We start from the raw sequence: 144,179 nt of genomic DNA, 5'->3' as shown, positions 1-144,179 counted from the left end.
TATGACACATCCCAACCAAGATTCAGTTAAAATATATATTCATGTCTAAATTTATTAAATTCTAATGGGAAAGGGACATGCTTTTTCCGTGGCTGAAATACTTAGATCCACCAAGTAGAATGTCTTTTTGCAGTTATCACCCTATTCTGATTCTTTTTTTAACATATCTTACAATTTTATTTCTCAATTACACATCAATAAAGCTGCAAAAAAATACAATATTCTAAGAAACATTTTGTATATCTACATAGACCGAGCTAGCTCATTTCTTTTAACTGCTTTATAGTTTTCTGTAGTATGGCTACAGCATATTTTATGCATTCCCTTCCTGTACATATGCACAAGAGAGTCTCTAAAGTATACATCTTGAGGTAGAATTTCTAGTTTGTAGGGTGTGGGACTTCTGATATGACTGTACCAGTCCACACTCCACCAGCAACACTTATGTTTGCTTCCCCACATTTTCGCCCACGTATTTCTGAACAACAAATGTATTAGACTTTTTAATTTTTCCAAACTCATGAAAGTGAAACTAAATCTCATTAATATTTTATTCTGAGTTTTCCTGATTACGAGTGAATGTGAGCATCATCTCATATATTTATTAATCATTGGATTCCCTGTGGCTCACTGGGAATTTCTTGTTCATTTTTTTGCCCACTTTCCTACTGGGTGTTTTGGTTTTGTTTTTATTATTAATTTGATAACATTTCTTAAATATATTTTTACATATTTTGCATATTTACATATTTTAGATAGTTTAGGTAATAATCCTTTTCCTATTGTCTGTGTTACAAATAAACTGTTCTAGTCTGCTATTTGTCTTTCAACATTATCTCATTTATCATTCAGAAAACTAAATTTTAACATAATCAAAGTCATCAATCTTTTCCCATGTAATTTATGCTTTTTATATGTTGCTTAAGTTTTTCCCTACCCTAAAATCTTAAAAATATTCCTTATATTTTCTTCTAGTTGTTCTAATTCTTTTTTTTTTTAAGATTTTATTTTTTTATTTGTGAGAGAGACAGTAAGAGAGAGCATGAGAAGGGAGAAGGTCAGAGGGAGAAGCAGACTCCCAGTGGAGCTGGGAGCCCGATGCAGGGTTCAATCCCCGGACTCCAGGATCAAGACCTGAGCCGAAGACAGTTGCTTAAGCAACTGAGCCACCCAGGTGCCCTAGTTCTAATTCTTAAAAGTTAAATTATTTATCAGAAATCTTACTGATAGACAAAGAATCAGCACAGGGAAAAGAATGATCATAGGAGATAGTTTACAGACACTATGGTAGAACTACTGAGTAAACTTTCCCACACAGTGGACGACACTTCTCAAGGTACCAAAATTTGTGGGTTTTGTCCAGGCAGCTAAAGACATCCAAATTTTTACTCTTTAGATTCTATTTCATCTAGATGTTATGCTGACCTTCAGTTAAACCTCTTTTCTTCAGACTCATTAGACCTCAGGTTTCATAGTTGATTCTAATCATTTATGCAACTTGTTGGCTTTCCCAAAGTGGCATCATTGCTCTATTGTCCTAGGAGGGCCTCCCTGAGATTCATAGCCTGCTCAGCATTGACTAGATGTGACTCCTATTCTCTCCAGCAAAATGTGTATAAATAATCTCTTGAGGTATTTCTCTAGATAGCTAATCTCACGCAATATGTGTGGTCCTTCCTAGTTTCACTCACTTTCATGTCTACTTACACCTTAAAATTCCAGTGATGCCTTACCACACTCTATGTGCTGAGAATTAAAAGAATTTTATAGTAAAAAGGGGAGTTTGGAAAGAACAGTGATCAAGTGGTCACTCTGGCACCGATAAAGGGACGCAATTGAGTTAAGAGAAATGCTTGGTTAACTTGTCAATATATTCCATATTGGGCATTTTTCGTTCTCAGATTCTATTTGTCCACTGAGCAGTCTTTGCTTGAGTCAGAACTGTAAGCTTGCCTCTAGGTGTTCCAGAATCCTAGTTGTAGATCCTGATTTCCACTTTCTTGAGCACCATGTTTGCTTCTGGATTTTTCCAAACCAGGGCTTCTGCCTACTATAAATGTTTCTCATAAAATAATCTGAATGCAGAATATCAAGATGCTATCAGTGGATTAATTTTATACCTCTCTCTGAACGGGGTCCCTGCTGCTTCATCAGCCTCAGAGGACACTCCTGTCCACCAGCACGACTTACACATATGCACTGCCCCAGTTCTGATAGGGATTTGGCTTTCTAAAGATTTCTGAGAACTAAGAATACTGGCAGTGTCACAACGGCCATCTTCGGTCCATATGTGAGGAAAGGGTTCAGCTGCATGGAGGCTTTCTCTAATGCCAGCTGTTCTCTTCAGGTTTGTCATGACATGAATTCCACAAGATGGTTCTTATGATCTTGTACACCCTTTCCTGGCTCTTGAGTCTCTGTGTCTTGGGCAAGTCATTTCATCTCCCTTAGCCTGAATGTCTATATTCTCTAGATGAAATTGGATGGATTAGATGGTTTTCATGGGCCCTCCCACTTGTCACTTCCTATGATTCCATGAACCTTATGAGTTTACTTCAGGTTTCATTATAAGCATTCAAGGTTTGGCAAGAATCAAGCACATTTCTGCATGTGGCTTGTGAAATCTTTCCCATTATTTTGTCGTCACACTTTGTGTACCAACTACTAGATAAACTAGTCAAGGACTATTTTTATTGAGATACAGTTGACATATAACATTACATTAGTTTCAGGTGTACCACATAATGATTTGATATATGTATACATTGCAAAATGATCACCACAGTAAGTCTCGTTAACATTCATAAACACACACAGCTACACATTTTTTCTTGCGATGAGAACTTTTAGGATGTATTTTTTTAGCAACTTTCAAATACACTATACGGTATTATTAATCACAGTCACCATGCTGTACATTATAACCCCAGGATTTATTTATTTTGTAACTAGAAATTTGTAACTTTTGACTACCTTTACCCAATCCACCCACCCTCCACCCCCTGCCTCTGGCAACCACCAATCTGTTCTCTTTATCTATGAGTTTAGGGTTTTTGTTTTGTTTTGTTTTGAGTTTTGTTTTGTTTAGTTTCCACATATAAGTGAGATCAAACAGTACATTTCTTTCTCTGTCTGACATGTTTGACTCAGCATAATACCCTCAAGGTTCATCCATGTTGTCACAAATGGCAAGATTTCCTTCTTTTTTTATGGCAGAATAACATTCCAGCATATGCATATGTATACCACATCTTCTTTACCCATTCATCCATTGCGAGACCCTTGGGTAAAGATTTTTGAAAATGTTGGTAACTTGATGCATCTAAAGAAAACTGAAAACTTTCTGGCTCTAGCTGCCTGGGCTCTTTCAATTTTAGAAGCATAGCTACATCAAGGGGAATCACTACCATTATGATTCAGTTGTATAAGACGGGGTCTAACAGAGAACCACCAATGGTGATCAGAGAATAACAGATCATGGCCCAGACCCAAACCTCAGTGAACCTCTGCAGCATTTAAGCATCATCAGTGACTGTAAGAGTCCCTTCCCAAAGAGTTTTGTAAAGCCAAGTTATCCCATTTGCTGTTTACCAAATTAGTGTATACCTGAACATAGTTTCTGCCTGTCATTGAATTATAGGTCTATATGTAAACAAATAAGACCTTTGCTGATCTTTTGGTGAAACCACTTTTACTTCCTGAGAATAGTTTTACTTATCAAAATCACTCCTCCCCTGGATTAATGTCCCTCTCTCAGCCAAGTACAGTAAAAAGGGGATAGGTTTGGGTGTCATACAAAGCTTGTTTGGAAATCACACTGTGCCAGGATTTAGGACACAAAGGAAAATAAGTTCTGGTCCCCAGGCTGGAGGAGAGTGTGGTGCAGCAGTGTTAGTGAAGGGATGACACGCAGGAAAACTGCTCTCTGTCAGAACTGGCTGAATGAGTTTCGTTTTGTGGGTTCCAATCTTGCGGCTTGTATCTGATCGCCTTAGATCTCAGAGAGCAGAGCTCATCCAGCCTCATGAGCTCTGGACTTCTTTTCCTTATGTCCGCACTTTTTTTTGTCTCTCTTCTTTTCAAGGAAGCTCCCTGCTAAGCTTGAAAGTCCATGGAAAGCACAACTTTTTGGTGTTATGATGCTCTGGAAATTATGCCTCAATTCCTACTTCATAGAGAGCATCACGGTGCCCCACTGCTGCACCAGATAGCAGGGGCGTACCCCAGCGTACTGCTCACAGGTTCTTCTGTGGGACCCACTTTTATAATAGCCTCTTAAAGGTAGAAAGAAACAGTGTTGAGGAGCCCCTCCCTCCAGGCAGAGAACTGATTTTTGCTCAGAATTCTCTTCCTCCTGATGATACTGCGAGACACTCACAAAGCCAATAAAAAAAAAACATAGGAACAGAGGCCTAAAGAGGAGAGTTTAAATTCTGGGGGTAGAAGGAGGGGGCATTTGGAATCTTGAAAAGGGGGTGAACACCAGAAGGACTGAAAACATTGTGACAACATAAATAATAATTTTTTATCAGATCCTTCTAAATTATTAAGCATAGATTAGCAATTATATAGAGAACATTTTTAGAGGGTCCAGAGAGTAGCCAATTAGAAAACTGATAAACATTTTCAATTTTTTTTAAAGGAAGTTTTAAATTAAATCTCAATTGCTTAGCTGTAATGGTGAAAAGAATTAAAATGTTTAGGTTTGTGATCACCCCCTCTGCATCCGGTAGTGTTTTTGCGCTGGTGATACAGTGTTGTGACACTGGGATGAGATAGAAGTATGGTCCCTCCCCTCGTGAGGATAGTAATCAAAGAGTGCACAAAATAAATGTGTAACTCCATTTTGTCAGAAGGGCCACAAAGGAAAATCACAAGGCATTACACGTAATAGGAGCAATAATGGGAGGCCTCTGCTGTCTAGGACAAAATCACCATAAAGCCTTATAGAATGGCAAGGCATTGTAAGAGGTCATTAAGTAGGATCCTGATGGTTCAGAACATCAGCTCATTTCAACAGACCCATTATAGTTATAGTTCAGAGATAACAGGAAGGGAGAAAGACCAAGTGGTCTTTCTCAGCACCTGTATCTTTCCTTTGGTCATGACACCAGAAAGTCTTCAGCTCAGCTGGTCTATCCATCTAGAGCTGTACTGGCTCCCATATAGACCAGAAAAGACTGATGAAGTGCAATTTATTAATTTACAACAAGGATATGCCCTCCCAGTGCCTGGAATTCTTACAACTACTAATTCTCAAAGGACCCTTTGAAGCCTCTGAAGACCTCCAAAGTGGGGACTTTCCTGTTGAAGATGCTGATCTTCTCTTGCACATGTTCATGCTCCTTTATTGCACTTCCGGAAGATAATCTTCTCTCCAAGTTCTGAGGGTGCTTCTCTGGTGTCCCCGCATAATGATTCCACAGTCTAGGCTGCATATCTAACAAGCTTAGAAGTCCTTGCTCCTTACAAATTAATGGTGTAAACAAGATTATTTAAAATACTTAAAGAACTAAAGTACCTACAAGCATTCCAAAAATACCACTTGAAACACAAATAGTTGACACACTAACATAAATCATTCTTATCTAGTTATTACACAGACATTTGAATGAATGGAAGAAGGAATAAATAAATCAACAAGCAAAAGAAGACTGAACTCCCAGACAACTTTGGGGTCATGTATTTATTTGATATAGGAAAAAAATCCGTTTTTTTGTTTGTTTGTTTGTTTAAATTCCAGTGTAGTTAACACACAATGTTATATTAGTTGCAAGGGTACAATATAGTGATTCAACAATTCTATACATTACTCAGTATTCATTGTGATAAGTGTACTCTTAAGGTCCTTCACCTGTTTTACCCATTCCCCCACCCACCTCCTGTCTCATAACCATCTATTTATTTTCTATAGTTTTCTGTAGTTAAGAGTCTGTTTTGGGGTTTGTCTCTCTCTTTTTTTCCTTTGTTCATTTGTTTTGTTTCCTAAATCCCACATATGAGTGAAATCATATGGTATTTGTCTTTCTCTGACTGGCTTTTTTTTTTTTTTTTTTTTTTTTAGGATTTTATTAATTCACTTGACAGAGAGAGAGCAAAAGCAGGCGGAGTGACAGGCAGAAGGAGAGGCAGAAGGAGGCTTCCCACTGAGCAAAGAGCCTGACATGAGGCTTGATCCCGGGACCCTGGAATCATGACCTGAGCCAAAGGCAGCCGCTTAACTGACTGAGTCACCTGGATGCCCCTGACTGGATTATTTTCCTTAACATTCTACTCTCTAGATCCAGACATGTTGTTGCAAAAGGTGAGATATTTTTCTTTTTCATGGCTGAATAATATATACACACACACACACACACACACACACACACACATCTACATTATCCATTCACCTACCAATGGACAGTTGGGCTGCTTCCATAATTTGGCTATTGTAAATAATGCCACAATAAACATAATTTCTTCAAATTAGTGTTTTTGTATTCTCTGGGTAAATACCCAGTAGTGCAGTTACTGCATTATAGGGTAGTTCTACTTTTAATTTTTAAGGAACTTCCATACCGTCTCCCAGAGTGGCCACACCAGTTCCCATTTCCACTAACAGTGCACAAGAGTCATTTTCTCTCCACATCCTCACTAACATTTGTTGTTTCTTGAAGATCCATATTTTTAAAAGAAAATGGCTGACTTTCCCACTTCCCAGTAGTTTAAACTCTCCACTCCCTCTCCTGCCTCAGCCACGGATCCAAATTATTTACTACAATCAATCATTATGTGATCCAAAGTACTTTTGATATTAAAGCTGGATACCACCAAAACTAGTTTGTTTGTTTGTTTGTTTGTTTGTTTCAGCTGGAGTTCAGGAAAGCCTCATACTATTTAAAGTATTGGGGTGGGGGCGGGAATTCTCTTTTCCTCTTCAAGAACTCTTTATATTTTCATTTTGTCAGTACTTTTTAACAAATTATTGCAAGCATATTGTGTATAATCCAAATGATCATCTTTTAAATTTGGATTTGTGATTACAACTGTGGTGGTGTCAAGCCTTATTATTTTAAACATTAAACACTAGAAAGAAAAGAATAGAGGTGGTTTTAAAATGTGATACGTTCACACCATGTGGAAACCAAGTGAAATCATGGTGCCTTTACACACGTTTTTGCAGCGGTTCAAAAAGAGAATCTCATTGCACAGCATGCTACAGCATCAGAAGGCCAAACTTGGTAGAAAAAAAAAAAGTATTCTTGTTGCTAGATTTGCAAGCAATGATTTGATTTTGACAAAAATCCGCCATTAAATGCTGTTAATTTTAATTTTTATGGGCTCTCCAGTTTTATTTTTTGTTTAGCATGTAAATAAGTTATAGTATTACACTTGTACAGGAGCTATAAACACAAGGATGTCACATATTGTTCTCTATTTTTACATACTTAAGAAATAAAATAAAAATAATTTAAGTATGCACTTAAAGCCTTAGAAATGTTTTTCTCTTGAAAGGGGTCTATATATTACTTTTGAGAAACAGTATTTTAAACGAGCAATTTTCAATATTTCTGTCCTATGAGTCCTCTTCCCTATTATTTCATGAGCCACTTAGGCATCTTTTAGTCATTTAAAAACATTTTCATACACTACATAAAAAGAAGAGAGTTCACAGAAACTATTATGTGTTAAATAAGTATATTATTGAAATATATTTTGTGGAATTTATTTTAAGCCGATCTTTAATAATATTTGCTACATAAAAATATACAAACAAAATATTTTTGTTTTATGTCATGGACTTCTATTGCATGAGTTCTTTAGAATCCATTATTAAGGAGGGGCTCCTGGGTGGTGCAGTTGGATAAGCTTTCCACTCTTGGTTTCCCCTCAAGTTGTGATTTTGTGGGTCATGGGATCAAGCACCACATTAGGCTCTCTGCTGAACATGGAACCTGCTTGAGATTCTCTCTCCCGCTCCCTCTCCCTCTGTCCCTCCCACTCATGTTCATGCTCTCTCCTGGAAAGAAAGAAATCTTTTTTTTTTTTTTTCAAAGAATCAATTATTAAGGGAAAACATCATTTGTTGACAAACTGAAAATTGACAATATCTCTCTCTGGATTTTGTACTAAGTGCATACTTAAGCATAGATTGAAATATAACTACCTATAGGGACATCAGAAATTGACACAAAACACTTTCATTTCTTGATGCTTTTAGTTCTTGCAGTTTATACTTAAAAGCCAGCTGGGGTTTTTAAAAAGAATCTGTTTATTTTGTTTGTAACTAATGTAACTAATGAGATAAGAGGAAAAGAGTTTGGGGTTCTTATTTGTAAACACACCTCTACTATTGTTATATGCAGCAGTTGAATCTTTATGTCTAATAAATTGAAGGCCAATTGTTTTCTTTCACCCCTGAGTTTTGAGTTCTAGGGTTATATATTGATGCTATATAAAAATTTTCATTATAGGAATGTAACCGCCACATGGGGTGAGCGTCTTCCTAAGTCATAGACAGAAAAATTATCACAATTATATTTCTCATTGATTTGTTTTATTCAGGGCCATTTCTCTTCTTTCTTAAAAAAAAAAAAAAATCCCTAAAAGAAAAATAAGATAAAAAACAGAGAGAGAGGTAAACCATAAGAGATTCTTAACTGTGGGGAGCAAACGGAGCATTGCTGGAGGGGAGGTGGGGAGGGGATGAGGTAACTGGGTGATGGGCATGAAGGAAGGCACTTGTAATGAGCACTGGGTGTTATATGCAACTGATGAATCACAAAATTCTGCCACCGAAACTAATAATACACTACATGTTAACTAACTTGAATTTAATTTTTTTAAAAAGATAAAAGAAGATAAAGGAAAAAAAAATCACTGTGTGAATGAGAATTGAAGCGACTCAAAGTTGTACCACAGTAAACGTCACTCTCTGATGAGTAACGAGTTAAAGGCCTGCTTGTCAGATGTGGGATGTCTATGACCAGCTCCATAGACTCACTCAGCATACACTCGGGGATTTTTAAACTTCCATTGCAAACTGAAAAGATACTTTTAAATGATTTTATTTCCCACTTTTTTAAAAGTAGAAATTGATACTGTCTTTTGCAACGCACCCACCTATAATACCTAGCTCCGGTTGGGAAACGCTGACTTAAGTCGTTCAACACATCTCTTATCCTATTTCACTCAAGTCTTGGTAAAGACTTAGTTCCCTCCAACAATGTGCTCTGGTGTTTTAAAATCCTGATGTTAAGGAAGTCCTTTACGGGCAAGTCACTTAACCTCTCAGGACCTCAGATTTCTCATTTAGAAAATGAAGGGGTGTGGATAAGAGTCTTTTTTAAAGTCCCAACTAGAATTAGAATGTTAGGATTTTTGTGTTATCTAAAGCTTTAGTTTCATAACTGTTTAGTATCAGGACAATGTTTTAAAACAAATTCAAACGAGAAATCCTTAATATATAAAGCACGTAAAAGTGAAGCTGAGAACACTCAAGGTCTACAGAACACAATTTGAAAACCACTGATCTCAAGCTCTCTTTTAAAAATGCTTTCCTTTCTTCTTTGTCTCAGTGGAAAAGGAAAACATCTGGAAAGGATCCACCATATTAGTTTCCCTATGTGTACACCAGAACATATGTATTAAGTCACCTGTCAGCTTTTCTTCCCCAGATTAAATAGCCATTATAAGTCCCATTTCCTATCCCTTTTTAAATATATTCCTCCTTTTTTTAAATGAACCTTCTTCAGACTCTGTAATACTTCATTAAAATGTAAAGTTACAAACCAACCACAATCTTTGAGAAGAGGCAAGTGTAGCAAAAGGATTACTTCCAGCTTTATCATGTGCTATTCTCATTCCCAACACACTCTAAGTTGTTTCCTTTTTAATAACCACATTCCACTGCTGCCTCCCACTTAATCAACAGTTGGATTGGACCCACCTTGTTTGTTTCTTTATTTCTTTTCTTTCTTTCTTTCCTTCCTTCCTTCCTTCCCTCCTTCTATCTCTCTTTTCTTCTTCTCCTTCTCCTTCTTCTGGCTAAACTTGTTATATCTAGTCAAGTAATTTCCCACCTAATACCCATGTACTTTATTATTGTCCTCATGGGCCCTTTGAAGTGTTTCCTATTGAATATAATTCTGTTTTTAATGGAGCATTTCTCTAATTAGTTAAGGTCACTGAAGTTTTCTCCTGCCTTCCAGGATATCTCATCCAACTTCATAACCAATGTGAATGTTCTCTAGTTTCCTGTTAAGCCTGTAGACTAATAAAATGTCAATTCCTTAAAATGAATCTACACAGGACGTGTGTTATGGGATGAATTGCATCCCATGAAATTCATATGTTGAAGCCCTATCCCCCAGTATCTTAGAATGTAACTATATTTGAATATACAGTCTTCAAAGTCCTCAATGAATTAAAATGAGTCCATTTTGGTAGGTCCTAATGAAATCTGAAGCAAAGAGAGAGCTGGGGCTTCGACTCAGAGATAAACAGAGAAAAGACCATATGAAGACACAGCAAGAAGTTGACCATCTGCAAGCCAAGGAGAGAGGCCTCAGAAGAAACCAAATCAGCTGACTCCTTTATCTTGGACCTCTAGTCTCCAGAACTGTGAGAAAAATGTCTGTTGTTGAAACACCCAGTCTGTGGTATTTTGTTATAGCAGCCTGAGCAGACTAATACAAGCTACTGTACTCATGAAATTGTGCAGCCCCTTGGGGCTCACCAAGGAGTCTCTGCCATTACATAGAAGGTACAAATACTCATAACACAAGCCAGAATGAATTATAAAGGAAGATCCGAGCAAAGTACCTTGGGACCAACAAGGGAGCCAAATTCTTTCCACTGGGGCTTGAGGCTTGAAACAAGAGGTGTCACCTGAGCCGAACCTTCAAAGATGGGCAAAATTCCAATCATGGGAGACAAGGGGAGATGGTGGTACTTGGTGGGGGAGGAAGGGAGGGACAGAGCCTTATGAGTGTAAACTACATTCATGCTATACCTGGAACAAGGTCGGTGGTTTGCCAACCAATCTAAATGTCAGAACTAACTGGAAGCTTTTTAAAAAGTACATAGATCTGCAGGCCCTACTCCTGCTAAGTCAGGAGTTCCAGAGAAAATGTACTGGAATCTTTATTTTAACCAATTCCTCAGATGAGTTGTATCAACTTCATCAAGCTTAAAGACTCCTTTTGAATAAAAACATCTGCTCCCTCTCCCCTATAGGGATGTCTGCTCCCTCTGCCCTGTAATTGCTATATTTCTACTGAATAAGAAAATACATCAAGACAGAAAAAGGGAGTCACTCATGCTCAGGTAGATGGTGAAATAAGGGGAAAGTAGCATTTTTCTCACCAGCTAAGACCTAGAGCCAAGGTCTTAGGAGGAAGGGAAAGGGATAAAAGGCCCAACTGGTGTCTGTCTCTTTCTTTTCCCTTTTCCCTAATTGCTCTGAGAAGGGGGTCATCTTGTGTAAGTTGTTTGTTTTGTTTTGTTTTTTTAACTGAAACTCAAAATCCTCCCTTCTGAAGTGATGAAAGGAATCCCTACTTGTTAGAGTACGGATTAGGTGAGATCATTTATGTAAAGTAGAAAGCCTAGTATTGGACTTCACTGTATCCGCCAGCCCCACTCACACCCTACCAACACATGTATGAACTCTTCAACATACATTTTGAAGCTGGGTCCTTTAGGCAGTCTTTCCTCAACTTAGGGTTTCTTGAAGCCCAAAGCTTACCTCAGAAAAGCTCTGTTTCAATAACAAATTCACACCAATAAGGGCCTACTTCCATAACTCAACAGTCAGTGATCCCCCCCCCCCAATGAGCTATCCTCCCAAAGGGATCACAGGTTTGCTCAAGTAGATGAAAAGCTACATGCAGACAGTGATACCCTGCTGTTCTTTCCAGATTCTTCTCCCTCCTGCCTTGAAAGTCACCTTCTCCAGAAAAGGTGACTCTGATACCCCACCCCCCAATATCCCTCTCATAAATCCTTCATTTAGTTTCCCTCGATATCTCTTCTTGCTTTCATTCATTCATTCATTCATCTAATCAGGAAAAGACTAATCATGCCAGGACTTATTTTGGACACTGAATGAACAAACGGGCAAGGTCTCCACTCTCCTCAGGCTGCCATTCTAGGAGGGAAAAGATAGTAAAAATTCAATATGCAGCATATCGGTATAAATGCTAAGAGGAAAACCAAAACAGGGTAAGAAAGCAAACAGAGATCTTGCTATTTTGGTAGGACAGTCAGGAAGACCTCACTGAGGTAGGGTCTGAGCAGAAACATGAAGAAATGAATGTGTAGGCCAGCCGGATATCTGGGAAGAGAGTTCCAGGCAGCATCTTTTTTCCCCATAGTGGCAGGGGTCTTGTGATTTTCAGTTTCTCCATCACTATTACAGGCCAATTTGTGTCACTCCAGAAAAGATATGCTGGGATCCTAACTAACCCCCAGTACTTCAGCATGTGACCTTATTTGAAGATAGGGTCTCAGCAGAGGGGATTGAATTAAAGTAAGGTCATCAGGATAGGCCCTAATCCAATATGACCGCTGTCTTAGAAAAAGGGGAAATTTTAGACAGGGTCACACAGGGAAACACCACGAGATAAAGGCAGAGATCAGGCGATGTTGGCCGACAAATGACCCAACTGTAGGAGAGAGACCTGGAATAGATTCTCCCTCACAACCCTCAGAACCAGCCCTGGTCACACTTGAAAATGGCACTTCTAGCCTCCAGAACTGGGACAATAAATTCCTGCTCTTCAAGCCTGAGTGACATAAACAAACTCTGTAGTACTTTGTCATGGCAGCCCTAGGAAACTAATATAGCCATCTATCGCTGTGAAGGTCACACACAGACCACTGCAGAGGATAAAGCCTGGGTTACAAGGGGCTCTGCGTACCCTAGGTGACTATAACTGCCCCTAACTGGACTCCCTGTTTCCAGGCTTATTTTCTCCATCCATTCTCCACAGTCCTATCCTGATCTCTCTAAAATGAAAATGGGATCATCTCACTGGTTCACAAGCCTTCACCTGCTTCTCGTTGTCTTCAGGATACAACCTGAATTCCTCAGCTTGGGAACCAAAGACCACAGGATCCAGCCCCGATTTACCTCTCCAACCTTGCTTCTCTCATCTCTGCCCCCTCCTCTGGTGGCCTGACTTCCACTCATCCTCTGGCCTCAATTTAGATACCACCTACACTGGGAAGCCTTCTGAAGACCGCTAAGGCGAGGTTCGGTGTCCCTCCCGTGTAATTCCAGAAGTCCTTGCATTGAATGCTGTTGTTGCACGTATTACAGTGTGCCCGAGGCCTGTTAGGCCTGTTTGCCTATCTCCACTTTTCGAGTATGAGTTCCTATATTGGTTGTTTCTCTAGGCACTAGGAACGTGTCTGGCTCTTGGGGAACATTCACTGGACAGATGAGTAAATGCACAAAGCATGCCGTGTTTTAACCAGCTGGTCCCAGAACTAATTTTTTTTTTCCCCTTTAAGGGGTGGGGGGCGGGGAGGTGACCTTTGAAGAGATTTCCCAATAGCCTGTGAAACCACTGGGCCTGGATGATGCTGCACCTTTCCTTAATGGTTCCAAGAGGAATTTAGATTAGACATTCAAGAGTCGGTCCTCGTGTTGCAAGACGCTGCAGCGTAAGGAAGGGAGGTAAACAATCTATGGCAGAATTTTTGAGTCTGGGGTTGACCAGCAGGATCCTATTTTTTGATACAAAGTGTCACTTGCAGGTTTCTTCCCAGCCTCTGATTCTGCAACTGCAAGTCCATGACCTACAAGTAAAAGTGGTGGGTGGACAGGAGAGCAGGGGATTACTGCAACCAACAATGCAATGTACTTGTGCACAAGGCTCCAAAAAAGTAAATATTTTTGAGGTTTAAAAATTATTGCACGGACACGAGAGAAATTATTGCGCACAGTTATAAATGCTGAAGAGACTGAAAGAGAGAGGAAGACAGTCACAATGTTTAAATATATATATATAATATTATATTTGTACACTAAGTATATAATATATCTAGATACCTAACTAGAGGAAGACAGAGAGGTAAGAGATTAACGAAACCAGGATTTGCTTCCTTTTACAAATTCCTGAAAGGGGAAATGTATGTATCAGAATTTCCAGTCCTCAAAAAATACGGCCTAAAAAAGTCCTGTGAGCAAGAAGGGAGAAAAGGAGGCGTGGAGGGCGGGGGACTAGCTCTTCGTAGCAGGAAGTCTTCAATGGCAATCGAGTCATGAAGAAACAACTCAGAACAGAAGTCCTTATTCGGAGCGCTAAACTCGCTTCTAGCACATAAAGAGCAATATAAAACCTCGGAGCAGTCTCATCATGGTGTTGGGGAAACAACTCGGCTTCCCCATGTGAGAAAGCAAAGAGAGCTCCGACCGGGTAGTAGCCCAGACCGGTGTAAGCGTTTTTTATTTGCAAGTCAATGAGCCAAATGGACGACCCGGCTACTCGTGCCGCGTCCTGAGAAGCAAGGTTATTATTATCGCCTATTGCCCCACTGAACAATTTCACTGAAAAGGAAGAGTCCCGGCAGCGTGTGTGCGCACGGTGCCATACGGGACGTGCAGCTACGTGCCCACCTCCAGAACGACTTTATTTACAAAGCGATTACCATGTTATCTATTTGTTTTCCCTTTCCAGCAACAGCAGCTTCACTCAGCCCTCGAATTTCTTAATTACAAACCCGTTCGCTTCTAAATCAACCCCAAATCGTCAGGCAGAGCCCGGAGGGAGGCTGTGCAAGTTTGCACACACCCCCACCTCCCGGATCAAGGGCAACAGCAGAAGCAAGAAACTGTGTATGTGCAAAAAGGTGGATCTGGGGACGAGGATCGCTGAGTTTGTTTACAGAGCAGAGACGCCTCAGCTCGGATGCCAAAGCTACCAAGAGCTGCAAACGCAAACTTAGCAGAAGCACACGTACCCCGGGAGCGGCGAGCGGGCCCGAAAGCGCGGACCGGAGTCCCAAGAGCGGGAGCGGAGGCAGCGGGCCCGCGAGCGCGCTCGGTCCACCTGCAGCCGCTGCCGCTCCCCGCCCCCAGCTTCTGTCCTTGAAAGGAGTAGGGGGAAACAAATGCGTCCGCACGCCGAGTATCTAGATCAGGATTACCCAGCGCCCCTGTAAAAACACAAAGGCACAGCCCAGGAAAGTATGCTCGGGGAAGGGGGCATTTTCTGTCCGGGGATTTAAAAACCCACTCGGAGAAACAGCCATTCTTCGCGGCCCAGGAGTGGGGGGAAATGCGGGATGTTGCAAAGCCGGGGAGGCATAAGGGCACCACGGAGGAAGGGGGCGGTGAGAGAACCCCCTTTTCCCGTAGAAGGCACCTCAGATCGCTAGGTGAGCCAAGCGGGAGAGCTGGGAATGGGGGATCCGACCAGAGGGGAGCGGTGCGTTTTCCTCGCTCCTTTCAGGGCTGGCGCTACTTTGGGGCTAGCGCTCCAGAGGTCGTTTTCTCCCCGCTCCGGGGGCAGCCGGGCTGATCCGCGTTTATGGGGCGGGAGGAAACCAGAGTCGGCCGCAGCGAGGCGGCGCCTGGGCCCGCAGCCTCTGCGCACGTGCCTCCCGCCGCGGGGACGCGGCTCGCCTACCCGGTCCGGCGTGCCCGGGGCTCCGGAGTCCGCGTTTTGCCACCGCCCGCCCGGGAGGCTCGCTCCGCCCTTCCTGAAATCCCTTATATTAACTGTGGCCAGAGCCCTAAGAAACACAGCTCATTGTTGGCAGCTGCCGGGCGGTCTTACCGAGCTGTGAGGGCAGCAGAGGGGAAATAAAAGGGAACGGCTCCGATTCTGCCCCAGCGGCCACTGCAAGACTTTGGTGCCGACATCGCGACAGCGAGCGCCCTGCACACCAGAAAGGTCCCCTCTATGTGCTGCTGAGCCGGTCCTGGACCCGACGATCCCGCCCTCGGTCTTCGGAGCAGAAATCGCAGAGACGGAAGGTAAGCGCGGCGGGCGAAGCTGGCTGGGGCGCCTGCCAGCCCAGTCCTCTGAGGGCTGGGTTTGCCCGGAGGAAGAGCGTGAGGCGGAGCTGGGGAATAACAACAGGATGTGCAACAACAGGATGAGGAGGGCTGATTTAATGCCTGAAGTTCGCGGCAGGGCTACGGGGCACTTCCTTTATTAGGCGACTTCGGGGAGCAGAGGGGGGTGTGGGCTCGGGTCCGCCTGCCGGATCACGGGAGAAGGGACTGTTTGTTGAGCGCCCATCTCTGTTGTGGGTGGCAGGTCCGCTGTGGTGGCGAGCCCGGCTGCACAGGCTGCTAGTAGGATCGCAGGGAGGGCGAGCGATTTCGCAGTCGACGTGCGTCCGGGGAGCCTAGGGGCCAGAGGCGAGAAAAAGTGGGGTGCGCCGCGGTGGGCTGCACGTGTGGCACGGGTCCTAATCGTCTGCTCTCTTCACTTTCAGGACTGGAAATGGCAGACCATATGATGGCCATGAACCACGGGCGCTTCCCCGACGGCACCAATGGGCTGCACCACCACCCTGCCCATCGCATGGGCATGGGGCAGTTCCCGAGCCCCCATCACCACCAGCAGCAGCAGCCCCAGCACGCCTTCAACGCCCTAATGGGCGAGCACATACACTACGGCGCGGGCAACATGAATGCCACGAGCGGCATCAGGCATGCGATGGGGCCGGGGACTGTGAACGGCGGGCACCCCCCGAGCGCGCTGGCCCCCGCGGCCAGGTTTAACAACTCCCAGTTCATGGGCCCCCCGGTGGCCAGCCAGGGAGGCTCCCTGCCGGCCAGCATGCAGCTGCAGAAGCTCAACAACCAGTATTTCAACCATCACCCCTACCCCCACAACCACTACATGCCGGATTTGCACCCTGCTGCAGGCCACCAGATGAACGGGACAAACCAGCACTTCCGAGATTGCAACCCCAAGCACAGCGGCGGCAGCAGCACCCCCGGCGGCTCGGGCGGCAGCAGCACCCCCGGCGGCTCGGGCGGCACCTCGGGTGGCGGCGCGGGCAGTGGCAACAGCGGCGGCGGCAGCGGCGGCGGCAGCGGCAGCAACATGCCCGCCTCTGTGGCCCACGTCCCTGCTGCAATGCTGCCGCCCAATGTCATAGACACTGATTTCATCGACGAGGAAGTGCTTATGTCCTTAGTGATAGAAATGGGTTTGGACCGCATCAAGGAGCTGCCCGAACTCTGGCTGGGGCAAAACGAGTTTGATTTTATGACGGACTTCGTGTGCAAACAGCAGCCCAGCAGAGTAAGCTGTTGACTTGATCGAAACCCCGGCAAAAAAGAAATCAAACCCTCCCCACCCCGCCCCCCCCAACTTCGGTGTGAATTAAAAAACATTCCCTTAGACACAGTATCTCACTTTTCAGATCTTGAAAGGTTTGAGAACTTGGAAACAAAGTAAACTATAAACTTGTACAAAATTGGTTTAAAAGAATTGCTGCCACTTCTTTTTTTTCTGTTTTTGTTTCGTTTTTGTAGCCTTGACATTCACCTCCCTTATGTAGTTGAAATATCTAGCTAACTTGGTCTTTTTGTTGTTTGTTTTTACTCCTTAGTTCCTCACTTTCTCCAGCGCTCAACTGTTAGATATTAATCTTGGCAAACTGCTTAATCTTGTGGATTTTGTAGATGGTTTCAAATGACTGAACTGAATTCAGATTTACGAGTGAAAGGAAAAATTGCATTAGTTGGTTGCATGAACTTTGAAGGGCAGATAATACTGCACAAACTCTGCCATCTCGCTTCATTTTTTAACTATGCATTTGAGTACAGCCTAATTTTTTTAATATGCTAAACTGGAAGATTAAACAGATGTGGGCCAAACCGTTCTGGATCAGGAAAAGTCATACTGTTCACTTTCAAGTTGGCTGTCCCCCTCCCCCATATGTACAGACAATAATAGGGTGTGGAATGTCGTCAGTGGCAAACATTTCACAGATTTTTATTTTGTTTCTGTCTTCAACATTTTTGACACTGTGCTAATAGTTATATTCAGTACATGAAAAGATACTACTGTGTTGAAAGCTTTTTAGGAAATTTTGACAGTATTTTTGTACAAAACATTTTTTTGAAAAAATACTTGTTAATTTATTCTATTTTAATTTGCCAATGTCAATAAAAAGTTAAGAAATACTTGTTTTCTAGAAGTCATTGTTGGGGCAGGGGGGTCCTTTCCGTGGCTTTTTTCCTCTACTTGAACACTATTGATGAGAGTAAGCATTCCAAAGGATAAATTACAGGACACTAAAACAGGTCATGATGAGCTTAAGTGGAGAGCAGGATTTAACATAATTGGCATAATGCTTCATTGTTACCATTGTAACATGCCTCTTGGTGTGGTTTAATCAGAAGCTGCAAAGTTGTCAAAGAGCATTTTTTTTCCTTAATTGCCATCATTCTCAAGTGTACTCCAGAGTTAGGTTTGTAACACTAAATATCATAAATATTTTCTTCACAGTGTGTGTGTGGGGGGGGGGGGGAACCAAGTGTTTCTGGTGACAACTGATTCAACTACGTCAATGAAAGTAGATCGGGATAATATACTGGGAGATGGATGAGGATGGCATTAAACATAAATCTGCCTTTATCTCTAGTGACGAATTTTATTTCTCAGCAAAAGTCCTAAGGAGAGGCACACATTTTCCAGCTTAATCTCTGAAATAGCTTCTGACTGGTTTATAGTCCTAAGAGGGAGAGGGGGCAGAATTCCACCTTGAGGCATTCTATTTTGTTCTACAATACTTAAAATTTACACAGGGAGGTTGATTCAAAGGTCAAATTACAGTCTTCACAAGATGTTCCCTCTCAAGTGTGCCCTGTTTTCCAAAATTCTGAGCTTTTTCTGTTAGAGGAAAGGGGTGCAAAGGACATAAGGGTAAGATTGTTTTAATTTTACCTAAATGTATTGTCAAAAAGACATAATTATGGTTAAGTAGGTGTCGAGTTTTGCCTTACATGATAAAGTAAAAGTCATATTGTTGAATTCTCAAGTTATCCCAGTTTGAAGATGGAATTTTGTTTTCCCTTTCATGTTTTCCCAGCTTATCTTATAAAAGTAATACATCCACATTCAAGAATACAGTCTTTTATTATATTTGACCCACTGGAGATGTAAAGAAATAGAGGTGGAGGAAAATCTCACAAATAATACTTTAAAAGAGCATTTCATTTAGACTCTCAGATTCTAATCTTAAATCCCATATTTCATAATAAAAAAATCAGAGAAGGAAACAGAAGTGTTAAATTACAGTGAGTCTGGCGGAAAGGCTGGTTTCAGAATAATTCAGATCACCTACATTCTATAATTCTATTTCCAAGGCAAGCCATTAAAATTAAGATGCACACTCCACTGGGCTCTTTATACCTCTATAATTGACACTTCCTTATTGAAAATTACGTTCTAAATAAATAATTCCTCTGAAAATACAAAATCATTTAAAACTCTTCACCCCATTTTTAAAAACATCCAGATTTCTCACATTAATAGTTTGAGCTGAAGTTTTCTTCAGCTAAAATATGTCAATACCAAATCTGCAATCAGCAGTAAATCTTCCTGGCTAAGCATTTTTGCAGTAAGTTTTTCGTTTTTTTTCCTAGAGGCTCAAGTTAAAAAATATGTTTGCATACATATTAATACGGCAATTCTTGTTGTTTTTCACTTGTGCCAGGAAAAAAGGAAAGCTATTGGAGGCTTTTTTTTTTTTTTTTGCATAAAGAAAGACGCAAAAGAATAGTCTTGCCACCACCCTTCGCAATCTATTCTGCCAGAAAATAAGCCACAACACCTGCTCTGTCCCTAAATTCCTCCTGCTGCTCTAACACCGGAACACGTATGTGGAGATGCAGAGCCCAAGGAACTATTATTAGATCCTGAGCCCATCTCTGCCAGAAGAGAGGACTCGAACAGAGGAGCTGGTTTTTCAAAGCCCAATTTCTCCTCAGTGCAAATACAAACCTCCCCCCCACCCCCGTTCATTTGAATGATCTCTATTCCATGCAAACTCTTTCTTGATCAACAATTGAGCAGATTCTATGTGATACTGGCAGGTCTCTTAAGCAGAGGAAAAATAATTCCTTGTTTGAACAACCTGATTAATGAAACCTGTACAGTGACCTAGATCACTGGGCTACTGGCGGACATTTGCAAAACCTTTTGTGGTCTTGCTTCCTACCAAGTTGCTTATAGCATATGGGGAAATTTGACCTCTGTACCTTGGCTGTTTTTCAAAAAGTTCTAATGTGGTACAAGAGAGCTTCTGTTCTATAAGCTTTGCCCACAAATAGACACTCCATGCTTGATTTTCAAGATGAGATCAATGATACGCAAGAACATCACAGAAACACACCAGAAAAATGACACATTGATAAAAACTTGTCCGTCTGCCTTGTGGCTGCTAAAATCCTGGTGGCAGTATTTTCACCAGGGCTGATAAAGCCGTTACAACTATGGATGGGTCTTTGAAGGACAGTTACCTAATCACCACTGTTTATGGGGTGCTAGGCTAGAACACTAGTACCAGAAGGCTGACATCTATTGTGAAGTTTATGGTCTCCGTGACTTTTACTACTGTAAACGCCTGGGATAGCTATAAATTGATGTCAACATTAAAGGCCAGATCCTTTAGAGCAAAATATTAATCCACTAATCTATTATGGGTGGCCGACTTTGAAATATAAACTTTGCAGTCCCAGACCATTAGGTGTTTTCGCCCCCTTGTGGAATTTGTTTAGAAGGTCAAAGGAAAGCCATTTGCCCAAGAGGGATTTTTTGTTGTTGTTTTACTGTTTGTTCGTTTACCATTTCTGAATGCTTCATTTTCTTTCTTCAAGGAAAGAGCACATATTTGAGCAACAAAATTTTTAGCAAAGAAGATTCCAAAGTAAACTCCCTTTATGCAAATAAGAGTGTTTTACTTACCAAAAAGACCTTAACTTAGGATGAAATGTGCACAATTGAGATTTGCCTCACATTTCAAGAATGGCATCGGCTAAGGAATTTTCTTTTATAAAAGTAAAATGTGCAATGTTTTAGCCTGTCTGTTAAAGCTGATATTCTGTACCCTCAGAACAGAACTGTTGATTTGGGACCAGTGCAAATAATACGTCTGACGGGAAGGGTTTGCAAAGGTGGAGGGAACTATCTAGGAATGCAGAATGCAGTTATCTGTGTTGGAATGTGACCAAGCCACAGACTCTAATCTTGTGAAAGGGCCACAGGATGTTTAATGAGAATGAGTGTTGCTGTCTAATTGATTGAGTAAAATTTACTTTAAAATAAGCTTGGCAGATAACATTGTCTCCAAAAAATAAATACATTTAGAATTCAAGAAATTTAGGACCCAAGTGATTGGCACTTTTCTCCTCTCCAACCATACTGGTTCTGCTAGCAGAAAAGAGGTGTTACACAGCTTCAGAGATGGTATTTATCATTTTGGTCCTGGACCACTATCATCAGAATCAGAGTTCCCAGGCAGGTTGAAGCAAGGACAAGAGGTAGCACGTAAGTGACTTAGCCAGTGAGCCCCTATTATCATGTGTTCTGTTTGCCTTTTCCCCCCAGAATAGAAAAAACAATGGCAATGTCAGAATTTTAATTGCCATGGACTGGCTTAAATTACTTGACCTATTTTTACCCAGAGAGGAGAGAAATGGTTGTTTTTCCTGGTGGCAATACTTCTCATTTAAATTGCAAAAAGAAATATAAGGATGTTTCTCTATCAACTACAGTACTGCTCATAAATAGTGTAGTTTGCTTTATGGTAAATAAGACTCACATACACTTTTGAAAAATTTTAAGATACCCGAAATAAAGATCTTTTCCCCCTTGTTGGAGAACTTAACTTCATAAGGAATGCTAAATACTGAACTGAAAAGACTCTAAGAGCTGTCAGTGTGAATTCCCACAGTATTTTGCTACTTAGGAACATAATAAAAGAAAGGCTAAGAGCAATTGGGGTCTACTGTGTTGAGAATCTGAATCCATGTTGGTCCTTGGGAAAAAATATCAGCCAACACCTTTCATTCCATCTTGTAACAAATAATGGCTCTTTAGTGCCTGGATCCTTATCAGCTGCTTCTTTGCCCAAGATGAGCGTTAGTTAAAGTTGTCAGAGCCGGCCCCAAGAGCCAGCTGGGGGTACTTTTTGAGGAATCTGCTTGACTATACCAAGACATGCAGAGTGAACTAAAGCAGACACAAGGCAAACGATGAGTGTGCCTTTATGTTGTTGGTTTTCATGAGGCTGAACTAATCTGAAAGATTAGTGAGGCAGGGAACAACATGGGTGAGGACAGTGCTTCCCAGGATTCTTGGAATTTTCCTGTGGTATCACCAATGTGCTCCACCCTGGAATCCTTCCCCTTCTTCCCTCTACAGTGGAGCGGTTCCTTGATCCCATTTGGGTTGCTGAACAAAGCAGACAAGGGATTCTGGCTCCAAAGAGGCTTGTGGCCAGGCAAGGTTAGTGTGGTCTGCCTTGCAGGAGATATGCAAATAGGCAAGTGGCTTTTGAAAAGTTAATGGTGCTAAAGAGTCCTGTGGGTCTATTCTTGACAGCTGGGTGGGGAGCTAGATTTAGGCTTGAGTAAAAGTCAAACTGGCAGGAACCCAGAAAAAAGTCATCAGAGGACAGCCAGCTCCAGGGTGTGATATTATTTTATGAACACTTGTAGGGGACAGGATGCTAGCGTGGAGGAAATGTGATCAGGGCTATTGAAGCCTTTTCTCTTTGTGTCTCCCTAGGGACTGATAGAAAAGTTGGCCTTGTGGTTTCTTTAACTAGCTTGAGCACAGGGCTTTTTTAATTTCTGGAAACCCACCTTTGTTTTGTTCTTTTTTGTTTTCTTCCCCCTTTGCTTCATGACAATCTCCCCTTGCTGCCAAACACACAGGATTTAACTTGTGCATAAAAATCCTTAGGTCAGGGGTGTCTGGGTGGCTCAGTGGGTTAAGCCTCTGCCTTTGGCTCAGGTCATGATCTCAGGGTCCTGGGATCGAGCCCTGCATTGGGCTATGTGCTCAGCGGGGAGCCTGCGTCTCTGCCTACTTGTGATCTCTGTCAAATAAAGAAATAAAATCTTAAAAAAAAAAAATTCTTAGGTCACCTTGGAAATATTGCCCCATTATATTTGTTTTGAATAACTCTTTGAAGGAAGATCCTAGATGCCATATAATGCCTAGTTCCATATTTCTTCTCTTGATCTTACGTGTTTAGCAAATATACGGACAATGGAGCCAGTAGGTGAAAGGTGATTGAACTGCTATGCTCCTAACATGAACCTAAAATAAATATCTATATGTTTCTTAGATCCCTGTCTGCCACCATGCTTCAGGACAAAGGTTCTCAGCTGAGTGGGGCCACCCCTCTAGGAGGCAGATCAGAATGCGGAGAAGGTATCCAGCAGTAACCTGAAAAAACATAAAAACCTACTATTATGTCTTTGGAAAAAGGTTTAAATACATATTATTTCAGTAGCACTTTTAAAAAATCTTCTTGACCAATGGGGCATGGACTTTAAACTGGTAAGAAACACTGTTTAGGCTACATGTTTTTTTACCAAACCAGAGATATTCACCCTTTCGCCAGCATTACCTAACAAATCATTTTGTTAAGCTTGCCAAGACTGAGCTGACTTTGCTGAGCACCTACTATGCAACAGGCATGGTGATGGGTTCTTTATGTACGGAATCTTCTTTGATCCTCACACTATTCCTGCAACGTTCCTGTCCTTATTCCAATAGCAGATAAGGAAACTGTTATTTGGAGAGGAAGTAAATTGTTCAAGGGCAATACAGCTGGGAGGAGGCTGAGTGGTTTCCCAGACCTCACTTCTAATAGTAACACTACCGTTCCACACCAAGCTACTCTTATCCTTGGATGTCATGATTATAAGCTCATCAGTCAATTTAGTAATGTGCTTCAGGGCGGAAAAAAAAAAAAGGCACTACATTATATATACACAAATGATGAAGTATACTAACAAAACTATGACACGGAGCTTTCTGCACAGTGACCTACCATTTCTTTTTAGGATTCACATTTGGGTCTACACTTCTCACATCCAGTCTAAAGATTCTCCTAAATTTAAGTTCCACCCCAACAGTGCAAGAGTAGTGTAGGTGGTGAGTCTGCCTCCTCCTTCCTTAACAGCTTCACCTCGTTCACACTTCAAGTCAAATGAAGTAGTACAAGTGATTTAAGTTTTGATTTTGCTTTTTATTTCTTAACTGAACTACATATTGCTGGATAGTAAAGTTTCTTTTGCAGATTAAGGGAACACCTTAGCTTTGTCAAGTTCATAACCTATTAAATCAGAATGTCAATGGCTAGATTGTTCCAGGTAAACAGACTAGCTCACAACTTGACACACCTGGAAGCAACTATGATTTAACATAGTGAGAGTCAGGCTGATATCAGAATAATAGCATGTAAAAAATAGATACATCTCAAAATAAGGAAAATACAGTATTTAGTTACTTTACACTTAAATAAGCTTCCTCAATCTATCTAAACTTTCTTGATAGACATATAAACCCACTTCCTCTTGCTTTGGTCTTCTATGGAAACAGAAAACTTTTCCGCTAATAATTGTAGTAAAAAGAATAGTACAGGAGGAGTAAAGACCATGGGTTGCCATCTTAGCTCTGCAACCAAATAGCTGCGTAACTTAATCACTGTTGGCTCAAGTTTCTCCATCAGTAAAATGAAGATATATGTTTAATTAATATATCATGTATTCAAATTCTCAAGAGTGAAACATAAACCCATTCCTATCATTTTCTTCCTCTGGAAAAGTGCAGTAGAATATCATAAAACCTCTTCAAAATCTTTACTTGGTTCTTGCCATTGTTTTTCCAAGATAAATGTGATTCTGGGAATGTGTTGCCATTCAGGTCAACTCTTCAATGATTGGAATCATCTCCCTGAATGCCCCCCTGCATTGCTATAATAAATGCTCGAGTTGGCAACTGGGATTTCTCAATCTTTAAGCAAATGCAAAAAAAAAAAAAAAAAATTGCCGCTTGCAAAGATACAAGTGACTATGTAACATTCTTGGCTGGTACAGTGGTTGAAGTATTTATATTATGCTTTGAAAATAATTTGATCAATTCCTCCTTCAGGTTCTGCTCTATTTTCTTACAGGTTAATTTCATTTTTTGAACCCCATAAATACCAGATGCAGAATAAATATTTGGGCTCTCTTTCCTTCAAACAACTCTTCCTGGGCCATCATCATCACTGTTACTGTTGTTTATTTTCTGGAAAAGACAATCCTATATATAAAGCTAAAATAGAGGAACCTAGTAGGTGCTGTGAGTTTTCAAGCAAGTAAGAGGTACACATCTATCCCCTTTTATATCCTTTTCCCCAGCTTCCCAACACACACACAGTCTCTTTTTTATACCATCATAGTCCTCCAGTTTGGGGAATTGATTATCTAGCTAGATGATAAATAAAGTCTTTGAAAAATAGTTATACAGAGGAAACTGTACACTATAATGCATAACTACCCAAGAAATAATTATTTACTGACACGTAAAGGAGAAGAAGGTCCACTGAAGAACCATGATCAACTATTAAAATAAAATATCTGTGCCTTTCACTACTTGGCCACTAGGTGTAGCTGAAGGTACATAAGTTCATACTTCAGTCACTTACTAGACTAGATTGTCATAGACTTGAAGAACTTGCCTCCTACCCTTGCTCTTTATTTATTAAAATGTAAAATATTCCATGTGATCCATTATAACTCAAAATTCAAGATAAGCCTCAACGCCTCAACACACTCTGCCAAGACACCATGGCTCACTACAGTCTGATAGATATTGGAAATGGATAATATGTATCTTTGAACAGCTCCCAACTTTCTCACCCCTCAATCCCCTTCCCTTTCCAAAGTGCCCTCACCCTGCCTGTCCTTCACTCAAGTACCAGTGGCTCAATTTTCTGCCTTACTGGTAACATTTCTATCTTAGGAGAGAAACTCTGGAGAGCATACAACATTTAAACTGAAGGAGTAACTTTTGAATGGTACGTTCTTGTACACCAGTCTGAAAGAAATTTGAAGGTTGCTACGTCTTTATCTGCCTTTCGCCGACCTTAAATCATTCCCCTCTCCTGTTTCTCCTCTTATGTCTCAAGCCAGTCCAGTTCGATGTCTTATATTAAGCCCTTTGCTCTTCCCTTCAATATTGATGTTCACCAGACTTCTCACCTCACCCTACTTGCCAATTCCATAAATTCCTAAAGGTTCAATACCATCAGAAAGAGTTCTAATACTGAGGATTCCAATACTTGCATCTTCAACCCCACCTTCCTTTCCACATTCTGCCTGCTACTGAATGAACACACACATACACACACACACACACACACACACACACACACACATCGACTTATGATAAGCATTTAAGCACATCATGTCCAAGGCTCATTCAGTTCTCTCTCCTTTGCCCCCTGTGTTACATTCCTGGTAATGAAACAACCATTTTTTTTAGATTCACGAGCCAGAAGTCTAGAAATCCTAGATTTCTTCCTTTTTATCCACCTCAGCTCCCTTCAATCTAATGGGTCAATGCACTCAAGTAAGTTCTTTGCTCTTGCTGTCCCTCTGCCTGAAATGTGCTCTCCTTCCTAAACAGCCCTTTGCTTCTTCAATGACCACATTAATTAAAATGGATAGCTACCTCCTATTTCCCCCCACTGGCATTCCCTATCCTTTGATCCTGCCCAGTTTTTCTCCAGAGCCCTCATGGTTGTTTTCAACTCAATCTGTAAAGTCCCAGACACTCATCTCATCAAAAGGTGGATTCCCTGAATCTACTACACAGCTTCAGAGGCTGAGACAGAAAACACCATAGAGTTTCCTTGTAGTTCTCTTGGGATACTTGCCCTTGGAGCCCTGAGCTGCAATATAAGAAGCCCAACTCTTCTGAGGCTGTCATACCGTGAGGAAATCAGGCTACTTAGAAAAGCCATGTATAGGTGCATCTGCCAACACACGCCCTTCTGATTGCCAGTAACAACCACCAGTGTGGTGGCACGTGAAGATGCCTCCACGTGCTTCCATTCTCCAGCACTGAGTTGTCCTTAGCTGTTAAGTCTTTCTGGCAGAAGCCCCAGACATCAGATGCTATAGAACAGAGATAAACCATGCTCCTGGTACCCTTTCTGAATTCCTGCCCACAGAATCCTTAAGGATAATAAAAATGGAGAGTTTGGGGGTGATTTGACAAATAACTATCATAACTGAATAGCACTTACCACTATCTCACATAATACATAATTTACCTTCTCAAGTTATTTCCTGATTCTGTCCGTACTTTAAATTATGAGCCCTATGAGGATAGGAATTTTTGTCTATGTTGTTCATCATACCCAGAAGAATAAATATTTGTGGAATAAATGAATGAGTCAATGAGTGAATGAATTCATCTCACCTTTATTGTATCATTCTCCTCTCCATCCCCCTCCTATTGTCTTAGGTCAGACACTATTTCTTACTTTGACCACAATAACTTCCTATCTGGTCTCACTTCCTCTGATTTTACCCCCTACCATCCAAGCTTCTTGCTTCAGGAAGAGTTATTCTAAGATATAGATTTGATCCTATTACTCAAGCCAACTGAAATGGTTCATCTAAGTAGTCATGTTCATATCATAATGACCCCATCTCCCAATGACACGAATGATTGGACCATAGGCAAGTAGCTATCCAAAGGCTAGTACATTGGCTGGTCAGGAAAATCCCAGCCAAGAGACAGGGAAACTATAGTCAGATCACCGTAGTGTTTAAACTGAAATCATCTTGAGGTGAGTCCAGGATGTCCTTTTGGGGTCATATACTCATATTAAAGACCAGAGAAACTAGCCTGCAGAAGTCCACTGGAAAGGAACACTCAGTCAGAACAAAGTAATACTAAGAGGTCATATGACCCAAAATAGAAGGAGAGATGATACATCTGTCCCCAACAGATTTCTAATTCCCCAATTCAGTGTCCGTGACATCCGTCTGTGCATTGTTCCTATGAGTTATCCCCAGACTTTTCTTTATTTGCTCTCACTTGAGTGATTCAAACAGGAACACCTATTTTATGACTCTATGATCTTGCATATGTTGCTCCGTCTGCCTGGAAAGCTCTCCTCGTCTTCATCCCCTTGTTGAGGTGTCCTTCAAAATCCATTTCAAGTGTCTTCTTCTCCAAAAGACCTTTTCATATGAGTCTCTACTTTTTGACACGCCTATGCATTGTAGATACCTCTATTTATTTGTATTTATCACACAATACTATAATTATTTCATAATAAGCTCCTCTTTCATACTTTGCAATTGGAGTAGTCTCCCTTTATTTGTATTGTGGCTTCACTATCCATGGTTTCAGTTACCTAGTGTCAACATGGTCCAGAAGTAGATGATTATATGTCAAAATGTCAACAGGAGCCTAACTCTAAGTTATGATGTCTACGTCATTCACTTCACTACATCTCATCACATAGGCATTTTATCATTTCTCATCATCAAGAGAGGAAGAAGGGTGGGTATGGTACAATAAGATATTTTGAGACAGAGACTACACTCACATAACCTTTGTTACAGTATATTGTTATAATTGTTCTATCTTATTAGCAGTTATTATTGTTATTCTCCTACTGTGTCTAATTTGTAAATTGAACCTAGGAAAAAACATAGTATACATAGAGGTCCAGTACTATTCGTGGCTACAGGCATCCCCTGGGGGTCTTGGAACTTAGCCCCCATAGACTGGGAGGGACTAATATATATTCATTAAGAAATATGCAGCTACAAGTAACAGAAACCCTGATTTTGGCTTACAGCATAAGGAGATGTATCAGCCATCCTAAGTCAATGGAAGGAAAGACTCGGAGGTTGGTTAATTCACTGATTCAACAATGTCAACAGGGACTTGGGTTCTTATCTCTCTATTGGGCTATCCTCAGTGTTGGCCTCACATGGACTGGTGACGGGTAACACTGGCAGAGCATACGTGACATATAGACCCAACAGTATCCAAAAGAAAAGCTCTCCACCTTCTGTGGAAGAGAAAACTTTTCACAGAAACATTCATTCCACTGTGTATCATATCACACAGCCCTTTCTGAACCAACCACTGAGATTGGTTTTACCGTGGGATGGAAGTAACACAGTTGGCTTAAACTGATCACCTGGGGGTGGAGTAGACAGATATTGGACCAGCAATTCTAACACTAGAAGAGTTAAAGGCTAAGCTGATCCTTTCTGAAATTGAAGGCAGAGATTTTTTTCTTTTTTTTCAGGAACTGAACAGGACTATTTTTAAAATTGTTATATTTTCAAATAGGTCTGCTTCATATGATAAAGATGTATAGCCAACAAAATTATATTGTGAATCACTCAGAGTAGGTTTATTTGATAAAGGTGGAAATGCCTTCTATAAAGTGATATTTGTTAATATAAATAAATATCCTCTTAAAAAGAAGTATATCATCATTATGTCTTCATTTCTAGCTCTTAAAAAAATCCCCTTGTTAATATGATTAATAAACAATTTCTCTGAACCAAGAAAATCATGTACATGTTGGCAGGTGATTAATCTCAGTGCAAAATGAACAGAACCTAATATTTATGAACAATTTACTGATAGTTAGCTATGTGGTCTATTTCCATGATTAGATGCACTGACCGTATGCCGAAGCCAAAAAGAAAATAACATTAGTCTGGTAAGATTGAAACAAGGGGATAAGAGAAATCTAATACACTACATGTTCTATCCACTCATTGCTTGCCCTACCCTTCCTTAAAATGTTCCCTTCTGCATTCCAGTCATGTACATAAACTCAAGAACTCCCATGATCTTACTTGGCCACAAGGACTAGTTAGGGCTATCCAGATAGACTGCATTGAACCAATCATCATACCTTATCTTCCTGGTTGTAGCTAATTTGTCCACAGATAACACTTGACCCAGTAAAAACCTTTCCCAGGAAGTTTTTAACTTCACAATAGAGAGATCAAGTTTTAATCCCTCTCCAGTGATGAAATTGAGCCTGGAAACTGCTGTGAGCCATATTTCCAGCTGTATGGAAGAAGCAAATGGGACAATGAAGACAATATGAAGAGATGCAGAGACAAAAAAGTGATCTGTTACCATCTAAGTCCCTGAGGTCTACTTGCAATTTTGCCTTTCCTGGAGTTTGGTTACATGAGACTATACAATTTCCTGTTTCTGAACTAATTTTAGTTGGGTTCAATTACGTGAAACCAAATCACCGTGACTAATACATACTAACACAAGTTTCATCTCCATTTGGGTTTTTTTTAAATGTGTCATTGAAATGTACGTTTAAAGGGAACTTCTATTTTAGACCTATACTGGTGAGTGACTTAAAAATTGTTCTTTTTGATGAACAACATGAGGTATATAAAGTGCCAGCAGTAAAATTCACTTTTTTTTCTCTCAGATGAAGCTTCTAGCATCCTCTTCCACTAATACTACAATTAGCAATGGGTGCAGCCCAGATTTCCCTTCAGGACAGAAGAACCTATTCCCTCAGTTGCTGGGAATGCTGTCAGCGGACAGCCCACAGCAGACAACTGTCTTTCAGAATGGTCTCATTACTTTGCCCAAGGTCATATCCCTTTCCCATGGCAGCCTGCCTCCAACGACGGGTTAATGTTTGGTACAAAGGCCTGGCTCCCTTGCCCCAACCCAGGACAACTCTGAAAGGCCATCCTAGCATCAGAGCTTGCCATGGAGTGGGCTGAGGATTTCACTGAGGCTGCATCAAAGGCCATCTTCTCCTCATCCCCTTGGTTCCCTTCCTTTCCCTTCCCTTCCACAGGCATTGCTTCCAACAGCACTTCCCACTCAAATCCCAGCCTGCTAATCTCCATCTCAGAGGCCACTCCCTGAGAAACTCAACCTGCCACACAGTGCTTTTTAAAAATCATCAACCATAAAGATAATATATGGCCCTTTAAGAAAAACTCAATAACTGTTTAATGGCTCCTTAAGTTTTCCCACCACTATCCTAAGCATTACAGAGGACAGAATAAAACTATAAGGCATATTTCTTGCCCTTAAAGAATTCAGTCTCATTGGACACATGCAACTTAAGCAATAATTTTCATAAATTCATCAGTGTGCTCATAGGAGGAAAACTAAAAAGAAGCCCAAATTGGCATATGGTAGATGATTCATAAATATTCATTGGATGGATGGAAGGATGGATGGAAGGATGGATGGGAAGATATCTCTGAGCTGGGATAGATAAGAAAATGTATGTGAAGCCTATCTACATTTGCCATAGCAACCTTTCTTCTATTTGTTAAGCCCCTTTATCATCTCCTACTTTTCACATCAAAAAACAGAATAATCAACCCAAGTGAACGTACAAAATCCTACTAGGAACTCGGGTTTGGTTTAGGGGTACGCCAAAGTCTAATCTCTAACGTACTCCTTGGATGGTCAAAGTGAACTGACCACACTCCAGCCTCACAAACAAGCTGTGGAGAAAGAGAACTAATCTATAGCCAGTAATGATCATATGAACATTGATAATAATATCTTATATCAACGGTAGTGTTTTAGGGACATGACTCTTACCTTATTTGATCCTCACATAATCCTGGGAGGTAGAAAGGGTAAATATCATTGTACCCCCCTTTCGTAGATGGAGAAGCTGAGATCTAGAGGTCCTACATATTAGAGTAGAAATGAAAATGTAGTCCTACTTCCACTGCAGTCTTATAAACTATTAGAATTTACATAGACTGTTGATGGGATTCTGTCTCTGAAGGCTACCAAATTGAGAATTATTTAGTAATAAGATAAGCGATATTTTTAGTTCCAGTAGCACAATTAGTTTTGGACTCAGTAAAGGTCATCAATCTTAACCAAGCAGAATTTGTATTATTGCATGTATTATTCAGAAATGATGTATTTGAACTTAAACCTTAAATTAGAAAAACAGAAAGAAGTTTGTCCAATTAATCATATCCATATTTGGACAGATAAATATGTATAACTTTCCAGGTAATAAATATCCTTATCTTCTATCTAGGATTTTATTTACAATTTTACAATTTCCTAGGAGATAAAAGCTAGATTCTATCAGAAACCTATTTCCTTTTCTACTCAGTTGTATGGCACAACATTGTATTCGTAACTGAGATACACTTATTTTGGATGTCTACTTTGGCAGGTCCCTTGTGGGGTACAGGTAGGGGTGGGGGTAAAAATTGATGGGAAATGAAATTAGGCTGCCAGCTCCTGCCATGCGCTTTCAACTCAAATCAGCTTGCTATTTATTCCACACGTCTTCAGCCAGCATATGGCAAAAACATCAGTTCATTTTTTCTTCCCTTCATGAGTGAATTGAGGTCATCTCTTGTGCAGTCATTATTCAGTAAGGATTATTCTGTAGGATGATTTGATTTCCTATTGTCTTGTCTACTCTTGTTTCCACCTATATTTACATCTCATTGACTCTCAAGAATAATGTCTTACTCAGCTCTATTCCATCTGTTCCTGGGTATAATGAAGATTCAGTTTCTAAAGTGCTCTATTCCTGAATCTGAATCTCATCCCAGCAGTCTCACTTATGGACTATCTGACCTTGGCCAAGACAATTACCCTCATTGGCTTCAGCTTCTTCTTCTAGACAAAGGGGATAATTATAACTGTTCCTTTTATTAATGTGCTTTGAAAAATCATGGGGGATCATTGGAATGTACAAATTTAATTGTCATGGCTATGCATCCGCACGTAATCTCTGACATATTCAGTAGATTGTCATTTTGAATTAGTGGATATTCAAGGATGATACCTGAGATAGTCACTCAGCATGTTATGAGCACCTGGACTGTCCAATAACTAATTTGTTCAAGCTTTGTAGTTCCCTTCTCATCAGCAAAAATTAACATTGAGCCATAGAAACTTCGTTTCTTTGTTAAACATGGACACCTTGGGCCAAAGCAAGCCATATGCAAGTGCTGTTGGAAAAATTGAAGACAACGTTAAGAGAACTAAGAAAGTAATAATTATTAGTCAGAAAAATAAAGTTTTAAATATATTAAAGAGTGGAATCTTGAATTTGGCCATGTGACTCTTGATTTGATCATTAGTGACTCTATTATGTGAAAGACTCTGCCATATTTATTGGATATGAAAGAAGAAAAAGTGATTGAAGAAACTATTTCAGCTAGAATGTTAGCCAGTGCAAATATGGAAATTTGTGGGGGAAAAACTATATGTTAAAGTACTTTTGTAACTTGAAAAATTCCAGATGGGTTCAGCTGTCTCTCTCTTGAATGTTAAGAACCTGCTATACAAGGCAGTGTGGAAATTCTGGGCATGTTATTATGGTCCCACCCAATGAGATAATGCTGATCGTATAGAAACTACTTTTAAAAGATTTTTTTTTCTAACTGCTACATAAAAAGACTAAGTATTTAAAACTCCCTAGAGCTCATATTCCATATTCCTGACTGAGAAAATAGTAAGCTGTTTAAATTACTCCTAAGCATTTGTTTAAAACTAATGACTAATTTAAAAGTGACTATGATTTTGTATAAATGCTCATGTCTTTCAATTTATCTGCTTTTCTTATATGAATCTATCCTAAGAAAGTAGTCCAACATATAGAGAAATGTTTATTGATTACAGTATTTATTTTTATGTAGTAAAAATATCCACTATTAAGAGGATGATTCTGTAAATTATGGTTTAAACATGAAAGAAAAGTGCTGTCATTAAAAATGACCCTTTAGCAGACTTGAATGAAAAATAGAAATTCTGTGACAAAAAATTTTGAAGTTCAGAATAAAAATTCATTTACTGTTTGATTTCAACCACGTACAGATGTGTATCGATAGGGGTGCCTGGGTGGCTCAGTGGATTAAGCCTCTGCCTTCAGCTTAGGTCAGAATCTCAGGGTCCTGGGATAGAGCCCCGCATCAGGCTCTCTGCTCAGCGGGGAGTCTTCTTCCTCCTCTCTCTCTGCCTGCCTCTCTGACTACTTGTGATCTCTGTCTGTCAAATAAATAAATAAAATCTTTAAAAAAAAAGTGTATTGATAAAAGTCTGAATGCAAACCTGTAAAAATGCAATAGTTTTCGAACACTGAAACGAAGAGTTCTTTATATTTGATGAACTTTCCAGGTGCTCTATGATGTATACATGTCACCTTTACAGTCAGGAAAAAAGTTGAAGGGAAATTTTAAATACTCAGTCTTTCTTAAACATAACAATATTACCTGGAGGAATGATGAGCAAATGAAACACTACCCCATGTCAGGAAGTAGAAGAGTGGTTGACAATCCACAGTACCTGTGCCCTACAGGCATGTAAATATCTCCCAGCTCCCCGTCTGCCACTTATGAAATGTTTGTTTATGAGGCTAGAATGTTTCCAAAGCTAGTAAAACAGAAATCACTGACAGTATCAAGAAGGAAATTTGAAGATGCTTCTGTTACTATCCAAAGCAGTTATTTATTTACAAATATTGGACTAACTAGATACTGGGTACTGTGTGCATAGGGCATGGGGAAATTACACAGCGTGAGTACTGCAGAGTTTACAGCCTCATGGTAGAGCTACATGGGAAGCAAATCATCATTTAACCCAAAGCTAGAAAGGTTAGGGTTAGCAAAGATGAGGGTTAGCAAAGCCAAACCGAGGGCTAAGTCAGGCATGGGGCAGTTTATACACCAGCTCTTGGGTGCAAGAAGGTGAGTACCTAGCATTCTCCAACATCCAAACCTCCTTTTCTTGCCTATTCACAGAGGATTCTACTGCTCGGTTCCTTTGTAACTGGGTGGAGCGATGTGATTAATTCTGTCCAGTAAAATGTGAGCAGAAGTGACATCATATCTTCCAGGCTAGTGCAGTCTCTGTCATCCTCTGACCTTTAACTGAAGAGGTCCCGGGCATGCCTTGGGTGGCTCACTTGGTTAAGTGTCTGAATCTTGATTTGGGCTCAGGTCATGATCTCAGGATCCTGAGATCGTGTCCCAAGATCATGTCTCTATGCTTGTCGGGGAGTCTGCTTGAGAGTCTCTCTCCTTTTCTCTCTCTCCTTCCGCCCCTCCCCTACCACTCATGCATGCTCTCTGTTTCCCTCTCTCTCAAATAATAAATAAATCTTTAAAAGATCCTGAGTTCCAGGTTACAGGATCATGCTTCAGTCACTAAAAAACCACATGGATGGCAGTTGTCCTGGGGAGTCACATGGACCCACAGCTGACTGTGCATTGATCAGAAATAATTATTGTGCTCAGCTGCAGAGAATGGGGAGTTTTTTATTTCTAGTGTAACTCAACCTATCCTGTCTTAAACAGGGATTATATTTATTTATCCATCTATTTATTTATTTACTTATTTATTTGAGAGGAGCATAGGGAGAGAGAATCTCACAACCCTGACACCATGACCTGAGCCAAAATCAAGAGTTGGATGCTTAACCAACAGAGCTACCCAGGTGCCCCTTAAACAGGGATTTTAAAGATCAAAATAGTATGATTGAATCAAGTAGAAGGGATGTATATTTGGAAATAAGAGTGTTAATTTCCTCAGCTATGGCTGACATTGTTATTACGTGGTTCCCAGAGGGATGCATTCCCCAGCGTTAGCAGTTGGTACCGACTCCTTTTCCATTTTCCCCATGACATGTTTCTGGAACACATGTTTTCCCAGCCCCATTTGTTTAATTTCTGCTCAGACCTCCCCTGTTGCAGTTATATTTATAGTATGCTTCTCAATAAACTACCACCAATCCCTAACAACTCTTTCTTTGAAGACTTGTCTAATAAGTGTAAAACTCAAATTTTAATGCCCAGTATGAGGTTTCTTTGCTTCACTTTTCTAGAACACTGTCATCACATGTATTGGCCGTGTACAAGGTAAACAATGTAAAGAGAAGGCACAGGAAAGACTGCAATGTTGCAACATAGTCAACTCAACTCAGAGTACTGGTGCAGTGGAGGGGTGCCTGGCTGGCTCAGTCAGTAGGGCATCCAACTCTTGACCTCAGGGTTGTAAATTCAAGCCCAACATTGGGTGCAGAGATTACTTAAAAAAATAAAATAAAATCTTAAAAAAAAAAAAAAAAGAATAGTACAATGGAGAACATTTGGGGCATGCTACAGAAATGTACATTGCCATGGGTGCAGATTACAGTCTGCTGAATTACTTTTCTTTGTTTAAATATATAATAATAGTTGACATTACACAGGGCTTACCATGTGTTAGTAGATTAGAACAGAAGAACATTTTGGCACTTGCATCAATTCTTACTTCAAGAAATTAATCAAAGACTGTTCCCACTTACAATATCCTAAAACCAATGAACAATAAAAACTGTATAGTCATTTCCTCTAATGAGATGTCATTTCTGAATTGAAATGTTCACTATTGTTTCTATAGTTTGTTCATTTATATTATAAATGGTTTCTTTATTTAAAGAGGAGATTTCTACAGTGTGGAGGACTTAGCCAGATTCAGCTCTGACCTTCCTGCTACACACCAGGACTGCTGAGCCAGACAACTTCTGTTTGGCTCAATAATAACTTAAAAATGTAAATTAAATTAAATTAAAATAATTTTAAAATTATTTTAAAGAGTTGATTAGAAATTGCAGAAGAAAAACTTAGTGTGTTTGAAAACATAGCAATAGAAACTATCCAAAATTATCATTCCTCAGGGCCTTGCTTGTCTCTTATGTTTGAGGTTCTTGGCTCTGCTGGAAAGATGAATCATATGTTGGATCTAAAATATTATTTCATTGCATATTCCAAAAATAAAAAAAAACTATTTTTCTTGAGAAAATAATATTTTATTCATTCATGTCTTGAACTTTCTGATCAGATCTGTGCTACAAAAAATTCTTGGTGATATTGTGTTCTCTTACAAATCTTTATCTTGTCATATCTTCTCATACACATCATTTGATGATTACAGGAAAAGCAATATAGAATGATTAACAGATAGAATGATAAACAGATAGAATCCAATAAGTCTAAGCCCGTGACAAAAATTGGCACCATGGTCTTCTGCTTAGGACCAAGATAGAGTAACAGATACCAGATTTACTCTCTTGCCTAACCCTGGGCATCAGGAAAAGAAACATCAATGACTGAGAAATGAGGAAGAAATCAGGTAAATCTTATGATTGCCTTAGAGTGGAAATTAAGGAATTTCCAGGCCACGGCACAGAAAAAGAACCCAGGAACTCAAAGCAGACCTCTTGCGTCGAGGAGATGGAGTTTAGAGTCTCAGGAAAACAAGGTAGCTAGAGTTGACAGGGCAAAGTACTAGAGACTGCGGCTGGGAAAGAACCACCCAGAAGGATTAGAACTCACCATGCTTAGTGTTCACCCAGGACTGGGAAGAGTGCCTGTTCCCACTAACTAGAATGAAATACTTCATAATTCACAAACTATTTGGTAAAGCATCTTGCTTCAGTAATGTGGGATGATTAACCTAGACAAAACCTTACACTAGGACTGCTGACCACATCTTAAAAGCAATTCATGAAAGAATCAAATATTTTCAAGTAACCTAACTGCATCCCAGAACAATGTTCGAAAATATTTTCACTAATATAAGAATATCCATCACAGAACGAGAAAATAAATCTACAATGTCCAGCATCCCATAAAAGATGATGAGGCATGCAAAGAAGCAACATCCAACCCTTAATGAGGAGGAAAGTCAATCAACAGAAAACAACCAAGATATTAAAATTAACAGAGAAGGACATTAAAAAAGTTGTTTCCATATGATCAAAATATAAGACACGTATGATATAGAAAAGACCTAAATCAAATTTCTGGTGATAAAAATTTTAGTACTGAGATGAAAAACAAATCAAATGGAATTAAAAGTAGATTAGAAAAATAGATAAGATGCTTCACAACAATGTGAATATTCTTAACACTATAGAACTATGTACTTAAAAATAGTTAAGATGGTAAATTTTATGTGATGTGTTTTTTACCACAATAAAAAATTGTTTTAAAGAGCTGCAGAAATTGCAGAAGAAGAACTCAGTGGTTTGAAGACATAGCAATGGAAACTATCCAAAATAAAGCAGAGAAAGAGAAAAAATAATAAGTGTCAGTGAGCTGTGGACAACTTGAAGATACAATATCTATGTATGTAGTAAAAGTCTCTGTAAGAATGGGTGACAGAAAGAAATTGGAAGAAACAATGACCAATAATTTTCCAAATTAGGTGAAAACTATATATCTGCATATCCAAGCTCAACGAATCCAAGAAATAAGATTTAGGAAAAGAGAATACACCAAAGCATATCATAATTGAATTTACTAAACCAGTGATAGAAAGAAAATTGTAAAAGCAAGAAAAAAGCAAAAAAAACAAACAAACAAAAAAAAACAAAAAGACCTGTTAAGTACAGAGAAATAAAGATAGAGAGATGATAGCAGATTTCTTGTAGGAAACACTGCACATGAGAAGACAGTGAAGCAACACCTTTAATGTATTGACAGAAAAAACAAAACAGAAAACCTGTCCACCTAGAATTCGATACTAAGCAAAATATTTTTAAGAAATAAGGTGAAATAAAGACTTCCAGATGTACAAAAGATGAAAAAAATTCATCATCCACAGACCTGGTACATAAGAAATGTTAAAAGAAAAATTTCAGGCAAAGATAAGAAGACAAAAAGGAAAACAGAAGAATTAAAACAAATAGAAAACAAATGGCAAAAGGATAGGCTTCAGCTTAACTAAATCAATAATCACAGTAACTGTTAATTGTCAAAACATCCCAGTTAAAAGGTAGAGACTGGGGTGCCTGGGTGGCTCAGAGGGTTAAAGCCTCTGCCTTCCGCTCAAGTCATGATTCCCCGGTCCTGGGATTGAGCCCCGCATCGGGCTCTCTCCTTGGTGGGGAGCCTGCTTCCTCCTCTCTCTTTCTCTGCCTGCCTCTCTGCCTACTTGTGATCTCCCTCTGTCGAATAAATAAATAAAATCTTTAAAAAAAAAAAAGGTAGAGACTGTCAAATCAAAAAATTTTTTAAATGTAAGACCCACCTATATGCTGCATATAAGCACTGCGTAGAAAATGATAGAAAAAGATGTACCCTGCTACCCCGAAGTAAGGGAAAGCTGGAGTGGCTGTATGAGTATCAGGCACAAATAGATGTCAAAGCAGAGTATTATGGGCTTTTTCAAAGGTTATTTCATAAAGATAAAGGAGTTAATACCTCAAGAAGGTATTAAAATATAAATATTTATGTAATTGATAACAAAATACATGAAGCAGAAACTGAGAGAACTACAAAAGTGAACTAACCCACAATAGTTGGAGATTTCAATATTCTTCTCTCAATAGCTGACAGAAAAATAGACAGAAAATCTGCAAAGTCAAAGAAGAGTCCACAACATAATCCATCAATTCTATTTAACTGATATTTTAGAACACTCCAATGTACAAAAGCAGAGTATATCTTTTTTTTAAGTGCTCATGAAACACTGACCAGGATAGACCATATTCTGTGCTATAAAAAAGTGTCTCAATAAATTTAGAAGATTCAAGTTATACAAAGGATGATCTCTGACCATAGTATAGTTATTAGAAATCAATGACTAGAAGATCTTTAGAAAATTTCAAATATTTAAAAACTAAATAACACAATTCTAAATAACTCATGAAACAAATAATAAGTCAACAAGGGAATTAGAAAGTATTTTAAACTAAGTAAAAATAAAAATAAACTACTTCCAAATTTGTGAGATGTGTTTTAAAAAGTACTTGGGGGAAATTTATAGTATTAGAAAGTGAACCTCAAGTAATAGAGGGAGAAACAATGAATCAGATCAGAAAGCAATGAAATAGAAACACAAACCCAGCAGAGAAAATAAATGAAACAAAAAGCTTTGTTTGAGAAAATCAATAAAATTAGAAAATCTCTAGCCAGCCTAATCATGAAAATAAAGAAAGGAGTCACAAATCACCAATATCCACAAATAGATGTAATAACAGTCTAGATTCTACCAATATTAAAAGAACAATAAAGTAATATTATGAAAAACTTTATGCCAATACATTTGACAGCTTAGAAGAAATAGAAAAATTCCTTGAAATACACAAACTTCAGAAAAAACGGGTAACCTGAACAGACCTATGTCTTTCAAATAAATTGAATTTGGAGCTAAAAACTTTCCCACAGAGAAACTTCAGGCCCAGATATTTTTACGGGTAAAATTTACCAGACATCTAAGAAAGAAACAATACCAATCACAAAATATTGCAGAAGGTCAATGAAGAAGGAATACTTCCCAACTCAGACAAAGAAGCAAGCATTACCTTATACTAACACAAGACGAAGACTACAAGAAAAGAACACTACAGAGTAATACCTCTCATGACATGCATGTAAAATTACTCAACAGGGATTTTAGCAAATTGAATTCAAAAATATGTTAATAGGCTACAAGGACCAAGGGGGAGGACGTTATCCCACAAATCCAACAACGGTTTATCATTTAAAAATCAATTAATATAATTCACTATATCAACAAAATAAAAAGAAAAAAAAACACATGATAATCTAAATAAATGCAGAAAAAGCATTTAATAAAATCTGATCCCCATTCCTGGTAAAAATTCACAGCAAGGGAACTTTTTCAACCTAATAAGGGGGAAAAGGACATCTATGAAAAACCTACAGCTAACTTCATTCTTAATAATGAAAAACAAATGTCTTTCTCCTACGATCAAAAATGAGACAAAAATGTCCACCCTCCCCAATTTTAGCCATCATTTTACTAGAGGTTCTTGCCAGTGCAGAAGGTAAAAAGAAAAAATAAATAAATGAAAGACACCCAAATTGAAGAGGCAGAAGTAAAAACTATTCGCAGATGACATGATTATCTGTAGAAAATCCTATGGAATTGATAAAAAGCTACTAGAACTAGCAAGTAGAATCAGCATGCAAGATCAATATACAAAAATCAGTTGAAGTTCTTTATACTAGTAATAAACAATCAGAAATCTTAAAAAGCAGTACCACTAATGATAGCATCAAAATGTGAAATAGGGATAAGTCTAACAAAAGATGTGAGAAACTTATACAGTGAAAACTATAAAACATTGCTGGGGCATGTAGTAGAACTCTTACGTATATGAAGTGATAAGACCATGTTTCTGGGTTGGAAAACTCAGTATTGCTAAGATGCCAATTCCCCTCAAATTGATCTATAGATTCAATGCAATCCCTATCAAAACCCCAGCAGACCTTCTTGTGGAAATTGTCAAGTTTATTTCAATACCAAATTTAAAGGAAATACATAGAAACTGGAATAGCCAAAACAAATTTGAAAAAAAAAAAAAAAAAGCACAAAGTTGGAGAACTCTCACAACCATATTTCAAGACCTAGTACAAATCTACGGTAATTAAATGGTATGTGTTTAACATAAAGACAGACAAATTCATTACTGGAACAGAATAGAGTCCAGAAATGGACCAAAAGATATATGGAAAACTAATTTTCAACACAGGTGCAAAGGAGAAAGATAATCTTTTCAACAAATATGCTGAAATAATTGAATATCAGTATGCAAAAATATGGACTTTAATCCATACATCTCACTATAAATACTAATTAACTCAAATGAGATCACAGATCTAAAAGCAAATCTTACAACTATGTGACCTCCAGAAGAAAACAGAGCAATATCTTTGTAATCTTAAGTTTAACAAGATTTCTTAGATAGAAGCCCAAAAGTAAATTTTTTTAAATAGCTCAGAAATTATGCTCTTTGAAAGACACAAAAGAATAAGAAGCCACAGACCAAGAGAAAATATTTACAAATCATATATATGAAAAAACACATGTGTTTAGATTACATAAAGAACTTCCAAACAACCCAATTAAAAAATGGGGAAAGACTTGATTGAAAAAGTTCTTCACCAAAGAAAATACACAGATGGTGAATTTAATAGCCAAAAGATGTTCAATATCATTAGTCATTAGGGAAATACAAATTAAAGCCACAATGAGACCCTCCCACATACTTAATAAAATGGCTAAAATTTAAAACAGTGACCATATGTGTGTTGGTGAGGTTATGGAGGAATTAGAACTCCCAAACATTGCTGATGAAAACGTGAAATGATGTAAAATGGTACAACCATTCTGAAAAATAGCTTGGCCATTTCTTAAAAACTAACTATATCCCTACCATACAATGCAGTTTTTCTACACCTAAATATTTACTCAAAGGCAAACAAAGCATATATGCACACGAAGTCTTGCATATGAATGTGCATAGCAGTTTGTCATAGCAAAAACCTGGAAAACACACCTGTGTCCATGGGCAGGTGAAATGGGTAAATAATTTGCGGTATACCCATATAATGGGACATGCATCAAACATAAAAACAAATGAACTATTGAGAGACACAATAACATGGGTGGATCTCAAAACAATTATGTTCCATGAAAAAAGGCAGAGAGGAAAGAATACATACTGTGCTCCATTTATGTAAATGTTTAGAAAACAGTGAATAATCTATAATAGTCTATATAATTTATAATAGTCTAATTATTACCAAGAGGCATGGAGAATCTTCTGGAAAAAAAAATGGGTATTTTCATTACCTTGACTGTGGATTAGCTCACCAATTTATATATATGTCAATACTTACAAATTTTATACTTTAATTATGTGCATTTTATTTTATGTCAATTATACCTCAATAAAGCTGTTAATAAAAATCTTGCAAGCTAATGTTCCCCAATTGCATAAAATTTACTTTAAGTCACCATGCCAAAACTTTACAAGGTTTATTTTTCCTCTTTTCTGCTTTTACAACCCTGGGAGTTAATCTGGGAGACAAATGTCCACAAATTCTATCTGCCAAAGACCACAAATTATCAAATCTGTTGTCAAAGATGGACAACCACTGGCTTGGGGCTTGATATATGAGCTATGGAATCAACACATTAAACTGACCATGATAATTTTCCAGAAATACCCCCAGTTCAAGTTAGCACATCTGCCAAGCTACTACTGCTTCTTATATGCAGTATCACTGTTACTCAAATTCTTGCACACATCCCACAAAATGGCACTATTTTGTCATCGATCATTTAGAATCACAGTGATCGCTTTGGGTGAACTCTAGCTATTTCCCAAAATTGCCCATCTTAGAATCATCTGAAAGCAAATGGGCAGTCAAATCCCTAATGTTAAATGTTTTTTTTTTAATTGCTATAGAGAAGCTTCTAAACAAAATTCTGATCCTATAATAATTTTAATTACAAAGGAAGCTCCAAAAGCCCATAGCTTCACAGAGACTATCTTTTGATCCAGTAGCAAAGACCTACCTTGCCTCAAGGTTATAGCAGCCACTGCCAAATTTATGGTGGCTTCTGCTGGCACAGTTTCAAGGTCTTCCTTAGAACTGGTGTTATACAATTTGGCACTTAACTGAAAATAAACATTTCCAGCAAACTGGCTTATATCCTACAAGATAGTCTTGCTCACTCCTTGTTGCTTTGAAACCCTCTCTGGAGTTTCGTGGGTGAAATCTGAAACCCAACTCTGTACTCAGAGAGCACAGAGAGACTGAACAAAGACGTGACCACTCCAGGTTGGTAAGAAGAAGCAGATTTAAAAAGCAAAGGGAACTTACATACAAGGCTTGTCTTGGGCAGCAAGATGAGCGGATCCCCACATCTGTTAGCCAAACTTAAAACTTTATAAAGAACACCTAACTAGGTTCAGTCATGTAAGCCTTGCAGATGTTCTCAACACATCACTGTCCCAAGGTTGTGTCCTTGGAACAGCCTCTGGGATCGAGAAAAGAAAGTGGAACCCACATTCCAGGAAGAGTGGGGGACCTGATTGCCCAGGTCCCACTCAGGGGTCAACTGGTGGTCACGTCTTCTCAATGACCTCTCCCAATAACCTCTCCCAACACTCCTTTATAAATTAGTAGCCACTGTTTTAACACTTTCTACCTTGCTGCTTCCCTTCTCAGGATAAGGAGAAATGCATATAATAGGGGTAACATCATCTATGACACCTCCTTAAAATTAGATATCCCTTGGGCAAGATTGATATTTAGGGGAAGAAGCCTAAGTTGAATCAATTAATCCTGAAATAATATATTTTTTTAATCCTTATTTGATTAGGTTTATTCTGAATTGGCCAAATTAAATTTTTCACTAGCTGGTGGAAATTAACATTTATGACAGAAATTAATTTTGATAATAAAAAATTCTTAAAGTTGTATTTCATGCACAATTAGGGTCCAGACTGATACATTTGCATCCATTAAAACAGCTTCCTTCCCTGCTAGGAGGAACCAGATTCCTGGATGGTTTCATTCGGACAGGAATGGAGTGAATTCTACAAGTCCCTAGATAAGGGTCTCAGGCTAGAATTTAAAATAATTCCACTGCAAGGATAAAGGAGGTTATGGAACAAGCTGATTGAAGGCTCTGGAACAGAAATGGGAACCTAACCCAGATTTACATCCAAGTTTATTTGAATCCAAACCCACGTTCACTCTCTTTCTAAAGAGGTAGCCCAGGGTTTGAAGTCCAGTTCGGCAGTCTGGAGTCTGGGCAATATGGCCTCTTACATAAAACGAAGATTACAGTGATCTTCAAATATGAGAGAGCATCTGTGAACACCTGCCCTTAGCAAGTGTTTAACACCTTTTATTTAAAATAATAAGCATCTAGTAGAATGTCAGGTGATGTGTACCCTCCAAAAAAGGAGGCTTTCATACCTAATGATCAGTTTTCCAGTCAAGGAGAAGTGTAGTCAAATTGGCAGGAAAGAGGCAGCAGGAGTTCTGAATGGGCTGCACATGATTAGGTGGCAGTCAGAGGGAGTCAGGAGAATATTTATACTTGCTTTTTCAGCCTCTGTCTACAGTATTACTCACTGCATAAATCTTGCAGGGGCTTTGTTCAGACGAGTTCTAAGTGCCTGCAGAGCTAATGGCCCCGCCTTTTGGACATTATTATTTCACCTACCTCTGTTGGGAGACAACTAATAGAACTTCCCATTAAAGGTATTTCTGGATCCGAAATTTACTCATTTGCTGCTGTCGTCTGATCTGATCTCCTTACGTATTCGCCAGTGTTCAATGATTTCAGTTTCATTTGTTCTTGTGTTTTACCTTGACTCATGTTTTCAGGCTACTCCATTCACCATCCAGCTTCCCCTGACCCGCCTCAAGAACAAAAAAACAACCGTCCAAAAAACCTTTCTGTATGTTTCTAAGTACCAGCCTTACCCGTATGTTATAGCCTCTAAGATTATAAAATCAATACAAATATTTTTCTTTTGAGACAGATTTCATCATCGCAGCCATGAAAGAAACATAAGATGATTTTTAGTGTTGATTTTTGAAGATGAGGACGCCTAGGGAATGGTCTGTTTGTTGGAAGATGAGTCACATTTGGCAAAGGTTTAAATGAAACTGCGAATTTGATAAATCTGTCCAAGGTTTAAGAATATTCAGACATCTTTCTTCTCAAGAAAATCCCCATGGATCTCTTCAAGAACAAAAGCTTCTCTACAATGGCTTCAAATGATTCAGACATAACTTCCTGCATATACACCACCAAAGGGATTTCTTTACTTTTAGTAAGACCATTAGCTAGCTTGCCAAATTCTTCAGCATAACAAAATTATAGGCCGTTTCTCTCTTGGGCATGTTGAAATGGTGAAAATTGCCCGGAGAAAATTGAAACCCTGATAATTGATTTTCTTGCTGTTTTCAAAAGACCCAAACCTTTCTACGATTAAATTGAAACTTTTCAGGAAGAACACAATCAAGACCATAGGGAATACCGCTAGATTCTTAGAACAGTTTCACAGCTAAAACCTATACATGACATTTCTTGAGACACAGATTTAGAATTAAATTATTTTTCTAAAATAGAACTCTTCTCTTTGGGCTTATGCAGAATCAGCTAATTTAGTTATGTTGTTCACTTCATCCCTAGAATCTGGAAGCCAAGAATTAAAAATAGAAAAACAAAAACAAAAACAGGTAACTATTGGCTGTGAAAAGAAATTCTTCATATTATAAACTTGACATTGAAAAATAAATCTATCTCCCCATTAGTGAATTTCAGATAGGGACTTTGTTGACCAAATGACTGAAATGTGAGACCTTTAGTTTCCCCAAAAAATACACTTCTAAATGATTACACCATGTTGTCAATGTGATTGTGGGGTGTATATATTTCCAAATCAAGATACTTTATGGTTGTCCCAAGACACAGACTGGGTCACACAATAACATTGTTAGTTTATACATGAAAAACCTGTTCAACAGTTGAAGGAAACTTTATACATATATGGAAGTCCTTACCATATAAACACTTGGTTACCTTTTCTAGGATAACTGTGTTCCACAAGAATATCTGGACTATTAAAAAAATTTCTTTGAATCATTATTTCTTGAACATGATACACCAATATTTAAAATCTCAACTGATATGAATGTCCTTTATTTCTGAAGACCTAGATCAGAGGAAGGGGTTCATGAAAAGGCCTATAAGGTCATTGCCTTCAAATACTGGCTGGCCTTGCGCTTGGAACATCCACATTCCATCTTAGAGTGAATATTTGTTCCTTTTGCCCAGAGCATCCCATCTCCCTTATGGTGGTAGGTAAGAGTACTCCAATTTTCCTTTGAGGGAACAAACTCATCCCTACGGCATGTGTTTGGGAATAGTCACTCTATTTCAGATGTGGGGACTCAGCCAAGTTGCTCATTTTGCCATGTACTCCCCGTACTCCTCGCCCAAACTTAGTGATTGGTTGAAGCATGGGACAGGCCCAGTAACCCTAAGTGAGACCCAGAAAGAGTGTCTGTGCATCTCCAGAAGTATGAGGAAACTACAGGAAGTGATTCTCTCTCTGCAGAACTTAAGAGTAGAATAATATGGATCTTAGTCCATAGAGGGCCACAGAGTAGATGCTAGAAAGGGACCCTACTGGTACTGTTTGAGCACAGAATTAAGCAATACCTAAAATTAGCTCCATTTCATCAAAAGAAACATTAAATGTTAAGTCAGTTCAACCTTCAAATATTTGCAATGAAAAAAAAAAAAAATCCTAATTGACATTTGAACTTCTCCACTGCTCAACAAAAAACATACACATTTTATATCTTGATAAGATTATTGTTGTAAACAAGTTTTAGAAGGGAACTTTCATTAACCTGAGAGAAAACAAACACAAGCATAAATAGCTATGTGTGTAGTTTATAAGTTGTGTATACAACTATCAGTTTTATAGCAAAGTTGCAATGTATTAAATTCAAATACTTTTTTTAAAAAGAACTATAATGAAGGATCTTGAATAGAGCCAATAGGATCAATAATAAGGGTAGATTAGGAACATAGTTTCCATGTTATGGCTTTCACAAGAGCATCATAAAAACACAAATTCCACTTTTGACCAACGATCTTACTGTTATTTTACACAGCTTTACAGGTCATAATCATCTCTCCTCATTCTATAATTCCAAGACATTTTTCCCATTTAATAGTTTATTTGAACAAACATTTAGAGCTGGATGATGATAGTTACTCAGTCACCTCAAGAGGAATGGAGACTCAAAGACACCCTTCTGCTTACAGAATCCTTTGGAAACTGTCTTGAGAGTAGGGTGTCTGGGTGGCACAGTCAATTAAGTGTCTGACTCTTTTTTTTTTTTAAGATTTTATTTATTTATTTGACAGCAAGGGGGAAACACAAGTGGGGAGAGTGGGGGAGGGAGAAGAAGGCTTCCAGCAGAGCAGGGAGCCCAACATGGGTCTCAACACCAGAGTCGATCCCAAGACCCTGGGATCATGACCTGAGCCAAAGGCAGACCCTTAATGACTGAGCCACCCAGGTGTCCGTAAGCATCTGACTCTTGGTTTCAGCCCAGATCCTGATCTCAGGGTTGTGAGATCAAGCCCTACATTGGTTTCCACGTTCAGTGCGGAGTCTGCTTGAGATTCTCTCTTGCTCTCCATCTGCCCCTCCCACTCATGCTTGTTCTTGCTCTCTCTTTAAAATCAATCAATCAATCCATCCTTAAAAAAGAAAAAAAAAAAAAAAAGAAACTGTCTTGAGTGACAGGTCTCAGTCCTGGCCAATTCTTTACTCTCATTAATACCTCAAGTATAGTTTCCTCAGAATGGACTTTATGAAATCAATCTTATATACAAAAGATAATTCTGCTGTCACTCCAAGTTACAAATTCTTTAGAGCATTTTATTCTTTTGAAAGTTTAGGACAGATTTCAGATGGCCAGGTCTGGGTTTCTCACTCTGTTGTAAGGGGAAAAAAAGAAGACCATCTGACCACAAAATACTACTTTGTTTTTCCTTCATTCTCATGAAGTATTCAAAATAAAGTCAGAATCATACTGGTATTTGTTAATCACTTTAAATGGTGTTCTTCCCACTTGTATGATCTTGGTATCAAAGAAACCAGCCTTTAAATTCTTAACATGCTGGCAGAATGAGAAGAGATAAGAGTAATATTCTGAAAGATAGAGTTTTAATTTTAATGTTTTCAAAATTTAGTACATTTTAACCCTTTCAGTTTTTGTGTATGTATGTATGCAGGTGTGTGTGTAAAGGATATTGTTTAGATCTTAGTTAAATAGTGTCTATCCAGCCTTCTGAATAGGAAGATGGCCACATGGACAATAGGAAGAAAAATCTGCATATCAAGTCAGTTGATCCTGCAGATAATGGTATGTTTGGCAAATCATTCTTAAAATGTAATTCTAACCAAAATCAGATTTAGAATAATGCCCTACTGAACCCAGAAATTCAGGGTAGAAACTTGAGTAGGAGACATAGAAAAGAACAATTATTTTCTGTTCATTTTAGGGTTCATTATCATAAGTAATATTTGAAAAAGTATATATTGATTTCTACTTAATCTCTTTTCTTAATAAACTTTGCTTTTCTCTCAGATTAGTTCATGTCTTAGAAAGCAACATCCACATAGTATCTTAACTCCTCCCTGAAAAGTCTTTGCAAAAGTTTAACACTATCCTTTTCAGTATCTGTCAATGGCCAATATATAAAAATGGTCTGATTCATAGAACTTTTTGTGTCTTATATAAAATAATATTTAAAGGTAATGTCCACTGTGTTATCATTGCTCCTCTGTATGGATCCATGTCAGGAATTCCCCCTGGAACATAATTTCTGCCTGCTTTACAATGTCAAGAATACTGTTTGCGTGTTTGTTTTCTTACAGTATATAGATATTTCTTCCATAATATCTAAAGACACTTCTAGAATCCACTAGACTTCCTTTTGGTCTTATCTACTAGGAAACTAAAAGTACATATTGCCAAATTTAGGTTAAATTATATTTACATACTATATTGCATTAATGATACAATGTTATATTTCTGTGGCAGTAAATTTATTTCTATTAAAATTCTGATCATTCTTTCATTCTTCATATTAATTGCTTTGTCTAATATCTGGGAAATATCCAAATAGTATAAAATTTCCAAGTTTTATTTGGAAGTAAGGGTAAAATAACATATTTTAAATATATGTTACCTTCTTAATTTACATACAGTTAAAGGTGAAAAAAAATAATGTATACGGACTTTCTGATACTAAAGCCAAAAGCATTGTGAAACTGGAGAGTAGTATGGAGGTTTATAAACCATAAAGAAAAGGCTGAAGCTTTTCCCTAAAAACAGATAAGGAAACACATCTAAGTGGTGATTAATAGTAAATGAAGTAACCTGAAATGAAATGTCCCATGTCTTCTGATATTGCTACTCTAAATTTTGCCTTTATTCATTGCTTGATTTATATTGTATATATACTGTCATCAGAAAGAAAAAAAAACATGGTTTCCCTCTCTCCAAGGGAAGTTCAACCCTTCTAACATACATGCAACTCTGAGGGAGGAAGGGGAGACTCTATTCACCCAGTAGTGTGTTCATTCTTTCAACAAATATTTATTAAGTACTCGCTATGTATTAGGCATTGCATTTGCAACCTTATTCTTATGGAACTTCCTACCAAATGGAGATAGATATTAAACACACAGAACAAAAATGTCAGATAAATGTATAAACAAATATTCAGGTCAGATAAATATCTATATATATAAACATAAATATGTCAAAATGAGAAGTGCTATGCAGAATTCAAAAACAAGATGTGAAGAGGAAGAACACAGGGAAGGCAATATATATCAGGGGATCAGGCAAAACAGCTCAGAGAAAATGACATTTATGCTGGGCTCTGGAAGAGCTGTATGAGTTAGCAAAGTCAAGGAGGAGAAGAGGGAGAATATTCCTACAGAAGAAAAAGCTGGCAGAAGGGCCAGAGGCAAGAAAGATCCTGACACATTTGAGGAACTGAAAGACCAGTAAGGCTCAGCGTAAAGAGTGAGGGAGGAGTGCAGAAACATGGTACAGAAATGAACACCTGTTTAAACCACCAGATCAGTCAAATAAAGCCAACAATAAGGCAGAGAGCACCAGATATGACGGACTGATTGCTCTTAGTCTCTCATTGTTACTTGACTGAAATAGAAATTTATGTATGTGCTTTTGGTCATAATTTTCAGTAAAGTGAGTTTTTCAAAAAAGAGATAAGTCCATGGCTGCTTGGTGCTATCAGAGGCTGAGTTGCTCTCCCATTAGTCAACAAATACTTATTGTACTAGGGCTGGGTATACAAAAGTGAATAGAGTAAACACCTCTCCTGCCCTCATGCAGCGTGCGGCCTAGGGAAGATAAAGCCAAGCAGGCAGACAAGCACGGGGACTTTCTCATAGATGAGCAGTGGTAAAGGTGGCCATTCCATGGAGGAGGGAGGGAGAAAGCAGTGTGGTTGAAGCAGGTGTGAAGGTTAGACAGGAACCCAAGGCTCTGGTGGGAGAAGGAAATATTCCCCACCTGACAGACTTGGACTGAGAAGTATGGGAGGGGGGGTGTTCTGATGCCACCACATCGGTCTTGCCTGGAGTAAATCTCTCCTAGTTCTTGATTATCCTAAGAACATTTCACTTTCTTTTCCTCATAAATAGGAGGTACTACCAACTTGGGGAATGATTTAGCTTAGATCAAGGATTTTTAAATAAACAATCGTTTTACTGCAATGTAAAATATTTGACAATTAAATGTCAGATTATTTGACTCTGTGTGTTTGCATTTGAAGGAAATGGTGGTTATAAGTGGGCATAAAAATTAACACCCCTTGAAGAATGAGGAAGTGACTCTTGCAGTTAGTAAATTGTTTCGGTCTCTGACCACAGAAGCAGAGGCTAGCATCAAATTTGATTTACAAAGTAAATATAATTTCTACAGTTGGGTTCAGCCTTTTGTTTCTTTAAAGGATATATATTTTAGTTTGCACTGTGAAAAACACAGATTAACATTTTTCAGAACATTAGGGATCAAACATAGTATCATAAAAGGAACTCATTTTATCTTCTAGTCACAGATGATGATCCCAAGCAAAACAACATGTGACTAATTCGTGGGGCTCTGCTCTTACCCACATATTATTCCGTATCTGTTTCTTTATGGCAGAAGAAGACAACACTCCAGGACTGGTTCATCTGTGAGATAAGAATATGAATATACCAGAATTTTCTCTATGCTACCTGATTGAGAACAACAGTCTAATATTCTTGACTCTGGGAAGTATTGACACCTTTGAATTCAACTCAGGATTTTTTTTTTTTTTTTTCAAAATAAGCCTTAGTCATTAAAAAATCATTCTATATTCAAATTAAAACAATTTAATAGAACTTTCTTTCCAGAAACAATAACATACGGAGCAAGGCATTTCATAAACTGTGGTCCTAAACTAGTCACAGTACAAAAATAAATACACACTAAGTACACCAGTCAAACAGAGACAAAAATAAATATATATTAAGTACACTAGTCAAACAAAGACTCTCTGTCCCTTGAGCTTGAGAGGAAGTTGGACAAACTTTGGCCTGGGGTTTCCCAAACCAAATTTAAACTCAGGCTGCATGTTTAACATTTGGTGCTAGGATATGGTGAACAAAGATAGAAATTATAAATAAATGTCCATGTCCCAGAGTGCTTTTCTTTGTTTTTGTTTTCCAAAGGTTTTATTTATTTGACAGAGAGAGAGAGAGTGATCACAGAGGGAGAAGCAGACACCCCGCTGAGCAAGGAGCCCAATGCAGGACTCAATCCCAAGACCCAAGCCAAAGGCAGACAATTAACCAGCTGAGCTACCCAGGTGCTCCCAGAGTGCTTTTTTAAAGTAAAAAGTAGAGTTGTGAGAGTTAAGTACACAATGACCTGAACAGAACCCATCTGTATGGAGATGACAATAAACAGGATGGGGTGGCGGGGGTGGGGGACTCCTATTCACCTTCTCTGCTCAAAGCTCCTGAGGATATATTTTGGTGTATAACCCTGCAGGCACCAGACTGGACATGGGATGGGCCCTGACAAAGGCAATTCATGGAGTATCCCCTGCTGGAAACTAGACTGGACCAATTTTGAAAAATAGAGGCTGAATCAGTCAGAAGTGAAGGATGGGAGCAGATGTGAAAGGAAGTTCCATAGTAGACTATAGAGCCTTTGCAAACTGAAGAGGAAACAGAAATTATGAGTAAGCAACGGAAGTTAGTAAGTAAGCCTAGAGAGGAAAGTGGAGCAGATGTGCAGAGGGAAGACAATGAGACACAAACTATGTGCCTCATCTCATGATTCTTGGTGACTTTCCCATTCATCCCCAACTCAAGTCCACGTATGTCCCCATTGTTATATAAGTAATTTTAACAGTAAACAAATGTTTTTTCTTGGGTCACTATAATCAATCTTTAGAAGTTCCTTGCAAAAAAAGAGGTCCTAACCATACACTAATCAATCCAAGTCTCTACTTCATCTTGTGCTGACCCAAATATCAACACTGAGAAAATTACTTCCTATGTCTTTAAGTGAAGAAAAAACATAGTCACTTACCCAAAATGAAGCTTCTTACTGAAAAGACAACTGACATTACTCCTGATCCCTCACAGAAATCCTGGCTTAATACTTGAAAATGAGGAAAGGTCCAGAGGGCATAAAGGGATTTAGGGAAATGGACATCCAAAAAGTGATTACCCCAAGATTCTCTGTCCTGGGACACTCGCTGTTCGGTGAGCGGATGTTTATGCAGGATTCAGCATGGGGAAAAAACTAACAAAAATTCCTGCTCCATGCAACACGCAGATTAGAAGAGAAGATAAAGAACAAGCAAAGTAAGTAAGTACAATATACAGTGTGTTAGATGAATTCTAAAGAGTAAAGCAAAATGAATAATGAAGATACAAACCTGGGGGTGGGGAATATTGATATTTTAAAGAGGTGACAAGGAAGCATTTGCTAGTAAGGTAACTTTCGCATGAAGAAATGGAGAAAGGGAAGGATCTCTCCTTATAGACATCTGTGAAAACAGGTTTTAAGACAGAGTAAACAGCAAATGCAGAAGCTCAATGCAGGGTGTTGGAGTGTTGGTAGAAAAACAAGGTAGGGAGCATGGCTGCAGTGGAATAAATGAGAGAGAGGTAAGTGAGGTCAGGAGGTCACAGGGGACCAGGATTTACAGAGTTTATGGCCTTTGACTTTTACTTTGAGGGGATGGAAAACCACTGGAGGATTTTAAGCATAACAGTAATGCAACATAATCTACATTTTAACAAAATCACACTGACGGCTGGATTGAAAGTAGATGGAAGGGGGTAAGGGCAGAAGAAGGTAATAAGTAAAGGCAGAAGCAGATAACAAGTAAAACACTATCTTAATAATTCAGGGGATATATGATGATTATGGCAGGGCGATAGCAATGAAGATGATAAGAAGTGGTTGAATTCTGAAAAAAGAACTGAGAGGACTCGGTGCTGGATCAGATGTGAGAAAGGAAAGAAAGAGGGGAGTCATTTGGTCTGAGTCACTAGAAGAATGGAGTTTCCATTTTCCATAATGTGGAGGACTGAAGGAGGAACTTCTCTGGAAGGAAATTTTAAGGGATACATTTTGGACATGTTAGATTGTTTATGTCCAACAAATATGCCCAGGTGGAGATGTCAGTAGACAGTTGGATATATAAATCTGGAGTTCAAAAGGGTGACGGGGTGTAAGCATTTAGGTGGAGTCAGTATAGACAGAAAAGAGGTCCGACCACTGAGCTCTGCAAGGCTCCCACACTGAAAGGCTGTGTGTCAGTTTAGAATACAATCCACTGGATACAGTAGAAAGCCCAAATAACAGTATCTTAAAGAACGTAGACAACTGGAAGTGAGTCTTCCAGAGCTAGTAGGCAATCTATGATATCAACAGAGACCCTGTTCCACCATCCCAAACACATAGCTTCCATCTCCACATTTGCCTCAGAGGTGCAATATGCCTGCCATAGCTCCTGGCAATATACCCATTTCAGGCAGGAAGAAGGTGAAAGCAGAAAAGGGCAGAAGAGCTCTACAGGCAGTAGCACCCAGTGACTCCTGCCTACACAAATGGAGAGAAGAGACACAGGCTCTGAAAACAAACTCCTGGGTGAGAATCCTGTCTCCACCATTCATAGATGCGAGGTCTTGGGAAGTCAATTAACTTGGGCAAGTTGATTAATCTCTGCCATAAATTTGCCCTCCGAAAATGAAAACAATAATAGCTCTTATATAGACTTTGGTGTGAGGAATAAATGAGATAATATGCTTGGAAAATTCTCTGCCCAGAATAAATGCTCCTGAGTGGCTGATGTGATTACGTTTCATTTAATAAGCCAAGGGGTAAGGGAGGCCAGAATACAGATTTTTATAAATTCTATGTAGACCACTAGTAGTATCTGCTATAGAAGAGAATGGCATAAAATGGTGTGAAAACTTCTAGACTAGAAGTCCTAACTCTGGCGCTGCTGCCCGTTCAGTGCAGTGCTTTAGATAATTCAACTATCTGAAGATGACTTTAGGCATCTGTTAAGAAGAATAAAAACACCTGCCCAGATTTCTTCTCTAGGATATTGGAGGATCAAATGAAGTATACATGAAGTAGAGTATTTTCTTAATTGTCATAAAATTCCTTCCCATTCTAACCCTACATATGCTTTCTTCCACTGATGTTATAATTTACATTTTATATTTAGTAAAGTTTTCATGAAAGTAACAGACTTTTCTTAGAAAAAAATGAATACTACAGAAGTATGTGTAGAAAAATTAAAATTATCCATAATCCCACCCATGTAGCATGCTTCCTCACATTTTTTTTCCTGTGTGTGTGTACATAAACATTTGTGTATATATAAAGGTACATTTCATTCTGCAAGAACAATTTTTCAGCTGATGAATAATTGACATTTTATATTAGTTTCAGGTATACAACATAATGATTTAATATTTGCACATATTAAGAAATGATGACACCAATAAGTCTAGTTAACATCTGTTACCATACATAGTTACAATTTCTTTTCTTCTGTTGAGATCTTTTAAAATTTACTCTCTTAGCAACTTTCTATTATGCAATATAATATTGTTAATAAAAGTCACCATGCTGCACATTATATCCCCATGACTTATTTGTTTTAGACTAGAAATTTGTACCTTTGATCCCCTTCACACATGTCACTCCCCACCCCAAACTCTGCCTCTGGCAACCACTAATCTGTTCTCTATATCTTTGAGCTTGTTTTTTCTGTGTTTTTTTTTTATTCTATATGTAAGTGAGATTATACAGTATTTGTCTTTTTCTGTCTGACTTCATTTAGCATGATCTCAAGGTGAAAAATGACAGTTTTAAACTCACCTTACCCCTTGATCTTATATCATGAGCATGACCCCATGTCATTAAATGGTCCTTAAGAGCTACAAAACATTCCTGGTCATAAATGTGTAATAATTCTATTTTTATCATGTGGGTATTTCAGTTGCTTCCAATTTTTGTTATTATAAATAAGCCTGTAATGAACATTCTTATGACTAGAAATATTTCAGCATCCTCTGATTATTTATTCAAGATAAATTATTAGAATAAAAATAACTAAATCCTGGTAATGAATATTTTTAAAGCTTTTATTACATTTTGCCATATTGACCTCCAGAAATCTTGATCAATTTTACATCAGTGCGTTAAAATGTGTTATTAAGGAGTTCTTGGGTGGCTGAGTCAGTTAAGCAGTCAACTCTTGATTTCCATTCAGGTGATGATCTCAGGGTTGTAAGATCAAGTTCCAAATCAGGCTCTGTTCTGGGCATGGAGCCTGGTTAAGATTCTCTCTCTTTTCTTCTGCCCCTCCCCATTTGTCCATTACTGTAATTTGGAGTAGGAGACAGATAATATTGTCATCTAGTTCTTTTAGGTTTCCTGATCAAGAGGAGCCACACTTGGATTTGATGTAGAGACCCCTTTGAAACATCTCCTAGTGAAGAAACAACCCCACACCAGAGACACTGGAACTAAATTTCATAAGGTGACTGAGTGGGACTTTAAAGATATTACCCCCAGAGAAGAGCTGAGTATATTTTGCATGCAGGAAGCAAAGTAGCCTGAATTTAATTACCAGAAAGGTGGATTGTGGTGGTCATTTTTCCCAAAGTAGATTTGTACTTCTCCTGAAAGTTGAGGCCAAATGACTGGTGTTGGCCAGTGAAGTGTGGATGGGAGTGATGATCTCTTCACTGGCTACTGTTAGCCAGGGAAATAAACCCATGTGTTCCCTTTCAGAAAGTGGTACTTTCTGAGGTCTACCACATTTGTCCCCCATCTCTGCATGTGCCATAACATATTCTCTATCTCCTTCAGTAATTATTCCTATTTGTTCTCAGTCCTGCTCACTCAGAGGAGTGCCCTTTTCTTTTGAAAGTGAATATTGTTGGTAATTTCCAATATCTTCCTCACTGCCCCTCTTCACACTGTCCATTCTTCTCTATAACACAATATTTTATCAAAGATTTCCATGAAGATTCACTGATCTCAATTACTTTGGGCCATATTTCCATATAATACAGAGTTTGTAGGATTTGTTTCTTAATGACCATGTGGCTGTAATGTGTATTTAAATTATTTTTAAAAGAATCATTATACAGTAATATTGAACTTGTGGGATTATATAAAATCCCAATATGTAAAAGTCCATTTCCACAAGAGTTAACACATATTTGTATAAACACCACCATAATCTATATACAGAACAATTCCATCATCCCTAAAATCTCCCCTGTGCTATCTCTTTACAATCATACCTTCCCTACCCTTAACCCCTGGCAACCACTGATCTGTTCTCTGCCATTACAGTTTTGTCATTTAGAAAATGTCATATCACTGTAATCCTGTATACAAGCTTTTGAGACTGGATTCTTTCACTCAGAATAATGCCTTAGATCTAAGTTGTTGTATGTATTCGTAGTTGGTCCTTTTTTACTGCTTAGTAGTATTCCATTAACTAGATATACCAGAGTGTATTTATCCATTTATCCACTGAAAGACATTTTGTTTCCAGTATTTTGTCATTATGAAGATTTCTACAAAATTCATGTATAAGTTATTATCATAAATAGGTATTGAATTTTGTCAAATGCTTTTTTCTGTATCAACTCTTTAGACTATTTATATGGCAGATTGCATTGATTGGTTTCCAAATATTGAGACAGTCTTGCCTTCCTGGGATAAACCTCACATGGTTGTACTGTATTATTCTTTTTACGTATCAATGAATTCAGTTTGCTAATATTGTATAGATTATTTTTACATCATTTCCTCTTGTTTTTATTTTTTGGGTACCATCTTTGTCTGGTGTTAGCATCAGAACAACATTGATCTCATAAATTACATTGGGAGGCATTCTCTCCTCTTTGGTTTTCTGAGATTATGCAGAATTGGTGTTATTTCTTTAAATTTCAATGTAATTTGCCAGTGAAACAACATGAAACTAGACATTCCTTTTTCAGATTTCATCCAGCAAATTTAATATCTTTCATAGTTATAGGACTGTTCGAGTTATCTATTTCTTCTCAGGTGAGTTTGGGTATTTCTGGGATTTTTAAAATTTGGTCCATTTCATGTACATTATCAAATTTATGCACATGGATTTTTTTTGTGGTGTTCTCTTATTATCTTTTTAATGTCTGCTGGCTCTGTAGCTATATTCTCTGTTATAGTTTAATTTCATTAAGGTCAAATGTGAAATGTTTTCTCACCTTCCTCATTGCTCTGTATGATTTCTGGAAGAAAAAAATGGAAACATTTACAACTAATGTTCTTCTGCATTCTTAGTAAAACCGAAATATGAGAAAAACTTCCCTCAGATTTCTAGTGCCTCTTCTCGAACCCATGTCCAAGAATTTGGATTTTTGGTGAGAGTAATATGTTAGGAAAGGAAACAGTTCACTGGCAACAAATGTGTTTCTCCAGGACTGAAACTGGCAAGTCATAACCAGCTAGCAATAAAGGAGATTATCTCTTTCACTATAAATATTCTTTGTGGTCTTTAGAAGCAGAAAACCTAAAGGAAGAATGGATAAGTGCTCAAATTTATTATAATTTTAATTTTTAAATTTAATCTTAATAGATATGAGATCAAATTTATACTCCCACGTTGGTAAAATAGGACCTATGTCTTATGTAATATTTTGGAAAACACATAGACTTAATTACCAATTAAAAGCTGTTTCTTAGGTAACTCTTATTTAAGTGGAGGGGAGGAAAGTTGGTAACAGGGCATTCTTTTTACTTAAAAGATTGAATAATTTAAAACATTAGATTTTAGGGACTCCTGGGTGGCTCAGTGGGTTAAGGCCTCTGCCTTGGGCTCAGGTCATGATCTCAGGGTCCTGGGATCGAGCCCCGCATCAGGCCCTCCGCTCCCTAAGGAGCCTGTTTCCTCCTCTTTCCCTGCCTACCTCTCTGACAACTTGTGGTCTCTGTCAAATAAATAAATAAAATATTAAAAAAAAAAAACATTAGATTTTAATCACTTTAAGAAAATTTATTTTAAAAAAGATATGAAGCACTGTATCCACTACAAATTATGAAATATTTCAGTTCTGTATTATTGACATAAGCAAAATATTTTTAAAGTAGTAGAAATGTGCTTTTTAAACTGATAATCTTTTGACTTTTTACCCACCTAATGGCCATTTTAGTGTGCTGTTTATTGCTAAGACTTTCTAAATTTGCCTATTGTTTCCTGTTATAATTCTTTGTCAAATTCTTCAGATTTTAAAAAAGTGGGCCAGATTGTGATTTATTAATGTGCAGTACTCATCAAAACATAATAAATCCTGAACAACGTTGCATTTTCTCAGGTCCCCCTAAAAAATTAACTACTTTTAGTGAATTCATCATTTTAGTCTATCCATTTATAACTTAATATTTGAGAGTCTCTCTACCTTAATCAATGTTAATGTGGACTTACTTGCAATAAATATTCTCAGATTTTTGTCTGAAAAACATGTCTTTATCGTATCTTCACTTTGGAAAGATAGTTTTGCTGCCTGCAGAATTCTAAGTTGGAAAAAAAAAAAAGAATTCTAAGTTGGCAGTGTTTTCTTACAGCATGTTAAAAATAGCATTCCATTATCCTCTGGCTTTCATCACTCCTTGGAAGAGATGTGTTTTGTCCTCTGGATGCTTTTAATATTTCCTTTTTGTCTTTAATTTTAGGCAGCTTTACTATAATGTGCCTAGGTATGCTTGGGTTTTATAGAGATCCTTGAATCTTTGCTTGATATCTTGCATCAGTTTTGGATGATTCTCGTTAACTACTTATTCCCCATTCTCTCCCTCTTCTCCTTCTGGGGCTCTAAATACACATACGTAAGAATTTCTCACCATTTGTTAGATATATCTTGTTCTCTTTTGTATTTTTTGTCTTTTTCATTTTACACTTTTTTGTTAAAGATTTTATTTGTTTGAGAGAGAGAAAGAGTGCATGAGCAGAGTTGGGGGGGGGCAGCAGCAAAGGGAGAGGCAAAAGCAGACTCCCCACTGAGCAGGGATCCCAATGCAGGACTCAATTACTGAGGATCCTGAGATCAGACCTGAGCAGAAGGCAGATGCTTAACCGGGCCACCCAGGCATCCCTTCATTTAACACTTTTACTTGGCAGCTCAGTTATCCTCTGCTCTAATTTAAATTAAATTTGTGTGATGAGATCTAATTTTGATATTTGTGTTTTCCAAATCTTGAACTTTGACTGGATTGTGTTTATAGGTTCCAGCCTTCCTGTGGAATTCTCTTTTTATCTCTTTTCTTAAATATTAATCACAATTATTTAAAAGTTTCTGTGTGATAACTCTAATACATAGATCAACCAAAAGTCTGTTTGCTTTGATTTACTTTTGTTCTGGCCATTTTGTCCTGTTTCCTGGAATGCCTAATAATTTTTATTGAATGCCAGTCATTGTGAACAATGAATTATATGGGCTCTGGATAACATCCTCCTTAAAAGAAGTTGGGTGTGGAGAGAAGTCAAGATGGCGGAGAAGTAGCAGGCTGGGACGACATCGGGTAGCAGGAGATCAGCTAGATAGCTTATCAAACCATTGTGAACACCTACAAATCCAACAGGAGACTGAAGAGAAGAAGAGCAACAATTCTAGAAACAGAAAATCAACCACTTTCTGAAAGGTAGGACCGGCAGAGAAGTGAATCCAAAGCGACGGGAAGATAGACTGCGCGGGGAGGGGCTGGCTCCCAGCAAGTGGCGGAACAACAGAGCACAAAATCAGGACTTTTAAAAGTCTGCTCCACTGAGGGACATCGCTCCAGAGGCTAAACTGGGGTGAAGCCCACGTGGGGTCAGCGTGGCCCCAGGTCCCGCAGGGTCACAGAAGGATCGGAGGTGGCTGAGTGTTGCAGAGCTCACAGGTATTAGAGCGGGGAAGCTGGCTACAGAGACAGAGCTGAGGAATGAGCTCTCAACTCGGAGTTACCTTGAACCATAATCAGTGGCAGAGGCCACTGCTCTGTGAGTGGGGTCCCCACAAGATCTAGGGAGACAACCCCTGGAAGAGCTCAGGGATCTGTGGGGTTCTGAGACTCCAGGGGAGCTGTGTGCCAGAGACGGAGACGCTTGGTCACAGGCTAGGTGAGCTCAGAGTGCAGCTGGAGGCCAAAGAGATGGGAGTGATTGAACACTCTTCTCTGAGGGTGCACTGAGGAATGGGGACCTGAGCTCTCGTCTCCTCCAGGCTGGAGATTGGGAGGCTGCCATTTTCGTTCCTGTCCTCTGGAAATCTACCGGAAGCATTCAGGGAACAAAAGCTCCTGAAAGCAAACCCGAGCGGATTATGTAGCCTGGCCCCTGGTAAGGGTGGTGCAATTCTGACTCATGCAAAGAACTTGAAAATCACTACAACAGGCCCCTCCCCTAGAAGATCAACAAGAAATCCAGCCAAGACCAGTCACTTACCAAAAGAACAGCGGAATCCCAGAGGAGGAGAAAGCAAAGCATGGAATTCATGGATTTCTCCCCATGATTCTTTAGTCTTGCAGTTAATTAATTTTTTTTAATTTTATTTTTTTTCTTCTGCTTAATTTTTTTAACTTTTATCCTTTCCTTTTAACGTTTTTTAACTAGTTTATCTTAATAATACATTTCATTAAAAAATAATATAATAATATTTTTTGAACATTCATTATTATAGTCATATTTTATCCCTCATTGTATCTAACTTTAATTTTGTATACACATAGGGTATTTTCTTCTAAAAAATTTGGGGTACAACTTCTTCTAATAGATCAAAATATACCCTAAATCTAGCTCCAGGCTTGTTCTAGTGTCCAGCCTGAGCAAATTCTCTCTACTTTCTTTTTCTTTATTCTCCCAACCAACTTACTTTATCAACTCCTCTTTTAGAAATTTAAAAAAAATTTTTTCATCTTTATAGGCATATTCCATCCCTTCATTGTGTTTACACTTATATATGTTTTTCATTCTTTAAAATTTTGGGAGGTAGTTTCTTCTAAGAGACCAAAATACTCCCAAAATTAAGTGGGTAACCCTGTTCTAGTCACCAGTCTAATATATATATATATTTTTTTTTTCTGTTTCTATATTTTTTTCTTTATTTGCTTGCTTTTTCAATTTTAATTTTTTTTCTGAACTTCTTTTTATACCCTTTCTCCTCCCCACAATTTGGGGTCTCTTTTGATATGGTTAAAGCACATTTTCCTGGGGTCTTTGCCACCCTTTCAGTATTTTATTGCTCCTTCATATGTTCTTATCTGGACAAAATGACAAGGCGGAAAACACCACAAAAAAAGAAAGAACAAGAGGCAGTACTGAAGGCTAGGGACCTAATCAATATGGACATTGGTAATATGTCAGATCCAGAGTTCAGAATGATGATTCTCAAGGATCTAGCTGGGCTCGAAAAAGGCATGGAAGATATTAGAGAAACCCTCTCCAGAGAAATAAAAACCTTTTCTGGAGAAATAAAAGAATTAAAATCTAACCAAGTTGAAATCAAAAAAGCTATTAATGAGGTGCAATCAAAAATGGAGGCTCTTACTGCTAGGATAAATGAGGCAGAAGAGAGAATTAGTGATACAGAAGACCAAATGACAGAGAATAAAGAAGCTGAGCAAAAGAAAGACAAATAAATACTGGACCACAAGGGGAGAATTCGAGAGATAAGTGACACCATAAGACAAAACAACATTAGAATAATTGGGATTCCAAAAGAAGAAGAAAGAGAGAGGGGAGCAGAAGGTATATTGGAGAGAATTATTGGAGAGAATTTCCCTAATATGGCAAAGGGACTAAGCATCAAAATCCAGGAGGTGCAGTGAACCCCCCTCAAAATCAATAAGAATAGGTCCACACCCCACCACCTAATAGTAAAATTTACAAGTCTTAGCGACAAAGAGAAAATCCTGAAAGCAGCCCGGGAAAAGAAGTCTGTAACCTACAATGGTAAAAATATTAGATTGGCAACAGACTTATCCACAGAGACCTGGCAGACCAGAAAGAACTGGCATGATATATTCAGAGCACAAAACGAGAAAAACATGCAGCCAAGAATACTATATCCAGCTAGGCTATCATTGAAAATAGAAGGAGAGATTAAAAGCTTCCAGGACAAACAAAAACTGAAAGAATTTGCAAACACCAAACCAGCTCTACAGGAAATATTGAAAGGGGTCCTCTAAGCAAAGAGAGACGCTAAAAGTAGTAGATCAGAAAGGAACAGAGACAACATACAGTAACAGTCACCTTACAGGCAATACAATGGCACTAAACTCGTATCTCTCAATAGTTACCCTGAATGTAAATGGCCTAACTGCCCCAATCAAAAGACACAGGGTATCAGAATGGATAAAAAAACAAAACCCATCAATCTGCTGCCTACAAGAAACTCATTTTAGACCCGAAGACACCTCCAGATTTAAGTTGAGGGGGTGGAAAACAATTTACCATGCTAATGGACATCAGAAGAAAGCTGGGGTGGCAATCCTTATATCAGATCAATTAGATTTTAAGCCAAAGACTATAATAAGAGATGAGGAAGGACACCATATCATACTCAAAGGGTCTGTCCAACAAGAAGATCTAACAATTTTAAATATCTATGCCCCTAACGTGGGAGCAGCCAACTATATAAACCAATTAATAACAAAATCAAAGAAACACATTGACAATAATATAATAACAGTAGGGGACTTTAACACTCCCCTCACTGAAATGGACAGATCATCCAAGCCAAAGATTAACAAGGAAATAAAGGCCTTAAATGACACAGTGAACCAGATGGACATCACAGATATATTCAGAACATTCTATCCCAAAGCAGCAGAATACACAATCTTCTCTAGTGCACATGGAACATTCTCCAGAATAGATCACATTCTGGGTGATAAATCAGGTCTCAACCGGTATCAAAAGACTGGGATCATTCCCTGCATATTTTCAGACCACAATGCTCTGAAGCTAGAACTCAATCACAAGAGGAAATCTGGAAAGAACCCAAATACATGGAGACTAATGTATCATCCTTCTAAAGAATGATGACATTCATTCTAAAGAATGAATGAGTCAACCAGGAAATTAAAGAAGAATTGAAAAAAACTCATGGAAACAAATGATAATGAAAACGCAACAGTTCAAAATCTGTGGGACACAGCAAAGGCAGTCCTGAGAGGAAAATATATAGCAATACAAGCCTTTCTCAAGAAACAAGAAAGGTCTCAAATACACAACCTAACCCTACACCTAAAAGAGCTGGAGAAAGAACAACAAAGAAAGCCTAAACCCGGCAGAAGAGAAATAATAAAGATCAGAGCAGAAATCAATGAAACAGAAAAAAGCAAACAAACAAACAAACAAAAAACCAATAGAACAAATCAATGAAACCAGGAGCTGGTTCTTTGAAAGAATTATGAGATTGATAAACCCCTGGCCAGACTTATCAAAAAGAAAGAGAAAGGACCCAAATAAATAAAATCATGAATGAAAGAGGAGAGAACACAACCAACACCAAAGAAATACAAACAATTATAAGAACATACTATGAGCAACTCTATGCCAACAAATTTGACATTCTGGAAGAAATGGATGCATTCCTAGAGTCATATAAACTACCACAACTGAATCGGAAGAAATAGAAAACCTGAATAGACCCATAACCAGTAAGGAGATTGAAACAGTCATCAAAAATCTCCAAACAAACAAAAGCCCAGGGCAAGATGACTTCCAGGGGAATTCTACCAAACATTTAAAGAAGAACAATTCCTATTCTTCTGAAACTGTTCCAAAAAATAGAAATGGAAGGAAAACTTCCAAACTCATTTTATGAGGCCAGCATCACCTTGATCCCAAAACCAGACAAGGATCCCATCAAGAGAATTATTCCCATAAAGAGAATTACAGACCAATATCCTTGATGAACACAGATGTGAAAATTCTCACCAAAATACTGGCCAATAGGATCCAGCAGTACATTAAAAGGATTATTCACCACGACCAAGTGGGATTTATTCCAGGGCTGCAAGTTTGGTTCAACATCTGCAAATCAATCAATGTGATACAACATATTAATAAAAGAAAGAACAAGAACCATATGATACTCTCAATAGATGCTGAAAAAGCATTTGACAAAGCACAGCGTCCCTTCCTGATCAAAACTCTTCAAAATGTAGGGATAGAGGGCACATACCTCAATATTATCAAAGCCATCTATGAAAAACCCACTGCAAATATCATTCTCAATGGAGAAAAACTGAGAGTTTTTCCACTATGGTCAGGAGCACGGCAAGGATGTCCATTATCACCACTGCAATTCAACATAGTATTAGAAGTCCTAGCCTCAGCAATCAGACAACAAAAAGAAATTAAAGGCATCCAAATCGGCAAAGAAGAAGCCAAACTATCACTCTTCACAGATGATATGATACTATATGTGGAAAACCAAAAAGACTCCACTCCAAAACTTCTAGAACTTGTACAGGAATTCAGTAAAGTGTCAGGATATAAAATCAATGCACAGAAATCAGTTGCATTTCTTTACACCAAAAACAAGAGAGAAGAAAGAGAAATTAAGGAGTCAATCCCATTTACAATTGCACCCGAAACCATAAGATACCTAGGAATAAACCCAACCAAAGAGGCAAAGAATCTATACTCCAAAAACTATAAAGTACTCATGAAAGAAATTGAGGAAGACACAAAGAAATGTAGAAATGTTCCATGCTCCTGGATTGGAAGAACAAATATTGTGAAAATGTCTATGCTACCTAAAGCAATCTACACATTTAATGCAATCCTTATCAAAATCCCATCCATTTTTTTAAAAGAAATGGAACAAATAATCCTAAAATTTACATGGAATCAGAAAAGACCTCGAATAGCCAAAGGAATATTGAAAAAGAAAACCAAAATTGGTGGCATCACAATTCCAGACTTCAAGCTCTATTACAAAGCTGTCATCATCAAGACAGTATGGTACTAGCACAAAAACAGACATATAGATCAATGGAACAAAATAGAGAGCCCAGAAATAGACCCTCAACTCTATGGTCAACTAATCTTCGACAAAGCAGGAAAGAATGTCCAATGGAAAAAAGACAGCCTCCTCAACAAATGGTGTTGGGAAAATTGGACAGCCACATGCAGAAAAATGAAACTGGTCCATTTCCTTATGCCACACATGAAAATAGACTCAAAATGGATGAAGGACCTCAATGTGAGAAAGGAATCCATCAAAATCCTTGAGGAGAACACAGGCAGCAACCTCTTCGACCTCAGCCGCAGCAACTTCTGCCTAGGAACATCGCCAAAAGCAAGGGAAGCAAGGGCAAAAATGAACTATTGGGATTTCATCAAGATCAAAAGCTTTTGCACAGCAAAGGAAACAGTTAACAAAACCAAAAGACAACTGACAGAATAGGAGAAGATATTTGCAAATGACATATCAAATAAAGGGCTAGTATCCAAAATCTATAAAGAGCTTAGCAAACTCAAGACCCAAAGAACAAATAATCCAATCAGCAAAAGGGCAGAGGACATGAACAGACATTTCTGCAAAGAAGACATCCAGATGGCCAACAGACACATGAAAAAATGCTCCACATCACTCGGCATCAGGGAAATACAAATCAAAACCACAATGAGATACCACCTCACACCAGTCAGAAAGGCTAAAATTAACAAGTCAGGAAATGACAGATGCTGGCGAGGATGTGGAGAAAGGGGAACCCTCCTACGCTGTTGATGGGAATGCAAGCTGGTGCAACCACTCTGGAAAGCAGCATGGAGATTCCTCAAAAAGTTGAAAATAGGGGCACCTGGGTGGCTCAGTGGGTTAAGCCTCTGCCTTCGCCTCAGGTCATGGTCTCAGGGTCCTGGGATCGAGTCCTGCATAGGGCTCTCTGCTCAGCGGAGAGCCTGTTTCTCCCCTTCTCTCTCTGCCTGCTTCTGCCTACTTGTGATCTCTGTCTATCAAATGAATAAATAAAATCTTTTAAAAAAAAAGTTGAAAATAGAGCTACCCTATGACCCAGCAATTGCACTACTGGGTATTTACCTTAAACATACAAACATAGTGATCCTAAGGGGCAAGTGCACCTGAATGTTTATAGCAGCGATGTTCAAATAGCCAAACTATGGAAAGAACCTAGATGTCCATCAACAGATGACTGGATAAAGAAGATGTGGTATATATACAATGTAATACTATGCAGCCATCAAAAGAAATGAAATCTTGCCATTTGCGACAACGTGGATGGAACTAGAGGGTATTATGCTTAGCGAAATAAATCATTCGGAGAAAGACAACTATCATATGATCTCCCTGATATGAGGAAGTGGAGATGCAACGTGGGGGGTTTGGGGGGTAGGAAAAGAATAAATAAAACAAGATGGTGTCGGGAGGGAGACAAACCATAAGAGACTCTTAATCTCACAAAACAAACTGAGGTTTGCTGGGGGAAGGGGGGTTGGGAGAGGGTGGTGGGATTATGGACATTGGGGAGGGTATGTGCTATGGTGAGTGCTGTGAAGTGTGTAAACCTGGCGATTCACAGACCTGTACCCCTGGGGCCAATAATACATTGTGTGTTTATAAAAAATTTTAAAAATTAAAAAAAAAAGAAGTTGGGTGTTTGTTTGTTTCCTAGGAGACAAAGATGTTGTTAATCACTTTGATCCAATAGGGGATTGAGATTATTAAAATCCAAGACATCTTTGGAAATATCTGAATACAGTGTTTGTGTCTCTCAAACACTGTGAAACTATCCTAAGTTAGTTTCCATTTTCTGCTTTGTTGCTTACATTCTCACCCTGTGCAACTTATCAAATACCCCAAAGAAAAATAATTGCAGAATAATGGACTCACTTCCTTACAATTCCCTTTATTCCAAGGTCTTGACTTCTTAAGTCTTAGCTACCCTGTCCATATGGAACCCCAACTCTTGCCTACCCAACTGTGTGAGCATAATAAAAGTTCTAAGACTTCTCTTTCTATTTATCCTCTCATCTGTGCCACTTACCTATTAGAAAACAGCTTGAGAGGACCACCAGCAAAGAAGGTCATGTTTGCATCAATGCATTGCTCTTGTTTCCAGGATTTGATCCCACTAATCCTAATAGCCTCAGTTGTTCTCTGATGCCTCCAAAAGCTGGGAGGGAAGGGTTTAAATTTTAATACATTTTTTTTCATTGTTTAGGGGAAGGGAATTAATCTGATATAAACTACTCTGCCATAGCTAGAAACTTCCTCACAAAATTTTTGCATTATTCTCTATATATTCTTACCAAATGTATTTTCACCCTGTCATTTTAACTTATTATTTCAGTGAAAGAGATTTTACTATTATCATTTCTGTATAAAACTTGTTTTTTAATTTCTTTCCATTGATAAAAATATATACCATTTACACATTTTGTTTCTTTTCAGTCTGTAACTTTAATCTCATAATCCAAATTTTCTCTGTAAATTCTCTGTCTAAAATAGTATTCACTATAGTTCTCTTGATTAAATGGCTTATTTCTAAAGTTATAAGAAAGGAACTGTGATTTTTAAAAAACTGGCCTGCATACCTTTTGTTTATGCCAGAATAAATTATTCTTATATAAAATATAACAATAATATATTTTTATATATTATATAAATTTATATATATAAATTATATATTTATAAATTATATATAATATATAAATATATAAATATATAATATAGTATATATTTATATATTTATATATTATATTATTATATATTTATATATAATAATAATATATAAATATTTATATAAATATATAAACAATAATATAATATATAAATATATAATATTTATAATATTATATTTATAATGGATATATATAATATATAATAGTATATAATATATAGTATATTTATATTTATTATATATAATATATAAAAATAAATATATATAAATATATATAAATATATAAATTTACATAAATATATATAAATATATTATATATAATATAAATATATATAAATATAACATATAATATAAAACAAATATTTGTTTTATTCTCAGAAGAATTTCAAACCCCCTTGCCTAGCTATCCATCCTTGTGTTTCACAGTTTTTGTAATACATTCTACTTAAATGGAATCTGAAACTCAAACTTCTCTGGGATGCCATAAATATTCTACTTGTATAAAATTTGTATTCAGAAGTTGTTTCTTTATTACGTCATTCATATAAGTAATAAGAGATGACAAACAATTACATGGATGCTGAATTAATCCAAAGAATTCGAAGATCATGAGTTTTACTCATAATTTACTCTCTTTCATGCCTGTAACAAGTTCTTTAAAAAAAATAAATTTTTTTAAAAATACGTAGTATTGTTCTAGATAAAATTATTATAAGGTTTGAAATCCCATTTTGTAGGGAAGAAAAATCTTATAAATGAATACTAGGACTACCTGCAACACAGGAGTCTTAAAAAATAAGTTTACAGCTGTGTTAGTACCCAAAATTTACCTTAACAGCATGAACTTTCCCATATCAACTGCCCCCAGTTGTTTCTGAAAGCACCACTGAGCTTTGTCATATATGCTCCACAACAGATCCTGCCTGTGGTCTTTCTGGCCCAAACTCCTAGTCAAGGCACTCTTTCGCTTTCCCTTCTCCTGATCTGAGTTCTAAGATCTCCATTCTGTAGGAGCAGCTCCACTGTGGAAAACGGCCATTGCTAATACCTAACCAGCCTAGGGGACAGACTTTTCCCTTAACTAAGGGATGCAGCTAAGTTCAAACTGCAACAGATGATGAAAGGACACTGTAATTTCTTTGATGTGTAGCACCCTCAGAAAAGCATCGTACAAATGCTACAAATGCTACTAGAGGAAGCTACCCTCACAGTTTAGTCTCAACTTACTTTCAGGGTCCATATGGGTGCTCCCAGCAAGAGGGAACATAGTAAGGATCAGGTTATTCTAGCCCCAGGAATGCTCTGAATATAAGTGTACCTAAGAGTCCAGATCACTCAAGACAAGTTGAGAAGGAATGATTTTTTTTTTTTTTACCATTCTTTAAGTCTAAGGTCCTCAGATCTGTTCCTCTTGCTCAAAGATGACTGAAGAAGAAACATCTTCACAGGAAGGTCCTGTCCTTGACCATAGGAAGGGCCTTGCATAAAGACCCCATCAGAACAATGACACCAAACATAATAGTACAGTATTAGTCATCCTGGATTCAGTCTTTTTTTTTTTCTTTTTAAGATTTACTTATTTGAGGGGGGGTGGTGGAGAGGCAGAGGGAGAGAGAATCTTAAGCAGATGACCGGCTGAGCATGGAGCCAGAGGAGGGGCTCCAGGTGGGGGCTCCAGGCAGAGTCTCCCCACAGGGCTCCACCTCACAACCTGAGATGATGACCTGGGCCAAAACCAAGAGTTGGACCCTCAACTAACTATGCCACGCAGGGGCCCCGAATGTTTGCTACTTTTTAAAAAGTTTCTCCAGGTTCTACTGATCAAGATTTCAAAAAAACATTAGGGCCACATTGTCATCCAATGTCCTCAATGACACAAGACAGGGTGGTGGGCAGAAAGGTATAGGGCTGGCTAGCTCATCTAGAGGCTGGAAAACTTGTGTTCTTACCTTAGCTCTAGATTAACTATTATTTAAATAATTATTTCATTGGTTATTATATATTAGCATTTACTAAAAAATGCAGTAAGACCTGACGGTGTCTGGCAGTGAAGCAGAATGGCAGTTTATTTGCCAGTGCAATGATACTAAAATTTATTAAAAAAAAAATTTTTTTTTAATAATTAAAATACTTCTTCATTGGTAGCTGGCTACCAATTGGGAATATGGCTCTGAATGCTTCATAATTGGAAAGATGAACAGAATAGCAATATTTTAGCTGCCAGAAATTTTTATCTGATAGACTGAATGGTGGGAGTGGGAATTTGTTTTTGGGATAGATACCTTCTTTTGGGGGGAGGTGTCACTTTGATGAGCATTTCAAAGTCAAGAATCTAACCATTTCCCTTGGGATATCTCTGGGCATGGCTGAGGGAACCCAGCTACAAATGCTTACTGCTAAGACACAAAGTATTCTGTTTAATAATGCTAAAGACTGTCCCATATCCCATCTCTAATGAAGGGTTTTTTACCCCAAATTGATTGTCAGTTTCCCCAGTCTAAAAAGAAAAAAAGGTTGAGGGAGCTCATGGCCTGGGTAAGGAAGGCAAAAGGGAAGGCCCAAGTCAAGGATAAGAATGCTAAGGGTGTAGCTGCTCTCCCTTTGCCTGGACTCTCTGCGCTGGTCTTGGAATGGCTAATTCTTTCTGATCATTTGAATTTCAGCTCAAATATCACTTCACAAGGAGGACTTCTCAAATCACCCTGTGCACAGCAGCCTCTAAGATGGGTTCTTATTGTCAGGATCTCCAAGGAAGGAAAGGAAATAACTTTTAAATGCATCACTAAAGAAAACAAAATTACCAGTTTATTTTTCCCCTCCTTTGTATGTAGAAGTATCATTGTTTATCAGTCATTCTAAGAAATTTATAGCTCTAAGCTCTAAATTTTAAGCAAAATTTCAAGAAGAAATTCCCATATTGTTTGTTAGATAAGAATAAACATACTGAATTTTTTCTGCTATCTGATGCTGAGATAAAAGACACCATCTTTGTTCCCAAGAAACACAGTCCAGTGGGGTTCTAGGCAAAATAGATCACTGTAATGAAATTGGATGAAAGGCTGCAATCATGGCTATTCTCCTAGGTAGATCTTACAGTTCCTACTTGACGCTGATATTAATAAATTGTTTCGACCCTTTTAAGTTTTTCTCTGCTTAATTCTAAGTCTTCAGGGGATTGAAAGATGTATACATATTGAGAAAGATGATTCCCTTTCTAATCAATAAAGATTATTTACTGTTAGAGACAAATGAAGGATCTGGATCCTCTCAAGACCTGAGGATTAATGCAAAACTCTACTTATAGTAACCACGTTCATAATTTCACAACTCTGAGAGAAGTGATCACCCAGCTCACTTTCCTGGATTTACATTATAAACAATTTCTAATTCTTCCATCTACCTTTAGAAATCCACAGATCTTGTCCAGGATGATCCATTTGATGTGCTTGGGATTCTTAAGCTATGTAAATATCTCTTTGCCTCTGAAGACTTACAAATTGAAAATATCATAAAATATGTAGATGCTTTTTCCATTTAATTTTTTTCATAATCGAAATTTGTGTTCCATGATCAGTCCATAGATGCTATGAAGCTACTTGTGAATAATTCTTAATATAAACACTGAATGTTTAAAAATTCATGAGCTGTAATCCAAAGCAATTTTTCCAGCAGCTTTCTATCTTAAAATTTGTAGGCAAATTGTTCTTAAATAGAGGATCTCAAATACTGATATTTTAAAATATTGATGAGCTGTTAGATCTAATTTCCCCCAACTTGTATTTTAATGCATATACACAAAAATTTCTACTCTTTGACAGCACATGAAAAAAGTAATAAGGAAAACTAGAGTACCAGCAACAAAGATGTCACAGTTCGAATGAAAAAAACTAAGAACAGGGAGCAGGCATTGAGGGAAATGATTCTACTTTAAAAATGGATTTTAAAAAAGTAAGTCATTTGAAATACTTGTCATGCTGAATACATGATTATGACTTCAAATTGTTCTTTAGTTACATTGCATATTGTAGGCTATTCAAAGTGCCCTTCTGCAGCCTATGGAGTGTTAAGTTGACACAAAAGACAATCATTCACTTTTTAAAGAAGATTTGCAGTGAAAGGGGGGAAAAAAGGCACCTACTTAAATATGTAAAAAAGGGGGGGCAAGTAGAATAAGGGGTGGAATTTTTTTCTCCTTTAAAATGTCTTCCTCAGGCACCTGGGTGGCTCAGTGGGTTAAAGCCTCTGCCTTCAGCTCAGGTCATGATCCCAGGGTCCTGGGATGGAGCCCCACATCGGGCTCTCTGCTAAGCAGGGAGCCTGCTTTCCCCTCTCACTCTCTGCCTGCTTCTCTGCCTTCTTGTGATCTCTGTCAAATAAATAAGTAAAATCTTTAAAAAATAAAATAAAATAAAATGTCTTTCTTGGGGCGCCTGGGTGGCTCAGTGGGTTAAAGCCTCTGCCTTCAGCTCAGGTCATGATCCCAGGGTCTTGGGATCAAGGGTCCTCCCTCTCTGCTCAGCAAGGAGCCTGCTCCCCCACCCCCACTGCCTGCTTTCTGCCTATTTGTGATCTCTGTCTGTAAATAAATAAATAAAATCTTTAAATAAATAAATAAATAAAATGTCTTCCTTAAGGACCCCCGGGTGGCTCAGTTGGTTAAGCATCTGCCTTTGGCTCAGGTCATGATCCCAGAATCCTGAGATCCAGTCCCATGCGTGGCTCCCTGCTCAGTGGGGAGTCTGCTCTTCCCTCTCTGTCTGCCCCTCCCCCAATTTCATTTTTTTTTCTCTCTCTCCCTAGTAAATACACAAAATCTACTTTAAAAATGTCTTTCTAGAGATAAAGAAGATGTGGTATATATATATATATACAATGGAATACTATGCAGCCATCAGAAGAAATGAAATCTTGCCATTTGTGCCAATGTGGATGGAACTAGAGGGTATTATGCTGAACAAAATAAGTCAATCGGAGAAAGACAACTATCATATGATCTCCCTGATATGAGGAAATGGAGATGCAATATGGGGGGGTTGGGGGGTAGGAAAAGAATAAATGAAACAAGATGGGATCGGGAGGGAGACAAACCATAAGAGACTTTTAATGTCAGAAAACAAACTGAGGTGACGGGGGCAGGGGAGAGGGGGTTGGGGTTATGGACACTGGTGAGGGTATGTGCTATGGTGAGTGCTGTGAAGTGTGTAAACCTGGCGATTCACAGACCTGTACTCCTGGGGCTAAAAATACAGTATATGTTTATAAAAAATTTTTTAAAATTAATTTAAAAAATGTCTTTCTAAGGCTACCAATAATTTGCATTTATAAAGAATTGGTACAAATACCTCTGGATTAGCAAGAAGAGACATCCAAGGACCATAGGTGAGAGCTGGTATATGACACTAACTGGACTTCACTTTTAGCTTCTCTGGTTCCTGCAGGCAGTCTTCTATTGTTTCTTAGTGAGCCATCACAACCTTTTCGCTTTTGCTTGCATTTATTTTTGTCTGAAGATTTGTCCCATCCTGTTGTCTTTTGGGGTTTTGTTTCAATGTGCACGAGCAGGCTCAGCCGACAGCCTTGCTGTTGCTCCTTCAAATCTTCTCGTCCTGCTCCATCTGTGGAAATGAACTTCTTTTGCTCCCCGTGGTGGCATTTGCCTTTTCCATTTTCCTTTAAAGACATTTGCACAAGACACATTCTTTCCCATTTGCATCGTTTAAAAAGTGATGCAAATGAATTTTGGAATTTGGCTATTGACTGACTTATAGTCACAAGTTATGGAGTCTTTCTACTGACATTCTTACCTTATGTCAGAAGATGCCATCGAACTGATACATTGAGGATCAGCTAATTTCTGTAATCTTTACAGGTACAATAAGCAAGTCAATAATACTGAGTAAAAAACAAGGCTTAGCAGTAATAAATTCTAGTCCCTTCATCTTCTTTCAAATACTTCATGTGATTTTTTTTTCTTTTTGTTCATCATTAGGGAATCATGGTTTTTTAATAGATTAAATGTATATAAGTTGACTAGATGATTTGTTGCAACTTTGGCTTTTTTAATGTCACAACTTTGACTAGTGGTGGCTTCATTTAAGCAGGTTCCTGTCTCTCTGATATGACTTCATTTATTTTGAAAGATTTCTTGCTTTCTGGCAGAAGAGGATCCAAACTGTCCAAGCTATATGTCTAGACCATGCATAGACAGATGTTTCTCCAAAGATCTTTAGTTTCTTTTAATGAAAAAGTAGAGACACCAAGAACTGAGTAATAGGGTGCAACATGGGGTAACGTTGTTCCTAGGTTATTTCAATATCAAAGCTACAGAAGTTTTATCTTTTTTTTTTTAATCTTTTTTTGAAGATTTATTTATTTATTTTGGAGAGAGAGAGAGAGAGAGAGAGAGAGAGAGAGAAAGAGTGTGGAACCTGATGTGGGGCTCGATCCCAGGACCCTGAGATCATGACCTGAGCTGAAATCAAGAATCAGACATGTAACCAACTGAGTCACCCGGGTGCCTCAAAAGTTTTCTTTTAAAGTTTATACTGGTATTTCTACTCCTGTTCTAAAATTATAATGTTCCTCTGTAATTTGATGAATTCTATAATTGTAGCACATTTTCTCTTACATAAGTAAGAATAACTTCTTTTCTTTATTTGACTAAGACTTCCAAAAGACACATCCCAATATCAATATGAACAAGAAAGTCTTGAATGAAGCTCACCGTTCTATATGTAGTCACTTTTATTTTGAAAGCACGATCCCAGAGAAGATGTGCATTCGAGCTACTTGGCTCTAAGTTGATTCTGAAGGCTTCATTCTTCATAGCTGTGAGATGCTTGTTTGACAAATGGCTTAAGTTTCACTTGTCTCAACTGGTTTTGAGTCTGAGGTCTTGGCATCCTCACAGCTGCCAATTCTGTGTTGGAGGAAGAGGCGGCTTTGGGTCACTACTTCTTTCTTGGTGCCAATATCCTGCTTTGGAAGAGAGCCCAAGAACTAGCCCAGTCCACTCTGAGAGGATGGGAAGAGTTTTGACCTCTGATCCACTATGACTTTATGAGCAATTAGAAGTATAAATTCATTATCTAAGTGCATGCTGGACAAATTGATCCTTCTTACTCCTCTTTAATTTCTAGTAATTTCTATTTCACACATTTAATTAAATTTTAGCTCTCCTAAATTTTGCCTTCCCCCGATACCCTTTAAATTAATCTTACCCTTTTTCCTGAGCCACAAGCACATCCTTATATATACCATGCATTATTTCCTCATTTCCTTAGCAAATTAACATATCATGGAGTATTTTATTTGCATTTTTTGAGCCCAACTGATCCTCCCAGTTCCATTTCCATCCAGGGCCAGGTCAGTTGAAAGTGTTTAATTTTCTGTATGTAGGGAGATCAAGAAAAGACTTTGTGTGCAAATAACATGATGTGTAAACTTGGACTTTTGAGGTTTAGACACAAAGTCTCTCCTTTAACCTATGATCAAAAATTCATGTATTTTGAATATATCATCTGATAAATTTTCATTTTTCAAAAACACATGTCTTTAATTACAGGTGACACTGGTATAGGACTCGAGTTTCTCAGGGGCCTTTGAGTAAATAAAAGTACCATTACTTAATATGTTATGAACACAAGCTTCCCAAAATGACTTTGAGATATCAGAAGATAAGCAGAATGTAACAAAAATAAGGAAGTTCAATAGAAATACTATGTATATTTACCTAACATAATTGTATACTTTCACTTGTTTTTATGCAGAAGTCTAATCTTGTGTCATTTCACCTTACAGAAAAAAACACAAAATTACATTAAATTTTCCAGTCTCATTATACACTGTAGGTATGATTACACTTCAAAATTAAACAGATTTTTGATACAGAATTACCCAATTTGGGAATAAGTAGTATAGAAAATCCACCAGATTATTTTTTTGTTGTTGCTGTTATTCAACCCTTATCATTCTAAAGTTAGGGTTTTTGCTATGAGGACAGATTTTAAACTGCCACTTTTTCCTCCTCTCAAAATTTGACTCGGGCCCAAGCTTCCTATGTCTTCCTCGGCCTTAAGTTTTCTTATTGGCACAAAGTCAAATGTCTCTTTTTGAGCTTAAGTCTATGATATATAAAAAAAATTTCATTTGAAGCAGCTTAATTCATATAACATTTAACTTCATCTACATACATTTATGTTGCCATCCTATTTTTTAGCTAAATACATATAATTCCATTCAAACAAAATATTCAAATACAAATTCTTCATACATTCTTTGACCAATAAATCTTCATTATTTCAATTAAGTGTATGTTTTATTTTAATTGTTGGCTTGTTGGGGCACCTGGGTGACTCAGTTGGTTAAGCGGTTAAGCGGTTAAGTGCCTGTCTTCGGCTCAGGTCATGATCTCAGGGTCCTGGGATTGAGCCCTTTGTCCTAGGGCTCCCAGCTCAGCAAGGAGTCTGCTTCTCCCGCTCCCTCTGCCCTTCCCCCTGACTCATGCTCTCTCTCTCTTTTTCTCTCTCTCTCCAATAAATGAATAAAATCCTTTAAAAAATTTTTTTGGCTTGTTGTTGCCTCCCCCCCCCCCGCACCCTTCAAAAGTTTTTCATTCTTCAGATTCTAAGATCTCTGGATTTTAAATTTTGAATTTTGAAAAGTTATATCACTAGCTTGTTTTGTTTTGTGTTCAGGCAGTGTTTGGCCTATGTTCAAGCACCGATTTCCGTGAACAGGTTTCTTCTGGTGAGGGCTCTCTGTCCCATTCAGTGTGGGACACTGCAGGACAGTACTTCTTTTGGTGAGGACCCAAACCCATTAGTGTTACGCTGTCATCTTCTAATCTACAGGGAAGTAGTGATCATGCCACAGGAGCTTCTTCTTATTGCTAGACAAATGATAGAAGGCTTCCCGGCATCCCTAGAAGAGGGGGATATATGGCGGCTTGTGGGATGTCACAGGAAAGTAGATACAGCGCAAAGAACAACAGCAGAGATTGCAGACGTTGACCTGGGCACTGACATCCCCAACAGCCAGGTATCACTACTGTTTTTATAATAGTTGACATTTTCCTCTTTAAAGTGCTAAAAGATATTACCTTTTGCTCTCAGGGATGCTATACAGATCTCCAAGATGATTCCCTTGATTTACCCTTCGTGTTTTTATTTTTTTTTTGTTACTTTATTCATTTTTATCTTTATTTTTTTAGTAGGCTCCACACCCATTGTCTGCTTGAATTCACAACCCTGAGATCAAGACCCGAGATCAAGAGTCAGACACTCAACTGCCTGAGCCAATCAGGCACACCCCATCATGTTTTTAATCCTTTAGCAAAACTCTCTTAGATACCTATGAGAAAGGCAAGTAGGAATTTGTCCTTTCCAGATACCATGATTCCATCTGGCCACAGTCCAGGTTGAACCTAGGACCGCCACGACATACAAAGCTGGGGAGACCCTTTAGTTTCATTGATGACCCCGGGGGTTAAACAACAAGCCAGCTCTGACAGGATCCAACTACAGTTTGGCACCATTACTGATTAATTAAATTCTGAATGGATACTGAATGGGTTCCACTAAATGGTTTAAAGATGAATAGAAGAGGTGAGGTGCTTCCTCCCCAGTCCTTGAAACTGAACTAAGGAGCACAAACGGTAAATGAATCTAGACTCTAGACTAGGAAAACGAGTCACATAAAAGATTATTAAGAGCTGAAAAGGCTCTTAAAGATTAGAGAGGCAGATAGACAAACTCAGTTAATGGTCTGTCTCCAAAACAAAAGCCTAGGCATCCCATACCACAAAAGGGATGGAGGGAGGAAACATAATAAGGAGGATAGTAAAGTGTCAGTGGTCTAAGCATTTGCTCACTCAGTCCTATCCCGCTGATCACCTCTGCCATTCTCAGGGTCTATGTTGTTCTAGATCCTATCAAAACCACATCAAATTATTGTGGAGGAAAAGGTTACATACTTAGAATTTAAAAATAGGTCCAGACTCTCTAATAAGAACTACATTGCAAGAAGGAAGGAGAAGAGAACCCACCAGCTTGTAACTAGGTGACCACCACACCCCTATTTTTTAACACATCAAAATGACAGGCTTTTCTTAAACACAAGTTCAACCTTAATCCCTTTCTGAGAATTGCTCTGTGATCAGCAGGGGAAAGGGGCCTTATGACACTCAGGTAGGAGAAAGAAGAACTCATGACCCTCACAGAGAAGAATCAAAAGAACCTTTGATACTAAACCGAGAGAAGAAAAATAAACCTTGCAGTCATTAATTACTGAACCTCAAAAAAGAGTTTTTGAAAGACAAGCCTTTGTCAAACCTTTGAAAGGAGGCACAATTGCTTGGGGGTAAAACACCACAGATCTATCATTTTGGAAGACTTTATTCCTTTCTTTAACACTTGACAAGTAGTGTTGTCTTATTAGGAAGGGCTGTTTTTTGTTTTTGTTTTTTTTCACCAAAATGTCATCTACTTAGCAGCAGGTCAGGTGGCTCTGGACAAAACCCTGAATCCAAGGGAGATGGCAAAATGGTCTGTGAGGTCCCTTCCCTCGCCAAGATTCTACAGATGCCACAGAAGGCATCAAATCCCAGAACAAGAAGGAATGAGAAGAGGGGAAGTGTTGGGAGTGGGGATATACCTGACAGGGAGTCACAGCCCAAAACCACTGGCGGCTTGGCAACCTCAAAGATGGGATCATCAGCAATTGGTATTTTCAAACTGCATCATTGCCTTTTTGTTGCCATTAATTTAGTGACTACAGTTCTTTCGAATGGGATGTATAGCCAAAGTTTTCTGTAGGGAACATGAGCCAGAGGAAGTGGGACACCAAAAGTTACGACGCCCCTGGAGTTCAGGAGCATCTGTCCCCATAGTTATGTTATGAATATTCAAATGTCAGCAGGATTTTCCTATTTGTCTGCAGCAATAAACAGACACTTACCTGAGGAACATCCTGGAACTCTGCTGGGCAAATCGCTGATGACACATGTTTTAGACAGGACTAAGGAGAAAAATGTCTCCAGGCTTCAACCATGTGTCCTTCAAGCGGGCACTCAGAGGCTGGAATGGTAAAGCCCATTTCAGGACAATGTCAGTGCTGCAGCCCATAGCAGCTACTAAAATTCAGTTTTACCCTCAGTGGACACATTCTAAATGAACAAGACAACACAAAGTCCCATGCTCCCAGATCTCTACTATATTCAGCAATTTGGTAAAGAGGGGCCTTTTCAAAGATGAGAGAGCCAAAATTATACATGTGACAGACTTCATTCTGACCTTCCTTGAACAAAATATTGACACAAGCCAAATCTCCCTTGTACAGTGCATGCAGCAAAATCTTGTTAATTCAAATTAAACAGAGAATCAGTGTAGAGAAGCTTACTCTAAAACATATCTGCATTATTTATAAGAAGAAATTCATGATTAAATTATTATCATAAAAAAATTTAAGTGTAATCAAATAAGGCTATTGAAGAAGTGGAGCTCTTTCCAAGCACAAGTGTAGCACCCAATATTTATGCAAATTTTAAATGATTTATTTTATTCATGAAAGCTAGTTCACATTGCCCTTTCTAGAGATAATCCTGTTTGGTTAATTCTTGTTGAGAAGTAATAAAACCAAAGTCTTTTCATAGGATATAAATCATAATTTTCACTTCTGGAGACCAACTGTACACAAGAAGTACAAGTTAAAGAGGCATCACCATAAGAATCGAACATTGTAATTGCTGCATAGGTTTTTGTATTTAGACTGATTGGAAATTATTTCTGTTGACCACAATCCTGCATTTTCTCCTTTTCCAGAAACACAGAGGTGTTGTCTGGTGAGTAGGAACAGAATGTACAAAGATTTGCTTCTCACCCCAAGCTAGTCTAATCCAGGCCAAGTATATACCATGACCAAGATATAATATAATAGATTCTCACATTTAACCTTGCTTCTAGATAGGAACAATTTCAAAATGCTATTAGTGTAGAAAATATTAATTTCCATTTCACAGGTTTCACTTCAACATGTCATTATTTGAATCAGTTTACATAGATTACGTGTTCATTATATAGACCATATTTACTATGTTGGTCTCAAAACAGCCATATAAAATAGGTAGTCGCATTTTACAGGAAGAAAACTGAAGCTGAAGAAGTTAAAATATAGTCTAAGGGGGCACCTGGCTGGCTTAGTCTGAAGAGCATGAAACTTTTTATCTCAGTGTTATAAATTCAAGCCCCATATTGGTCAAGGAGCCTACTTAAAATAAATAAATAAAATAAAATATAGTCTAAGTAAAAGACAGATCTGGAATTCCTATGCAACTGCCTGAGTTTCACACTTACAATCTTAATTATTAAATGATTTCTACTTCCCTTAAATTCACAGTAAAGATCTATAGAATTAATAAATGCATATTTGATAAAGGTCTTAAATGAGTCATTTCATCTAATTTTCCCATACCCCATGCAGAAGTTTCTTCTTCGTATATCTAAAAGAAAGAAAAACCAAGGCTCTATGAGATATTTCTAGTACTGAAGCTTTTGATTTTGGCTGATAGTTCATTTCATCATTGGATCACTGTGATGGTTAAATAGATCTTCCTGACTCCAAGATGGCTTTATAAAAATCTTTCTGATCTCTTTTTCCTCTAAAATTCTATAGCAAACAAGAACAAGACATAAAAACTTATAACACCAATGAAACCAGAAAAATTGAATCTGTAAACCCCAAACCATAATGAATGAGGACTAGAACAAAAGACAGAAGGGTAAATAATCGAACAGAAAAAGGATGCTTAACGGAAATGGGTTAGTGAGCTGAGGGAAAGGTAGCAGGAGAGTTAGAAACAAATAATTTTCCTGGTAGACTTTGAAAAGACTAAAGAATCTGAGGTTAATACTCAGCAAATAGAGGTACTATCAAAAGTAATAGTAGGGCTGGGTTTTTTTGTTTTGTTTTGTTTTGTTTTGTTGGGTTTTACTCTTTGGTTTTTTTTTTTTTTCCTAAATGTTTTTATTTGAAACAAATAGTTGCACCAAGCAAGAGCTTAATTTCCCCACTCCAAATTAAAACAAAACGTAGTAGGGGCAAACGTCATTTGGCAGGACAGTTCCAGTACGTGAACATCCTTCTACTCACTGTGGTTGGGGCAACTTTATTCATCAGCAGTCATTCTTACACAAAATATTAACCCCAAAGTACTAATGTCACAAAAAGGAAGTGGTCTTCATTTCATGTGTGGGGCAGTATGTTCTATAAATGCCAAAAGGTAGGAGAAGCACAAACACAACCCACTCTTTAAAAAAAACTAAATAGTTCAAAGAATTTCCCCCCTCCCCCCTTACTCCCGTAATAAAAAGTAGTGCTGGGGTCTGACACCCAGATTTGGTTTTTATCCTGGCCATGTACAAAGTGTTTCCCCATCTGACTTGCATCATTAGGGTTATGGGTAAAAGTTCATTGACTTTGAAGAAAGGTGTGTCTACTCCTTTCTCCTCTTCTTGCCTTCATGCTCATGTTCCTTGGGGCGGCTGCTATCTGATGGTCTTTTAGAGCCCCGGTGCTGTTTGGCTTCTTCCAAAAACTTGTCCAAACCAAAAGGATCTTCCTCAAACTGAACTGGTCCTTCTCGGCCTCTTTGTCTGCGGTCTGAACCAGAAAACTCCTTATCGGGAACAAATCTGTTGGTCTTTATTCTGGCTTCTAGGTCATCACCATACATGTCCTTGTCCAGACTTTTACTGGGCCTATAAATATTCTGGGCCATATCTTTGCCACCTCTCCAGGCTTGATCATAAACGTTGTAAATTTCATCTTCTCCACCTGCAAAACCACTGTCCATACCCTTGGATTGGTTGAAAAGCCTTTGGTCATACTGAACTTCATTGGACGTTCGAGGATTGGGCACACCAAGAGCAATGACTTCACTGATATCTCGATTTTCATTTCTCTGTAGTTTCGACCTCTGTCAGGAGCTGCCCTGGAAAGATTCCTGTCGTGCTGTCTCTCTTTGCGCCTGTCATGCCGGATTTCATCCCTCTCACGTGCCTCTCCATCCTCTTTTTCCACATGGGTTTTGATCCCAGCTCTTCTCTCCCTGGCTTTCTGGGCCATTTCTCTAAGTTTCTCTTCATGTTTCTCCTTTTCTTTTTTGAGCCATCTTTCTCTCTACTTGAGCACGCATTTCTACAGCTTCACGAGCCTTCCGATCAGCAATATAGAGGGCTTCGGCAAGCTTGGCAAAGTTCTCATTGATGTGAACTGTCTGAAGGCCTCTTCCATCAGCAGCTAGATGTTTGTCTAATGGAATTGTATACCCCTTTGCATTTTTCCAGTTTGAAATACAAGGAGGAATCTTCCACTCTTGTTGCTCCTTCACAGTCATCTTTCGGCTAGGAGAATGCATGACAGGTGCAGGAGGAGAAGGTGGTCCTCGGGGAATCTTCTTATTGATTTTGAACCTTGGAGGCTCCATTGGGTCTTTCTGCATTTCCACCATCCGAATAACTCTCTGTTTAGCTCCAGAATTGAAAGCCACTCCTTGTTGAGATGGTGGGTATCGAATATACTGAGCTGGAGCCAGTTTATCAGCAGCTCGAACTGGCATGGCGGCGGCAACCTTCTGTGATACAGATTTTTCTAAGGCTACCCTTGTCTTTTCTGTTATCTCTTTAATGGCTTCTTCATCAGGTCTTTGCAGGTCTGGGTCATCGGCATTCATGACCTCCTTGGGAACCAGGTCAGTATACTTGCTATAAATGACCTTGTCTTTTGACTGTCCTTGCCGAGCAATTGCATCATATTTAATTTTTCCTTCAGCATCCACTTGAATGGCCAGTGCATTTGACATTTTTTTCTTTTGCCCCATATCCAGCGGATACTGGGCCACATGGATCTCTGGAAAAGCACCTCCATCTCCAAAATCCTCTAATAACCGAGGTATCCAGCCCTTCCGGTACCCGTATGGGGGAGGTTCTCTTCGGGAGGAGACCAGTGAGGTCTGTCGTGATCTCTGGGATCTTGCCTTTTTTTCAGCCTCAAGCTGGTCCTGAGATAGCTGAGTAGGTGCAGGTAAAAAGCTGGTGAGCGCCATCTTCTTCAACTCCTTGGTTTTTAATTAAGGGAATGAACAGTCAAACCCAAAGGTCCACAATCCCACCTCACAAAGTAATGTAATTTCTCTCCACCTTTTCGGGATACATAAGGATTGTTCTCTGGGGAAGCTTAACCAGAAAGACTCTGTGTTCAGGGATATGAGGCCCAGAGGAGGAAGAAGGTGAGCAACAATGATAAAGGGGGAAAGAAGTTAAAGTTATTAGTCTCTAGATTTAAAAACCCATTAAGCATCCAATACAATAAATGAAAAAGATGCACATCGAATTTTATCATTGTGAAACTTCAGAATACAAGGGATAAAGAGAAGATTCTAAAGGTTCCACAAAGAGAAAAAAAGAAAAAAGGATCATACAAGAGATCAAGAATAAAAATGACTCCACCTTCAAGGAATAAAAACTGGAAACCTAAAAAAAAAACAAGGGAATGAGTCTTTAAAAATTCAATAAATATGTTTAAAAAAAGTTTTAGTAAAAAAAAAGGGTTTTGTTTGTTTTTTTTTTTTTACATTTTGTAAAAAAGTTTACATCTAGCCAAGCAATCGAGTAAGTATAATGGTAGCAAAAAAGGCATGTGAGACATACAAAGTCCCCCATAAATGCTTTCTCAGAAAGCCAGCGTACAATATGTTTCACTAGATGAGGAAGTATAACATAAAAGCAGAAGAAAGGGAATCAGGAAACAAGAGAGAAATAAAGGGAATTCCCAGGATGACATCAGGGGAAGTGCTAGGACCATAGCTGTGCAGCAAGCCAAGACTGTGCACCAAACTAGGCTATAGCAAGAAGTCAAGTCTCTGGGGATGTTTCTATGTGGGGGTGATATCTCCAAGAAGATACTAGAATGTATAAATTGTCTGAGAGATTTTACCTTGGAGAAAATTGCTTAGCAAGGCATTTTACAGAACTTTTGTGCAGTTTGGGGAATACAGAGTACTCTCAATACTAAATAAATGAAAAGAAAAGGTAATCATTAACTCCAGGAAAAACTAAAAGTTACAAAAGAATGGAATTATATATAATCACAGTGCTTTACCCAATTTAGCAGTGAACATATTTCAATGATGAGAATATAGAATATTAGTTTAAAATGAGTTCTATTTTATGAAGAAAATGAGGGAAAGGGGGTATAGTTAAAATCTTTATTATTATGGGAAGACAATAGGTAATGTCAAAAACTGACGAGTTGACAGGCAGCAATCTAGGTGTCTTATTTATAAATGAAAAAGTAAACCACAAAAGAAATACTTGTATTGGTTTAATATTACTATCCTTGGGGAACATGACAATGTTGAAGGAACAGGGTGGAGAGAGGGACAAGGGATTATTGTTTCTTGTGATAAACTTTTTGTATTGGTATTAGAAATTAGACTTTCTATTTTCTTATACCATTTGCATAAAAATTAAAATGTTATTTTCCAAAAAAAAGTCCTTACAATAGCTCAAAGGAAAATCACTGAGTTCTGGGGTACCTGGGTAGCTCAGTCAGTAAAGTGTCAGACTCTTGATTTTTAGCTCAGGTTATGATCTCAGGATCATCAGATCAAGCCCTGTGTCAGGCTCTGTGCTCAGTAGGGAGGCAGCTTGAGATTCTCTTTCTCCCACTCTTCTCTCCTTCTGCCTCACCCACTTCACTCACAAAAATAAATAAATAAATCTTTAAATAAAAAAAAAATACTATTATTATTAATTTATTAAGTAAAACCCATAATAATAATACTATTATTATTAACTAATTAATTAAGGCCTAGTTCTTTGGGCTTCTACCAGGCTACAGATGGATTCTAGAGAGCTACAAGTTTGTGTACTTGTATTCATTTCAATAATAATTGAAAATGTATAAGTCTACCCTGGATCACCTGGATAACTGGCATTTGGTGCCATCACTATCATGTGTATATCTATCAACTTAGCTTGAAGTAGTGCTACTCTTTTTTAAGTTTTTATTTCAATTCCAGTTAGTTAACATATAGTGTAATATTAGTTTCAGGTGTATAATATTGTCATTCAGCACTTCCATACAACACCCTTGCTTACCACAAGCACACTCCTTAATTCCCATCACTTATTTAACCCATCCCCCCACCTCCCCTCTGGTAACCATCAGTTTGGTTTCTACCATTAAGAGTCTGTTTCTTGGTTTGCCTCTCTCTTTCTTTCTCTCCCCCCTGCCCTGCTCTGTTCATGTGTTTTGTTTTATAAATTCCACATATGAGTGGAATCATATGTTATTTGTCTTTCACTGACTGACTTATTTCACTGAGCATCATACTTTCTAGCTCCATTCATGTCATTGCAAATAGTAAGATTTCATTTCTTTTTTATGGCTGAGTAATATTCCATTTTTTTTTTTTATATTTTTTTTCTCAGATCTAGGGTTAGGATTAGGGTTAGGGTTATGGCCAGGGTGAGAGTATTCAAGTAGCATTACTTTAATAATAGCAAGAAAGTAAGAAAGAGCTATAAATGATACATTCGTATCAAAGGAAGTCCAGTTGAAATGACAACAGGTAATGTGTATGAAAATTATGTAACCATGTGGATGGACCAAGTGTTGAAGAAATCAAGTCATTTCATAAGGTACACTCTAGAAGAGTGTCATAAACTCAAGAGGACAAGCAGGCAGTACCATATTCATGTTGCAAGTAACAATTTGGGTTCAGCAAATATTATCTGTCACATAAAATTAATGTTCATTTGAATGGTCCATATTTGTTTTGTTGGGCTTTTAAAATAATATATATTTAAAATTTGTATCATATAATAACTATAAGCAGAAGTTTATATCTATTTTTACATTAGTACATATTGATACAATGGATAATATAATAACTTATTTCAATCATGGTAAGTTCTCTTTTTTCCTTTATTAATTTCAACATTAAATTATTCTGCTAATCCATACATTACTTAAATTTGAGAAGAACGGACTTACTTTTTGTATTCACTGAGATATCTAACTATATCTGTTTAATGCACTCCAGTATGCCACCCATTTGTGGCCCTCACCAAGGACACATTAATTTAGAAAGAAGTACTTTTTTCTCTTACCCATTTTAGTTTACCAACCCTATCATCAAATGATGCATATTGTTGGGAACAGTTATCTATATATAACTTATACCTCCCCTGAACTCAGAGAAAGGTATGAGAAAATGTTTGGGGATAGAATATTTTAGTTCTTCTTTACTACTGTAACAATTTACCATGAATCTAGCAGCTTTAAAACAACACAAATTTATTGTTTTACAGTTTTGGGGGTAAGAACTCCACAATGGGTTTCACTGAACTAGAATCAGGTGTCAGCAGAATTGCATTCCTCCTGGAGGATCTAGAGAATAATCCACTTTCTTCCTTCTCCCAGCTTCTAGAAATTTCCCAAATCCCTGTTTCTGGCCCCACATCACTCTGACCTCTTTTGGAGTCCTTTTCTGACTCTGACCCTCCAGCTTCCCTCTTTTATCTTTAAGGACCCGTGTGATTACACAGGGCCCACCCAGATAATTATGGATAATCCCTCATCTCAAGATCCTTGGTTTAATCACATATGCATAGTCTCAATGTCTCTTTCATCTTATAAAGGAACATATTACCAGTTCCTGGGATTAGGATGTGGACATCTCTCTGGTGGCACTATTCTGCATACCACAATGGGTGTCATTATGCCCAGCCAGTCCCAAAAGCAGGAAGTCTGATGGAGGACCCATATTCTCTAGAAACAGAAGAAAAAGGGCATGGATGTAAGGTAAGAGAAAGGGGCATTTTATGGTGAGTGAAGAGAAGGTTCTTTTCCTGAGGAGGATTAAGGAGCAAATTGAAGACATAAGAGGAATGGAAAAACTTGGAAGAGCAGCTGTTGGAAAAGGTTCCAACTCAGGAAGAAAAAGTGACTATCTCCCCAAGGGCTTATCTGCGATGTGAAGGCGGTAACATGCTTAAGGTGTGGGATGTGAGACCAATTACACCAATTACCATGTCTCTGAAGATGCCACCAAACCCAGCCCCAAGACAGCCACCTCCACTAGTATTTCAAACTGTACAAACAAACCGAAGACATCAGAATTCAAGTAGTTCTCCCACCTCCTTTTTGTTATGCCATTGGATTCCCCCCGCCAAGATTCCTATGAGAAATCTGATGCTAATTAGACTTGCATGAGAAGGGGAAAAAAAGAAGATGAATCATGGACCACACTGGAAATAAACTAAGAAAAAAGAAAATGTGATCTCTGCCCAAAAGAACAACAGTGAAAAATTATACTTACAGAGGAGCCTATAGTGAAAATTTAAAATTTTTAAAGGACAAAACATGGAGAGTCTGATATGATCTACCAGCTGCTTCTCTTTCCTCAGATACTTGCCCAGGAGGCAGCTACCGAAAGTTGGGTGTATTTCTCTCTTGCTGTGTCATACACTGTTCCTTTCCTTCCCCACCCCCTCCCTGCTCTCCTGTCGCTTTGGTGCCTGTGAGTGTGTGTCGTTTCTCTCTCCTGTGTAAGAACACAGCTGCCTGCCGGTCTCCGGCTGGCTGTTGCAGCTTCTCTGACTAGCTTTTCGCAGCCTCCTGCCTCTCCTTCTCTTTCCGCTTAGCTCCTTGTCTTCTGGTAAGTGCGACAAACACTCCTCCAAGCCCTGTAAGAAGTTGCAGGGTGCGGTTTGTGGTGTTCGAAACTTGCAACTTTGAGATTGCCCGTGAACTGTAGAAGAACTTTCCATTGTTTTATTTATAATTGAAATGTGTTACTCAGGAAGGATTGTGGGTGATAATCTGCTGGATTCCCCATACAAGTGAAAAATTCTCAGAGAAGGAAAAAAAAGCAATAAAGTGTATTAAGAAGATAAAATTTAGAAATTATTTCTTGCTGTTAATTAATTAATATGGTAAGGAACGATTTAAAAGTAGCGGAATTCTTTGACTTTTTTTTTTCCTTTTTGTTGATTTATCTTGAGGCTACTTTTAGGAATTGAATTGTCTTGTGGTTTACAAAGATTCAGTTATTCTGTTTTAAAGTAAATGTGGGCTATGAGTTTAAAGGATATCCATGGAATTAATATTAAAAACACCATTGACTGTGGCCTCTGAGGAATGAAGAATAAATCAAATACAACCCAACTTTTGCAGTTAGACTAGCCATACTAAAACTCCTGTGGAAAGTCAGTTTTAAATTCATTGCTTTGAAGTTGGGGTTGACTTTAGATTTTATTCCATCCTCAGAAGCCTCCCTAACACTTTAAAACCCACATATGTATTTAAACCAGTACATGTTTACTGCTTTTAGTTTTGATTTTAAAAGGATTCTCTTCCCTTGATTTGCAAAGAAGAAGGGCTAAATGCCATGGCTCCTTTTAGAAGAGCTTAAAATAACTTCTGGCTGGACAGCAGGTGCCATGTATCTTTCTCCGATTTAGGGGAGGGTAAGTTATATATAGATGAGTGTACCCAACAAGTAGGGGTCAGGATAAAGAAATGCCAGTGATGGAAACAATAAGGCTGTTTACTGCATCATTTAATCATAAAGTTGGTGCATTCAAGTGGGCAAGAGAAAAAAGTACTTCCTTCAAAGTGAATGAGTACTTAAGTGGGCGGCCTAGGACTGTAGGTTGAATTTTCCGTTCTTGTTGGAGTCCAAGCACTTGACAGCCCCTGCCCTGAGAACAAAAGAGGAAGCTGTGCAGTATGGGGAACAGTATGGTTTTGTTTTTCCTCTCAGGCCACCACAACAGCAAAACCTGTGCATTATGAGAACCCCGTCATATTTTTATGCTGTTAATTAGCAGCATGACCGTTAAGCACCATTTACAAATAAAATGCACCATCACTTAAAGGCCTAAGTCAACTCTACTGCAACCCGAGAAATGAAGATAGCCAGAAATCCTGGAATTCTTTGACTCAGCTTGGACTTCAGCCCCTATTTCCAAAGAGGACATATTATATATGGATTATTTCTCAAGTTCATTCCCTCCTTATTCATTAAACATTGCTATTTCTTAAAAATTACAAAGTTATCCTGGAGCTTCTTGACTGAGAAAAAAAGAGTTGTAATCATTTTCTTTTCCTAAAGAAATTCCGTTTTTATATTGGAACAAAGAAGTATTATAGAAATTCAATAAATTATTATCTTGACCATCACCATGGTTCCAAACTAGTTTGTTGGTTAATTTTTACCTTCCTCCATTCTCCATTTTATTCCAAAAATGAAGCTAGTTTGAGCCTCAGAAAACATATTTTGTTGATGGATAATTAAGTGTTGCTCATTTGAGAAAAGGAAAATACTTGAAAAACAAGAAATTATTTCCTGTATATAGTATAATAATTCATTTATATCAATGTACACATATTTATCAAATCTTCACTTATGAATTAGAATAGAGTTTCGGAACGCTGTTGTTATGAGTGCTTTTAGTAAGTTCTGTGGCTCTTGTATTAAGTGTTTTAACTTTGAAAAAAAAAATAACACCACTTTAAACATTTTAAGTATAGACATCTCTGTACTTACAATGACCATAAGTCTACATAGAATTATGTAAGAGAGGGGTAACACAAGTTGGCTTAAGCAATATGATAAATAAAAAATGAAAAACAATATCTTGAATTATTCCATTAATGTCAGTGAAAGGAATTTCTACTGGAATTAAAGACCAAAACTAAAAATATGCTAATAGTGTGAATTGCTTTGGAAAAATGGCTTCCCACTGTTTCTACCTAACTAACTGCAACATCAAGGGTTTGTGAAAGTACATTCATTTTATGTTAGAAATTGTAATTAGTAGGTGGCCTTTTGGGAATATCCATACCTTTTACATATAACTGGGTTAACTATATAAAACTTGACTATGCTTACCACTAGATACTACTCCCAGTATGGAGGTGAATCACTCTGTACAGCTCTCAGGAGAACCCCAGTCAACACCTCCAGGGGACAGTTCATCATTACTGAGTCAAAATGGCCTGGAGAAGCAAGATGATAAGGATTCCTCAACCACACTCCAAACAATAGAGGATAAGGCAAGTGTGCAGTCTGAACAGGGAGTTCAAGATATCTCTGAGGAACTAAATCGACAACTGGAAGACATCATTAACACCTATGGGTCTGCTACTGAAAAAGAGGGTCCCGGCAAGGCAAAGGAGCCTGAGAACATAGAACCACTGGACAATGAGGATTTGGAAGGTGATGAAGCCACTGAAGAGACTGAGAGAGAACCCTTGTCTTCTGGAGAACCAACCACAACCAAAGAGCCTGTCAGCAATAAAGAGCAAAAATTGGAAAAGAAAATCCTTAAAGGATTAGGCAAGTAGTTATGTTCTAATGCATGACTTTCCTTTGATGATTCCTTCATCAGGAAGGAGCACTTCCTCCAACCTTTACTAAAAGCCACTGTAACAGCTTCTTGTAGGGTCTCCCTACACTTCCTTTGCTATACTTGGTGCTTAGCCGCTTCCTCTCAAAAGAGAAGAAGTGAACTTTTGAACATGTTACTCATCTACCCTGTTTCCCCAGTGGTTTCCCACTGCTCTTAGGAAGAGACTAAAATTCTTAACATGGTCTTTCAGGCCCTAATGGTCTAACCCAAATTAGTCTCCCTAGCTTTATCTCCCATCACTCTACACAGCATCTCCTTCCTGGACTCTCTGCCCCTATCACCACCACTACTACTACTGACTAATGGCTAATCATTCTGATCTTCTCTATTAGTGTTTTGAACATAGCATGCTCTATCCACAAAGCCCACATATATACTATTTTCTCTACCTAGAAATCCCTACATGTTCAGCCCTTGGGCACTTAACTTAGCATTTAGTTCACAATTCAAGTGGCATTTTCTTAGCCCAACTCTAGATAAGATCTTCTTGTTTTCCATTTCTGTTGTATCTTGTATTTTTCCTTCTGAGCATTTAGCAGTATATGAGAATGTTACATTTACTTTTTGTGATATTTGCTTAATGCATGTCTTCCCTTTCCCTAGCTGGTTTTAGCTCAAGAACAGGAACTGTGTGTGTATTCAGACATCACTGGATGCCTAGTGTTTAAGATAGTGGATGACACATGCCAGGTGATCAGTAAATATTTGTTATAAGGATAAATGAACAAGTAAATGAAAGGGAAATTGCTTAAAGCAAAGCTAGTGGAATCTGGATTTAAATAAAATATAAATATAGAGATTGTTTATATGTAAAATGATTATCAGATTGCTGAGTTGTATGTTCTATTACTATATAAAATATTTTTATTTCATAAAACTCTTTAAAAGGTATCAATTATAGAATGTCAAAAATTGCACAAAATATTTTTATTCTCATTAGTTTATTGATTCAGCAAATATGTATTAATACCTCATCTTTATGAGGTACTGTACTAAGTAAACAAAGATGAATAAGTCATCAAGAGCCTTTGGTTAAGGAGCTCTAAGTATAGAGAGAAAAACCTTGTTTTTCTAATTGTAATTGTAATCTAATATGTTATATAGGATAGTGCTAAGAACAGGCATGGGAAAATTTTAGGTGACCATGTGGGATTTTACACCAAAAATGGCTGTGAAAGAAGGATGAGTTAATTTATTAGCTACTAGTGAAAGCATGTTACTGTACATAGGAGAACCCCTCTGCCTGTCTTCCTTGGTGAATTTCACTGTGACACTCTGTACAAATACCACCTTCTATATGGTACATTCCCAGACACGCTCAGTAAGGGTTATCATCACCTTTCTTACTTCTCCATTAAATTTTCTGCATCAATCATTTGTTTATATACCTGCCTCCCAAGGGAGGTAGAAAATATATCAGGGGCAGCTATAATGTCTTACGCATTTCTTGAAGATAGTGTGGCAAAGTGAAAGGTCATGGGCGCTGGAGTCAGAACTGGGTTTAGATTCCAATAACCAGGTATCTATAAATCCCAAAATATGTCTGCCGGTGTGGGATATCACTATCTTACTTAGAACCCATTGTGGGCAATGTTTTCAAGAAAGGCTAAAAGACACATTTAAATAGGACATTTGACTCACCCAACATAAAGAATAAAATAACCCAAATAATACTTTAAAAATATCTACCAAGTTGCAAAGTGCAAGACTGAAATCACTCAAGGGTTCTGGATCTTTGGGAAAGAGAATAAAGTTGCTCTATGTTCAAAAGCTGTTTTTCCTTATCTAGCCAAGGCATTTCAGAAACGTCCCTTTGTATTAGCCATCGTTAAACTTCCCATAAGACAGTACAAAATCACATCATGGAGGGTTATGATTTCAAGTGCTCCTAATGGGAAATTCTTTTGCTTTATCATTTTATAACTATTTCTACAGAGGAATATGTATGTGTTGTATTGAGGGGATATGAAAAAAAGTAGGGATAAAATTAAAGATGACCAACTGTGGTTTCTTCTCTGTCTTCCATGAGTTATTTCAAAATCTATAGTGATGATCTAATTATCCGATTATCAAAAGAACTGTAGAGAAAGAAAACATTCCACAACTCTAATTCCACCACTGTCTCCAAGTTACCAGATTTCAACTGAATGTTTGATCAAAACTAATGTTTTGCCCACTTGTGTCCACCCTAACTACATGTGTCTCTGAACACCATTGGCATATTCTTCTAGGCACTGTAATGTTTCAGCTACATTATGGCTTAAACATTTTTAGGCTGATCGAAATATATAACCACCATTTTAAACATGATTTCAGCTGCCTGTAAGTAGCTTTAACGGGCTTCCTAGCTGTTAATCGTCTAGACCAGTAGTTTTCAAACTTAACTGTGCATTAGAACCAAATACAGAATTTATGAAAAATGCTGCTCCTGAGCACAGAAATTCAGAATTGGGAGGATTTGAGTGGAACCAAAGCACCAGGGGCAATTTTGATACAGACTGCAGAAACAATGATTCTTCTGTTTCAGAAAGTTCTTCTTCCACCCTTTTTTTTTTTTAATTTTTTTTTTAATTTATTTGACAGACAGAGATCACAAGTAGGCAGAGAGGCAGGCACAGAGAGAGGAAGGAAACCAGGCTCCCTGCTGAGCAGAGAATCCGATGTGGGACTCGATCCCAGGACCCTGGGATCACGACCTGAGCTGAAAGCAGAGGCTTTAACCCACTGAGCCACCCAGGCACCCCTTCTTCCACCCTTTTGAAGAAAAAGTGAAGTGCTGACGGTGGTCTTCTTTAGAATCTATTTGTACCTTTTATAGAATTTTAGGAAATCATTTTACCAGCACCTGAAAATATATCCTTAGATTTTGCTTAGCTACTTGATCAAAGATGAGTCTTCCATTATTTCATGTTTATCTGATAATATCTGCTTTATTGGTATTTTTGAGATGATGAAACATTCTGGCTCTCTAACCCAAAATTTTCCATAGTATATACTTTGGCATATTTGAGATTTCAGAAAAAGTTAAAGATTACTTACTGCCAGAATTCTTTGACTTTTGCTATATACAATGAAAATCTCCACTATAGATGGGCATAGTTTACAATATTTTCTGGACTAATTAGACCAAAGAGATCCTTCTTTCACAGAACACCTTTGATTATTTGGGAAATGTCTCTACAAACCAAGTACCTAGGACTTGTTTTTCCCTGAGAGACTTCATAACCTCCCCACAATCAACACACTATACACCAAAGCAGTTAGAGGAACATTTTTAAATCTCTTTAGTGGATAGAGCCACTTTCCCCTTGGCTTCTGAACTGAAAGAGACAAAAACAGAGTCCCCATTAGACAGCACTCTGACACGTCTTAAGCATCTCACTTACCTCTCCCACCCCATCCTCCAGACTCACAGTATCTTATTAATCACTTCTCTGCCAACAGTACGTGGGCCGCACAAGCACCACAAGGTAATAAGCACAGAACAATGATAAAATATAATATACTTTCTGATATTCTGGTTGATAACTGATTGAGTAGGAAATCAAAGGTTTGAAGCATAAACCTGGGAAGAAAACAAAGCTGATCCACAGGTCCAATCTGAGTTCAGAATACATCTAGTCAACCCACTAATTTTATAGACAGGGAAATTGAAGCTTAGAGGGTTTAAGAGTCTACAAAAAAAGGTTACTCAACTAGTTGATGTGATTGTGAGATGAGTCATAAAGGAAGCAAGGGGGCAGAACTGAAGTCACTAATATTGCAGGATTGAAGATACATACAAACTAATTGGTATATTGGTTAAGGAGAATTTACCATAACTCAGTTAATGGTTTTGCCTTTAGTTACCATGACTTTCAGTTGTATCTTCTGAGGAGCTTGACTAAGATGGTGGATTCCAAAATGTCTTTAGAAAGCCATTTGCTTACTCTTCCTTAGAAGGGGCACTTTCCCAGATGATTTGTTTCATCCATTTTTAGCTTGATTTCTAGTTTCACTGTGAAAGGGGAATAAACTGTTGCCTTAATACAACTGCTAAACTTTTGGAAGAGGTAGTAGGAGACCAGAAGAATTCAGGGAAAAGAGGAATCAACAGAGATTGCAAGGTTCATGAGTAGATTCACAGGGAAGTTAGATTTTAGACCAGGTCCTAAACAGAGAGAGAGGTTTAAAGAAATAGTTCAATTGGGACAGAAAAATATAACTTGAGCAAAGTAATTAGCACTCTCTTCTGATCAGAATTAGGAATAGATGTATTCATTTCTTACTGTTCTTTCTGGTGTTTTTCATTATAAGGTTTTGCTTTATTTTGTTTCCCCTGGAATAATCTCTTCATTTTTAGACTCTTAAAGGTTTTTTTTTTTTTCCTTTTAAGAAAGTTTTCTTTATAGTTAGAGTCAAGGAATTACTAATAATTCAAACATATCATCAACTGACTTAATAAGAAGTCCAGATCCACTCCCCAACTGGGTGAGAGGCAAAAGTTCCAAGTACATAAAACAAGGTGACCAAAACACGAAAGATATAAAATGTGGGCCAAATAAAAACAGTGTAACTAGAAAATACAGAGTAGGCAGTATTTTAAAAACTGATAAGCCATTAAAACCAAGCAAAACAAACAAAAACCAGACTATGAGAAGTAACAATGAGGGATAAGAAAATCCTGATAAATTTTAGAAGTCTGTTGTTTTTTCCCCAAAACATTTTGGAAAGACAAATATACCATCCAAACATTGTTAATTTTATTGTTGTCTAAATCAAGCTAAAAATGGTTAAATTTATTCCAGTCATGGAATCAACAAATCTTAAATGCTAAACTCAGAACCCATTTAGTCAACTTAATAATTTTATAGAGAGGGAAATTTAGGCCTAGAGAGTTGAAGAGTCTATAAAAAGGGTTAATGCATCAACTAGTCAGCGACACAGTCTGTTCTAGAACCCAGAGTCTAGTCCTTATCCTTAGTCCAGTGTGAATTTAAATACACTGTCCTTATAATCAACATACACAAATCTTATTTCTCTCAAAAGATATCTATAGATACTCAGAAATTATTTGCATCAGAGTCACTATTTTTAAATTGTGTTAGAAAACAAAATTAACATTGAAATTTGAATCTGGGTCTAACATTTGAAACAGAATATTCACGATCTTTTCTAGCTTTAAGATTCTGCCATAACACATAGAAAGCAGGGAGGGAGAAGAGAGACACACTTGTGTGTCCAAGACCAAATTTTAGCCCCAAATTTCTAGAAGATAATTTTGGTAGAGAATAAGTCAGGGTTTAGACACTTACCAAATCTGCATAAACGTAGTATAAATAAATAGTTATCACTATGCCAAAAGTTTAAGGAAAATTCCCATCCACATTTATATAGCTGACTTCATTATCTCAATTTAAGTGTTTTAATTTCTTTGATGTAAAAATATTCCCTTTGTAGTATAATACTCCCTCAGTCTACAACTGTGTCTTTGGCCATAGCCATGTGTGACACAGCCGCTCTTGTGGCTCATGTGGCCCTACCCCCTTGTAGACTTACTACAAAACTGAGTGTTTTGTGGAGGGAGAGCCATATGCCCTTCATGTGCCTTCCCCATTTTCAATGGGGACTTCAGGTCTGTCCCTCACTTTTTTTATGACTAATCTCACAATCACACTGCTTTGGAATGACACACTGGGGGAAAGACAGGTCACTCGCTCCTAATAAAATGTCCCTGAAAAAAAGTCAGTTTGTCTCTTGTGTCCGACACTATCACCAAATGACCTCATTTCTGTGGAATTGTAATTACAGCCTCTAATAGAAGATGAGCAATCCCTTTCCTAGTTCTCTTCTTCATGATAATACCACACAGCATTCTAGTCTGGAAAACCAATGGAAGTCTAAAAATTAAGCTCCCTGATGTCACAAATTTATTCATTCTGTGCATGCCTATCTCCAAGTTCCTGGATATTTGTGTTGTTTTTGTTGAAGGGCAAAATCATTTTTGAAGGATAAATTGATGCTTCTGAATGTTGACCTTTTAGGCAAAATAACAGCATGTGAGATCAGAAAGATCTCCATGAGGGTGCCCAAAACAAAACCCTCTTCTCATGGTTAAAGAAAATAAAAAGTTAAGATACATGGTGTGGAGAGAAAAAGAGACTTATTGTACTCACTCAAATGTTTCTATCTCCCCCAAATGAGACACATAATGGTTTTATGTGACCATAATCATACTGAGAGGTTTCCTAAGCATATATTCAATGGCAGAGGTGAGAGTAAGATCTGTCCTTCACAAAGTCAATCACAGAGTTGTCTTCAGGACAGTGTTCATTTAATTCACCTGCTACTAATGTGCACACGTTGGCTTTGCTTTGTTCTACTATTACTGACATTTACTGAGAACTTGCCATGGACCAAACATGATCTCGGTTCTGGGCCAAATCTGATCCACAGCAATCTCTTTCCTCTAATAGATGGCACTCACTCAGGACATCAGTCTTCATGTGGCCCCTTTCCCAGACTGAAGACAAGGGGGGAGGGATGTCCCGACCAACGCACATCTCTCGTGGTTGCTTAAGAACTAACTCCGAGGGGCGCCTGGGTGGCTCAGTGGGTTAAGCCTCTGCCTTCGGCTCAGGTCATGATCCCAGGGTCCTGGGATCGAGCCCCACATTGGGCTTCTGCTCAGCAGGGAGCCTGCTTCCCTCTCTCTCTCTGTGCCTGCCTCTCTGCCTACTTGTGATCTCTGTCTGTCAAATAAATAAATAAAAATCTTTAAAAATAAATAAATTAATTAATTAAATAAAATAAAATAAATAAATAAAAAGAAAAAAAAGAAAAAAGAAAAAAAAAAGAACTAACTCCGAGCACAGGCACAGAGGAGGTGGGGCAGCAGTGATGAACAGTTGAAACTTGGCTCGATATGTCACAGGCCATAATTGGAAAGCTGGTGGGGGGCCTCTCACACCCACCTTCTCCCCGTCTTAGGCCATGTCTCTAATCTGAACTGACTCACTGGGCAGAGATGGACAAAACCAGCTGTTAGCAATGAGGTCATGTTTTTTTAAGAAAAAGTTTCCTTTTATTTCTCTGAGTTTCCTGGCATCCAAATTCCACATGGGAATGAAGGGATTTAGAGCAAGTAGACAAACCTTGGATTCAAGCCTTGACTCTTCCAGTGTTAATTATGTAACTTCGGACTTCACTGGGCCTTAGATTTTTAATCTATAAAATTAACCATTTGTCTGAATCTTCTTTAAATTCCTTCTAGACCTAAAATTCTTTGATGCCATTAGAGTTAGCAGATATAGCAAATAAAAGTACAGGATGCCAAGGAGAATTTGAACTTCAGTAAACAATGCAAAAGTTTTTTTAGTATAATCATGTCCCATGTCCTGTATTTCATCTGGCAACCTTAATTTCATGATTTATCTGCCTCTCCAGGATAAAAGCAAATATTCTAGCAAAAGGGAAATGCCTATTCTTAGGGAAAAGTTGTCAAAGTTGTTAATATTCTCACATAGATTTACATCAGGAAACATGGCCTCTACTGTGTGGATTGACCTTCCTATTCTAATTAGACAGGACTGGCTGTCACTGTGTTCCACCTTGATCAGACACTTTGAAAAGACATCATCAGGGGTATATGCAGGCCCCAGGGTCCCTCTCCTCCCTGCCAACACTCAGCCCAATGGCTACTTTAAAACAAGATTTCCAGGCCCACAGAAAGGCAAATGCAGAGGCTGAGCTGAAGAAGACAAAAGGAAGAACAATGAGGAAAGAGAAGAATCTGAGATTCACCATCCAATAATCACGAACAGATGAGTCTTAAAATGTAGCATAAATTCCAAGTGGGATCAGAAAAGGAGACTGTCAATGAAGATTAAGCCTGGGTGGGAGGAAGGAAGGGCCAGGAAGGCTGAACCCATTATCACAAGAGACCCAAAAAGGCCTGTGGATAAGGCCCTCCAATCTTGGCTTGGTTTTCCTTCTATGTTGATTTAATTCTCTGCTAGGTAGGAAATATGAGCGGAACATTCTCATCCAAACCTCACAGAATGCATTCACACAGAAAAACAAGACAACTGGTTACCCCCCAAAAGAGAGAAAAAAAGTACTGAAAGCAAAAAACAAACCCAAAAATGGCAGACGAAACTGTCCAGACTCTGTGCTTTGGACTGGAAGTCTAGAACCAACGCATCAATGCGGGCAGTTTGGTGGGCGTCAGAAGTTTTGATTGGCTGCTCTGCCTCTTTTTTTTTTTTTTAATTAACCAATGGGTGAAAATAGGTGACTTATACAAAGTCAGCATTTTTTATTCTTTTGAATATTTTCAAAACATTTTTCTAAATGTCTTGATGGGTTTTGTTTTCTTTAAAGGCAAAGAAGCCAACGTGCTGATGCAAAATCTGAACAAGCTGCAAACACCTGAAGAAAAACTGGATTTTTTACTCAAGAAGTATGCTGAATTGGTAAGATGAGCTCTTTGTGTCAGAGAGGTTCAGGCCCTGGTTGGAGCTGAGAAAAGACCATTCGTTTTTTGGGGACCTCATTAGAGACTATAGCTGGTTACCTCACACAAGCCAAAGAGAGAATCCATAAAAGCAGAATTTTTTTTTTAAAGGAAAAAAGAAAGAGAAAAACTGAGGGAAAACAGCACAACCAAGAAAGAGGATAACGCTGGAGTCTATTGGAGTCTAGCCTTCAATTATATGTATAATTTGGGGAACAGAAGAGAGAATTAGAGATCATTGAAAATTGTAGCTATTTTAAAGTTCTTTTTGGGTTTGTAAGAACACAGAAATATACTCGACCTAAAGGCAAACTTTCATTCAGTTCTTGTGCCTAGGTATTTTGAGGATCCCCCTCAGGAAGGCAGAGGGATGAGTTTTTCCTACCCTCAGCTTGTGACCCCTTTTCATTTGGGCTTGAAAACTCTATTCATTCAGTCCGTCAGTCAGTCACCCATTCATTTTTTCTCTTTGATCTACATTCTTCTCCCCACCCCACTGTGGCAGTGTTTGATGTGGGTTGCTTTGTGCCTAGTTCTAGGTCCTCCCCAGGCAGTGTCCCTCCGAATAAGGCCATTGGGAGGCAGGGAAGCCACTCAGAGACATCAGAGAATCCATGAAGGGCACTGCCTCCCCACCAGTACTCTTCTAATGGGTCAGTTGAGAAAAAGAGGAGGGTTCAGTGAAGCCAGGCTCTCTGCGAGAGGAGTGCCATTTGAGGTCTGGGCACTACTCCCCAGGGTGTGTGACCCTCCACAGGGATGTGACATCCTCTCACATGACGCTATCCAATGTGCTCCTCCTTCCCATCGGCTTCCTTTTTTTGTTTTAAGATTTTATTTATTTATTTGTCAGAGAGAGAGAGAGCACAAGCAGGGGAAGGGGCAGAGGGAGAAGCAGGCTCCCCAAAGAGCAGGGAACCCAAGGCAGGGCTCGATGCCAGGACAGTGGGATCACGACCTGAGTCAAAGGCAGACACTTAACAGACTGAGCCACCCAGGCATCCCCCTGGTTGCTTTCTTTAAAAAAATATTTTCACTCACTTATGTCTTTTGGACAAGCAGTGACAGGAGAATGACGCTAAATCCACAGAGCAAAATACTTCCTCCAAGCGGCAGGCTGAAGGCAGATCTACCTTGCAGCTAATGAAGTTTGGTTCAGAACCTCTCACCAGCATGTGCCCCTCTGAGGCTCTGGATACAATTCTCTTTTCTTAATTTTGGGTTTTTTTTTTTCTGTGTTCTTTGTTTTTAAAAGAAAACCTCCAAAACTGAATGAACTTCAGGCACTCAAGCCCCTCATCTTAACCCTATTGATGGCCTGGAGTTTAACAAGTGACTTGTTTTCTTTCTTTTTCTAACTCCCGTCCTGTGGTCATGTTCCTCCCTTTCTTCTGTCACCTTGCCTCATCTTCTTGGGCTGAACAGTCCTGCAATAAGCCCAGAGGGACTCCAGAACCCTGAGTCACTGGCTGGTTGTTTAACTATGCCAACACTTTCTAATTGTTTTTTAATCATGTAAACCCTATATCATGATGATATGAGAAATGCTGCAGACACAAGCAAATATATCACTAATCCCATAACCTAAAACACAAACTTTGATTTATCTGTCTTCATTCCCAGTTCTGCTATAGAAGAAGACATAATTTTTATAAAAATTACTATTATAAGGTAGATACATAATTTGGTATCCAGTTTTGATGACTTATACGATGGACAATTTCCCATGCAGTTTAGAGTCTTTATAATTATATTTTGTAATAGTTATGTCATTTTCCATGGAGTGGCCATTATCTTCTGGTTCTCTGATTTGGGGACATTGGATTCCTTCTACTGTTTGCTTTACCAAATACTGCTGCACTACACATCGTCATGCATTAGATCTGTTCCTTCTCCTTTGTTTTATGATCCATGATCCCAATCCAGAATTGGGATTACTGAATCAAACTGCATGAATGCCTTTTGGTTTTTCAGGTGTTTTTTAAATGGTTATAGTATTTTCCAAAAGAATGGCAAAAATTTATAAAGTGAGTATCAAGTGTTTCAACTTGTTTTTATCGCAGCTTGTTTAACATTAGCTATTAACCATCCATGAGCAGTTTCAATGTCATAAAATAAGTTAGGTTTCAGAAATATTTTTCCCAAAAATAAGGCCCCCATTCTGGGTCCATCCTTGGTCTCTTTGGTACTTTCCCACATCGTTTTCTCTTTGCCCCTCCGATTTACCTCTTTTTCCAAAAGCCATTCATATTTCTAGTGCCATGCTCCATACTTGACTGGACTGGGCAGTGTTCCAGCCATATGGGAAGCCATAGGAGGGGCTGCAGTCCTCAGCAGTACATCAAAGAAGCATCACTTCTCCCGTCTGCCTGAGATTTTCTTCCTGAGCCACAGCTGTTCACCCTAGGAACATCCTCCACCTACTCACCTTCCCAGTCAGGAGTCACCCGATGGAGGTTATCTTTCCAGAGAGCCTGCTCAACTCAAGCTTTACTTACTGTACATTGGCATTTATATCATGTCCTATAATAAACTTTAAAATCCAAAAGGTCATTCTAGAAAAAATGAATAGGAGAAATTGGCCAAAAACCCATTAAATTTCCTTTTTAGAAAGGAAAAATTATGAATAATTTCAATCTTTTGCTTGGAGACTAAAACCTATTTCATTGCTCACTGATTTGGATATTAATATAAAATGTGTCTGACTTGTAAGTGTTAACATAAAATAAATCATCAAATTCAAAGCTGTGAATCAAACTGCCACTCTAGCTCACTCACCCTTCCAGATTCTGAATCCTATAATATCACCTACTATTGTTTTCATTAACAAATAAGGATACATTTATTTAAAAAGATACCACATGACCTGGAAGAAGTAGTTTTTCTAAGTGTCCTCAGTTTTAATGTAGTTACAACAAATCACTAATACTATTCTGATTTAGTAATTGGCATTAATTTATTTTTAACTTAATAATAAAAAAGGGAGAGCAAGAAAAATAGCAGATAAAAATCTAATATGCCTGTCACAATAGTAAAGAAGCGCCGTGATGTCTAATTGCATCATTAAATCACTAAGCCAGGAAGAAATCTGACTGAGGTTGACTTTGTTGCAATATGTTCACTTTCATTCATTAAGAAACCATATATGGGGGCACCTGGGTGGCTCAATGGGTTAAAGCCTCTGCCTTCGGCTTGGGTGGTGATTCCAGGGTCCCAGGATCAAGCCCTACATGGGGCTCTCTGCTCAGCGGGGAGCCTGCTTCCACCTCTCTCTCTCTCTGCCTGCCTCTCTGCCTACTTGTGATCTCTGACTGTCATATAAATAAGTAAAATCTTTAAAAAAAAAAAAAAAGAAACCATATATGTATTCACAAGTCTGAAGTATTTGTATAAAATTAGCCACAGGCTTTAAAAAATTGTCAGCAAGTTAAGGGTTTTTATTTAGAGCATTCAAGATAGACCTCGCTAAATGTCAAATGTATATAATTTTGCAGTAAAACTAGAACATTACCTGGTTGATAAGCAAGTGAAGTCATCTCTTCCAACTTATGAAACCCATATAGGGTATCCTCCTCCTGGTGCTCAGGTAAATCCATATGGGGCAGTGCTCCCCCACCAGGTGCAGTAGTTGATGTCTGTCTGGAGATGTTATAAATGTTACGATTGTAGGGAGTGCTATTGGCATCCAGTAAGCTGGGGACAAGGATGTGGCTAAAGAGCCTACAATGCCCAAGATAGCCCCCCACAACAAGAAATTACGTAGCCCAAAGTCTAAATCATAACAGCAATAACAATATGTAAATTTCAGAAAGAGATAATAGGTCATTCAAAATCCAAATATACTCTCTCTCTCTAAAAAAAATTTTTAGGGGTGCCTGGGTGGCTCAGTGGGTTAAAGCCTCTGCCTTTGGCTCAGGTCATGATCCTGGGGTCTTGGGATCGAGCCCTGCATCGGGCTTTCTGCTCCACAGGGAGCCTGCTTCCTCCTCTGTCTGTCTGCCTACCTCTCTGCCTACTTGTGATCTCTGTCTGTCAAATAAATAAATCAAATCTTTAAAAAAATAAAATAAAATAAAATAAAATAAAATATAAATAAATAAATAAAATTTTAATTAAAAATATTGAAAAACAAAAGAGGGGAGGCGCCTGGGTGATTCAGTGGGTCAAGCATCCAACTCTTCATTTCTGCTCAGGTCATGATCTCAGGGTCATGAGATGGAACTGTGCCTGGGGCTCTGTGCCCAGTAGGGAGTCTGCATGAAATTCTCTCTCTCTCTCTCTCCCCCTTCCTCTGCCTGTTCCCAAACTTTTTCTCTCTCTAAAAAAAAAAAAAGAAAGAAAGAAAAAGAAAAGAAAAAAAATCCAAATATAAGCACAAATGTAACTACGGTCCAAAATTTAAAAACTCATCCGTCCTGTTAACAGGAGGTTAGCATGAGAAACATAATAAAATACCAATGGTTGTCTAATTAAATCTCAAGAAGGAAATCGATTTCAATCAATGTTTATAGCAATATGGGTTCAATTTTTCCTGATGCTATTCTCACTAATAAATAAAAATTGCCCATAAATGTGATGATAGAATACCATGTATAAATATCCCCAGCTTACTCCAGCAATGATGACTGGGTGGCAAGAGGAAGGGAGAAAGATAAGTTGTGAACTGAAGAGAATGTGACAGTCTTGTTCGGCTAGTTCAGAAAGAACAAATACTTTTTCAAGACATGGAAACTGAGGCATATATGAGTGTTCATATCATGTGTGTCATCACTTGCATCAGGCTCTTTAGGGCACAACGAACACCTGGGGTCCAAAAGCCCCAACAGTCTCTCAAGGGCTTTTCCTCCCCTTGAGCCAATAAGGTCATAATCAGGACAAATACCCTCCTGGATTAAGCATCATTCGGGCACTCAGGGAACTGAGTCCAGCAAAGGAAAGGCTCTGGATGAAGAGCTGTCTTTGCAGACAGCCTCACTGACTGTCCACCTGAGATCAACATGCCTGGAGTGTGCTGTCTCTGGTGGCTTCTGTAGATTGATCCCCAAACTCCCCTCACTGGAACTAGAATTCCATTCAACATTGCCAAATTCAGCAAACGAAAATACAGGACACCCAGTTACATTTGAATTTCAGATAAATAATTTTTTTTCACTAAAAGTGTCCAATGCAATACTTTTGATACGCTTTTACTAAAATTTAATTTCTTAATTATTTGAAATTCAAATGTAACTGGATGTCCCACATTTTTTCTTGCAACTCTATCCCAGAAGTATAACACCCCAAGATGGAATATCCCATGGCAAGCGGGCTTCATTTTCCATGCCATCCCTAATACTTCGTGGTAGCTGCTGGAGGAATGTGAGAAGAGACCCCAGCTATGGTTGACAAAAGTACGCATGTCATGATGTGTTGGCCATAAGCGTGGAGGGTGGAGGTAGGGTGGTCGGAGGGCAGGGGATGTTAAGGATACTTGCCATTCATGCTGTTGAACTGTGCAGCTTCTACTTCTGAAGTTCTAGGGGAAAATTGCCAATGCTGGGTAGTTGAGAAGTCCTTTCTCTTCTTCCCCTGTTTCACAAACCACAGACTTCATCTTCCATTTTACCAGGAAGCTGTTTTATGCTTTCCTATTAAAAAAAAAAAGTTGCTCTAAGTTTGTTTTGAGAAAGAATTGTGAGACCAACTATACACCAAGCAGACACACTGTGGACCATTGCACCAACGAAAGGCATTATCATGAATTCTGAGAGCCTACGGATTCCAAGATGTGCCCTTCCCTATTGACCAGTGTCACTGGAGAGACTCAAGAGAAAGGAAATGATTTCTGACCACCAAAAAGAAGATCAGAGTAAGAAGGGATTGTTATAATGATAAGGGAAAAGCTATAAATGATATGTTCTAAAAGCTGTATCTACAAGTATCGCAAAGTCCCATTTATGCGGTTTATTTGATTGCAGAGGGCTGGCCACGATAACAAAAAAAAATGTTTCCAACAACCACAGAGTGGTCTTTAGGTATTTCCTCTTTTGCTGCTTTTCTGTCAACTCAAAAGCGATTCCTGCCATTTTCTTTTATGTTTGCACCCCTGTGTCTAGCTGGACGAACACCGCACTGAGCAAAAGAAGTTAAAGCTCTTACAAAAGAAACAGGTACAAATCCAAAAGGAAAAGGACCAGTTACAAAGCGAGCACAGCAGAGCTATCCTGGCAAGAAGCAAACTGGAGAGTCTATGCCGGGAGTTACAGAGACACAACAAGACACTGAAGGTATGTATTACCACCGCTCTGAAAAACACACTTTTTGGCATGCTGCATAGACACAGGCTTCTCCCACTCATGGAAAGAGCATGAGTTTCTGACCTTCAATAAGTTATTTTAACTCCCCAAGGCTGTTTTCTCATCCCTAAAATGGGGATTGTATTATATTACTGTGTGGCCAGGGAAAAATTAAATGAGGTCATATACATACGGTGCTCTGTAGTACCTGACGCAGAGCAGGCTCCCAATAAAATGTGTGCCATCCCCCTTGCTTTTTTATTACTTCAAGTTTGTTTTATTACTTAAGGTAAGACTCAGCTCTACTGTTTAAAATACAAATTTGTAAAACTACAACAGTTTTTGTATTATAATGAAATCTGCAGGACACAAGAAAAATGGACATAAACCTAACTGACATTAGACAGCAAGATTGAGAGCCAAAAAGTCAATAGTCAGCTGAAAAAGAAACTACTTGGAAAACCACTGAAGCTCTTCAGACTTAATTATTCAATCTAAAGATAATAGACTGATCACTTCATTCAGTCTGCATGGATTTCATTAATTACAGCACAAGCTTGTAGCAGTGTGCCTAATTTGATTACACATAGACGCTAGCTCCATTCAATGAAGCAAGAATCAGGGCTCTCCAAGATAATACTACAGGCGTCCACAATCCCCTTTCCAGTTGAAGATCTCAAAGGTTTTGACAAACAATAATTAATTAGACACCAACATTTCCATGAGATAGTTATTATTACATGCGTTTAGAAGGAGATCCTTTAAGAAGCGAGAGATTAATTAAGATCACTGCTGAGTCTGCACAACAGGGTTGGGAAGAAAACTAGAAGAGAATCATGGCTCTTCATATTCCAGATTGGTTTCTGATATCTGGGAAATGGAAGGCCAGCCTGATGAACTGTAACTCTTAGATCACAAGTTGTAGGAGAAGGGCATCTGGCATCGATTCAGTCATTGCTCTGGGGACAGTCAGAAATGCAGGTTAAGGAAATAATCAAGATTAGAGCAGAGATCAATGAGGTAGAATCCAGAGATACAGTAGAACGTATCAATGAAACTAGAAGCTGGTTTTTTGAAAGAATCAATAAGATCGATAAACCATTGTCCACACTAATCCAAAAGAAAAGAGAGAAAGCCCAAATTAATAAAATTATGAATGAAAAGGGAGAGATCACAACTAACACCAAGGAAGTAGAAACAATCATCAGAAGTTATTATCAACAGTTATATGCCAATAAGCTAAGCAACCTAGATGAAATAGATGCATTCCTGGAAAACTATAAACTCCCAAAATTGAACCAAGAAGAAATTGACAACCTGAATAGACTGATATCTAGTAACGAGATTGAAGCAGTGTTCAAAAACCTCCCAAAAAACAAAAGCCCAGGACCTGACGGATTCCCTGAGGAATTCTACCAGACTTTCAAAGAAGAAATAACACCTATTCTCCTCAAGCTGTTTCAAAAAATTGAAGCAAAAGGTAAACTTCCAGACTCTTTCTATGAAGCCAGCATTACCCTGATCCCCAAACCAGGCAAAGACCACACCAAAAAGGAGAATTTCAGACCAATATCACTGATGAATATGGATGCTAAGATTCTCAACAAGATCCTAGCAAACAGGATCCAACAGCACATTAAAAAGATTATCCACCATGACCAGGTGGGATTCATCCCTGGGTTACAAGGATGGTTCAACATTCGCAAATCAATCATGATAGAACAAATCAATAAGAGAAGAGAGAAGAACCACATGGTCCTCTCAATTGATGCAGAAAAAGCATTTGACAAAATCCAGCATCCGTTCCTGATGACAACGATTCAAAGTATAGGGATAGAGGGAACATTCCTGAACTTCATAAAATCTATGAAAGACCCACAGCAAATATCATCCTCAATGGGAAAAAGCTCGCAGCCTTCCCGTTGAGATCAGGAACATGACAAGGATGCCCACTCTCAACCACTCTTGTTCAACATAGTATTAGAAGTCCTAGCAACAGCAATCAGACAACAAAGAGAAATAAAAGGTATCCAAATTGGCAATGAAGAAGTCAAACTCTCTCTCTTCGCAGATGACATGATTCTTTATATGGAAAACCCAAAAGACTCCACCCCCAAACTACTAGAACTCATACAACAATTCAGCAACGTGGCAGGATACAAAGTCAATGTACAGAAACCTGTTGACTTCTAAGCTAAGCTAAAGCAGTAAGGAGACAATCGCTATCATATATATATTCAATGACTCTTAGCCAATGGCTATAATAATGCTTAGTGAAATATATATAGTGAGTGTTGGCATACAAAGATCAGGGAAATAACATCTCAGTTAATATCTTCAGATTAGAAAATGTGGGTATTTCCTATAATACCCCTAAGAAATTGTTTTGTGACTTAATTATGATTCAGATATCAGGAGATTTATTGGAGTAGGAGAATATGTTAATACTGTAGAGGAAAGAGGATACCTAATGGTAAGTTAATGTATTTTCACAGCATAATTCTTAGCATCAGTTTTTATTTTGATCACATTATTCTACTATCATAATAAGGATTTGCACAATTACTTCTATTTAAATCATTTATTTCTTTTTAAAAATCCTATTACATAATTTGATCACAGAAGGCAACTAAATGCAGTATAAGTTTACTTGCCAACCATGAAGCAAGCTTTCATAATAACAATTAGTCAGAACTGAAAGGCATCCTAAAATGCCTATATCATTTTTCAGCAGTGTCTCTATCTTTGGTATGATATAGCAAGATTAAACCCTTTGATTCTAAAAGAATGAGAGGAATCATCACAAAGCAAATAATTCTCAATATAGATATGGGGGAAATTTGGGCACATTGTTGGTAGTTAGCAATGAAGGGAGGGTTTTGATTTAGGAGAAAAGAGAACAGAAATGAAATAAAAGTTAATTTCCAGTTCTTGAAGAGGGGGAAATTAGATGTTTCATTTGAGAGTTAAAGAAAATTTGGAACTTAAAATTGCTTTCAGATTCAAAATCTATATTGAACATTTCAATTACCCTATGTGACACATGGCCTGATTGTTCTTTCAGAAATAAAATATCCAGCAAATTTTCTAAGATTTCTTTTTACATTCCTGAATTGCTAAAATTGATCTATAGCTATTTAGCTAAATTTGTTTTCTTTTCAAGCTTGCTGATGAAAGTTTTTCTTACTAAGAAAAAGTTTAATATTGTGATCCATTGTATTTACAAAACTTGGATAATACAATTATGTGTTTAACATGCCATAGTTTTTTTTTTTAATAAAGGAATATAAGATCTATTATTCTTCTTTCTATACCAAACCAAGGTAACACAGGATCTGTCTCAACAATCAGTGGCCTTTTTTCCAGGCCACAGCCAAGAGATCAAAACCCACCTACTGCATGTTTGATAGAAATTGGTACAGTATAGGCACTCAGCCCTCAACGGGAGACCCGTCATCTTTAAAACAAGCCTATTCATCACTAACTGTTAAGTTCGAGACCCTCATTGCACCTTCTCTGGGCAACTGTATATTTACAACTGGAACTTATCCTCATATATTTATTTTGGGCCTGAGCAAGTTTAGCTCCAGAGAACAGAAAAAAATGTCCTGCTTAATCCTCCACACTGATCTCCTTTCACTTACCTAACCCTGAGTTCTATAAACCTGGATGCACATAAACCAGAATAACAAGAAACTTTGCTTTTTATCCACAGGAGGAAACCCTTCAGCGGGCACGAGAGGAAGAAGAGAAAAGGAAGGAGATCACAAGTCATTTCCAGACCACTCTGACGGATATCCAGGCCCAGATTGAACAGCAGAGTGAGAGAAATATGAAGCTGTGTCAGGAGAACACAGAGCTTGCAGAGAAACTGAAAAGCATCATTGATCAGTATGAGCTCAGAGAGGAGGTGAGAACCACATCAAACAACTTAGGAGCACTATATATAGATCCAGATCTGGGCTGTAAAGGTGGGGGACTTGGTTAATAAGAAAGTTATGGCCGGCCCTCTCAATTGGTTAATGTTTAGGATTGGATTTCTTTTACTAGCCAAAATAAAAACAGGTGATATTGCAAAATACCTGGCTGAAAGCCATATGGGATTTCTCTAAAACTGGGATCACTGCAAAGCAAAGGCAATAAATGGGAAGTAGTAGGCCATGAGCATAGTTACCTTTGAAAATAGTATTTCTCAGCTTTTTAAAAACACTTTCTACAGAGCCAGGAAATATCTCACAGACTCCTTCTTAAGAATCATCATGTCATCTAAATGTCATCTACACAGTGTGTGTTCTATATGTCCCACAAACCAATAGTAGTATTAATAATATAATAATTATAATATTAATGGTATTACTTATTCAGCACTGAGTTTGTGCTAGGAAAGTTGCTGAGTACTATACTTTACATACAATATGTCATTTCATTGTTTCAACAATCTTATGCATTAGATAATACCATATCCACATTATATGGGTGGGAAGCAGAGGTTGAGATTAAATCACTTACCTATAGTCACAAAAGCCAAAAGAGTTTTATTCTCAGTATTTTACATTAGGAAGACTATGAGGATATTTTATTATTCCAAAATTGTATCTTAATATTTAATATATTTTTAAGACTCCAGAAGTCTTCTCAGGGTTTTTATATATCATATTATTTACCCCATCCCACCCAAATTTTAAAAGTCTGCCTTAAATGTCACAGAACATAATCAGAGTGGCTCTGTTGACAACATGCTAAGATTTTATCAAGAGAAAAACTGAGCCAATAGCACACGGAAACAATAGTTAGGTAAACCAAGAAGTCCCTCACAGTAAGCCAAAATGCCATGCTACCATTTTACCTTGTCACCAAGATCAATCCTACTCCAGAGTGGAGGTTCAGGCAAAAGCAAAAGGGAAGAAGCTTAAAAAAAAAAAAAAAAAATTCCATACTCTTCAGAGAGATTCCCAGATAAGAATGGCCTAGTAGACCCAGTTGTACATTCTTGAGATTGGTTCTAGATAAGCCCCAAGGCTAGAATTCCATAGGTCCTCTTGTCAGTGGGACCTCCTAATGACCAAGAAATTTACACTGAAGTAGAATTTGAAGCTTCTCTTCACTAAGCCAGGCGAGAGGTCAAAAGATGTAGAGGAGGTAGGAGCACATTTGCATATCAATTCATCCATGACCCTTGGCTTTTATCTTGCTCACCAGAGCAACAGAGTTGAAGTGGGGAGGGGTTCCCCCTCAGTCCCAGACCCTGGGCCACAGACTGGTCCCCCAGAGCTGCCTCACAACCCTTGAGACAAGAATGTGGTAGAGAATTCACTATGATAAATTATATGAATATGATTAAAACCAGTTTTAGAAATTGCCAAAATACTGAGTGATGGTGCTATAGCTCTTGCAATATACATCAGTCTGCCCTCTAGTATAATAAGCAGCATCATACTTAGTAATTGCTACATTTAGACAAAGTTGGGAGCTTCTGGAGCTAACATTACTGAACTTTGCACCTCAACCTTTTGTAGCCACTACTTTGCATAGCCCTAAATGCAGGCAGGGGGTTTTACTAATTTACGATTTTATACAAAGCCATAAGTGATACCAGTGCATTTATTCACCCCACCTCTCTTTTCTTTAAATCTCAAAACCTATAAAACATTTGTGTTGATATTACTTTTTTATCTTACATTTCTCAGCACCAATAATTAAGTCAAGCTTGATATGTGCCATTTCTTTTCTCATAGCATCTGGACAAAATATTTAAACACAGAGAACTGCAGCAGAAGCTGGTGGATGCAAAACTGGAACAGGCCCAAGAAATGATGAAGGAAGCCGAGGAGCGACACAAACGCGAGAAGGAATATGTACTTATCAGTGTGCTTATCTGGTGTACTTGGGGGTCAGAGAACCTCTGGGAAAGTTGTTTTTGACCACAGTCACAGAGCACTAGACTGATGGAGGGAGCTGAGCTTCCCTAGAGAACTACATTGGCCAGCCCACAGAAGGCACGGTACCTACACGGTTTTTGACATAAAATCATCGTGCATCCATTCAACAAGCCTTTTTCAAGCACCTATCTTGTACTAAGCATCATCCTAGGTGCTGGGGGATAGCAGTGAGCAAGACCAAGAAGGCCATATCCCAGCACGGAGACTAGAATCTAACTAAGACAAGACAGGCAAGAAGCAAGCAAAAATGAAGGAAAATTTCAGATAATAATTGGTGCTATTAGGGAAATGGGGAACTGAAAAGGGGCAGGAGGGAGCTACTCTAGATGGGGTGACCAGTGGCCAAGTTTTATAGCTTTTTAAGCTATAAAGTAGTTAGGATTTTACCCTAAACATACTGAGAAAGTCTAGGTAGCTTTAGCTATGGAAATAACATGATCTGCCTTGCATCTGTTAACAGATGACCTTGGCTTCTGGGTGGAAAATGAATTGAAGAGGGACAAGGAGCCTACTCCAGCAATATGGAAGAAGCCTGATGGTGGCTTGGGTTGGGGACATGGCAATGTCCAGTTGGGGAGCTGGACATGGATAGAAGTTTTCAGTGCAAAACCAACAGTCAGTGCTCTGAATTGAAGACGGTGACAGTGAGGAAAGGGAACAGTCAGGGATGGCTTCTGAGGTTGGGGTTTAAGAAACTGAGTGGTGGCTTTTAATGACATCTCACTAATTCCAAACATTCTGAAAACAGCTGTAGGGCCATTCTGCTGATGCAAGAACTGAGGCTCATAGAAGATATGTGACTTATTTAAGGTCACACACTGCTAAGTGATCAAGATGTATTGGTCACACTTCCAACACATCTGACATCTCCAGTGTGTCTGTCTCCAAAACCTAAGCTCTGTGATTGTACATCACACTCAGAGGTGTGTTTCAGAGGCATGCATCGAAGTGTGTGTCTGTCGCTGGGGAGAGAGATTTAAAATGCAATCAGTGAACCAATCATTCAAATTTGGCCATTTAACAACTGATCACAAACTCTGTGATTACCTAAAACCAGACTAGAATCACTTCAGTTTGTTAGAAGTGTAATTTAATCATAACTTCAGTTTCCAAATATAGCAACAAAGGACGAATTTTAGAGAACATAACGTGATGGACAATAGATAATCTCAAATCAGAAGTCCATGGGCTCTTAATAAAAAAGGTTAAGTTGGGGCACCTTGGTGGTTCAGTCAGTTAAGTGTCTGCCTTCAGTTCAGGTCATGATCCCAGGGTGTTGGGATCAGGTCCTACATCACACTCCCTGCTCAGCAGCGAGTCTGCTTCTCTCTCTCCCTCTGTGATCCCTCTTGCTCTCACTCTCTCTCAAATAAATAAAACCTTTTAAAAAAGTATGATGTTAAATCCACCTACAACTGGCTCTCAAAATAAGAAATAAAGCATCTAATTATTAGTCAGAATCCAAGAAAATTGATATGCCACCATTGGCATAAGTATCCTCTTGGGCAAACTATGCTCCCTTCAGGATAGCAGTATCTTTGATATATAACATAAGACCTGACAGAAGAATAACTAGGCAGAGCTTCGTTTGAAAGAGACTAGGGGCAGTTTTGAGGTGACCTAGCCTTAGCAAGAAACTAGCGTGCTACACTTTTTTTCCTATCCTCATTTAGCAAAGCAGCAGATTTGAGGCCAAAAAAAGTAGCCCCCTCAGTTCTTCAGGTTCCAGCTGTGATGCTTCTTATTGAAAGCAGTGAAATATCAAGTCAGAGCTGGAGGGTTCTTTCATCCCAAGTGGAACAGGCAGCCACCTTCTTCCCTCTTGGTCAGGGAACCACCAGTCACCACTGGGCTCCTCAGCCTGCTCAGTGAAGCAGGGGATCAGATGGCCAGAGAGGAGCCTACAGGTCTTGGACTCCACATCTGCCCCAGCCCTCCATTGGATGGGTTGATTTCACTCCTATAACAATTAACCTTCATAGTTCTCTGAGAGGCATAGAGGAACAGATAGAATCCATTTTACAAATGGAGAGGTTGAGCCAAGAGAAAAAGATAAACTTGAATACTAAAAAAGATGCTTCCAAGTTTTTTTAAATGATGACTTTATTGTTTTTTGTTCTGATTGCAAAAAGTGGACATTTTTTAAAATAGGAGCAAAGAAAAAGAAAAAAATAAATCAGCCTGTCTTCATATATACTAGAAACTTCATAAGCTGATGGCCACCTAATTGACTAGCCATGATGTCCATCATTCTCTCTGTAAACACACTAAAGATGCCCACAGCATGTTGAATCCTGTGCCTAGACAGCCACTTGAGTGTCTATACATTGGTTCCCAGGTTAAGTAAGATGGCAGTGACCAAGAATCAGCTCTTTGCTCCCAAACCTTTTCTTTCAGTTATTCTTGCTTTTGTATTATGAAAACCAACAGAATGACAAAGAAACTGATGAAATATAGTGTGAAAAGAAGGAACTGTTTCTATGAAAACTATGCTTAAGGCTTTCAAAGACTAAATGTAGACAAATAGCACAAAACATGTTATTTTTGGAGTGGGAGTAGCTATAAAAGACTGGAAGAAAGCTCTACAACTCCAGAAAATTACCCAATTAAGCTTCTTTGCAATACCTTTAGGTCTGTAGGTTCTAGTACTATTGTTTTAAAAAGCAAAAAAAAAAAATTATAAATTGTATGTGGCACATTATGGACATAATTTTTATAAAAAACAAAACAAACAACAAAAAGCTTCTCTGAATTCCAATCAGAAGACCCATACCCCAAACAAAGACCGCAGCCCTCTATCGAAACAAATAAATAGGCATCTTAAGTTGAAATAACATTTTTTTTATTTTTCTAAAGATAGGTTTCTTTTCTTTCTTTCTTTCTTTCTTTCTTTCTTTCTTTCTTTCTTTCTTTCTTTCGTTCCTTATTGGAGTGAGAAAGCACAAGCAGGGGGAGGGCCAGAGGGAGAAGGAAGAATCATACTCCCACTGAGTGCAGAGACTAATAATGCAGGGCTCCATCTCACAACCCTGAAATCCTGACCTGAACCAAAATCAAAAGTCAGGTACTTAACTGACTGAGCCGCCCAGGCACTCCAAAAATAACATGTCTTACATATGTGTGTGTGATTTTTATACCTAGAACAGCATTTTCAATTCAACCCATCAGCTCCCAATTCTATCTTTGATATGAGGGCCTTGGCTGTATTTGAAAGGCTGCCTCCTGGAAGAGGGATAGGACCTACTGAGTAAATCTTCCATGAGATTTGGCATAATAGGTCAAAATTCTAACCCAGTGTTTCTCAAAATGTAATCCATGGAACACCAACATCCAAACTATCTTGGGGATTTGCTCTCACTATAGACTGTAATCACACCCTGTACTTCCCAGCTGACAGTGTTTGAGAGGGATCTGCTTTTTATGATTCTCCTTAGCAGATTCTGATGCATGCAGTGGTGGAGAACCATGGTCTAGGAGGACAACTTTGAGTTTACTCTAAAGAAACAGCTTCTCACCCCAATAATCCAGGTGGAGGTGTTCTGGAAATGTCTGAGCAGAGGCTGGATGATGGTTGAACAGGATTGCTAGAGGAGGTTCCAGAATTTGGTGGGAGGTTAAGTTTTGTGTGATTCGTGCTTGAGCTGTAGGTTATTTTTCTCTTTTTTATCCATTAGAACCACAGATTTTCAGTGGAGAATCCAACTGTTTAGCTGCTTTCTTAGCTTTCCTAGATACTTTGCAAAGTTGCCCAAAAATTACTTAAGAGGGTTAGTTAGCAAGTCATTAAGTTTTAGACACAATTATCACCACATGGTGATGTAAAGGGCAATTTGACAGTCTTTCCATGCATTCTCTCTCCTCACAGTTGCTGAACCAGGCAGCAGAGTGGAAACTTCAGGCCAAAGTGCTGAAGGAACAAGAGACAGTCCTACAGGCTCAGGTGAAGGGGGGACAACAATGCATGGGGTGTGAAGCAAAGCTAGTCTGTACCAGGCCTCATGTGTGGCAGGGCCGGGGGGTACAGGAATTAGAAATGAACCCTAACTTCGTATTTATTATTTTAAAATAAAAAGAAAAGCACAATATTATCTCTAAGAAAAATAAATGCTCCACACAACATCCAGTCAGATGGTTTGCTGACACACAAGTGAGGGCCCTGAGATGCCAATTGGAATGAGCTGGTGTCCAGGTTCCTGCCTATCTGTTCATAAAACATCCTCTCTCTCTCCTCCCTATTACCCTACTAAAGCAAGAATAAAATGTAAACTGATCAAATGCACCATCTAGAATATCCTTGCTTATTAGATATGATTTATAACAAAAGGAAATTAGAAAAATAAAGTCAGCACCAAAGTTTTGTGCTATCAGAAGTTGGACTTGACAGTAGTTAATGACTAGAAACAACAGACAAGTAGGGAACAATTTTGATTTGGCTTTGTGATGTCATGTGTGTGTTCTGAGGAGACTGCAAGAATTCCTATTTCAGACTCAAGAATAAAAGCCTCAGGCAACAGATGATTCTATCCATCCTTTCCATGCCCCCGAGGCTCTGCCCTTCCGGCAAATGTTCCCTGTCGTGTTCCAGATGTCGTGTTCCAGATGTCGTGTTCCAACATCCCAGGGCTGAGCTATAGAGTGGTGCTAGCTCCCCCGCTGGGAGTCCCAGTGCTACAAGGACTATGAGTCCCAGAGAGCAAATAAACTCACAAAACGTGGGGAAATCACAAGCCTTCCAAGTTGGGCAGCGTTAATTTCAGATTTGCGTAATTCACTTGTAAATGTTTAAGTGCAGACTGCTATATCTTTATTCACTATAAAAAACAAAACCAGAAGTGTGTAAACCTGGCGATTCACAGACCTGTACCCCTGGGGGAAAAAATATATGTTTATAAAAAATAAAATTTAAAAAAATAAATAAATAAAAAATAAAAAAAATAAAAAAAACAAAACCAAAAAAACTTGTTCATTGCCTGAATGAACAACTTCAATGGATACTTGTTCATTTTTAAAGAGGCAAATAAGAGGTGACCTGGGTGGCTCAGTGGGTTAAAACCTCTATCTTCAGCTCAGGTCATGATCCCAGTATCCTGGGATTGAGCCCCACATCGGGCTCTCTGCTCAGTGGAGAGCTTGCTTCCTCCCCTTTCTCTCTCTCTGCCTGCCTCTCTGCCTATTTGTTATCTCTGTCTGCCAAATAAATAAATAAAATCTTTTTTTTTAAAAAAAGAGGCAAATAAGAAAAGAGGCAAAATCACAAATCTTATCACTGCAGATAAAAACACAGATAGCATTTTCATATCTAAACTTCCTAAAGCAGACTTTTCCAGTGTGTGAACTGAAAGCAATGATAATTGGTTTCCCTTAGTAATATAAAATAACCCATCAAAATCATTTTTAAATACTGATTACATAGGAATTTGAAACATGTTTCCTACTCTCAATAAAATCAAAGGATCCAGAGTTAAAAGACTCAACTCTAGAGTTACAACTCAAGCTCATCCTTTAGGTTAGTACAGAGCCACCACATCATGGTTGTGGGGTGAGTGGTAGGCAGTGGTCACTCTAACCAGAGGTGGGCAGGAGGAGAGGAGGTGTGACCTCACAGTCTTGGAGACAGTCCAGGGAATCAGGGCGGGGCTCCTGGCCCTGTCTCTGCCCCGTTCGCAACAACAGAGCCTTGAGGGGTACAATAGATGATATTTGAAGCTCTTCATTGTTCATGACAAGCAATCTCTACTCCTCTATACTAAATGGTGATAATGAACCTGAGAAGGGTAGTTTAATACCACTAGACTCTGGGCTAGAGTCATGTCTTCAGCTGGCGTCTAGGCATTTAAAGACCTGTAGAATAAAACATAAAGGTGTGATCCAATATCCCACCAATACCCCCTCAAATTCGAAAAAGCTTCTACCAGGGGTTTTAGATGTGCCCATGTTCCTCGCTTGTCCCTCAGTACTGGACTGAGTGACTGAGTGCAGAGACCAAGATCAGAGTCCTGGCTCTTCTGCTCAGAATTTGTCTGACCTTGTGCAATTCATCTGAACCTCTCTACACCTAAATTTCTTTGTCCATAAAACAAGAATACTGTAATACATCAGTGACCCCACTCTGGAGTTCTCTGACCTCTGGGAGCCTCATCAGTTTTCAGTATTTCCAAAACATAACAGCATACAAGGCATCAGCTACTGTCTAACATATAGTTGTTTTTGACATTCTATCAGCACTCCCTCAGCAGCTATGGATGGCAATTATTCACATGTTTGGTTAAGTTTATAAAAGGAAAATGGGTAAATGAATATGTAATATATGCAATTTTTTTTCAAGTTATGCATGCAAAGCACTTAGCTCCATGCCTGGCCTATAAGAAGTATAATTAATTCAACCAGTATTGATTGAGTACCCACTCAGTGCTCGGCAAGATTCTAGGTGTGGGAGTTGGACTAGTTAACTAGTCAATAAGAGAATCAAAAATCCCTACCTAATTAAATTTGCAATCTAGTGATAATGGTAATTTTAATTAAAATGCTAACAATTAGTGTATGAGCTAATACAACTATTATTTCATAGGTAAGGGTCTACATAGGGATGTATGAGACAAAAGGAGTCTGTAGGGGCAAAAAAAATTGAAGAACACCTGGAAAAGATGATCTCCAGACCCTGTCCGGCTCTAGTTCTTGAAGGCAGAGAACTTCCAGGGTTGAAGCTATGTGGCCCCAAGCTAGGTTAATCTTGACTTATCCTCTACTTTCCATCATGTGGGTTCTCTGCAAGGACCCTCCCTTGTATGTCTCTTGTCTTCAAGGCACTTTTCAAAACTCCAGTAATAACTTAATCTTTAAGAAGAATATAGAGGTCCCCAAGCCCTATGTCAAATCATGTTTAAAGTTCTTCTTGAAAAGTAGCAACATTATATTTTTAAAACCTTTAAACCTTGAGAAACAAAATCTACCACAGGTCAGTGTGCTTAGCCTTTGAACACTTCCTTTGGTTTTACAGTTTCTTTGAAGGAGCGGGGTGGTCAAAGACAAAGGTCTTAAGTCCATTGAGACCACTTCTATGGTCTGAGCAAGGGAAATAACAAGGACAGATTGTGTTTTACTAGACGAAGTCACTTTCAGCCATAAAACAACAGCTTGCCAGTTTGGGGCATGGTTTTCACTTAGGGAAGGGATGTCTGGCTCTCAATTATACAAACCAAGGCAACAGAGTAAATGTCAGTAATGATCAATGGGATGCAATTGTCACTACAAATAGAGTGTTCACTGGATCGATATGGATGAAGATGGTGGATGTGGAAAGTCAGCAATACTAATGACGCAGCCACAAAAATACCACCCAAGGGGGAAGATCACCAAGTAAATTGTTAAAGACAGTAATCATAGCCTTTAAACCCTGAAGTCCTCACCTTCTGTAGAGAGGATGAGAGGAGATTACTCTGCAACTACTATAATAACTGGACTTGTTCCCAAACCAAATCTCACAGGTTTGCTAAGATGATTCCTAGACGCGCTTCTGTTTCCTATATGCTATGAAGGTTTGTCATTAAAATTTGGTGCTCCACTAAAAAAAGGTGTGTGTTGCTCACTCACTTAAAAGTGAAAATGTTGGAGCAATTGTTGTTATTACTGACCCTAAAATGGTTTGGTTCTATTTCTGCCTCTGGCAGAAGTACCGTGGATGATCTCTGGATGTCCCTTCTATGCCTCTCTGAAATACCAAAATAAGAGCAAGCATATGACACATGAAACCAAACATGCACCATGTCAGCATAGTAGTGAGAGGGGAGGTACTACCAAGCAAACTGGCATAAAGTAAACAGGAAGTTCCCCTTTTTAGTTAGTGTAAGTAAAGAGCCTTAGAGTTGGTTACCTGAGAAAAGTATAATCCACACAGCTTTTGCCACCTACAACAAAGAGGTCAAATAGGAAGAAAAGCTGAGTATGAAAAATAGTTCTAAGAAGGGAAACGAGGACTTTAACTGTTTCATGGGTGTTTCAGTTTTGCAAGATGAAACAGTTCTGGAAATCGGTTACACAACAACGTGAATAGAAGTAACAATACTGAACTGTGCACTTAAAATAACTGAGATGGCAAATCTTATATTACATGTAATTAAAAAAGAAAGAAAGAACGTTGAGGGGGAAAAAAAAAAAAAAACAGTCCCTAGAAAAAAGCCAGGAGAAGGGGTAATGAAATGAGACACCACTTCCTGGCACTCGGGGTGTGTCTGCCTTCTCCATCCCACAAGAAAACAAGAGGAAGGGAAACAAAATCTGCCCAACGTATACACCCGAAAGAGCGTTCTGCCCAAAGGAAGGGCAGAAGCTGACCAAGCTGGGCGCAGCTGTCCCTGCTGATACTGACAAGGTTGTGCCCAGGAGGTAGACAGCACATGCGCCCACTCCTGCTCCTCCTGTGGGCGACCTGCGACTCCAGGGCTGCAAGAGTGGGTTTGGGAGGACCTGCCCAGTAGACTGGAATATCTGCCACCCTCCTGTAACTCTGCAGGAATTACTGAGCAGTGTGGAAAAGAAAAGAGAGAAAGTCAGAAAAAGAAGCCTAACAGGAGATAGGACCAAGAATGCAAAGGAACAGATTTTGCAATAGAAGGTGAAGATCATCCTGGAGTAGCTGTTCCCACCCTAGACCACTAGATCATGTGCAGTGTAGGTAGCCAGTCCCATACAAGCTTATTCTCGGATTACGGTCTTGACCTACTCGGGGCCCTGAAATCAACTCAGTGGATCCCAGCCAGTACTTTGGAAAAACAAACAAACAAACAAAACCCAGAATTGAATAGAATAGGTCAAGAATGCATTGCACATAATGAGTTAATGCGTAAGGATTGTCTTATGTGCTGTGTGTGTGTGTGTGTGTGTGTGTGTGTGTGTGTAAAACCCTGGTGTACCTTCCTGGCCATGACTTCCCTGATGCTCCTTTACTCAGGCTTCTTTAACCTGTGTGCCAAGGAATCATGAGAAACAAATTTTAGGCCACTAGAGTTGTCCTGTCACATATTCACAGAGCTAAGGTGTGATTTTAAGGTGATGGTCAGCCATTGTTTGACTTTGGAAAAATTTATCCTGTGGAGAGGTTTTATATTATCATTTCATTGTTCTTGTTTACTATGGTAAAAGCTCTGCTATTCTAAAACATTTGAGAATAAGCCATTCTAGATAAGCAGATTTTCTGGGTTCTAGGAGTAGTCCCTTACTCTCTCTACCTCTCACCCCCAAGACTGAGAACTCTCCAATCTATTGGCTTCCAGTCATTCGTTTTTTTCTGCTTTTGAAATGACAGTGTCACAAGTACCACCAGCTAGTCATCTGGTGCCCATTTGAGGAGTTGGAGCTGCTCCAGGCATCCAACAGTACCAAATACTCATTTGAAAATGCAGGCTTTACTAACATGTACCATCTATATTAAATCTCTACTCATTCAAAGCATGCTATTCTAAAATCATTTTTGAAAACAACATTTTATTATTGCATTACTGTCACTAGCAACACACTCTCCTTCCCTCCCTGCTTTATTCCTACCACAAATGCAAGCCTTGGAATAAGGATGTGGATAGAGGTACAAGGTACCACTCCCATGGTGAGCCACACACACTTGCCAACCCTAACCCATATGATGTCTAGTATTGTATGCATATTAGAAAAGGCATTCATTCCTTCCTCAAGACTCATTCTTTCCATCTGTAGAAAACTGGTATAATAAACAGATTTTGATGAAAAGGGACATTTAACTGCTATTGGCTAGAACACTGTATTCATAAACATACAAAACCAACTTGACTAAAATGTAAATGGCGGCTGCTCAGTGTGGACCAAGCTGTATAATGACAGCCACCCATCTCTGGTCCACCTTTCCTACCACTTCTTTTCATTCGTATACGTTTGCACTCTGGGTAAGTGTAAGGCTCGCCTTCTCCACAAAAACATGGCTCACATGATCACCTGCCATGTTCACTTCCTTCTTTGACTGGCACTATCCTTAATGGAGCTGGCACTTTGTATTCACTGTTCCACAGTTAAGCGGTCTTTGAGAATATCTTCCTATCAGGAGCGCAAGACTCTCAAAAACAGTAGTCACGTGTTAAATGTTTTTGTACATAGAGTCAATACGTATGTTCAGTGCTCAATAAAAGTTTGTTGATAAAAGTTATGATATAATGAAATGGCGATAACACATGTTATTTTTTTCATTTTTCCTTAAAAATGTACTTCAGTCATACTCACTGACTTAGGTTATTCTCATAGTAAATAAAAGAACTGAACATACTACTAATATTGTATCGAGAATTCCCTTAAGTCATTTTTCTTCTCAAATAATGAACAATGACATGTTGTTTTGTTCTGGAAGCATTCTGAAAGCAACCCTAAAATAGATCCACTTCTTTCCATCTTTACAGCTTACCCTCTACTCTGGAAGATTTGAAGAGTTCCAGAACACACTAACAAAAAGCAATGAGGTGTTTGCCACTTTCAAACAAGAAATGGATAAAGTGAGTATTACTTATCCCCCACAAAATCCTGACATTTTCTACTTTGACAGGCAATTCTCCTTTGGGTTTTTTTGGGTATTTTTTGGGGGGTATTTTTCTCTCATTAAGATACTTCAGTGCATTTCATAAAGTAATGAAACATTTATACATGCAAATAAGATTTAGACTGTATTTTTTATTGGTAAGTATTTTTCTGATGAATTAATCTCAGAAAGAGTCCAAAAACACTAAAATACATTTTCACTCTGAGAAAGAATATTTTCCTCTTCTAAGCCATGGAGAGCTAAAGGGTGGTGGGGGGCGGGGTGGGGAGACAAGAGCTGGCAATTTAACATTATATTGTTTATACGATTTTTTTTAATCTTATTTTTAGAGATTGAAAAAACAACTTTCATAAAAATATGCAACAGGAGAATTTTAGAATAGAAAAACCATTTCATGCAATCCTTCTTAGAAGAGAATATGTGTAGTACGTTATAATTGACAGTGCCTTGATTGAGAAGGAAGCCTGAATTCAAATTCCAGGTGTGTTGTCACTCCTCAAGTAGCACTAGACAATCCACTTAACTTCCTTCCAATTTTATTTTTCTCATCTACACATTAAGATACCATTTCCGTTTCCTATTTCACAAGATTGTGAAGTTCAAATATAAATTAATGTGCCTTTAAAGGGTTTTAAATTTTCTTATAATCTTCTACAAATATAAGGTGCTAAATATTATTATTAGACATAATGTTTAAATTTTATTCAATATAATATTTTCCCAAAATAAAATCAGTACCAGAACTGTGTTTCTTAACAGGCACTGGAATTAACTTTTTTCAAGTGCACAAAGCATCCTTTTAAAGACATTTTCTTGGGGCACCTGGGTGGCACAGTCAATTAAGCATCTGCCTTCATCTCAGATCATAATCCCAGAATCCTGGGATCAAGGCCCACATCAGGCTCTCTGTTTAGCAGGTAGTCTGCTTCTCCCTCTCCCTCTGCTCATGCTCTCTCACTCGCTCACTCTCCCTAATAAATAAATAAAATTTAAAATTTTTTTCTTAAAATTATATGATAAATTTCACAATTCAGTGAACCAACATAAATAGGTGAATACTTTTTAAAATTATAACTTATTCACTCCAGGATGGCTCTATCTGTTTTTCAAAAATCTTTTTTTTCACTCTGGAGTGTTAAGACTAGAATAAATATTAGAGTAGAAAAGTGTTTTTGCTTATTTCAAAATTATTTTTGAGATTGGAATAAATATTAAAACAGGAACTTTTAATCTGGAATTTATTTATAGACTTTTAAAGTCAACTTGAGAATTAGCACGCATGCACACACACACACACACACACACACACACAAACTGATGTGCATATTGTATTTCTTTGAATGTGGTTCCATAGATTTCATCAAATTCTTGAAGAGGTTGATGACTTTAAAAAGTATCTAAACTACTAACTTGTTAAGATGCTCAAAATTAAAAGCCATTCAAAGCTCTCCTAGCTTCTGTACAGAGCCCAGGGGCTAACAGCCTGGGCCTAGTCTCTGGCCTCCAGGCATACACAGCCTCAGACAGCATGGCACAGAGCAGCAAGTGTCCAGGTGTGGTTCATCCAGAGAAACTGCACCTGATTACATGCCTGACCTTCACTTCATCCAAGCAGAGCAGAGATCCAACAAAAAGTTTCAGGCTCAAAAAAGAGGGGCTGCATTTTATTAACTTCTGTATCTTCTATACCCAGCTCCTTACTGGTGACCAGCAGATACTCCACATATGTTGTATTAAATGGAATGGAATAACTCTAGTCCCACTCTTCTGCTAACTCACCTGAATATTCTTTCACCTCTTTGAGCCTCACTTTCCCCAGTGATCAGTGGAGGTGAAAACAGAACCTTCCTTATGACACTGTTTCAAGGATGAAGTTAATAATGCACGTAATCACATTATATGAATCCCACCACACTCTACAAATGCAAAGACAGGGAGCAGGAAGATGGTAGTGGAGTAAGAGGATCCTACGTTCGTGTCATCCTACAAACACAACTAGATAGCTATCAAACCATGCTAAATACCCCAGAAATTGACCTGAAGACTGACAGAATGAACTCTACAACTAAAAGGAAAAGAGGGCCACATCAAAGAATGTAAGAAGTACAGAGAGAGCTGTGGTCATAGAGAAGGGTGAGAGAGTGACAGAGAGGAGCACACAGGGGAATGCACAAGGAGATCATTTCCCCAAGCCATGGGCTTGGAAAATGAGAGGGGCTAAATTTTGTGAGTTCTTGCAACCAGGGGTCTTAAAGCTAGGACTTTTAAGACCAGCAGTCTTTGCTGGAGAGAAGCACACAAAAAAACCAGGGTAGACAATGTAGAAACAGCAATGTGAAGAGCACCTGGGGCACACGGTGAGGAGATTATCCACTCTTCTCAGAGTGTGTCCCTGAGGGGCAGCGTTCACTGAAACACCTCTCCAGGAACAAAGATGCTGGCCAGCACCATTTTCCTCCTTTGCCCCTCAGCATAAATGCAGAGCCACCTGCAGGAAGCAGCACAGCACAGACACCAGCCACCACAGCACACACTGGAGACCTTCCCTGAAGCACCAGGCTCTGGGCACTAAATAACCTTTGCTTTATAAGGCCCTTACTTTCAGGAGCAGAAGACATACTGGCCTTTATAACACTGAGAAGGAGACTTAGACAAAATGTGAAGATGGAGAAATTGATCCAAAATGAAAGAATAAGATGAGACCACGACCAGAGACCCAAGCAAAACAGATATAAGTAACATGCCTGATGGAGAACTTAAAGCAACAGTCATAAGAATACTCACAGGCTTGAGAAAAGAAGAGAAGACACCAGTGATATCTTCTCATCAAACCACAGAGATGAAAGAGTTTGAAAAGAATCAGAGATGAAGAATGCAATAAATGAGATTGGAAACAGGCTTGTTGCAGTGAACATCAAGCTGGAGGAAGCAGAAGGACAAATTAGTGACCTGGAAGACAAAGTAATGGAAAGTAAAGAAGCTGAACAAAAGAGAGAAAAAAGACTCATGCAACATGAGAATCAACTTAGGGAAATCAGTGACTCCATCAAACATAATAACATTTGTATTATAGGAGTCCCAGAAGAAGAAGAGAGAAAAAAGGGGACAGAAAATTTATCTGAGGAAATAATAGCTGAAAACCTCCCCAATCTGGGGAAGGAAGCAGATACCCAAATCCAAGAGACACAGAGAACTCTCATCAAAATAAACAAAAGCAGGCCAACACCAAAACACACTGTGATTATATTTGCAAAATATAATGATAAAGAAAAAAAAAATTAAAAAGCAGCAAGACAAAGTGCTTAACTTACAAAGGAAAAGCCATAAGGCTAGCTGGAGCTTTCTCAACAGAAACTTGGCAAGCCAGAAGACAGTGGCATGATACATTCAAAGTGCTAAATGGGAAAAATCTGCTCCTAAGAATATTCAATCCAGGAAGGCTATCATTCAGAATGGAAAGAGAGAAAGAGTTTCCAAGACAAACAGAAACTAAAGAAGTTCATGACCCCTAAACCAGCTCTGCAAGAAATATTAAAGGTAACTCTTTGAGTCCAAAGGTGAGACCTGAAGTGAGAGTATAAAGGCGAGAAACACAAAAGCAGTAAAAATGAGTATTTCCATAAAAATCAACTGAGGAACTCTCACTAAAAAGGTATAAAATATAATAACATATATCTAAAATGTAAGAAGGACAGGAGAAAAGAATGAGTTCAATGCTAAATGACCAACATCTTAATATAGACTGCTATTTGCAGAAGAGGTTATATATGAACCTAATGGTAATCATCATATATCAAAAATCATTAATAGGGCGCCTGGGTGGCTCAGTGGGTTAAGCCTCTGCCTTCGGCTCAGGTCATGATCTCAGGGTCTGGGATCGAGGCCCGCATCAGGCTCTCTGCTCAGTGGGGGAGTCTGTTTCCCCCTCTCTCTCTGCCTGCCTCTCTGCCTACCTGTGACACCTCTCTCTCTCTCTCTCAAATAAATAAATAAAATCTTTTTTAAAAAATCACTAATAAAATGCAAAGAACAAAGAGAAAGAAATCCAAATATATCACTAAAGAAAATCAGCAAAACATGAAAGAGAGAGACAACAAAGGATCAGAGAAGATCTCCAGAAACAACCACAAAGCAAGTAACGAAATGGCAAAAATACATATCTATCAATAATTTCTTTGAATGTAAATGGACCTAAATGCTCCAATCAAAAGACACAGGAGTCAGAATGGATTAAAAAAACAAGACCCATCTATCTTCTGCCTACGAGAGACTCATTTTAGACCTAAAACACCTGCATATTGAAAGTGAGGGGGTGGAGAAATATTTATCATGCAAATGGATGTCAAAAGAAAGCTGGAGTAACAAAAGTTGTATCAGACCAACTAGACTATAAAACAAAGACTGTAACAAGAAAAAAAAAAAGAAGGGCTCTATATAAATAATAAATGGGACAATCCAACAAGAAGATATAATAATTGTAAATATTTATACACTCAACATAAAATCACACAAATATATAAAACAACTCATAACAAACATAAAGGAACTAATCAATAATAATACAAAAAAAGTAGGGGACTTTAGGTTACGTCAATGCACAGATCATCTGAACAGAAAACATACAAGGAAACAGTGGCTTTGAATGAAACACTACACCAGATGGACTTAACAGATATATTCAGAACATTCCATCCTAAAACAGCAGAATATATATTCTTTCCAAGTGCACGTGGAACATTCTCCAGAATAGAGCACATATTAGATCATAAAATAGGCCTCAATAAATACAAAAAGACTGAAGTCATTCCGTGCACCTTTTCTGACCACAGTGCTATGAAGTCAAATACAAGAAAAAATTTGGAAAGACCATAAGTACATAGACATTAAACAGCAGTCTACTAAACAATGAATGGGTCAACCCGGAAATCAAAGAAGAAATTTCAAAATACATGGAAACAAATGAAAATGAAACCAAAACCTTTGGGATGTGGTAAAAGTGGTCCTAACAGGGAAGTATACAGCAGTACAAGCCTATCTCAAGAAGCAAGAAAAATACCAGATAAACAACCTCATCTTGCACCTAAAGGAGCTATAAAAAGAACAAAAAAGGCCTAACACCTGCAGAAGGAAGAAAATAATAAAGATTAGAGCAGAGGATGTGAGGGTGATCTGGCTGCAACATCTATCACCCCATCAATCACAAAGGTTGATTCAGTGGATCTGGCTGGGTAGGCAGGTGTCACAATAGAAGAGGGACATTCTTTAGTCAAGGATATACGAGCAGTTGCACTCCCTTGCTAGAACCCAGACAAGCTCTCAAGGTCCATTTATAGGCAAAGGTGGGGTAGTCAAGCTTCCAAGACTCCAGACACATCCAAATGAGGTGCTGCATGTGGTAGTCTGCTTTTCTTTAAAAATAATAATTAATATAATTAATAATAAGAATAAAGATTAGAGCACAAATAAATGATATAGAAACTTAAAAAAACAATAGAATAGACCAATGAAAGCTGGAGCTGGTTCTTTGAAAAAATTAATAAAATTGATATACCTCTAACCAGACTTACCAAAAACAAGAGAGAAAGGACCCAAATAAGTAAAATCAAAGATGAAAGAGGAGAAATAACAACCAACACCACAGAAATACAAACAACTATAAGAAAACACTGAAAAACTATATGCCAACAAATTGGACAACTAAGAAAAATGGAGAAATTCCTCGAAACATACAAATTATCAAAACTGAAACAGGAAGAAGCAGACTGATAACCACCAAAGAAATTGAATTAGTAACTAAAAAACTCCCAACAAACAAAAGTCTGGACCAGATGGTTTCACAGCCAAATTCTACCAAGCATTTAGAGAAAAGTTAATACCTATTCTTCTCAAACTATTCCAAAAAATAGAAGAGGAAGAAAAACTTACAAATTCATTCAACAAAGCCAGCATTATCCCAATACCAAAACCAGATAAAGACATTACTAAAAAAAAAAAAAAGAATTATAGGCCAACATTCCCATGAACACAGATAAGAAATTCTCAATAAAATATTAGCATACCAAATCCAACAATACATTAAAAAAATCATTCACCATGATCAAGTGGGATTTATTCCTGTGTTGCAAAGGTGGTTCAATATTTCCAAAGCAATCAATGTGATACATCACATTAACAAAAGAAAGGACAAGAAACATGTATGATCATTTCAATAGATGCAGAAAAAGCACTTGACAAAGTATAACATCCACTCATGCTAAAAACCCTCAACAAAGCAGGTTCTGAAGGAATATACCTCAACATAATAAAGGCCATATATGAAAACCCACAGCTAATATTACCCTAAGTGAGGAAAAACTGAAAGATTTTGCTCTACAGTCAGCAACAAGACAGAGATGTCCACTCTCACCACTTTTATTCAACATAGTACTGGAAGTCCTAGCCACAGGCATCAGACAGCAAAGGATATAAAACGCATCCAAATCAGAAAGGGAGAAGTCAGACTTTCACTATTTGCAGATGACATGACACTATGTATAGAAAACCCAAAAGACTCCACCAAAAAATTGCTAATGATCAACGAATTCAGTAAAGTCACAGAATATAAAATCAACACACAGAATATGTTGCATTTCTCTACACGAATAATGAATCTACAGAAAGAGATATTAAGAAAACAATCCCAATCAGTATTGGAGCAAGATGGCAGAGGAGGAGACATATATATCATCAGGTCCCAGGAGTTCAGCTAGATGGTTATCAAACCATCCTGAATAGCTACAAACTCAACAGGAGAGCAGCAATGCTAGGAACAGAAAATTGACCACTTTCTAGAAGGTAGGATGTGTGGAGAAGTGAATCCGAGACAACATAGGGAAGAGAAACTGCGGGGGGGAGGGGACAGCTCCCAGCAAGCAGTAGAGAAGCACTGCACAAAATCAGAACTTTTAGGAATTTGCTCCACTGAGAAATGTCATTCCAGAGGCTAAGCAGGGGTGGAGCCCTCCACAGTGTGGCCTCAGGACCCATGGGATCACAAAAAGACCAGTGCTGTCTGAGTGCAGCAGAGCGCCCAGGAATCAGAGCGGGGAAGCTGGCTGCAGAGAAGGAGCGGGGAGCGGGGGGGCTTTCAGCTTGGGGTTACCTTAAACTGTGATCCGGAGCACAGTCAGGCCACTGCTCTTTGAGCAGTGACCCCAGAAGTGGCAAATCTGGAGAGATCACCTCCTTTGTCCTCTGGGAGGAGTGGCACGGGAACAAGTGGCAGGAATCTGCTGGTTTTGGAGACTCTGAATGGGGCTGTGCACCAGAGATAGAAACACTTGGTCAAGGTGCCTGGGTGGCTCAGGGGTTAAGCCTCTGACTTTGGCTCAGGTCATGATCTCAGGGTCCTGGGATAGTGGCCCACATCGGGTTCTCTGTTCAGTGGAGAGCCTGCTGACCCCCCTCTCTCTCTGCCTGCCTCTCTGCCTACTTGATATCTGTGTGTGTGTGTGTGTGTGTGTGTGTGTGTGTGTGTGTGTCAAATAAATAAATACATAAAATCTTTAAAAATATAAAAAAGAAAGAAAGAAACAGTCACAGGCCGGGTGAGCTCAGAGTGTGGCAAGAGATGAGGGAGATGGGAGGGATTGACTGCTTTTCTCTGAGGGTGCCTTAAGGAGTGGGGCCCAGAGCTCTCAGTTCATAAGGGGCTGGAGATTAGGAGAGCGCCATTTTCATTCTTGTCCTCCAAAGCAGTACGGAAAGCATTCGGGGAACAAAAACTCCTGAGAGCAAAACCAAACAGATTGCTTAGCCTGGCCCCTGGCAAGGGCAGCAATTCTGCCTTGGGCAAAGACATTTGAGAATCACAGCAACAGGCCCCTCGCCCAGAAGATCAGCAAGAACATCCAGCTAAGACCAAGTTCACCAATCAATAAGACCTGCAAAACTTCAGAGCTATGGGAATACAGCACATAGAATTCATGGCTTCTTTCCCATGATTCTTTAGTCTTTCAAAATTAAATTTTTAATTTTTTTTCTTATTCTATTTTTTTATTTTTCCTCTTTCTTATTTTAACATTTTTATTTTTTTTTAAGATTTTATTTATTTACTTGACAGACAGAGATCACAAGTAGGCAGAGAGGCAGGCAGAGAGACAGGAGGAAGCAGAGAGCCCGATGCGGGGCTCGATCCCAGAACCATGGGATCATGACCTGAGCCGAAGGCAGAGGTTTTAACCCACTGAGCCATCCAGGCACCCCTATTTTAACATTTTTAAACCATTTTATCTTATCAGTACCTTTTCAAAAATCTTCTTAAATTTTCATTCTTATAGTCATATTCTATTCTTTCATTGTATTTAAACTTATTTTTGCATATAAGTTTTTCTTTCTTTAAAATTTTGGGATACGGTTTCTTCTAACAGATCAAAATATACCCTAAATCTAGTGCATGGCTTTGTTCTAGTCTCCAGCCTGATCACATTCTTCCCTCTTTTCTTTTTTTCTTTTTTTAACCAACTTCTTATCAATTCCTTTTTTAGAATCTTTTTTAAATTTTCATCTTTACAGTCATATTCCATCCCATCATCATGTTTACCCTTATTTTTGTATACATATGTTTTTCTTTCTTTAAAATTTTGGGAGGCAATTTCTTCTAACAGAGCAAAGTACACCCAAAATCAAGTGTGCAGCCCTGTTCTATTCATCAGTCTAATATGTATGTATGTATGTATATATATATATTTTTTTTTTTCTCCTCCTTTCTTCACCCCTCAGTTTTAGGTCTCTTCCAGTTTGTGTAGTGTATATTTTTCTAGAGTCATTGCTACCCTTTTAAGATTTTTTTCTCTCACTCATCTATTCTTACCTGGATAAAATGACAAGGCAGAAAAATTCACCTTAGAAAAAAGAACAAGAGGCAGTACCAACAGCTAGGGACCTAATCAATACGGACATTAGTAAGATGTCAGATGACGAATATCAAGGTGATAGCTGGGCTCGAAATAAGCTTGGAAGATACTAAAAAAATCCCTTTCTGGAGAAATAAAAGAACTAAAATCTAACCAAGTTGAAATCAAAAAGCTCTTAATGACAGACAATAAAAAATGGAGGCTCTTACTGCTAGGATAAATGAAGTAGAAGAAATAATTAGTGATATAAAAGAACAAGTGATGGAAAATAAAGAAGCTGAGAAAAAGAGAGATAAACAACTATTGGACCACCAGGGGAGAATCTGAGAGACAAGTGATACCATAAGACAAAACAATATTAGAATAATTGGGATCCCAGAAGAAGAGGAAAAAGAGAGAGGGGAAGAAGAAATATCAGAGCAAATTATAACAGAATTTCCCTAATTTGGTGAAGGGAACAAGCATCAAACTCCAGGAGGCACAGAGAACCTCCCAAAATAAATAAAAAATAGGTCAACACTACATCACCTAAGAGTAAAACTAACAAGTCTCAGTGACAAAAAGAAAAATCCTGAAAGAAGCTTGGGACAAGAGGTCTGTAACATACAATGATAGAACTATTAGATTGGCAGCAGACCTATCCACAGAGACCTGGCAGGTCAGAAAGGACTGGCATGATATATTCAGAGCACTAAACAAGAAGAATATACAGCCAAGAATACTATATCCAGATAGGCTGTCATTGAAAATAGAATGAGAGATTAAAAGCTTCCAGGACAAACACAACTAAAAGAATTTGCAAACACCAAACCAGCCCTACAGGAAATATTGAAAGGGGTCCTTTCAATATTTCAGTAGGAAAGAGAGAGCATAAAAGTAACAGACCAGAAAGGAACAGAGATGATAAACAATAACTGTCACCTTACAGGCAATACAATGGCACTAAATTCATATCTCTCAATTGTTATCCTGAATGTAAATGGGCTAAATGTCCCAATCAAAAGACACAGGTATCAGAATGGATTAAAAAAAAAAAAAGACCTATCGATATGTTGTCTGCAAGAAACTCATTTTAGACTCAAAGAAATTCAAGAAACTCATTTTAGACCCAAAGACACTTCCAGATTTAAAGTGAGGGGGTGGGAAACAATTTACCATGCTAATGGATGTCAAAAGAAAGCTGGGGTGGCAATCCTTATATCAGATAAATTAGATTTTAAGCCAAAAATGATAATAAGAGATGAGAAGGACAATATATCATACTTAAACGGTCTAACAAGAAGATCTAACAATTTTAAATATCTATGCCCCTAACAAGGGAGCAACCAATTATATAAACCAATTAATAACAAAATCAAAGAAACACAGAGACAATAATACAATAATAGTAGGTGACTTTAACATCCCCTTCACTGAAATAGATCATCTAAGCAAAAGATCAACAAGGAAATCAAGGCTTTAAATGACACACTGGAGCCAATGGATATCAGAGATATATTCAGAATATTCAATCCCAAAGCAAGAGAATACATATTCTTCTCTAGTGCATATAGAACATTCTCCATAATAGATCATATCCTGGATCACAATTCAGGTCTCAACTGCTACCAAAAGATTAGGATCATTCCCTGTATATTTTTGAGCCACAATGCTTTGAAACTAGAACTCAACCACAAGAGGAAAGTTGGAAAGAACTCAAATACATGGAGGCTGAAGAGCATCCTACTACAGAATGAATGGGTGAAGCAAGAAATTAAAGAAGAATTGAAAAAATTCATGGAAACAAATGAAAATGAAAGCACAACTGTTCAAAATCTCTGGAACACAGCAAAAGCAGTCCTGAGAGGAAAGTATATGGTGATACAAGCCCTTCTCAAGAAACGAAAAGGTCTCAAGTATACAACCTAACCCTACACCAAAAGGAGCTGGAGAAAGAAAAGCAAAGAAAGCCTAAACCCAACAGAAGAAGACAAATAATAAAGATCAGAGTAGAAATCAATGAAATAGAAACAAAAAGAACAGTAGAACAAATCAACAAAACTTGGAGAATTAATCAGATTGATAAACACCTGGCCAGACTTATCAAAAAGAAAAGAAAAAGGACCAAAATTAATAAAATCATGAATGAAAGAGGAGAGATCACAACCTGCAACAAAGAAATACAATTACAATAACATATTATGAGAAACTATACACAAGGAAATTTGACAATCTGGAAGAAATGGATGCATTCCTATAGACATGTAAACTACCAAAACTGAACCAGGAAGAAATGGAAAACCTGAATAGACCAATAACCAGTAAGGAGATTGAAGCAGTAATCAAAAATTTTCAACAAGCAAGAGCCCAGTACCAGAGAGCTTCCCAGGGGAATTCTACCAAACATTTAAAGAAGAATTAATACCTATTTTCCTGAAATTATTCCAAAAAATAGAAATGGAAAGAAAACTCCCAAACTCATTTTTGAGGTAAGCATTACCTTTATCCCAAACCAAAGACCCCATCAAAAAGGAGAATTACAGAATAATATGTTTGATGAAAATGGATGCAAAAATTCTCACCAAAATAGTAGCCAATAGGTTCCAAAAGTACATTAAAAGGATTATTCACCATGACCAAGTGGGATTTATTCCTGGGCTACAAGGTTGGTTCAACATTTGCAAATCAATGTGATACATTAATAAAAGAAGGAATGAGAACTATACGATACTCTCAATAGATGCTAAAAGAGCATTTGACAAAGTATAGCATCCTTTCTTGATCAAAACTCTTCACAGTGTAGGCATAGAGGATACATACCTCAATATCATAAAAGCCATCTATGAAAAACCCACAGAGAATATCATTCTAGATGAGGAAAACCCACAGCGAATATCATTCTCAACAGGGAAAAAACTGAGAGCTATTCCCCTAAGGGGATCAGGCTAGTCTCCAGCCCAGTTCCCTAAGTTCAGGAACATGGCAGGGCTGTCCACTATCACCACTGCTATTCAACATAGTACTAGAAGTCCTAGCCACAGTTATCAGACAACAAAAAGAAACAAAAGGCATTCAAATCGGCAAAGAAGTCAAATTCTCCCTCTTTGCAGATGATATGATACTTTATGTGGAAAATCCAAAAGACTCCACTCCAAACTCCTACAACTCATACAGGAATTCAGTAAAGTGAAAGGATATAAAATTAATGCACAAAAATCAGTTGCATTTCTATACACCAACAGCAAGACAGAAAAAAGAGAAATTAAGGGGTTGATTCCATTTACAATTGCATCCAAAACCACAGATACCTAGGAATAAACCTAACCAAAGAGGCAAAGAATTTGGACTCAGAAAACTATAAAGTACTCATGACAGAAATTGAGAAAGGCACAAAGAAATGGAAAAATGTTCCATGCTCACGGATTAGAAGAAAAAATACTGTGAAAATGTCTATGCTACCTAAAGCAATCTATACATTTAATGCAATCCCCAGCAAAATACCACCTTTTTTTTTCAAAGAAATGGAACAAATAATCCTAAAATTTGTGTGAAACCAAAAAAGACCCCGAAGAGCCAGACAAATGTTAAAAAAGAAAACCAAAGTTGGCGGCATCACAATTCCAGACTTCAAGCTCTATTACAAAGCTGTAATCATCAAGACAGTATGGTACTGGCACAAAAACAGACATAAATCAATGGAACAGAATAGAAAGCCCAGAAATGGACTCTGAACTCTGTGGTCACCTAATCTTAGACAAAGCAAGAAAGAATGTCCTATGGAAAAAAGATAGTCTCTTTAACAAATTATGTTGGGAAATTGGACAGCCATATGCAGAAAAATAAAACTGGACCATTTCCTTACACCACACACAAAAATAGACTCAAATGAATGAGACAGGAATCCATCAAAATCCTTGAGGAGAACACAAGCAACAACTTTTTTGACCTCAGCTACAGCAACTTCTTCCTAAAAACATCACCAAAGGCAAAGGAAGCTAGGGCAAAAATGAACTATTGGGACTTCATCAAGATCAAAAGCTTTTGCACAGCAAAGGAAACAGTCAACAAAACCAAAAGATGACTGACAGAATGGGAGAAGATATTTGCAAATGACATACCAGATAAAGGACTAGTACCCAAAATCTATAAAGAACTTATCAAACTCAACACCCAAAGAACAAATAATCCAATCAAGAAATGGGCAGAAGACATGAACAGACATTTCTGCAAAGAAGACATCCAAATGGCCAACAGACATGAAAAAGTGTTCAACATCACTCAGCATCAGGGAAATACAAATCAAAACCACGTGAGATACCACCTCACACCAGTCAGAATGGCTAAAATCAACAAGCCAGGAAAGGACAGATGTTGGCAAGGATGTGAAGAAAGGGGAACCGTCCTACACTGTTGGTGGGAATGCAAGCTGGTGCAGCCAGTCTGGAAAGCAGTATAGAAGTTCCTTAAAAAGTTGAAAATAGGGCTACTTTATGACCCAGCAATCACACTACTGGGTATTTACCCTAAAGATACAAATGTAGTGATCTGAAGGGGCACATACACCCAAATGCTTATAGCAGCAATGTCCAAATAGCCAAACTATGGAAAGAACCTAGATGTCCATTCAACAGATGAATGGATAAAGAAGATGTGGTATATATATAATGGAATACTATGCAGCCATCAAAAAATTTTGCTGTTTGCAATGACGTGGATGGAACTAGAGGGTATTATGCTAAGCAAAATAAGTCAATCAGAGAAAGACAATTATCATATGATCTCTCCGATATGAGGAATTTGAGAGGCAGGGTGGGGGCTCGTGGGGGGTAGAGAGGGAAAAAATGAACAAGATGGGACTGGGAGGGAGACAAACCATAAGAGACTCTTAATCTCACAAAACAAACTGAGGGTTGCTGAGGGTGGGAGGGTAAGGATGGGGTGGCTGGGTTATGGACATTGGGGAGGGTATGTGCTATGGTAAGTGCTGTGAAATGTATAAGACTGATGATTCACAGACTTGTCCCCCTGAAGCAAATAATACATTATATGTTAATGAAAGAAAGAAAGAAAGAAAGAAAGAAAGAAAGAAAGAGAGAAAGAAAGAAAACAATTCCACTTACAAGCACCAAAAACTATGCGATACCTAGGAATAAACCTAACTGAAGAGGTAAAAGACCTGTACTCTGAAACTATAAAACACTGATGGAAGAAATGGAAGATGACAGGGGCATGATCCCAGGGTCCCAAGATCAAGCCCCACAGCCGGCTCCCTGCTCAATGGGGAGTCTACTTCTCCCTCCCCCTCTGCTGCTCTCCCTGTTTGTGTTCTCTTGTGCTCTCTTGTGCTCTCTCCCTCTCTCTCACACAAATAAATAAATAAATTCTTTTTTAAAAAAGAATCTGAAGATGACACAAAGAAATGGAAAGATATTCCATGCTCATGGATCAGAAGAACAAATATTGTTAAAATGTCTATACTACCCAAAGCAAATCTACACATTTAATACATCAAAATACCAACAGCATTTTTCACAGAGCTAGAACAATCCTAAAATTTATATTTTAGGACTATCACAAAAGACCCAAGATAGTCAAAGCAATCTTGAAAAAGAAAAACAAAGCTGGAGGCATAACAATTCCAGATTTTAAGTTATATTACAAAGCTGTAGTAATCAAAAGAGTATGATACTGGCACAAAAACAGACACATAGATCAATAGAATAGAATAGAAAACCCAGAAATAAACACACAATTTTATGGTCAATTAATCTTCGACAAAGCAGGAAAGAAAATCTAATGGGAAAAAGAATGTCTCTTCAACAAATGATTTTGGTAAAACTGGACAGCAACATGCAAAAGAATGAAACGGGACCATTTTCTTATACCATACACAAAAATAAATTCAAAATGGATTAAAAACCTAAATAGAAGATCTGAAACCATAACAATCCTAAAAGAGAACACAGGTAGTAACTTTTTTGAGATTGGCTGGAGCAGTTTCTTGGATACACTTCCTAAGGCAAGGGCAACAAAAGCAAAAATAAACTATAGGGAATACATCAATACATCAAAATAAAAAGCTTCTGCACAGTGAAGTAAACGGTCAACAAAACTAAAAGATAACCCATGGAATGAGAGAAGATATTTGCAAATGACATATCTGATTAAGGGTTTGTTTCCAAAATAAATAAAGAACTTTTAAAACTCAACACCCCAAAAATGAATAACCTGATTAAAAATGGGCAGATGATGTGAACAGACATTTTTGCAAAGAAGACATCCAGATGGGGACGCCTGGGTGGCTCAGTTGGTTAAGCGGCTGCCTTCGGCTCAGGTCATGATCCCAGCGTCCTGGGATCGAGTCCCACATTGGGTTCCTTGCTCAGCGGGGAGTCTGCTTCTCCCTCTGCCTCTGCCTACCACTGTGTCTGCCTGTGCTCATGCTCTCTCTCTCTGTCTCTCTCTAACTAATAAATAAATAAAATCTTTAAAAAAAAAAAAAAGAAGACATCCAGATGGCCAACAGACACATGAAAACATGCGTAACATCAGTCATCAAGGTAATGCAAATCAAAACTACAAATAAATATCATCTCACACCAGTCAGCATGGCTAAAATTAACAACTCAGGAAACAACAGGTGTTGGCAAGGATGTGGAGAAAGGAGAACCCTCTGCACAGTGGGTGGGAATGCAAACTGGTGCAGCCGCTGTGGGAAACAGTATGAAGATTCCTCAGAAAGTTAAAAATAAAATTGCCTTATAATCCAGCAATTGCACTAATAGGTATTTACCCAAAGAACAGAAAAATACTAATTCAAAGGGAAACAAGCACCTTAATGTTTATGGCAGCATTATCTACAATAGCCAAATTATGGAAACAGCCCAAGTGTCTATTGACTGATGAATGGATAAAGAAGATGAAGTATATTTATATGCAATGGAATATTACTAAGACAGGAAAAAGAATGAACTCTTGACATTTGCAACAACATGGATGGAGCTAAAAAGTATTATGCTAAGTGAGGTAAGTCAGTCACAGACAAATACCATGTGATTTCACTCACACATGGAATTTAAGAAATAAAACAAATGAGCAAAGGGGGAAAAGAGAGGGGCAAAAAGGCGAAACAGACTCTTAACTAAAGAGAACAAACTGATAGTTACCAGAAGGGAGATGCATGGGGAGATGGGTGAAATAGGTGATGGGAATGCAGGAGGGCACTTATTGTCAGGAGCACGGGGTAATGGATGGAAACGTGGAACCACTATACCGTACACCTAAAACTAACATTACACTGTATGACAACTTACTAGTATTTAAGAACTTTTTTTAAAATGTAAAGACTGAGAAAATAGAGAGCTGTCTTTGCATAGCATCTTTTCAGATGTGCCCAGATAGTATCAACATTTTAATGGTAAAGAGCCTGTTTAGCTTTCCCACTGATAGTCTCTTACTCAATAATGTAAAAAAAAAAAAAAAAATCTAAATTGCAAGCTTATTCCTGTGACTAAATAAAGCTACTTTTACTTTAAACTAAGGAAAATACAGTGACAAAAGAAGGGCAGACTTAAGGAGCTTCCTTCTTCCTGAATGGGCTCTGGTCCAAATAAGTTCATTCAACACTGACCTAGATGATTCATAAACATATATGACTCTCCCCACTCAATCTTCATTCCACAACATCAGACCTGTTTGCTTCAGCAGCTAGAAACAAAAGGACCTTTCTTAGCATCACATATGGAACTAATAGCCTTTTTTGATATATTAAGTCTTTAGGATTAACATTAAAATATTCCAATTTCTGTAGACAACTAAGAAAATGAAGAAGTTAGAGAAGGACACAGCCATGTGGAAAGCCCGGTTTGAGAACTGCAACAAAGCTCTGCTGGACATGATTGAAGAGGTAAGAAGACTTCCCCCAACTTATTCTCTTCTGTTCAGTACAAATATTCATACTCAGGAGATTATTATGATTGAATAGTACAAATTATAATCTTTGAAAAAGAGCTGATTTTTTTCTGAGATGTGACCTATGAAATTATAATAAAAGTATTAGCAAAATAGACTCGGATCCCGATTCACAAAGAGCTTTGTGACCCTAGGTCACCTGCCTACTTGCCGAGTCCAAAGCTGTCCTCAAATCAGCTCCATGCCTGCCCAGCTGCATTCCTTAAAGACAGGACAAGCGTCTTACTTGTCTTTGAATTTCCCCAGTGCCTGGCACATAGCAGGTGCAGAATATATTAGTGAGTTGATTTGAACCTATGAGGGAAGACACCAGCCTGAGCACTCAGGGTATGTACTACTTTATAGACAGATGTGGGGATGTATTGTTTAATTCTTCCAACAGCCATTTAATTACGAATAGTATGTCAAGCTCTGTAGATGTTGAGGCAAAGATATATGGTCCTGGATCTAAGAAGTGGAGCTTACAGGCAAAGGTCTCTCCGTATCAACAAGCAAAAAAAAAAAAAAAAAAAAGAAAAGAAAAAAAGTCTTAAAGGGTACCAAGTAGCACAAAGGTGGGGGCAAAGATAAGATGACTAGGAATGATTTCATGCACAAACACACCAACATTTTGTACAGAAAAAGAGGAGAACTGAACAGTTTGAGCAGGCAGCATCATGAATTAGTGTGTGGGGAGTTTCTGTCGTTATAATTCCTCTTCTAACAATTCGTCCCAAATTGCAACCAATTCCAAAGAGATGAGCTTATTATTCACCAACATAAATCAAACAGTTGCTAGAATCGCATACAGCAGTTTATCTCTAGACTAGATGAGGCACTGCTGACAGCCATGTCCCCCCGCCCCCCCTCCATCTCATTGTGCCACTGGAAGACGTCTCAGTCTTGCAAGCAAAAAATGCATGTACTTTAAGATTTTAGAGGCCCTGGACTGGAGCAAAGAGAAGCTTTGCCCTCTTCCTCTCCCAAAGGAAAGGATACGGTGATTAAAACTCTACCAGAGTCTCACACACAATGAAGAAACAGCTGTGATGCCCCAACCAGATGTCTGTCCAGCCACCTCTAGCGGTCAGGCCCCAGAGTCTGGTAGACAGATTCCTGGGCAAATGGTTTTGCTTGTCTCCAGAGAGCATCCTGACAATTTTGCTTTGTTGTTTTATGCTTCTCCCCCAACCCCCGTCCCCCTCCCCCACGCTTTCTACTATTTTCAAATCACAGAAAGCGCTGAGAGCTAAAGAATATGAGTGCTTCGTCATGAAAATCGGGAGGCTGGAGAACCTCTGTCGAGCTTTACAAGAAGAGAGAAATGAACTGTACAAGAAAATTAGAGACGCAAAAATGCCTGAAACGGATGACCGAGGTCAGCACACCTCCGACGAAGAGCCCGAGTCCGCCGTGTCTGGGGGCGTGGGGGTTGATACAAAGGAAGCTGAGAGCGTTCACGACGCTGTGAAAAACCTGGCCACAGCCTTCATGGTCATTCATCATCCAGAGTCAACCCCTGACCTGGCCAGAGAAAGCCAACCAGAATTCCGCAGTCCTCAAGGGGGCGCTGACTCAGCCCTGCGGGAGCCGGAACAGCCCCCTCGGAGCCCCTTATGCCCTTCCCTGCCTCCCCCAACTCCTCAGGCGGAAGCCGAAGGAAGCCGTGAGGCAGAACTGCCCCCCAGGCCCGGGAATCCCCCCGCCGGGTCGGAAGCACAGGCCCAAGACCGGGGTCTCCCTGCAGCAGCCCAGGCTGACCAGCCAACCCAGAAGCCAGAGGCAGAAGCTTCCAGTCAGGCCCCGCAGTCCCCCGCCGAGGCTCCCCTATCAGCAATGGAAGCAAATGATCAGGCCCCACCAGCCAGGCCAGGTGAGCAGACTCCAGCAGCGGTGCTCGCATGTGGGCCCAGGAGGCCACCGCCGCCGCCCCCACCCCCACCCGAAGCAGCGCCAGAGGGGCTGCCCCAAGGGGCCGACACCAACCTGGAAGGAGTAGACTAAGCCTCACTGTGCTTCCGAAGCTCTTCTTCCTGCCGGTACATCATCATAACAGATTGTCTTCTGAAAAGGCATTAAGGGCTAGGGATGTCTAAGGGAAGAGACTTAATTAGAATCAAGACATTTTCAAATGTTGTGCAGAGCACTCTCAGCCTGTGCTATTTGTTCTCAATTTATAACCCATTTGCAGCTTTTCTGTTTAACGCTGGTTGATAGTATAATTTTCCCAAATGGCAACAAAACATACAAATAGAAAATTCATATTAGTTCTCCATTGAGATGGTATTTATTTCAGTTTCTTAATCAACAATTAGATTTGGTGTTTCAACACTTCCACTACAATATATAAATATAGAAAAATGTGATGTTTCATTTTATTTCCCTATATAGTTTTGATAGGTTCCATAGCAAGTAATGGATGTCCAGGTTCCATGTAGGTATATACATAATATATGCATACATATGGATGTGTCTGAATGTATATACATATATGTGTATGTGTCTGAATATATACATATGTGTGTGAATATATACATATATGAGTTTATGCGCCTATATATACATGTGTGTATTTTATATTATATATACACATATATTTTTTATATATACATACAAATATATACACATATACATATATAGACATACACACACACATGTATATATTACACATACATTTCATCCCTTTTTGGAGTTCTGTCAGGTAAAATATTTAGATGGTAATCAAAAAAATCATATCCTATTTGCTTGGGGTGAGAGTAGACTAATGCTCTGTGAATCAGAAGTAGGTTCAGAATGCAAGTATTTAGGCAACGTAATGTTGGGCAAAAACAAGTAACCAAATGATAGATCAATAAATCCAACCAATTGACCAATTGATCAAATGTCCGAACAGCACTCTGCACACATTGTGAGTGTGCAGAACACATAGACACGAAGTTGTCACAAGAGGTCGTAAGCAAAAAGGGGAACAGTCACAGCTATAGACCGCTCACCTCTTCCAGATGCCTCTCAGACACAACTCAGCATATTGCCTTGCTACCCCGTGTATTGAGGCAGGGACTCATGGCTACCTGCATGGAAAGGACTGGAAGTGGGTTGTGAGCCAGGGCATGGAGGGATTGAGGGTCCTCAGACTGACAGAAGGCTATGCTCTTATTCCTGCCTCCTGTGCTATAGGAGTCTTGAGAAAGAATGTTCACCTGCCCCTACCAGGTCCCTAGCTCCCTCACTGTCATCTACTGCTCTCTTTCCAGAGGGTTTCCCACCACTTCTTGCCATCATGGCTTTCATGTATATTCTCAAAGCACCTGCACATTTTTTCCAACTTCTTCCCACCCCAGACTTTGCAGGAAATTTTACCCAGACTTCATCTCAATTATTGCTAACTAAAAGCTATTATTTTTCCAAAACAGAAATCCACACAGGATCTCAATATGAGTGATAAGGCATACAAACCAACACGTTATCTGCTTTTTGGAATTCTCTTCAAAGAACAAATGGGTCCCTACTCAAAATGGTTTGAAAAATAGGTAAGGACTCAGGAGAAGGCAAAAGCTAGAGACACCTGGGGTTGTCTACATGAGTATTACATTGCCCTTGCTGGACAAGAACCTCTAATACCGCTGATGGCTTAAGTTACTCAACCTAGGGTAGAGGGAGACTGGAACAATGAAACAGGAAGCAAGGGAAAACAGGAGGGCAAAGAAGAGAAGAAGAGGGAGAGGAGGGAGAAAATGAAAAAATAAGTCTAACCCAGCCCTACCTTAAAAGTTGAATTCAAACAGAAAAATGGATAAAGGCAAGATTCTCTACTATTCCTCCAGAAAACCATTCTTCAGTGTTGCAGGGGGCTTTCTGCCAGGGGACACAAAGTGCTTATAGGCAGCAACCAGATGCTCCAAATATTGTAAACTGCATATAACTTGTTTGAAGTAGACAGTGAGGGTAAAAACAAAATGCTAATCAGGGGGGGGGGAAAGTATTATCACTGTTTGAGAAACCACATACTTTTATTTATTTTTTCCATGGATTTTTAAAGGCTTGAAATATTATAACCATAGATGATCCAGCCAAATTCAACATTACTGGAAATCTTAGAGATTTAAACGTTCATTTCATTCATAGCCAAATACTCACCATAACAATCCAGGAGGGTCTCCTTTCCCACTCTTTACAGAAGCTAAACTTCCAAGAATGGAGTAAGATTAGATAATCATAGTAAAGTCTCAGTCTGAATGCTTTGCACAAGAAACAGGAGCCAAAATCCAGTAAATCAAATATTCTAATACCTGAAGTTCTTTTTTTTTTTTTCATCCAAAAATCTTTCACAGCAACACATTACTTACTACTGTGTATATATCTTGGGTCGAGTTTCAATGCAATACCTTGCCTAAAATTTGCAAAGCTTAATATAGGCTCTGGAAGGATTATTTTAATATTCAAAGACTGTTTTATTATAGTCCTTTGTATTAAAATTCGGCCTTATGAATTATAACAATAACTCATAAGATCTGAAAGAATAAGGAACTTCTATTCTTTATCAAGTTCATGTAACTACTTCTAGAGATGCCAAGTCTACTTTCCAGAAACACCACTATTGTTTGTGTTTTCTAAATTTAAAAAATGTAATTTATGTATCTATATAAAGTTACTTCTCTTCCCAAATGCCTACTTTTGTTACTTCAATGGGTCAATAATACCTAAGAAAGAGTCTGGCTGACATTTTTGGTCTCTGAGTAGAACATACATATAATGAACATTTTAATCATCTTGTGGAGTGTGTGTGTCTATGTGTCTGTGTGTGTGCACACGTGCACGCACAATGAGAGAAAGAGAAGGAGGGAAAGAAGAGAGAGAGAACATGACTGCCCAGAACTAATGAGAGCAAAACCCCAACTCCTCTGCCTGGCCCTCAGCTGCTGGCAGTGATCACGTGGCCCGTGTTCTTTTTCAGTGCCCGTCTCCAGTGAGACTGTTTCC

The 144,179-nt window shown here is 38.5% G+C and overlaps 2 protein-coding genes, 1 long non-coding RNA gene and 1 pseudogene across 4 annotated transcripts; 2 read left to right on the top strand and 2 right to left on the bottom strand.

Moving 5' to 3' along the window:
• Positions 1–15,712: 15,712 nt before the first annotated feature.
• Positions 15,713–18,142, top strand: CITED2 (Cbp/p300 interacting transactivator with Glu/Asp rich carboxy-terminal domain 2). The gene is made up of 2 exons (XM_032873053.1): positions 15,713–15,970; positions 16,438–18,142. Exon 2 carries the CDS (start codon positions 16,446–16,448, stop codon positions 17,265–17,267), a length of 822 nt encoding a protein of 273 aa, XP_032728944.1. The 5' UTR covers positions 15,713–15,970; positions 16,438–16,445; the 3' UTR covers positions 17,268–18,142.
• Positions 18,143–68,021: 49,879 nt separating this feature from the next.
• Positions 68,022–75,395, bottom strand: LOC116876752. 2 transcript variants are annotated; one of them, XR_004384454.1, is made up of 4 exons: positions 75,363–75,395; positions 73,981–74,308; positions 70,014–70,116; positions 68,022–68,131 (listed from the first exon to the last, which is right to left on the bottom strand). It is a non-coding gene; the product is annotated as an uncharacterized LOC116876752 (long non-coding RNA). The 2 variants fall into 2 exon arrangements; XR_004384453.1 differs by lacking the exon at positions 75,363–75,395 and having other exon boundaries at positions 73,981–74,956.
• A 6,253-nt stretch (positions 75,396–81,648) lies between these two features.
• Positions 81,649–83,738, bottom strand: LOC116876751 (annotated as a pseudogene).
• A 4,471-nt stretch (positions 83,739–88,209) lies between these two features.
• TXLNB (taxilin beta) lies at positions 88,210–141,683 on the top strand. The gene is made up of 10 exons (XM_032873052.1): positions 88,210–88,358; positions 90,603–91,043; positions 99,478–99,569; positions 105,706–105,876; positions 109,601–109,795; positions 111,621–111,740; positions 115,690–115,764; positions 122,240–122,332; positions 139,060–139,155; positions 140,436–141,683. Exons 2-10 carry the CDS (start codon positions 90,617–90,619, stop codon positions 141,201–141,203), a joined length of 2,037 nt encoding a protein of 678 aa, XP_032728943.1. The 5' UTR covers positions 88,210–88,358; positions 90,603–90,616; the 3' UTR covers positions 141,204–141,683.
• The last annotated feature ends 2,496 nt before the right edge of the window (positions 141,684–144,179 follow it).

The sequence above is a fragment of the Lontra canadensis genome, unplaced genomic scaffold (assembly GCF_010015895.1).
Source record: "Lontra canadensis isolate GAN:19392208 unplaced genomic scaffold, GSC_riverotter_1.0 scaffold47, whole genome shotgun sequence".
In the NCBI taxonomy this organism is placed as follows: domain Eukaryota; kingdom Metazoa; phylum Chordata; class Mammalia; order Carnivora; family Mustelidae; genus Lontra; species Lontra canadensis.
The sequence above is the reverse complement of the archived record's forward strand: the minus strand, read 5'-3'. Positions and strand labels throughout refer to the sequence as shown.

What these genes read in the sequence shown, in the direction of transcription:
- CITED2 (XM_032873053.1), top strand. Translation starts at nt 16,446, where the DNA reads ATGGCAGACCATATGATGGCCATGAACCACGGGCGCTTCCCCGACGGC.
- TXLNB (XM_032873052.1), top strand. Translation starts at nt 90,617, where the DNA reads ATGGAGGTGAATCACTCTGTACAGCTCTCAGGAGAACCCCAGTCAACA. An exon ending in GAAAATCCTTAAAGGATTAG is followed by an intron (nt 91,044 to 99,477) that starts GCAAGTAGTTAT and finishes TTTTCTTTAAAG; the next exon opens with GCAAAGAAGCCAACGTGCTG. An exon ending in TCAAACAAGAAATGGATAAA is followed by an intron (nt 122,333 to 139,059) that starts GTGAGTATTACT and finishes CAATTTCTGTAG; the next exon opens with ACAACTAAGAAAATGAAGAA.